Raw genomic sequence first — 144,179 nt, 5'->3', positions numbered from 1 at the left:
TATACACTGCATGTCATGTAGAGCTGTTGAAGGGACTTCATCCCCCTCTTCTTCACCAGCCACAGGTCGTCATGGCGATTATCTGATTGGCCTGGAAGCTTAAGGTATTTATGACTTTGGGTGATGGTAGAAGAAAAGCCAAAAGCTGCAGAGAAAGACAATTCTTTGTAATATTGGCGGGAAAACTCCCAAAGCAGGTTTTGAAGTGCGACTTTAATGCTAGAAAGATGAAAAACACATTGCCAGAATCCCTGCGTCATGCGGAACCCAGCGCACCGTCTCACCTGACGAGGAGATCGACGGAATCACGACAAATTAGTATTGGCCAGTAAAATTGTGCTAGAGGCGTTGTGTTTGGTATCAATGTAACTGTAAAATCGAGATATTAAATATGACGCTAATATCTTTCACCTGTGTGACCCAGGGGCAAAGATATGGAAAACCCTAGAATTATGGAACTTTGTGACCATCTCAAGCCCAGCCCACAAGTGACTGTAAAATGATGTCACAGGCAAGGGGGGCTAGCAAGAGCATAAGAGACAGTTCCTGTCTTGGGGGGTCAGTCAGCACGAGGAGGGCATCATGAAGGGTGATGCTGGCCGATTCTAACATCTCTTGGAGCTCCCTCCCTCCATAAGCAGACGTCACTTCTATGGCAGAAGCTTAGTAAGTTTCACGTTTATACCTTTTATTTTAATGTAACTGTCTATGCCGTAATGTGTATTGTTCCCTTTTGTAAATTCCTGTATATTCTTTAAACACTGCCTATTTTCGGATTAAATATATAAAAATTTAAGAGTTTCTTTCCTTATGCTTTATATACGAATCCAAAACCCCGAAGGGCCTTATGCTATCTGAAACGGGTTCCCAGCTACCTGTAGAAAGTCTGGGTGGTGGCAGCGTAATTGTTATTGCATAGAATTATTGGAGTGCTATCATTAAGGGTACCGAGGTATATAAATATTCCATTAGCAGGAATCAGAGATATACATTTACCCTTGCTGTGAGACCTCCAATATTTGGCATTATCAGCTCAGCAGCCTCATCTTATGCATTGTCCTGCAGTACCAAAAGTGGCCTGCAGACAAGGGGGGCGCTAGAGAGTAGTCGTGTGTAACAAATCAGTGAACAGCTGCGGATTTCTGAGGGACTTCCCCGGCTGTTCGTGACAAATTGGTGGCAAGCGGTGGGATATATAAAGCTGAGTGACTCCCCCGCCTGTTCGTGACACTGCACAGTACCACTTCTCCTGTCCTGTATACTGGGTGTAATCCTCAGTATCTGTATTATTCTGTATATACACTGCACAGTACCACTTCTCCTGTCCTGTATACTGGCTGTAATCCTCAGTATCTGTATTATTCTGTATATACACTGCACAGTACCACTTCTCCTGTCCTGTATACTGGGTGTAATCCTCAGTACCTGTATTATTCTGTATATACACTGCACAGTACCACTTCTCCTGTCCTGTATACTGGGTGTAATCCTCAGTATCTGTATTATTCTGTATATATACACTGCACAGTACCACTTCTCCTGTCCTGTATACTGGGTGTAATCCTCAGTATCTGTATTATTCTGTATATATACACTGCACAGTACCACTTCTCCTGTCCTGTATACTGGCTGTAATCCTCAGTATCTGTATTATTCTGTATATATACACTGCACAGTACCACTTCTCCTGTCCTGTATACTGGGTGTAATCCTCAGTATCTGTATTATTCTGTATATATACACCGCACAGTACCACTTCTCCTGTCCTGTATACTGGGTGTAATCCTCAGTATCTGTATTATTCTGTATATATACACCGCACAGTACCACTTCTCCTGTCCTGTATACTGGCTGTAATCCTCAGTATCTGTATTATTCTGTATATATACACTGCACAGTGCCACTTCTCCTGTCCTGTATACTGGGTGTAATCCTTAGTATCTGTATTATTCTGTATATACACACTGCACAGTACCACTCCTCCTGTCCTGTATACTGGGTGTAATCCTCAGTATCTGTATTATTCTGTATATATACACTGCACAGTACCACTTCTCCTGTCCTGTATACTGGGTGTAATCCTCAGTATCTGTATTATTCTGTATATATACACTGCACAGTACCACTTCTCCTGTCCTGTATACTGGGTGTAATCCTCAGTATATGTATTATTCTGTATATATACACTGCACAGTACCACTCCTCCTGTCCTGTATACTGGGTGTAATCCTCAGTACCTGTATTATTCTGTATATATACACTGCACAGTACCACTTCTCCTGTCCTGTATACTGGGTGTGATCCTCAGTATTTGTATTATTCTGTATATATACACTGCACAGTACCACTTCTCCTGTCCTGTATACTGGCTGTAATCCTCAGTATCTGTATTATTCTGTATATATACACTGCGCAGTACCACTTCTCCTGTCCTGTATACTGGGTGTAATCCTCAGTATCTGTATTATTCTGTATATACACTGCACAGTACCACTTCTCCTGTCCTGTATACTGGGTGTAATCCTCAGTACCTGTATTATTCTGTATATACACTGCACAGTACCACTTCTCCTGTCCTGCATACTGGCTGTAATCCTCAGTGTCTGTATTATTCTGTATATATACACTGCACAGTACCACTTCTCCTGTCCTGTATACTGGGTGTAATCCTCAGTATCTGTATTATTCTATATATATACACTGCACAGTACCACTTCTCCTGTCCTGTATACTGGGTGTAATCCTCAGTATCTGTATTATTCTGTATATATACACTGCACAGTACCACTCCTCCTGTCCTGTATACTGGGTGTAATCCTCAGTACCTGTATTATTCTGTATATAAACACTGCACAGTACCACTCCTCCTGTCCTGTATACTGGGTGTAATCCTCAGTACCTGTATTATTCTGTATATATACACTGCACAGTACCACTTCTCCTGTCCTGTATACTGGGTGTAATCCTCAGTATCTGTATTATTCTGTATATATACACTGCACAGTACCACTCCTCCTGTCCTGTATACTGGGTGTAATCCTCAGTATGTGTATTATTCTGTATGTATACACTGCGCAGTACCACTCCTCCTGTCCTGTATGCTGGGTGTAATCCTCAGTATCTGTATTATTCTGTATATATACACTGCACAGTACCACTCCTCCTGTGCTGTATACTGGGTGTAATCCTCAGTATCTGTATTATTCTGTATATATACACTGCACAGTACCACTCCTCCTGTCCTGTATACTGGGTGTAATCCTCAGTATCTGTATTATTCTGTATATATACACTGCACAGTACCACTCCTCCTGTCCTGTATACTGGGTGTAATCCTCAGTATCTGTATTATTCTGTATATATATATATATACACTGCACAGTACCACTTCTCTTGTCCTGTATACTGGGTGTAATCCTCAGTATGTGTATTATTCTGTATATATACACTGCACAGTACCACTTCTCCTGTCCTGTATACTGGGTATAATCCTCAGTGTCTGTATTATTCTGTATATATACACTGCACAGTACCACTTCTCCTGTCCTGTATACTAGGTGTAATCCTCAGTGTCTGTATTATTCTGTATATATACACTGCACAGTACCACTTCTCCTGTCCTGTATACTGGGTGTAATCCTCACTAGCTGTATTATTCTGTATATATACACTGCACAGTACCACTTCTCCTGTCCTGTATACTGGGTATAATCCTCAGTGTCTGTATTATTCTGTATATATACACTGCACAGTACCACTTCTCCTGTCCTGTATACTGGGTGTAATCCTCACTATCTGTATTATTCTGTATATATACACTGCACAGTACCACTTCTCCTGTCCTGTATACTGGGTGTAATCCTCAGTATGTGTATTATTCTGTATATATGCACTGCACAGTACCACTTCTCCTGTCCTGTATACTGGGTGTAATCCTCAGTATCTGTATTATTCTGTATATATACACTGCACAGTACCACTTCTCCTGTCTTGTATACTGGGTGTAATCCTCACTATCTGTATTATTCTGTATATATACACTGCACAGTACCACTTCTCCTGTCCTGTATACTGGGTGTAATCCTCAGTATCTGTAATATTCTGTATATATACACTGCACAGTACCACTTCTCCTGTCCTGTATACTGGGTGTAATCCTCAGTATCTGTATTATTCTGTATATATACACTGCACAGTACCACTTCTCCTGTCCTGTCTACTGGGTTTAATCCTCAGTATCTGTATTATTCTGTATATATACACTGCACAGTACCACTTCTCCTGTCCTGTATACTGGGTGTGATCCTCAGTACCTGTATTATTCTGTATATATACACTGCACAGTACCACGTCTCCTGTCCTGTATACTGGGAGTAATCCTCAGTACCTGTATTATTCTGTAAATATACACTGCACAGTATCACTTCTCCTGTCCTGTATACTGGGTGTAATCCTCAGTATCTGTATTATTCTGTATATATACACTGCGCAGTACCACTTCTCCTGTCCTGTATACTGGGTGTAATCCTCAGTGTCTGTATTATTCTGTATATATACACTGCACAGTACCACTTCTCCTGTCCTGTATACTGGGTGTAATCCTCAGTATCTGTATTATTCTGTATATATACACTGCACAGTACCACTCCTCCTGTCCTGTATACTGGGTGTAATCCTCAGTATCTGTATTATTCTGTATATATACACTGCACAGTACCACTTCTCCTGTCCTGTATACTGGGTGTAATCCTCAGTATCTGTATTATTCTGTATATATACACTGCACAGTACCACTTCTCCTGTCCTGTATACTGGGTGTAATCCTCAGTATGGGGGGGGGGGGGTGAGAACTTCTCCTGTCCTGTATACTGGGTGTAATCCTCAGTATGGGGGGGGGGGGGGGGTGAGAACTTCTCCTGTCCTGTATACTGGGTGTAATCCTCAGTGTCTGTATTATTCTGTATATATACACTGCACAGTACCACTTCTCCTGTCCTGTATACTGGGTGTAATCCTCAGTATCTGTATTATTCTGTATATATACACTGCACAGTACCACTTCTCTTGTCCTGTATACTGGGTGTAATCCTCAGTGTCTGTATTATTCTGTATATATACACTGCACAGTACCACTTCTCTTGTCCTGTATACTGGGTGTAATCCTCAGTGTCTGTATTATTCTGTATATATATACACTGCACAGTACCACTTCTCTTGTCCTGTATACTGGGTGTAATCCTCAGTGTCTGTATTATTCTGTATATATACACTGCACAGTACCACTTCTCCTATCCTGTATACTGGGTGTAATCCTCAGTATCTGTATTATTCTGTATATATATACTGCACAGTACCACTTCTCCTGTCCTGTATACTGGGTGTAATCCTCAGTGTCTGTATTATTCTGTATATATACACTGCACAGTACCACTTCTCCTGTCCTGTATACTGGGTGTAATCCTCAGTATCTGTATTATTCTGTATATATACACTGCACAGTACCACTTCTCCTGTCCTGTATACTCGGTGTAATCCTCAGTATCTGTATTATTCTGTATATATACACTGCACAGTACCACTTCTCTTGTCCAGCAGAGTGAAGGCAGATAGCCATAACGTACATGACTGAGGCAGTGATAGATCCAGGAAAGGGTTAAGGAGTAAGGGATGGGGGTTTTTACCTAAGGAATGTGGTGGTGGGCGAGCAGGAGGAGAGATGGGGGCAGGGGCCATATAAGAAATAGGTCCCATGTTAAGGTGTCATTCCTTTGTCCTGGACTCAAAGACTGAACAAGCAGTTGTGAATGCCTTGCTGAAGAGCGTTCAGGCCGCGGCTTTGACATGTAGGCCCGAATGGATTCAGGCCCAGCTAGACGAATTGCTAAAGAGTGCCCGGGATACAGCATCTGTCCCTTCTGAACTTTCTGAACATCAAACTCTAAGAAGATCAAGACCTCCTGAGAGACTAACTTCTGAAATGGCCAATAGGACTCACAATAGGATCATAAGTCCTTCCGTTACTTCTAGGAAAAGAGCAAAGCGCAGCACGGCCTCTGATCCTGCTTACAAACCAGGAAGGAAACTACAGTACAAGAATAACAAAGGACAGAGAAAAGAGCCCGACCATCTAACCAGAGAGACACCAAGAAGTGCAAGGAGAAAGTCCAGCTCTACTGAGGTGCCAGCCAGAGAAGCAGCCACACAAGCTACAACTGACGTGACCACAGCCCACCATGAATCCTTAGAACTTCCTCAACAAACTTTGCATCATTCTAGAGGACATCATACGGCCTCACCCCAGGAAATAAACCAACACGGGGGGACGGGCTTAGGACACACAACATTTCCGGATCCGGGTTCTCATTACACGAGGAGTGGTAGGAATCCAAAAGACAACTGCGCAAAAGTACTTTAACCAGACAAAGACTTCTTCGGCCGGCTCAGGATATGAGTCCGGCAAGAAATCTACAGCTACAAGACTCAGAAGAGATTCCAGACAATGACTATGACACAGATAACGACTCCCCACTAGAGGGCAGCAGCACGCAGCACTTCAATAATGGAGGGGCTGTAGAGACTATAACTAATACGTCACGGACGGCTGGTCAACCTAGGACGCAGCCAGGTATTGGTGAGAACACTTTTTCTTGTCCTATATCTAGTGTAACAACACCTGTAATGAGTCCAGTGGGCTCAGTTGGGGGTACAGTTCCCGGCAATGTAGGATGGGATCTTAATTCAGTAGTACAGCAATTAGTGTCAGGGGTTAAGGAGGCTTTGAGTCAGTCTAGCTCACCCATAACTTCTTCTCCTATTGCTGCATGGTGTGGGAATGGTCCCCGGACATCGGAGGTGGTAAGTCAGTCGTGTGCTGATCCAGACACACAGGAGGACGCAGTAATTTCACAAGGGGTTACATTATCTGATGCAGCAAAAGGAGAATTATATGTATGTTTGGAGGGTCCTCTAGGAATTCATTTGAAACAGGAGGTTAGGGAGAAGATTTGGGCCGACGAATATGTGGAAATATTTTCATTATTGCCCCTTAGGGCTATGTCGGCAGATCATCAGCAAGCGGATTGTCGGCAGCAAACAGAAAAGGTTGCTGCTGGCAGTTCAATGATAGCCAGTGCAGATTCGGAAACACATGCAGGTACAGACATGAATGCAGCTTCTGTAGTGGAAACCATAGCCTATCAAAATGCTTTACACGAAATAAAACCCCAACAGCAGAGATTAACCAAAAAGGGGGAAACCCCAATTAGACTCGGGGAGATGGTGGGCTATCTAAGCAGGTACCCAGATAGAAAAGCAGCACAATTGCTGGGGGAGGGTTTCTCAGAAGGTTTTAAGATCCCATCTACTTCAGGCCCATTAACCTGTTCTCGTAACCTTGCTTCAGCTTATACATATTCTCACATTGTCTCCACAAAACTAAACAAAGAAATTGGCCTGGGCCGCATGGCAGGCCCATTCCCCAAAATGCCAATAGAAAACTTAAGGGTCTCTCCATTGGGGGTGGTCCCAAAGAAGGAACCCAATAAGTTTAGGCTGATCCATCATCTGTCCTTCCCTCATGGAAGCTCAGTTAATGATGGAATCGATCAGGAACTTTGCACAGTCTCGTATACTTCATTTGATACAGCGATTGCATGGGTTCAGAAGTACGGCAGAGGAGCTTTAATGGCAAAAACAGACATTGAAGCTGCCTTTAGACTCTACCAGTCCATCCAGAAAGCTTCCATCTCTTGGGTTGTCAGTGGCAGGGAATGTTTTATGTAGACTTGTGTTTACCGATGGGCTGCTCCATCTCATGCTCCTTGTTTGAATCATTTAGCACATTTTTGCAGTGGGTAGTAAAGAAGGAAGCCGGCGTGCGTTCTGTCCTGCATTATCTAGATGATTTCCTATGTATTGGTCCACCAAAGTCATTTGTTTGTGCTTCATTATTGGCAGCGATTCAGTCGGTTTTTAAGCGTTTCGGAGTACCGTTAGCATCAGATAAAACAGAAGGCCCGTCTACACTTATCAAGTTTTTAGGAATTTTGATTGACAGTGAAGCAATGGAGTGCAGATTACCGGATGACAAGGTCAGTGATCTGCTGGAGGCAGTCAGAGAAGCTAGTTCTCACCGTAAGATCAGATTAAAGGATCTACAATCACTGTTAAGAAAAATGAACTTTGCGTGTCGCATTATTCCAATGGGTAGAGTTTTTTGTAGGCGCCTAGCTGCAGCTACCTCAGGCATAACCTTTCCACATCACTTTGTGCGGCTGGCTAGAACATTAAAGGACGATCTGGCGGTATGGGAACAGTTCTTAATGGAGTTTAATGGGAGGTCATTGTGGATCAGACCACCGGTTTCAAATTTTGATCTAGACATCCACACTGATGCAGCGGGGTCAACTGGTTTTGGTGCATATTGTTCTGGACAGTGGTGTGCAGATAGGTGGCCAGAGAGTTGGAGAAACAATGGGTTAACACGAAACTTAGTACTCCTTGAATTGTTCCCCATAGTGGTTGCTTGTGAAATTTGGTGCAATATTTTCCAAAACCGAAAAGTGAGATTTCATTGTGATAACTTGGGAGTTGTAGAAGTCATCAACAAACAATCAGCGTCTTCCCTGCCTGTTGTTACGTTGCTGCGTCATCTAGTGCTGCGCTGTTTAAAGTCACATTGTCAGATTACAGCTGTGCATGTCCCCGGTGTTTGCAATTCTGTGGCTGATGCTCTGTCTCGTTTTCAGTGGGACAGATTCCGTTCGTTAGCCCCGATGGCAGAGGTACAAGGCAAGAAGTGTCCGGATTTTCTATGGTCACTGCCAGTGACACCGCATACGCTCTGATAGAACGGTCTGTGGCTGTAAGCACATGGCAGAGGTACCAGTCAGCATGGAGGGAATGGGAAGACTTGTGTGCTCTAGTGGCACATGATGCCAGGTTACATGACAATGTTTCCTTGTTGTTATTTTACATTAGCAGGGCCTTTGTGGATGGTACTTCATTGTCCACTATCGATAGTAAAATGTCTGGATTAGCTTTTTGGTTTAAGTTGCACGACTTCACTGATTACACAAAGCAATTTTTAGTTAAGCAGGCCCTAAAGGGTTACAGAAAAAGTTGTAAGAAGACCAGAGATAAACGGCGTCCGATTTCTTTCCAGTTATTGCAGCAGATACTGAGTGTACTAGGCCGAGTCTGGAGCAGTCCGTTTGAAGTGTTACTCTTTAGTTGTGCATTCACACTGGCCTTTTTTTGGCGCTTTTGAGAATCAGCGAGTTGGTGTCGAGTAGCTCCACCAGAAGTGGGGGTCTACAAGCCGAGGACGTGCATCAGTACACAGACAGAGGGGGTCTACAAGCCGAGGACGTGCATCAGTACACAGACAGATTGGAATGTTTTCTGGCAAAGTCAAAAACTGATCAACAGGGTAGAGGAAAATGGATCACATTGTTTCCTTTAAGCAATTCATGAGGATTGTAAGTCATTGTCACAATTTCAATTCACAGCAGTTCTTAAAAAATGCCTGACAATATTGGGAGAGTCTCCAAATGCATTCACTTCACACTCATTTAGGATAGGAGCAGCCACAGAAGCTGTAGATGGGGCTTAGAGCCTGACATAGTTAAAAAAATCGGGAGATGGGAATCGAGCAGATTTAAGAGTTACATTCGATTACATTTATTATAAATGGCGTACATGTATATATATGTGTACATTGTGGTAACCTTATAGTAGTTGTGTCTTCATTTAGACAATTGTGCGATAATTGTGTTTTTGTCTTTTGTTTTAGCTGAACAGCAATGCCTGGTTTGGATCATGGGACATTCAATTGTTTTTTGGGGGGCCTTACGTGCAGCAGTCAGGCCTAATGGCAAACAGTTGGGGTTGCCCAGTTCCTTGGCACGGGTGACATGGATAGGAAAGAGGGGAATGCAGTGGCATCAGCTGTTGAAAGAAATCCAGTATCATGTGGAGTTCTACCGCCCCCCGGACGTCTTACTTATCCATTTAGGTGGTAATGATTTAGCAATAAGAACATCAAGACATTTAGTTAGGAACATAAAGCTTGATATGTTGAATTTATGGAGGTCTTACCCAGAAACAGTGGTGGTCTGGTCGGATATAGTAGCTAGACAAATGTGGAGAACAGCGCGATCAGTGGCTCGCATCAATAATACAAGGATAAAAGTTAAAAAAAAAAAAAAAAAAAAAAAAATAACAAAATTTGTGTTGGAAAACGGAGGGGTGGCCATACGTCACCAGATGCTGGAAAATACAAAGGAACATTTTTGGAGAGATGATAAGGTACATCTTAATGACATTGGCATTGATATATGGATGTTGGGAATACAAGAAGGAGTAGAACGAGCCATTAAGTTGTGGAGGAACTCACTCTTGTAAGGTGTCACAAGAGCGAGTCTTGGCGGGATGTGGTTGTTTAAACCCCCTCTTTGTTGGTTGGAGAATTATGTTTTTAATGGGGTCCCTGGGCCAGAGCTCAGCGGACAGTGGAATATGGGTCCCTGGGGAGGAGCTCAGCGGACACAAGGAAAATGATCAAGGGGTATACCCAGAATCCCCCTTGAGCTAGGTGTACACGGCGGAGGGGGATATGGGGCTGGGATTTATAACAACCACATCTCTGGGCCGATAATCTTGTTTTTTCTTGTTGATGTTTTTTCTTATTAAAAATAAAGGGCTGCTGTGGCCAAAATTTTAATCCATGTCACGCAGTGTGTGGTGTCTTATTTATTAGGTTTCCAGGAGCGCAATTCACTAGTCCATCAGTCATGTATACTGGGTGTAATCCTCAGTGTCTGTATTATTCTGTATATATACACTGCACAGTACCACTTCTCTTGTCCTGTATACTGGGTGTAATCCTCAGTGTCTGTATTATTCTGTATATATACACTGCACAGTACCACTTCTCTTGTCCTGTATACTGGGTGTAATCCTCAGTGTCTGTATTATTCTGTATATATACACTGCACAGTACCACTTCTCCTGTCCTGTATACTGGGTGTAATCCTCAGTATCTGTATTATTCTGTATATATATACACTGCACAGTGCCATTTCTCCTGTCCTGTATACTGGGTGTAATCCTCAGTATCTGTATTATTCTGTATATATACACTGCACAGTACCACTTCTCCTGTCCTGTATACTGGGTGTAATCCTCAGTGTCTGTATTATTCTGTATATATACACTGCACAGTACCACTTCTCCTGTCCTGTATACTGGGTGTAATCCTCAGTACCTGTATTATTCTGTGTATATACACTGCACAGTACCACTTCTCTTGTCCTGTATACTGGGTGTAATCCTCAGTGTCTGTATTATTCTGTATATATACACTGCACAGTACCACTTCTCCTGTCCTGTATACTGGCTGTAATCCTCAGTATCTGTATTATTCTGTATATATACACTGCACAGTACCACTTCTCCTGTCCTGTATACTGGGTGTAATCCTCAGTATCTGTATTATTCTGTATATACACACTGCACAGTACCACTTCTCCTGTCCTGTATACTGGGAGTAATCCTCAGTGTCTGTATTATTCTGTATATATACACTGCACAGTACCACGTCTCCTGTCCTGTATACTGGGTGTAATCCTCAGTATCTGTATTATTCTGTATATATACACTGCACAGTACCACTTCTCCAGTCCTGTATACTAGGTGTAATCCTCAGTATCTGTATTATTCTGTATATATACACTGCACAGTACCACTTCTCCTGTCCTGTATACTGGGTATAATCCTCAGTATCTGTATTATTCTGTATATATACACTGCACTGTACCACTTCTCCTGTATACTGGGTGTAATCCTCAGTATCTGTATTATTCTGTATATATACTGGCACAGTACCACTTCTCCTGTCCTGTATACTGGGTGTAATCCTCAGTATCTGTATTATTCTGTATATATACACTGCACAGTACCACTTCTCCTGTCCTGTATACTGGGTGTGATCCTCAGTATCTGTATTGATCTGTATATATACACTGCACAGTACCACTTCTCCTGTCCTGTATACTGGGTGTGATCCTCAGTATCTGTATTATTCTGTATATATACACTGCACAGTACCACTTCTCCTGTCCTGTACACTGGGTGTAATCCTCAGTATCTGTATTATTCTGTATATATACACTGCACAGTACCACTTCTCCTGTCCTGTATACTGGGTATAATCCTCAGTATCTGTATTATTCTGTATATATACACTGCACAGTACCACTTCTCCTGTCCTGTATACTGGGTGCAATCCTCAGTATCTGTATTATTCTGTATATATACACTGCACAGTACCACTTCTCCTGTCCTGTATACTGGGTGTAATCCTCAGTATCTGTATTATTCTGTATATATACACTGCACAGTACCACTTCTCCTGTCCTGTATACTGGGTGTAATCCTCAGTATCTGTATTATTCTGTATATATACACTGCACAGTACCACTTCTCCTGTCCTGTATACTGGGTGTAATCCTCAGTACCTGTATTATTCTGTATATATACACTGCACAGTACCACTTCTCCTGTCCTGTATACTGGGTGTAATCCTCAGTATCTGTATTATTCTGTATATATACACTGCACAGTACCACTTCTCCTGTCCTGTATACTGGGTGTAATCCTCAGTATCTGTATTATTCTGTATATACACTGCACAGTACCACTTCTCCTGTCCAGCAGAGTGAAGGCAGATAGACGTAACGTACATGACTGAGGCAGTGATAGATCCAGGAAAGGGTTAAGGAGTAAGGGATGGGGGTTTTTACCTAAGGAATGTGGTGGTGGGCGAGCAGGAGGAGAGATGGGGGCAGGGGCCATATAAGAAATAGGTCCCATGTTAAGGTGTCATTCCTTTGTCCTGGACTTAAAGACTGAACAAGCAGTATGGATGCCTTGCTGAAGAGCGTTCAGGCCGCGGCTTTGACATGTAGGCCCGAATGGATTCAGGCCCAGCTAGACGAATTGCTGAAGAATGCCCGGGATACAGCATCTGTCCCTTCTGAACATCAAACTCTAAGAAGATCAAGACCTCCTGAGAGACTAACTTCTGAAATGGCCAATAGGACTCACAATAGGATCATAAGTCCTTCCGTTACCTCTAGGAAAAGAGCAAAGCGCAGCACGGCCTCTGATCCTGCTTACAAACCAGGAAGGAAATTACAGTACAAGAATAACAAAGGACAGAGAAAAGAGCCCGACCATCTAACCAGAGAGACACCAAGAAGTGCAAGGAGAAAGTCCAGCTCTACTGAGGTGCCAGCCAGAGAAGCAGCCACACAAGCTACAACTGACGTGACCACAGCCCACGATGGATCCTTAGAACTTCCTCAACAAACTTTGTATCATTCTAGAGGACATCATACGGCCTTACCCCAGGAAATAAACCAACACGGGGGGATGGGCTTAGGACACACAACATTTCCGGATCCGGGTTCTCATTACACGAGGAGTGGCAGGAATCCAAAAAGACAACTGCGCAAAAGTACTTTAACCAGACAAAGACTTCTTCGGCCGGCTCAGGATGTGAGTCCGGCAAGAAATCTACAGCTACAAGACTCAGCAGAGATTCCAGACAATGACTATGACACAGATAACGACTCCCCACTAGAGGGCAGCAGCACGCAGCACTTCAATAATGGAGGGGCTGTAGAGACTATAACTAATACGTCACGGACGGCTGGTCAACCTAGGACGCAGCCAGGTATTGGTGAGAACACTTTTTCTTGTCCTATATCTAGTGTAACAACACCTGTAATGAGTCCAGTGGGCGCAGTTGGGGGTACAGTTCCCGGCAATGTAGGATGGGATCTTAATTCAGTAGTACAGCAATTAGTGTCCGGGGTTAAGGAGGCTTTGAGTCAGTCTAGCTTACCCATAACCTCTTCTCCTATTGCTGCATGGTGCGGGAATGGTCGCCGGACATCGAAGGTGGTAAGTCAGTCGTGTGCTGATCCAGACACACAGGAGGACGCAGTAATTTCACAAGGGGTTCCATTATCTGATGCAGCAAAAGGAGAATTATATGTATGTTTTGAGGGTCCTCTAGGAATTCATTTGAAACAGGAGGTTAGGGAGAAGATTTGGGCCGACGAATATGTGGAAATATTTTCATTATTGCCCTTAGAAAAATATAACTTGGATAGAGTAAGGTTTGATGAGAGGAAAAGAGAGGAACAAGAAAGACGGTATTGTCTCATCCCCCAAACATTTAGCAATTGGTTCCATGCCTTTGCCATATTAGCAAGTGTAATAGGCCAAAAAACTCCTGAACATTGCTCTGCCTTATTTTGTTACATGAATTCTATCGGGGAGGCGCACCGTGTGTATGGAGGTTTAGCATGGCTGCGCTATGATGAGCAGTTTCGCCAACGAAAGGCTGGTCGCCAAGGGATTCGTTGGGATCACAAAGATATTAGTTTATGGATGCGTCTCATGACAGCGCCACGTGGGGTTAATCAGCCCTTTCAGGGCTATGTCGGCAGATCACCAGCAATCGGATTGTCAGCAGCAAACAGAAAAGGTTGCTGCTGGCAGTTCAATGATAGCCAGTGCAGATTCGGAAACACATGCAGGTACAGACATGAATGCAGCTTCTGTAGTGGAAACCATAGCCTATCAAAATGCTTTAAACGAAATAAAACCCCAACAGCAGAGATTAACCAAAAAGGGGGAAACCCCAATTAGACTCGGGGAGATGGTGGGCTATCTAAGCAGGTACCCAGATAGAAAAGCAGCACAATTGCTGGGGGAGGGTTTCTCAGAAGGTTTTAAGATCCCATCTACTTCAGGCCCATTAACCTGTTCTCGTAACCTTGCTTCAGCTTATACATATTCTCACATTGTCTCCACAAAACTAAACAAAGAAATTGACCTGGGCCGCATGGCAGGTCCATTCCCCAAAATGCCAATAGAAAACTTAAGGGTCTCTCCATTGGGGGTGGTCCCAAAGAAGGAACCCAATAAGTTTAGGCTGATCCATCATCTGTCCTTCCCTCATGGAAGCTCAGTTAATGATGGAATCGATCAGGAACTTTGCACAGTCTCGTATACTTCATTTGATACAGCGATTGCATGGGTACAGAAGTACGGCAGAGGAGCTTTAATGGCAAAAACAGACATTGAAGCTGCCTTTAGACTCTTACCAGTCCATCCACAAAGCTTCCATCTCTTGGGTTGTCAGTGGCAGGTTTTATGTAGACTTGTGTTTACCGATGGGCTGCTCCATCTCATGCTCCTTGTTTGAATCATTTAGCACATTTTTGGAGTGGGTAGTAAAGAAGGAAGCCGGCGTGCGTTCTGTCCTGCATTATCTAGATGATTTCCTATGTATTGGTCCACCAAAGTCATTTGTTTGTGCTTCATTATTGGCAGCGATTCAGTCGGTTTTTAAGTGTTTTGGAGTACCGTTAGCATCAGATAAAACAGAAGGCCCGTCTACACTTATCAAGTTTTTAGGAATTTTGATTGACAGGGAAGCAATGGAGTGCAGATTACCGGATGACAAGGTCAGTGATCTGCTGGAGGCAGTCAGAGAAGCTAGATCTCACCGTAAGATCAGATTAAAGGATCTACAATCGCTGTTAGGGAAAATGAACTTTGCGTGTCGCATTATTCCAATGGGTAGAGTTTTTTGTAGGCGCCTAGCTGCAGCTACCTCAGGCATAACCTTTCCACATCACTTTGTGCGGCTGGCTAGAACATTAAAGGACGATCTGGCGGTATGGGAACAGTTCTTAATAGAGTTTAATGGGAGGTCATTGTGGATCAGACCACCGGTTTCAAATTTTGATCTAGACATCCACACTGATGCAGCGGGGTCAACTGGTTTTGGTGCATATTGTTCGGGACAGTGGTGTGCAGATAGGTGGCCAGAGAGTTGGAGAAACAATGGGTTAACACGAAACTTAGTACTCCTTGAATTGTTCCCCATAGTGGTTGCTTGTGAAATTTGGTACAATATTTTCCAAAACCGAAAAGTGAGATTTCATTGTGATAACTTGGGAGTTGTAGAAGTCATCAACAAACAATCAGCTTCTTCCCTGCCTGTTGTTACGTTGCTGCGTCATCTAGTGCTGCGCTGTTTAAAGTCAAATTGTCAGATTACAGCTGTGCATGTCCCCGGTGTTTGCAATTCTGTGGCTGATGCTCTGTCTTGTTTTCAGTGGGACAGATTCCGTTCGTTAGCCCCGATGGCAGAGGTACAAGGCAAGAAGTGTCCGGATTTTCTGTGGTCACTGCCAGTGACACCGCATACGCTCTGATAGAACGGTCTGTGGGTGTAAGCACATGGCAGAGGTACCAGTCAGCATGGAGGGAATGGGAAAACTTGTGTGCTCTAGTGGGACATGATGCCAGGTTACATGACAATGTTTCCTTGTTGTTATTTTACATTAGCAGGGCCTTTGTGGATGGTACTTCATTGTCCAGTATTGATAGTAAAATGTCTGGATTAGCTTTTTGGTTTAAGTTGCACGACTTCACTGATTACACAAAGCAATTTTTAGTTAAGCAGGCCCTAAAGGGTTACAGGAAAAGTTGTAAGAAGACCAGAGATAAACGGCGTCCGATTTCTTTCCAGTTATTGCAGCAGATACTGAGTGTACTAGGCCGAGTCTGTAGCAGTCCGTTTGAAGTGTTTCTCTTTAGTTGTGCATTCACACTGGCCTTTTTTGGCGCTTTTAGAATCAGCGAGTTGGTGGCGAGTAGCTCCACCAGAAGTGGGGGTCTACAAGCCGAGGACGTGCATCAGTACACAGACAGAGGGGGTCTACAAGCCGAGGACGTGCATCAGTACACAGACAGATTGGAATGTTTTCTGGCAAAGTCAAAAACTGATCAACAGGGTAGAGGAAAATGGATCACATTGTTTCCTTTAAGCGGGTCCAGGGCCGGCCCGGTCATCTGTTTTAGAAACTATGTCTCAAGAAGGCCAAATATCCAAGGTTCATTACTAATTCATGAGGATTGTAAGTCATTGTCACAATTTCAATTCACAGCAGTTCTTAAAAAATGCCTGACAATATTGGGAGAGTCTCCAAATGCATTCACTTCACACTCATTTAGGATAGGAGCAGCCACAGAAGCTGCTAGATGGGGCTTAGGGCCTGACATAGTTAAAAAAATCGGGAGATGGGAATCGAGCAGATTTAAGAGTTACATTCGATTACATTTATTATAAATGGCGTACATGTATATATATGTGTACATTGTGGTAATCTTATAGTAGTTGTGTCTTCATTTAGACAATTGTGTGATAATTGTGTTTTTGTTTTTTGTTTTAGCTGAACAGCAATGCCTGGTTTGGATCATGGGACATTCATTTGTTTTTTGGGGGGCCTTACGTGCAGCAGTCAGGCCTAATGGCAAACAGTTGGGGTTGCCCAGTTCCTTGGCACGGGTGACATGGATAGGAAAGAGGGGAATGCAGTGGCATCAGCTGTTAAAAGAAATCCAGTATCATGTGGAGTTCTACCGCCCCCCGGACGTCTTACTTATCCATTTAGGTGGTAATGATTTAGCAATAAGAACATCAAGACATTTAGTTAGGAACATAAAGCTTGATATGTTGAATTTATGGAGGTCTTACCCAGAAACAGTGGTGGTCTGGTCGGATATAGTAGCTAGACAAATGTGGAGAACAGCGCGATCAGTGGCTCGCATCAATAATACAAGGATAAAGGTTAATAAAAAAATAACAAAATTTGTGTTGGAAAACGGAGGGGTGGCCATACGTCACCAGATGCTGGAAAATACAAAGGAACATTTTTGGAGAGATGATAAGGTACATCTTAATGACATTGGCATTGATATATGGATGTTGGGAATACAAGAAGGAGTAGAACGAGCCATTAAGTTGTGGAGGAACTCACTCTTGTAAGGTGTCACAAGAGCGAGTCTTGGCGGGATGTGGTTGTTTAAACCCCCTCTTTGTTGGTTGGAGAATTATGTTTTTAATGGGGTCCCTGGGCCAGAGCTCAGCGGACAGTGGAATATGGGTCCCTGGGGAGGAGCTCAGTGGACAGTGGAATAGATGGGTCCCTGGGGAGGAGCTCAGCGGACACAAGGAAAATGATCAAGGGGTATACCCAGATTCCCCCTTGAGCTAGGTGTACACGGCGGAGGGGGATATGGGGCTGGGATTTATAACAACCACATCTCTGGGCCGATAATCTTGTTTTTTCTTATTGATGTTTTTTCTTATTAAAATAAAGGGCTGCTGTGGCCAAAATTTTAATCCATGTCACGCAGTGTGTGGTGTCTTATTTATTAGATTACCAGGAGCGCAATTCACTAGTCCATCAGTCAAGCAGAGTGAAGGCAGATAGACGTAACGTACATGACTGAGGCAGTGATAGATCCAGGAAAGGGTTAAGGAGTAAGGGATGGGGGTTTTTACCTAAGGAATGTGGTGGTGGGCGAGCAGGAGGAGAGATGGGGGCAGGGGCCATATAAGAAATAGGTCCCATGTTAAGGTGTCATTCCTTTGTCCTGGACTTAAAGACTGAACAAGCAGTTGTCCCACCCACCCTCCCTATAAAAAAGGGAAATGTATCAATATCAGGACTTTGCAACACTGTCAATATTCTAACAATGTTATTGGTATTCAACATCATCGGTATTTTATCAACATTATTAGTATTGTATCGTATTGTATCAATTGTTATCAGTAATGTATCCAAATTGACAATGTCATATCAACATATTAATATTGTATTAACATTTTAATATTGTATGTTACAGCAGCATTTGGCGGCGGCGGGATGTGGTTGTTTAAACCCCCTCTTTGTTGGTTGGAGAATTATGTTTTTAATGGGGTCCCTGGGCCAGAGCTCAGCGGACAGTGGAATATGGGTCCCTGGGGAGGAGCTCAGTGGACAGTGGAATAGATGGGTCCCTGGGGAGGAGCTCAGCGGACACAAGGAAAATGATCAAGGGGTATACCCAGATTCCCCCTTGAGCTAGGTGTACACGGCGGAGGGGGATATGGGGCTGGGATTTATAACAACCACATCTCTGGGCCGATAATCTTGTTTTTTCTTATTGATGTTTTTTCTTATTAAAATAAAGGGCTGCTGTGGCCAAAATTTTAATCCATGTCACGCAGTGTGTGGTGTCTTATTTATTAGATTACCAGGAGCGCAATTCACTAGTCCATCAGTCATGTATACTGGGTGTAATCCTCAGTGTCTGTATTATTCTGTATATATACACTGCACAGTACCACTTCTCCTGTCCTGTATACTGGGTGTAATCCTCAGTATCTGTATTGTTCTGTATATATACACTGCACAGTACCACTTCTCCTGTCCTGTATACTGGGTGTAATCCTCAGTATCTGTATTATTCTGTGTATATACACTGCACAGTACCACTTCTCCTGTCCTGTATACTGGGTGTAATCCTCAGTACCTGTATTATTCTGTATATATACACTGCACAGTACCACTCCTCCTGTCCTGTATACTGGGTATAATCCTCAGTATCTGTATTATTCTGTATACATACACTGCACAGTACCACTTATCCTGTCCTGTATACTGGGTGTAATCCTCAGTATCTGTATTATTCTGTATATATACACTGCACAGTACCACTTCTCCTGTCCTGTATACTGGGTGTAATCCTCAGTACCTGTATTATTCTGTATACATACACTGCACAGTACCACTTCTCCTGTCCTGTATACTGGGTGTAATCCTCAGTATCTGTATTATTCTGTATATATACACTGCACAGTACCACTTCTCCTGTCCTGTATACTGGGTGTAATCCTCAGTATCTGTATTGTTCTGTATATATACACTGCACAGTACCACTTCTCCTGTCCTGTATACTGGGTGTAATCCTCAGTATCTGTATTATTCTGTATATATACACTGCACAGTACCACTTCTCCTGTCCTGTATACTGGGTGTGATCCTCAGTATCTGTATTATTCTGTATATATACACTGCACAGTACCACTCCTCCTGTCCTGTATACTGGGTGTAATCCTCAGTATCTGTATTATTCTGTATATATACACTGCACAGTACCACTTCTCCTGTCCTGTATACTGGGTGTAATCCTCAGTATCTGTATTATTCTGTATATATACACTGCACAGTACCACTCCTCCTGTCCTGTATACTGGGTGTAATCCTCAGTACCTGTATTATTCTGTGTGTATATATACACTGCACAGTACCACTCCTCCTGTCCTGTATACTGGGTGTGATCCTCAGTATCTGTATTATTCTGTATATATACACTGCACAGTACCACTCCTCCTGTCCTGTATACTGGGTGTAATCCTCAGTATCTGTATTATTCTGTATATATACACTGCACAGTACCACTTCTCCTGTCCTGTATACTGGGTGTAATCCTCAGTACCTGTATTATTCTGTATACATACACTGCACAGTACCACTTCTCCTGTCCTGTATACTGGGTGTAATCCTCAGTATCTGTATTATTCTGTATATATACACTGCACAGTACCACTTCTCCTGTCCTGTATACTGGGTGTAATCCTCAGTATCTGTATTGTTCTGTATATATACACTGCACAGTACCACTTCTCCTGTCCTGTATACTGGGTGTAATCCTCAGTATCTGTATTATTCTGTATATATACACTGCACAGTACCACTTCTCCTGTCCTGTATACTGGGTGTGATCCTCAGTATCTGTATTATTCTGTATATATACACTGCACAGTACCACTCCTCCTGTCCTGTATACTGGGTGTAATCCTCAGTATCTGTATTATTCTGTATATATACACTGCACAGTACCACTTCTCCTGTCCTGTATACTGGGTGTAATCCTCAGTATCTGTATTATTCTGTATATATACACTGCACAGTACCACTTCTCCTGTCCTGTATACTGGGTGTGATCCTCAGTATCTGTATTATTCTGTATATATACACTGCACAGTACCACTCCTCCTGTCCAGCAGAGTGAAGGCAGATAGCCGTAACGTACATGACTGAGGCAGTGATAGATCCAGGAAAGGGTTAAGGAGTAAGGGATGGGGGGTTTTACCTAAGGAATGTGGTGGTGGGCGAGCGAGCAGGAGGAGAGACGGGGGGGGGGGCAGGGGCCATATAAGAAATAGGTCCCATGTTAAGGTGTCATTCCTTTGTCCTGGACTCAAAGACTGAACCAGCAGTTGTACGGCCTCTGATCCTTCTTACAAACCAGGAAGGAAACTACAGTACAAGAATAACAAGGGACAGAGAAAAGAGCCCGACCATCTAACCAGAGAGACACCAAGAAGTGCAAGGAGAAAGTCCAGCTCTACTGATGTGCCAGCCAGAGAAGCAGCCACACAAGCTACAACTTACGTGACAACAGTCCACCATGAATCCTTAGAACTTCCTCAACAAACTTTGTATCATTCTAGAGGACATCATACGGCCTCACCCCACGGGGGGACGGGCTTAGGACACACAACATTTCCGGATCCGGGTTCTCATTACACGAGGAGTGGTAGGAATCCAAAAAGACAACTGCGCAAAAGTACTTTAACCAGACAAGGACTTCATCGGCCGGCTCAGGATTGGAGTCAGGCAATAAATCTACAGCTACAAGACTCAGAAGAGATTCCAGACAATGACTATGACACAGATAACGACTCCCCACTAGAGGGCAGCAGCACGCAGCACTTCAATAATGGAGGGGCTGTAGAGACTATAACTAATACGTCACGGACGGCTGGTCAGCCTAGGACGCAGCCAGGTATTGGTGAGAACACTTTTTCTTGTCCTATATCTAGTGTAACAACACCCGTAATGAATCCAGTGGGCGCAGTTGGGGGTACAGTTCCCGGCAATGTAGGATGGGATCTTAATTCAGTAGTACAGCAATTAGTGTCAGGGGTTAAGGAGGCTTTGAGTCAGTCTAGCTTACCCATAACCTCTTCTCCTATTGCTGCATGGTGCGGGAATGGTCGCCGGACATCAGAGGTGGTAAGTCAGTCGTGTGCTGATCCAGAGACACAGGAGGACGCAGTAATTTCACAAGGGGTTCCATTATCTGATGCAGCAAAAGGAGAATTATATGTATGTTTTGAGGGTCCTCTAGGAATTCATTTGAAACAGGAGGTTAGGGAGAAGATTTGGGCCGACGAATATGTGGAAATATTTTCATTATTGCCCTTAGAAAAATATAACTTGGATAGAGTAAGGTTTGATGAGAGAAAAAGAGAGGAACAAGAAAGACGGTATTGTCTCATCCCCCAAACATTTAGCAATTGGTTCCAGGCCTTTGCCATATTAGCAAGTGTAATAGGCCAAAAAACTCCTGAACATTGCTCTGCTTTATTTTGTTACATGAATTCTATCGGGGAGGCGCACCGTGTGTATGGAGGTTTAGCATGGCTGCGCTATGATGAGCAGTTTCGCCAACGAAAGGCTGGTCGCCAAGGGATTCGTTGGGATCACAAAGATATTAGTTTATGGATGCGTCTCATGACAGCGCCACGTGGGGTTAATCAGCCCTTTCAGGGCTATGTCGACAGATCATCAGCAATCGGATTGTCGGCAGCAAATAGAAAAGGTTGCTGCTGGCAGTTCAATGATAGCCAGTGCAGATTCGGAAACACATGCAGGTACAAACATGAATGCACCTTCTGTAGTGGAAACCATAGCCTATCAAAATGCTTTACACGAAATAAAACCCCAACAGCAGAGATTAACCAAAAAGGGGGAAACCCCAATTAGACTCGGGGAGATGGTGGGCTATCTAAGCAGGTACCCAGATAGAAAAGCAGCACAATTGCTGGGGGAGGGTTTCTCAGAAGGTTTTAAGATCCCATCTACTTCAGGCCCATTAACCTGTTCTCGTAACCTTGCTTCAGCTTATACATATTCTCACATTGTCTCCACAAAACTAAACAAAGAAATTGACCTGGGCCGCATGGCAGGCCCATTCCCCAAAATGCCAATAGAAAACTTAAGGGTCTCTCCATTGGGGGTGGTCCCAAAGAAGGAACCCAATAAGTTTAGGCTGATCCATCATCTGTCCTTCCCTCATGGAAGCTCAGTTAATGATGGAATCGATCAGGAACTTTGCACAGTCTCGTATACTTCATTTGATACAGCGATTGCATGGGTACAGAAGTACGGCAGAGGAGCTTTAATGGCAAAAACAGACATTGAAGCTGCCTTTAGACTCCTACCAGTCCATCCAGAAAGCTTCCATCTCTTGGGTTGTCAGTGGCAGGGAAGGTTTTATGTAGACTTGTGTTTACCGATGGGCTGCTCCATCTCATGCTCCTTGTTTGAATCATTTAGCACATTTTTGGAGTGGGTAGTAAAGAAGGAAGCCGGCGTGCGTTCTGTCCTGCATTATCTAGATGATTTCCTATGTATTGGTCCACCAAAGCCATTTGTTTGTGCTTCATTATTGGCAGCGATTCAGTCGGTTTTTAAGTGTTTTGGAGTACCGTTAGCATCAGATAAAACAGAAGGCCCGTCTACACTTATCAAGTTTTTAGGAATTTTGATTGACAGTGAAGCCATGGAGTGCAGATTACCGGATGACAAGGTCAGTGATCTGCTGGAGGCAGTCAGAGAAGCTAGATCTCACCGTAAGATCAGATTAAAGGATCTACAATCGCTGTTAGGAAAAATGAACTTTGCGTGTCGCATTATTCCAATGGGTAGAGTTTTTTGTAGGCGCCTAGCTGCAGCTACCTCAGGCATAACCTTTCCACATCACTTTGTGCGGCTGGCTAGAACATTAAAGGACGATCTGGCGGTATGGGAACAGTTCTTAATGGAGTTTAATGGGAGGTCATTGTGGATCAGACCACCGGTTTCAAATTTTGATCTAGACATCCACACTGATGCAGCGGGGTCAACTGGTTTTGGTGCATATTGTTCTGGACAGTGGTGTGCAGATAGGTGGCCAGAGAGTTGGAGAAACAATGGGTTAACACGAAACTTAGTACTCCTTGAATTGTTCCCCATAGTGGTTGCTTGTGAAATTTGGTACAATATTTTCCAAAACCGAAAAGTGAGATTTCATTGTGATAACTTGGGAGTTGTAGAAGTCATCAACAAACAATCAGCGTCTTCCCTGCCTGTTGTTACGTTGCTGCGTCATCTAGTGCTGCGCTGTTTAAAGTCAAATTGTCAGATTACAGCTGTGCATGTCCCCGGTGTTTGCAATTCTGTGGCTGATGCTCTGTCTCGTTTTCAGTGGGACAGATTCCGTTCGTTAGCCCCGATGGCAGAGGTACAAGGCAAGAAGTGTCCGGATTTTCTGTGGTCACTGCCAGTGACACCGCATACGCTCTGATAGAACGGTCTGTGGGTGTAAGCACATGGCAGAGGTACCAGTCAGCATGGAGGGAATGGGAAGACTTGTGTGCTCTAGTGGCACATGATGCCAGGTTACATGACAATGTTTCCTTGTTGTTATTTTACATTAGCAGGGCCTTTGTGGATGGTACTTCATTGTCCAGTATTGATAGTAAAATGTCTGGATTAGCTTTTTGGTTTAAGTTGCTCGACTTCACTGATTACACAAAGCATTTTTTAGTTAAGCAGGCCCTAAAGGATTACAGGAAAAGTTGTAAGAAGACCAGAGATAAACGGCGTCCGATTTCTTTCCAGTTATTGCAGCAGATGCTGAGTGTACTAGGCCGAGTCTGGAGCAGTCCGTTTGAAGTGTTTCTCTTTAGTTGTGCATTCACACTGGCCTTTTTTGGCGCTTTTAGAATCAGCGAGTTGGTGGCGAGTAGCTCCACCAGAAGTGGGGGTCTACAAGCCGAGGACGTGCATCAGTACACAGACAGAGGGGGTCTACAAGCCGAGGACGTGCATCAGTACACAGACAGAGGGGGTCTACAAGCCGAGGACGTGCATCAGTACACAGACAGAGGGGGTCTACAAGACGAGGACGTGCATCAGTACACAGACAGATTGGAATGTTTTCTGGGAAAGTCAAAAACTGATCAACAGGGTAGAGGAAAATGGATCACATTGTTTCCTTTAAGCGGTTCCAGGGCCTGCCCGGTCATCTGTTTTAGAAACTATGTCTCAAGAAGGCCAAATATCCAAGGTTCATTACTAATTCATGAGGATTGTAAGTCATTGTCACAATTTCAATTCACAGCAATTCTTAAAAAATGCCTGACAATATTGGGAGAGTCTCCAAATGCATTCACTTCACACTCATTTAGGATAGGAGCAGCCACAGAAGCTGCTAGATGGGGCTTAGGGCCTGACATAGTTAAAAAAATCGGGAGATGGGAATCGAGCAGATTTAAGAGTTACATTAGATTGCATTTATTATAAATGGCGTACATGTATATATATGTGTACATTGTGGTAATCTTATAGTAGTTGTGTCTTCATTTAGATAATTGTGTGATAATTGTGTTTTTGTTTTTTGTTTTAGCTGAACAGCAATGCCTGGTTTGGATCATGGGACATTCATTTGTTTTTTGGGGGGCCTTACGTGCAGCAGTCAGGCCTAATGGTAAACAGTTGGGGTTGCCCAGTTCCTTGGCACGGGTGACATGGATAGGAAAGAGGGGAATGCAGTGGCATCAGCTGTTAAAAGAAATCCAGTATCATGTGGAGTTCTACCGCCCCCCGGACGTCTTACTTATCCATTTAGGTGGTAATGATTTAGCAATAAGAACATCAAGACATTTAGTTAGGAACATAAAGCTTGATATGTTGAATGGAGGTCTTACCCAGAAACAGTGGTGGTCTGGTCGGATATAGTAGCTAGACAAATGTGGAGAACAGCGCGATCAGTGGCTCGCATCAATAATACAAGGATAAAGGTTAATAAAAAAATAACAAAATTTGTGTTGGAAAATGGAGGGGTGGCCATACGTCACCAGATGCTGGAAAATACAAAGGAACATTTTTGGAGAGATGATAAGGTACATCTTAATGACATTGGCATTGATATATGGATGTTGGGAATACAAGAAGGAGTAGAACGAGCCATTAAGTTGTGGAGGAACTCACTCTTGTAAGGTGTCACAAGAGCGAGTCTTGGCGGGATGTGGTTGTTTAAACCCCCTCTTTGTTGGTTGGAGAATTATGTTTTTAATGGGGTCCCTGGGCCAGAGCTCAGCGGACAGTGGAATATGGGTCCCTGGGGAGGAGCTCAGTGGACAGTGGAATAGATGGGTCCCTGGGGAGGAGCTCAGCGGACACAAGGAAAATGATCAAGGGGTATACCCAGATTCCCCCTTGAGCTAGGTGTACACGGCGGAGGGGGATATGGGGCTGGGATTTATAACAACCACATCTCTGGGCCGATAATCTTGTTTTTTCTTGTTGATGTTTTTTCTTATTAAAAATAAAGGGCTGCTGTGGCCAAAATTTTAATCCATGTCACGCAGTGTGTGGTGTCTTATTTATTAGGTTACCAGGAGCGCAATTCACTAGTCCATCAGTCAAGCAGAGTGAAGGCAGATAGCCGTAACGTACATGACTGAGGCAGTGATAGATCCAGGAAAGGGTTAAGGAGTAAGGGATGGGGGGTTTTACCTAAGGAATGTGGTGGTGGGCGAGCGAGCAGGAGGAGAGACGGGGGGCAGGGGCCATATAAGAAATAGGTCTCATGTTAAGGTGTCATTCCTTTGTCCTGGACTCAAAGACTGAACCAGCAGTTGTCCCACCCACCCTCCCTATAATGAAGGGAAATGTATCAATATCAGGACTTTGCAACACTGTCAATATTCTAACAATGTTATTGGTATTCAACATCATCGGTATTTTATCAACATTATTAGTATTGTATCGTATTGTATCAATTGTTATCAGTAATGTATCCAAATTGACAATGTCATATCAACATATTAATATTGTATTAACATTTTAATATTGTATGTTACAGCAGCATTTGGCGGCGGCGGGATGTGGTTGTTTAAACCCCCTCTTTGTTGGTTGGAGAATTATGTTTTTAATGGGGTCCCTGGGCCAGAGCTCAGCGGACAGTGGAATATGGGTCCCTGGGGAGGAGCTCAGTGGACAGTGGAATAGATGGGTCCCTGGGGAGGAGCTCAGCGGACACAAGGAAAATGATCAAGGGGTATACCCAGATTCCCCCTTGAGCTAGGTGTACACGGCGGAGGGGGATATGGGGCTGGGATTTATAACAACCACATCTCTGGGCCGATAATCTTGTTTTTTCTTGTTGATGTTTTTTCTTATTAAAAATAAAGGGCTGCTGTGGCCAAAATTTTAATCCATGTCACGCAGTGTGTGGTGTCTTATTTATTAGGTTACCAGGAGCGCAATTCACTAGTCCATCAGTCATGTATACTGGGTGTAATCCTCAGTATCTGTATTATTCTGTATATATACACTGCACAGTACCACTTCTCCTGTCCTGTATACTGGGTGTAATCCTCAGTATCTGTATTATTCTGTATATATACACTGCACAGTACCACTCCTCCTGTCCTGTATACTGGGTGTAATCCTCAGTACCTGTATTATTCTGTGTGTATATATACACTGCACAGTACCACTCCTCCTGTCCTGTATACTGGGTGTGATCCTCAATATCGGGGGTGAGATCTTCTGCAGGAATCTGCGTTGTTACTTTTGTTTCTGTTTCATTTTGTTGTAAGTTGTGAAGAATCCGCCTCACTCTATACAAGTTGTCACCATCAGAGTGCAGCCTCTCCAGTGAGTCACCGCTGTACACAGACGTCCGTGGCACTATGTCGGACCCCACGGCCACTGCCTTTCTGACCAAGCTGCTCTGCTCACACGGGGGTCGGCTGCACAAGGATCAGTTGTCTGGATATTTGAAGCTTCCTAATGAGCAGATTGAGCAAATTCTGAAGGATAAAGCCCAGACGTTCCCTGTGGTCGGGGATCTGGTCCTGGCCCAGAGTCCGGTGAGGATCTGCCCAAAATATCAGAAGAAAGAACAGGAGAGGAACTGCAACAAGCTCCATCTCTGCAAAGAGTTTCTACAAGGAAAGTGTAAAAGGTGGGTGACCGTTGAGTAATGTACAGGAGGGGAGGTGGGTAACCGGGGAGTAATGTACAGGAGGGGAGGTGGGTAACCGGGGAGTAATGTACAGGGGGGGAGGTGGGTGACCGGGGAGTAATGTACAGGGGGGAGGTGGGTAACCGGGGAGTAATGTACAGGAGGGGAGGTGGGTAACCGGGGAGTAATGTACAGGAGGGGAGGTGGGTGACCGGGGAGTAATGTACAGGAGGGGAGGTGGGTAACCGGGGAGTAATGTACAGGGGGGGAGGTGGGTGACCGGGGAGTAATGTACAGGGGGGAGGTGGGTAACCGGGGAGTAATGTACAGGGGGGGAGGTGGGTGACCGGGGAGTAATGTACAGGAGGGGAGGTGGGTGACCGGGGAGTAATGTACAGGAGGGGAGGTGGGTGACCGTTGAGTAATGTACAGGGGGGGAGGTGGGTGACCGGGGAGTAATGTACAGGAGGGGAGGTGGGTGACCGGGGAGTAATGTACAGGACGGAGGTGGGTGACCGGGGAGTAATGTACAGGAGGGGAGGTGGGTGACCGGGGAGTAATGTACAGGGCAGGAGGTGGGTGACCAGGGAGTAATGTACAGGGCAGGAGGTGGGTGACCGGGGAGTAATGTACAGGGCAGGAGGTGGGTGACCAGGGAGTAATGTACAGGGCAGGAGGTGGGTGACCGGGGAGTAATGTACAGGGGGGGAGGTGGGTGACCGGGGAGTAATGTACAGGAGGGAGGTGGGTGACCGGGGAGTAATGTACGGGGGGGGGGAGGTGGGTGACCGGGGAGTAATGTACAGGAGAGTAGGTGGGTGACCGGGGAGTAATGTACAGGGGGGAGGTGGGTGACCGGGGAGTAATGTACAGGAGGGGAGGTGGGTGACCGGGGATTAATGTACAGGAGGGGAGATGGGTAACCGGGGAGTAATGTACAGGGGGGAGGTGGGTGACCGGGGAGTAATGTACAGGAGAGTAGGTGGGTGACCGGGGAGTAATGTACAGGGGGGAGGTGGGTGACCGGGGAGTAATGTACAGGAGAGTAGGTGGGTGACCGGGGAGTAATGTACAGGGGGGGAGGTGGGTGACTGGGGTGTAATGTACAGGAGGGGAGGTGGGTGACCGGGGAGTAATGTACAGGTGGGGAGGTGGGTGACCGGGGAGTAATGTACAGGAGTGGAGGTGGGTGACCGGGGAGTAATGTACAGGAGGGGAGGTGGGTGACCGGGGAGTAATGTACAGGGGGGGAGGTGGGTGACCGGGGAGTAATGTACAGGTGGGTGACCGGGGAGTAATGTACAGGAGGGGAGGTGGGTGACCGGGGAGTAATGTACAGGGGGGGAGGTGGGTGACCGGGGAGTAATGTACAGGTGGGTGACCGGGGAGTAATGTACTGGAGGAGGGTGACCGGGGAGTAATGTACGGGGCGGGAGGTGGGTGACCGGGGAGTAATGTACGGGGGGGGAGGTGGGTGATCGGGGAGTAATGTACAGGAGGAGGAGGACCAGGGAGTAATGTACAGGTCTGGAGGCACGCAATGAACATTCCTGGATGTACTTTGGCAGAACAGTATGGGTTAAAGTAATTTCCCTAGTATAATAGAAGCCAATTAATTAAGAATCATTATTTTATTAGCAGCAATAATAATTTATAATACCATGTGACTAAATGAGGCTCCTAGTTTTCATTTTTATTATAACTAAAACCTGTTACAGGGAAAATGTATTTAATAATCAGTACAAAATCCTTTGTTGGTGATGAAGCTCCAGACGCCTCCTGTATAGAGACACTGGTCACCTGCATTGCTCAGGTGTGATTTTGTCCATTCTTCCGCACACACTCCTCACATCCTGTATGGAGACACTAGTCGCCTGCATTGCTCAGGTGTGATTTTGTCCATTCTTCCGCACACACTCCTCACATCCTGTATGGAGACACTAGTCGCCTGCATTGCTCAGGTGGATTTTGGCCCATTCTTCCGCACACACTCCTCACATCCTGTATGGAGACACTAGTCGCCTGCATTGCTCAGGTGGATTTTGGCCCATTCTTCCGCACACCCTCCTCACATCCTGTATGGAAACACTAGTCGCCTGCATTGCTCAGGTGTGATTTTGTCCATTCTTCCTCACACACTCCTCACATCCTGTATGGAGACACTAGTCGCCTGCATTGCTCAGGTGGATTTTGGCCCATTCTTCCGCACACACTCCTCACATCCTGTATGGAGACATTAGTCGCCTGCATTGCTCAGGTGGATTTTGGCCCATTCTTCTGCACACACTCCTCACATCCTGTATGGAGACACTGGTCGCCTGCATTGCTCAGGTGGATTATGGCCCATTCTTCTGCACACGCTCCTCACATCCTGTATAGAGACACTGGTCGCCTGCATTGCTCAGGTGGATTTTGGACCATTCTTCTGCACACACTCCTCACATCCTGTATGGAGACACTAGTCGCCTGCATTGCTCAGGTGGATTTTGTCCCATTCTTCTGCACACACTCCTCACATCCTGTATGGAGACACTAGTCACCTGCATTGCTCAGGTGGATTTTGGCCCATTCTTCTGCACACACTCCTCACATCCTGTATGGAGACACTAGTCACCTGCATTGCTCAGGTGGATTTTGGCCCATTCTTCCGCACACACTCCTCACATCCTGTATGGAGACACTAGTCGCCTGCATTGCTCAGGTGGATTTTGGCCCATTCTTCTGCACACACTCCTCACATCCTGTATGGAGACACTAGTCGCCTGCATTTCTCAGGTGGATTTGGGCCCATTCTTCCGCACACACTCCTCACATCCTGTATGGAGACACTAGTCGCCTGCATTGCTCAGGTGGATTTGGCCCATTCTTCCGCACACACTCCTCACATCCTGTATGGAGACACTAGTCGCCTGCATTGCTCAGGTGGATTTGGCCCATTCTTCCGCACACACTCCTCACATCCTGTATGGAGACACTAGTCGCCTGCATTGCTCAGGTGGATTTTGGCCCATTCTTCCGCACACACTCCTCACATCCTGTATGGAGACACTAGTCCCTGCATTGCTCAGGTGGATTTTGGCCCATTCTTCCGCACACACTCCTCACATCCTGTATGGAGACACTAGTCACCTGCATTGCTCAGGTGGATTTTGGCCCATTCTTCCGCACACACTCCTCACATCCTGTATGGAGACACTAGTCCCTGCATTGCTCAGGTGGATTTTGGCCCATTCTTCTGCACACACTCCTCACATCCTGTATGGAGACACTAGTCATCTGCATTACTCAGGTGGATTTTGGCCCATTCTTCCGCACACACTCCTCACATCCTGTATGGAGACACTAGTCACCTGCATTGCTCAGGTGGATTTTGGCCCATTCTTCCGCACACACTCCTCACATCCTGTATGGAGACACTAGTCGCCTGCATTGCTCAGGTGGATTTTGGCCCATTCTTCTGCACACACTCCTCACATCCTGTATGGAGACACTAGTCCCTGCATTGCTCAGGTGGATTTGGCCCATTCTTCTGCACACACTCCTCACATCCTGTATGGAGACACTAGTCACCTGCATTGCTCAGGTGGATTTTGGCCCATTCTTCCGCACACACGCCTCACATCCTGTATGGAGACACTAGTCACCTGCATTGCTCAGGTGGATTTTGGCCCATTCTTCCGCACACACTCCTCACATCCTGTATGGAGACACTAGTCGCCTGCATTGCTCAGGTGGATTTGGCCCATTCTTCTGCACACACTCCTCACATCCTGTATGGAGACACTAGTCGCCTGCATTGCTCAGGTGGATTTGGCCCATTCTTCCGCACACACGCCTCACATCCTGTATGGAGACACTAGTCGCCTGCATTGCTCAGGTGGATTTGGCCCATTCCTCCGCACACACTCCTCACATCCTGTATGGAGACACTAGTCGCCTGCATTGCTCAGGTGGATTTGGCCCATTCCTCCGCACACACTCCTCACATCCTGTATGGAGACACTAGTCGCCTGCATTGCTCAGGTGGATTTGGCCCATTCCTCCGCACACACTCCTCACATCCTGTATGGAGACACTAGTCGCCTGCATTGCTCAGGTGGATTTTGGCCCATTCTTCAACACACACTCCTCACTTCCTGCAGGTCTCGGTTCCTTCTATGACTCTGAGCTTTAGTTCCTTCCAGACATTTTCAATTGAATTCAGCTCTGGTGATCCCTCAACCAATCTAGCAGATTTATTTTCCTTCTCTGAGAGTTTCCTTGGCTGTGTGCTTTGGATCACTGTCTTGTTGAAATGTTCACACTTGTTTCATCTTCATCATCCTAGTAGATTTCAGCAGATTTTTATCATGAATGTCTCTGTGCATTCATCCTTCCTTAACTTATTTGAAGTTTTCTAGTGTTGTATACTGAAAAACACCCGCACACCATGATGTTCCCACCTCCATTTTCACAGTTGGTGCTTTTGGCGTGATTTGCCTTTTGGCCAACAAACGTGGTGTTAGTGTGTTTGGCCACATCTGACCAGAATATATTCTCCCAGTATTTCACAGACTTGTCTAAATGTTGCTGAGTAAACTTTAAACACTCTTAAACCTCCTTTTTGTTCAGCAGTGGAGTCTTGCATGGTGAGCGTGCGTATAGGGGCGTGCGTATAGGGGCGTGCGTACAGGGGCGTGCGTACAGGGGCGTGCGTACAGGGGCGTGCATACAGGGACGTGCGTACAGGCCATGGAGGAAGAGTCAATTACTTATTGGTTTCTGTTAAACAATTTTACCTGCTGATTCCAGGTCTTTCTATAGCTCTCCGCCTGTGTCCTTGACTCTTAAACAACTCCTATCAAATCTTTTCACTCCTCTGTCATAAATCTTGCAGGGAGCATCTGGTCGGGGCCGATTTATGATGAGTCTGTTTTTATGTTTTTTTCCACTTCCGAATTATGGCCACAACAGTCACTGGAATCTTCAGTAGTTTAGAAATTTTTCTGGAACCAATGACATCAGTATGTTTTTGCAACACTAAGGTTGCAAAGGTCTTGAGACAGCTCACTGGTTTTACCCATTATGAGATGTTTCTTGGTAATGAGACACCTTTTTGTAGGCCACCAGTTGAATCACTAAGTGGCAGGATTGCTTTCTAATTACTGATATCTTTGAGCTGATGTCATGACTTTCCATGACTTTTACACCTTTCTTCATGTGTTCAAAACTTTTTTCCTTTGCCATTTCTCATTATTACACAACACTAAATTTATGGACACCTATGGTTTGATTTCTTTGCCTGTGTGGATTGGATGGGTTGTTACCGACATCTGGTGAGAAATTCATGTCTATAGCAGCTTTAGAAGTATATTTATATAGAAAATTGATGACATGTTTGGGCCAGTATATAGATGTATGTTCACTCATGCTATAATATACATGTGTAGCTTCCTAGCAGTCTTTGGGAAGGAGCCCTGAGATATTACTCTGCTCCAAGTTTGGTGTTTTATACAGTCATATGAAAAGGTTTGTGCACCCCTATTAATGTTACCCTTTTTTCTTTATAACAATTTGGGTTTTTGCTATTTCAGCTTCATATATCTAATAACTGATGGACTGAGTAATATTTCTGGATTGAAATGAGGTACATTTTACTAACAGAAAATGTGCAATCTGCATTTAAACAAAATTTGACCGGTGCAAAAGTATGGGCACCTCAACATAAAAGTGACATTAGTATTTTGTAGATCCTCCTTTTGCAGAAATCCCAGCCTCTAGTGGCTTCCTGTAGCTGTTAATGAGTTCCTGGATCCTGGATGAAGGTAGATTTGACCATTCCTGGTTACAAAACAATTCCAGTTCAGTTATTAATGATGGTCGCTGAGCATGGACCGCCGCTTCACATCATCCCACAGATTTTCAATGATATTCAGGTCTGGGGACTGGGATGGCCATTCCAGAACATTGTGATTGTTCCTCTGCATGAATGCCTGAGTAGATTTGGAGCGGTGTTTTGGATCATTGTCTTGCTGAAATATCCATCCCCTGCGTAACTTCAACTTCGTCACTGATTCTTGCACATTATTGTCAAGAATCTGCTGATACTGAGCTGAATCCATGCGACCCTCAACTTTAACAAGATTCCCGGTGCCGGCATTGGCCACACAGCCCCAAAGCATGATGGAACCTCCACCAAATGTTACTGTGGGTAGCAAGTGCTTTTCTTGGAATGCCGTGTTTTATTACCTCCATGCATAACACCTTTTTGTATGACCAAACAACTCAATCTTTGTTTCATCAGTCCACAGGACCTTCTTCCAAAATGTAACTGGCTTGTCTAAATGTGCTTCTGCATAGCTCAGGCGACTCTGTTTGTGGCGTGCTTGCAGAAACGGCTTCTTTCGCATCACTCTCCCATACAGCTTCTCCTTCTGCAACGTGCGCTGTATTGTTGACCGATGCACATTGACACCATCTGCAGCAAGATGATGCTGCAGGTCTTTGGAGGTGGTCTGTGGATTGTCCTTGACTGTTCTCACCATTCTTCTTCTCTGCCTTTCTGATATTTTTCTTGGCCTGCCACTTCTGGGCTTAACAAGAACTGTACCTGTGTTCTTCCATTTCCTTACTATGTTCCTCACAGTGGAAACTGACAGTGTAAATCTCTGAGACAACTTTTTGTACCTTCCCCTGAACAACTATGCTGAATAATCTTTGTTTTCAGATCATTTGAGAGTTGTTTGAGGAGCCCATGATGCCACTCTTCATAGGAGATTCAAATAGGAGAACAACTTGCAAGTGGCCACCTTAAATACCTTTTCTCATGATTGGATACACCGGCCTATGAAGTTCAAAGCTCAATGAGGTTACAAAACCAATTTAGTGCTTTAGTAAGTCAGTAAAAAGTAGTTAGGAGGGTTCAAATCAAGAAATTGATAAGGGTGCGCATACTTTTGCACCGGTCAAATTTTGTTTAAATGCAGATTGCACATTTTCTGTTAGTACAATAAACCTCATTTCAATCCAGAAATATTCCTCAGTCCATCAGTTATTAGATATATGACACCGAAATAGCAAAAACCCAAATTGTTATAAAGAGAAAAGGTTAACATTAATAGGGGTGCCCAAACTTTTTCATATGACTGTATATGACACAACTTGGAATTTCATTCTTTTCAAGTGTTTGTCTTCTCCTATTCCTGCTAAGAAGAAAAGAAAGCCTTGATCTTGTGTCTTGCCAAAAACCACTCCCTGATGGTGCACAGAAGAGTTCTGCCCGAATTCTGTTTCTCCAATAAGGAAGGACGAGTTTCATTCTGAAGTCAAGATGTTTTTTCCTGGTTTCATTCCAAATGCTCCGATATGTTTCATGATGACAAAGCTGGAAAGGACAAATATATAAATATTGAAGAAATACTCTGTTGTGGCCTTTTCCTCGGTCAAAGATCTGCCCAAAGTTTGGATCCATGCTCTGCCGAACAGCTTGATTTAGCAGTAGCCAAACCGGCTAAGACGTCCATCTTCCCTTCTGATGACTCTTCCTCGTGAAGACCCTACAGACAGGAAAGGACTGATTACTTATGCAATCATATTACGTCTCCTCATCCATTTCTGAGGCTGCTAAAACTACAATCGATGTAGCAAGATCGCTCCGCATCTGGTTGAGCCAACTGACTAGCGAGATCATTAGACGGTATCATAGCGATTGACGAGCCAATACTTGTGGCGTCGCTATCGCGCGTACAACCTCATTATTAAAGCAAATGTTCTTACGAGCGGTGAATGGAAAGTTGCTAGTCATTCATAAAAGTATGTGTTAAGGCTTCAGATCAGACCAAGATTTTAGCACTTGGGGTAAAAATAAATAAAAATCTTTTATTTTTATATAGCGCTAACATATTCCGCAGCGCTTCACATACATCAGGAACACTGTCCCCATTGGGGCTCACAATCTAAGGTCCCGATCTGTATGTCTTTGGAGTGTGGGAGGAAACCCACGCAAACATGGGGAGAACATACAAACTCCTTGCAGATGGTGTCCTTGGTGGGATTCGAACTCAGGACCCCAGCGCTGCAAGGCTGCAATGCTAACCACTGAGCCACCATGCTGCCCATTGGGGTAGTGGTTATGTGTATTGTAATGATTATTATGTGTAGCAGTATATAATGAACTACCATTGGTAAAGTAGTCACACCATGTCCAGACACGGACTGGGGGAAGGTCCGACCTAAGGCCAAACGCACAACAAAACAAGGGTAACACCACGATAAACAAGGGTTACACCAGGGACACTTTAACAATGGTAAACCCCATTGCTAGTGAGAGGAAAGATGGACATCACTTACCTACCACTGTACTCTGAACTCCTATACAGGTGAGGACCTGTTGCCGAGCAGGAACCTGAGGCCCTGAGTGACCCTACAATAGTTCTGGCTAGTGAGTGGGTAGGTAGGGATCACTAGTCCCATTACTGCACTGGAACAGCACACCAGGAAGAGAAGACAGCCATCAGGAACACAACAGACAGAACCAATAACTTCAGGAGAGGGCTCAACCAGCTCCTTTCACTTTTAGGCCAAGCATCCAAATGAATGAGAATAACCGGCACCCTCTGCTGGTAGCAGAGGGTATATAAAGGGACTGGGAGTGGTCCAAACTGGAAACACCTGATCGTAATGAGTCTGCTTGCTGGCAGAGAATACTGACTTTAACCCTCATTTCCCAAAAGGAAAGGGAATACATTTACCGTAAATAGCAGAGTCTTACAAAGAAAAGTGAGACTCCACAACCTGTCACTACTTATAGCAGATAGACGACCGTGCCACACCACTACCACCATCTCCAGGTGTGAGCGATATCTACTGGCCTTATGAGTGTTGCATTACGTTATTGAGGTAAAAGGATTTGATCGTCCACCAAAGAAGTGCAGAAAAACAATGTGGGCAAAAAGGTGGCTGCCACGAGAGCGTGGATGAAATCAGAAGCCGTAATCCAGAAGAATTTATAAACTATCTGCGAATGTCGGAGTCTTCATTTGTGAAGTATCTGGAGATGGTCACACCATTAATGAGAAGAGATACTGAACGCATGCAGCAATTTCACCGGAACAACGTTGGATGGCAGCGCCACGTTTTCTGGCCACGGGTAGTCACCTGACTCTATCACTGTTGTACTGTATTTTAGTTTCCTTTAGGTTTGGAAGCGTGGCGACAAGTGGCAGAAGATGGAGAAAATGTGGCGTTTTCCGAATTGTGGTGGAGCAATTGACGGAAAACACCTTCACGTTTTCCAGCCGCCTGACTCTGGATCCTTTTGTTATAACGCTAAGGGCGACATTAGTGTAATTCTGTTGGACCTTGTGAATTCTTGATGGCAGATGTGGGTCGAAATGGCCGGGTTTCGGATGTCGGTGCACGGGAACATAGTCGATTTCGTCGACTCTTAAAAAACAACTATAACATGAAAGTTGAGAATGTTGACAGTTATTTTAGCGTGCTGCATTTTGCACAATTATCTGCACATAAATGATTGTAAGGCCTATACTCTGGTTAATGAGATTCTGAAAGAAATGCAGAAGATCAGGGCAGTTTCATGGAGAACTTACCAATGTTGGCTTTGGAACCCTCAAGTATTCGTTGTGTGACAAGGCAGTTCTCACCCATGAAATGTACGAAAAGTATGTTAAATATGATGCTCTATCACTAGGTGTCACTAGATGCACTAGCAGAGTAATCAAACATGCCGGAGGTCAGGAGCCAGAAAGTCATGTATTGAACACAGGGAGAAAGCGCAGCCGAGGTCAGGATACTAGCCGGAGGTCAGGAGCCAGAAAGTCATGTATTGAACACAGGGAGAAAGCGCAGCCGAGGTCAGGATACCAGCCAGAGGTCAGGAGCCAGAAAGTCATGTATTGAACACAGGGACAAAGCGCAGCCGAGGTCAGGATACCAGCCGGAGGTCAGGAGCCAGGAAGTCATGTATTGAACACAGGGACAAAGCGCAGCCGAGGTCAGGATACCAGCCGGAGGTCAGGAGCCAGGAAGTCATGTATTGAACACAAGGAGGAAGCGCAGCCGAGGTCAGGATACCAGCCGGAGGTCAGGGGCCAGGAAGTAATGTATTGAACACAAGGAGGAAGCGCAGCCGAGGTCAGGATACCAGCCAGAGGTCAGGAGCCAGAAAGTCATGTATTGAACACAGGGAGAAAGCGCAGCCGAGGTCAGGATACCAGCCGGAGGTCAGGAGCCAGGAAGTCATGTATTGAACACAGGGAGAAAGCGCAGCTGAGGTCAGGATACCAGCCGGAGGTCAGGAGCCAGGAAGTCATGTATAAAGTGCTGGAGGGGACAAAAGGGTCTTACCAAAAACAGAGTGGAAAAAAATAAAGGAATATGCTCATTATATGAGCCCTACCCTCACCTACTGTATTCTCACCCATCCCTTGTAGATTGTGAGCCCTCGCGGGCAGGGACCTCTATCCTCCTGTACCTGTCTGTGTTTTCTATTGTTTGATTATTGTACTTGTCCCTATTATGTATACCCCTTTCTTTTACATGTAAAGTGCCATGAAATAAATGGTGCTATAATAATAAATAAAAAAATAAAAACCTTATGAAGTTGTGTATCACACAACTAGATAAAAGCCTGTAACCAGCTGCTGGAGAGCCACTTGCTAGGAAAGCCCAAAAGCCACTCAGGAACACTGTAAAATGTGGATCTACCACTGCGCTGCTGGAAATATGACACATGCCTAGGAGAAGTATAATGCAAGGGGGTATAATCAATGCGTTTCGAAGTGTACCCCAGTTCATAAGGAAATCCCTGACCGGGATAACTAACCCCCAGGACACGTGACGGACTCGGGTATAGACTGGTACAGGCATGGTGACTGATGCAGGCTGGACAGGTGGGTATGGACAGGAATGGTGGGCATGGCAGGGATAGAAAGATATGGGAAGGCAGGTACAGGAGACAGACACAAGGATAACAGGGCAGGAGCACAGGACCTGACAATTAAGCTGGTGTCACACATAACGACAACGACGTCGCTGCTACGTCACCATATTCTGTGACGTTGCAGCGACCTCAACAGCGACGTTGCTGTGTGTGACACATAACAACGATCAGACCCCTGCTGCAAAATCGTTGCTCGCTCCTGAATGTTCCAGGTCATTTTTTGATCGCTGCTATCCCGCTGCGCCATGCTGATAAGCTGATAATCCTTGTGTTTGACACCGCAGCAGCGACGATCACTACGCTACGCTACGTCTGAAACCACACAACAAATTTAAGTAGCAGACTCTAGACTGACTAACTAGAGGCGTTTTGCATACACCTCCCTCAATGGGAGGGTGCCTTAAATACATAGTCTCTCTTTCAGCCATAGGCTGAGAGGCATTTTCTGGAAATAGTGCGCCGGCCCTTTAACAAGAAGGCCAGTGTGCGCACACGCATCTTAGGTGCACTCCTGAGAAACCTGTGTGGTATGTACCGGGCCCAGGAGGGGAAGGAGGCAGCAAAGCACGAGACTGAAATATTAGTCCACATTCTTGATGACAATGACTGACCGCTGCAGGCGACCATATGACAGACCGAAGCTGGGAAGGAGAGGATAATAAAGCCATTACATCTTTAGAATGCAAATGTGGGATCCGAAGGAGCAATTGCAAAAGAAATGGAAGGATTTGAGGCTTAAAGAGAGTAAACGTTTGCAGAAAATTAGAGAGAAATTAAAGAAAAAGAAATGACACGTTCTCCACGTAGCGTCATCAGAATCCATGTGAACGGAACCACCAAACTGTTTGTATTTTCTTTTACATTTCTACAATAAATGTTTTCCAGAAATGTGAACTGGTTGACGCGTCCTTTCACATGTCCATAATCCCGAATCCACTCCTCCAAGGCAATGAATGTGTTAACGAGGTAATAGCGACTTATTACTCAAAGATTTCGGCCATCAAAGAGCTCTCCTACATACTGCAGAAACTTCACACCGTACAACGGGCTTAGAACCTCAGAACCCAACGGGAGCCTCCATCTACCAACCTCTCTTGAAAGATGTTTGACCCTGAGAAGAGAGAAGATTTGATGCCCGTCTCCAGGACCTTTCAGATGGGGCAAGTCTATCCGCCTTTCATCAGCCTTGCTAGAGACTCCTGTGTGCAAATCCGCTCTATTTCTATGCGTTAAAAACTCCAAATTAAAGAGATTTCTTTTACGAGCGCTGGGGAAATCAATCCAGCACAGCCCTGTATGGTGCACTGAAGACTTCTCCTTTATTAGTACTTGTACACTCTAGAGAAGAGAAGACACTACAAAAGAAATCAGTGTTCACATTTGGTGTTCGGGTCCCTTACGTACGTTGACCACTCACTCGCACATCGCTGTGCTCGGGTACGCTCGGTGATCGGGATCTTTGCGTATACTAACTGCTCCCTTCAGCATCTCTGTGCTCGGGTACACTCAGTGATTGGGTCCTTTACGTATGCTAACTGCTCCCTTCAGCATCTCTGTGCTCGGGTACACTCAGTGATCGGGTCCTTTACGTATGCTAACTGCTCACTCGAGCATCTCTGTGCTCGGGTACACTCAGTGATCGGGTCCTTTACGTATGCTAACTGCTCACTCGAGTATCTCTGTGCTCGGGTACACTCAGTGATCGGGTCCTTTACGTATGCTAACTGCTCACTCGAGCATCTCTGTGCTCGGGTACACTCAGTGATCGACTCCTTTACGTATGCTAACTGCTCACTCGAGCATCGCTGTGATCGGGTACACTCAGTGATCGGGTCCTTTACGTATGCTAACTGCTCACTCGAGCATCGCTGTGATCGGATACGCTCCGTGCTCTGGCACGATTGGTGCTTGTGTGGCACCCTTGAGTGTCAGGTGCCCCTTGGTACTACATCTAACCCCAGATTCCTGAAAGACCAGTGCCGGTAAATAACATTCAAACACACACATCCACGCCCTTTTCCCCAGACTGGGTAACAGGCTAGAGACGGAACTGATGAATGGCCACCTATTGGTCGGGACCCATCCAATCCACTAGTCAGAACCCTGGGACGAGGGGCTAGTCAGTGGAGTGGACGGAAGACAGACCTCTTGTCAGATAGTAAACAGTCAAACAGACAGTCAGTCAGAAGTTGATGTGCCGACAAAGTGTAAAGTGGCTTATTGGGCTAAAGGAGTACGGTTGCCAGGTAGAGTACGGTGTGAGTACTCACTGGACCAAGCACCGGCGGGGTGCAGAGCCCTAGTTCAGGAAGACGCTTCAAGCTCACCTGATAAATCTTCCCGGTGAGGGAATCCTCACGGTTCCTCACCGACGTTAGTGTCTGGGGCACAGCAGCAGAGAGGGAACCTGGAAATGGGGACAGAGGTCCGACACAAGAGAGGTTCAAACTGCCTGCAAATAGGGCTAAGACTCTGACAACAGGAAGGGACCCCAAAACGCTTGAGGCCACGGGGACCCACCAACTACAGACGGGTGCATGGAAGTAAAGCTTACCAGGTCACTACATCGGCACTGGAATCAAGGGAATACCGAAACACCTGAGGCCCAGATTGATAAAGACCAGCACCAGCCGGGTTGCAGCTACTCCAAACCAGTGAGTCAAGACCAAGCTAAACCGCAGCCCCTGTGTTGTCTGAATTCTTCCTACACGTCTGCATCACCATACTACAACCACCATCATCCTCCCCAGGGGCCTAGCTCTACTTGCGGAGAGCCATAACTTCGAAGCTGCCCAATACCACCAGCCCCAGCACTGAGAGACTTTGCAGCGGCGGCTTTCCCCACATGGCTGCATACCGCAAGTGGCGTCACGAAAAACATTTTATTTTTTACAAATTACCCTTTTTATCTATTCACCCTTTTTAAGCGACCCCCAGGGTCATGGAATCGGGCAATGGCCGCCTGTGATACGTCCCAGTGAAACAAAGCCCGGGACCGAGTACCCCAAAGCCCTGGGGTGCGTCACTTGCAGTGTTCAAACTGCTCTCACTGGGTAACAACAGCGTGATCAGATGTAGTGCGCACAAAAGAAAATTCCCTGCCTCCCATGGACACATTCAGTGTACGGTTGGCGGCATGTGGGCGGAGAGATGAACTGCCCAATCAGTGTCTTCCAATGAATTTCGAGTCAAGTCCGGTCCAGAATAGAATTTTATCTAAAGTCCAGCTGAAGCCAAAGAACCCGAACTTCCACGGATCCGCTCATCCCTACTAGGCACTGTACTAAGGAAAAGTTCCATCTGAATTATAAGCCAATAGGAACTTTAGGGGCCATGAATCAAAATGTGAAACTTCCCCATCCCTCAATGTTATGTGATCACCATGACGCCAGCAGATATAGGACAATATGGATACCACAGTCACAAGATAGATGATCTCTCACATTCCCTTTTCTGACCAATTCTGGGTATATCAGGAGGTATATAGGAGCGCGCTACCGACGTCCTCCGGATATTCCTACCTCCGTTCCCTACCTGACTATGCATAACTATATCACAACACTGGGTCTCTTCTTCTGTGGGGTCTGTAGTATACTACCAGGGGTCTTTCACCAGGTTTCCCTTACACACAGACCTGAAAACCTTGGGAATAACCTAGAATAGCGCTTTTATGGCTACATATACCGACAAAGAAAACATTGCTAGTTCCATACAGGTTTGGGTGATAACTGAGAGCTACCCACCATGGCCCTTGTAGTAACTGACGTTTCCAAGAAAGAGAATGTTTCTCCTACCATGAGACTTTATTGCGTTGTGTTCTCCTTTATTCCTATTATTTTCTGTATATCGGCCCTCACCTAGAGATTACCCCTATGGTCAATATAGTGATCACATGAGACTGAAAGGAAAATGATTGGTAGTCAGTGAAGAGGTGAGAATGTGATGTATAAGACTAAAAGGAAGCAACACGAGGGAGCATAGCGGGAAGAGTACTGATTGGTGAAGAGGTGAGAATGTGGTGTATAGGACTAAAAGGAAGCAACATGAGGGAGCATAGCGGGAAGAGTACTGATCAGTGAAGAGGTGAGAATGTGGTGTATAAGAGTAAAAGGAAGCAACACGAGGGAGCATAGCGGGAAGAGTACCGATCAGTGAAGAGGTGAGAATGTGGTGTATAAGAGTAAAAGGAAGCAACACGAGGGAGCATAGCGGGAAGAGTACCGATCAGTGAAGAGGTGAGAATGTGGTGTATAAGAGTAAAAGGAAGCAACACGAGGGAGCATAGCGGGAAGAGTACTGATCAGTGAAGAGGTGAGAATGTGGTGTATAAGAGTAAAAGGAAGCAACACGAGGGAGCATAGCGGGAAGAGTACTGATCAGTGAAGAGGTGAGAATGTGGTGTATAAGAGTAAAAGGAAGCAACATCAGTGTGTATAGTGGGAAGAGTACTGATCAGTGAAGAGGTGAGAATGTGGTGTATAAGAGTAAAAGGAAGCAACATCAGTGTGTATAGTGGGAAGAGTACTGATCAGTGAAGAGGTGAGAATGTGGTGTATAAGAGTAAAATGAAGCAACATCAGTGTGTATAGTGGGAAGAGTACTGATCAGTGAAGAGGTGAGAATGTGGTGTATAAGAGTAAAAGGAAGCAACATCAGTGTGTATAGTGGGAAGAGTACTGATCAGTGAAGAGGTGAGAATGTGGTGTATAAGACTAAACGGAAGCAACATCAGTGTGTATAGTGGGAAGTTTACTAATCAGTGAAGAGGTGAGAATGTGGTGTATAAGAGTAAAAGGAAGCAACATCAGTGTGTATAGTGGGAAGAGTACTGATCAGTGAAGAGGTGAGAATGTGGTGTATAAGAGTAAAAGGCAGCAACATCAGTGTGTATAGTGGGAAGAGTACTGATCAGTGAAGAGGTGAGAATGTGGTGTATAAGACTAAACGGAAGCAACATCAGTGTGTATAGTGGGAAGTTTACTAATCAGTGAAGAGGTGAGAATGTGGTGTATAAGAGTAAAAGGAAGCAACATCAGTGTGTATAGTGGGAAGAGTACTGATCAGTGAAGAGGTGAGAATGTGGTGTATAAGACTAAACGGAAGCAACATCAGTGTGTATAGTGGGAAGTTTACTAATCAGTGAAGAGGTGAGAATGTGGTGTATAAGACTAAACGGAAGCAACATCAGTGTGTATAGTGGGAAGTTTACTAATCAGTGAAGAGGTGAGAATGTGGTGTATAAGAGTAAAAGGAAGCAACATCAGTGTGTATAGTGGGAAGAGTACTGATCAGTGAAGAGGTGAGAATGTGGTGTATAAGACTAAAAGGAAGCAACATCAGTGTGTATAGTGGGAAGAGTACTAATCAGTGAAGAGGTGAGAATGTGGTGTATAAGACTAAACGGAAGCAACATCAGTGTGTATAGTGGGAAGTTTACTAATCAGTGAAGAGGTGAGAATGTGGTGTATAAGAGTAAAAGGAAGCAACATCAGTGTGTATAGTGGGAAGAGTACTGATCAGTGAAGAGGTGAGAATGTGGTGTATAAGACTAAAAGGAAGCAACATCAGTGTGTATAGTGGGAAGAGTACTAATCAGTGAAGAGGTGAGAATGTGGTGTATAAGAGTAAAAGGAAGCAACATCAGTGTGTATAGTGGGAAGAGTACTAATCAGTGAAGAGGTGAGAATGTGGTGTATAAGAGTAAAAGGAAGCAACATCAGTGTGTATAGTGGGAAGAGTACTGATCAGTGAAGAGGTGAGAATGTGGTGCATAAGAGTAAAAGGAAGCAACATCAGTGTGTATAGTGGGAAGAGTACTGATCGGTGAAGAGGTGAGAATGTGGTGTATAAGAGTAAAAGGAAGCAACATCAGTGTGTATAGTGGGAAGAGTACTGATCGGTGAAGAGGTGAGAATGTGGTGTATAAGAGTAAAAGGAAGCAACACGAGGGAGCATAGCGGGAAGAGTACTAATCAGTGAAGAGGTGAGAATGTGGTGTATAAGAGTAAAAGGAAGCAACACGAGGGAGCATAGCGGGAAGAGTACTGATCAGTGAAGAGGTGAGAATGTGGTGTATAAGAGTAAAAGGAAGCAACACGAGGGAGCATAGTGGGAAAAGTACTGATCAGTGAAGAGGTGAGAATGTGGTGTATAAGAGTAAAAGGAAGCAACATCAGTGTGTATAGTGGGAAGAGTACTGATCAGTGAAGAGGTGAGAATGTGGTGTATAAGAGTAAAAGGAAGCAACATCAGTGTGTATAGTGGGAAGAGTACTGATCAGTGAAGAGGTGAGAATGTGGTGTATAAGACTAAAAGGAAGCAACATCAGTGTGTATAGTGGGAAGAGTACTAATCAGTGAAGAGGTGAGAATGTGGTGTATAAGAGTAAAAGGAAGCAACATCAGTGTGTATAGTGGGAAGAGTACTAATCAGTGAAGAGGTGAGAATGTGGTGTATAAGAGTAAAAGGAAGCAACATCAGTGTGTATAGTGGGAAGAGTACTGATCAGTGAAGAGGTGAGAATGTGGTGTATAAGAGTAAAAGGAAGCAACATCAGTGTGTATAGTGGGAAGAGTACTGATCGGTGAAGAGGTGAGAATGTGGTGTATAAGAGTAAAAGGAAGCAACATCAGTGTGTATAGTGGGAAGAGTACTAATCAGTGAAGAGGTGAGAATGTGGTGTATAAGAGTAAAAGGCAGCAACATCAGTGTGTATAGTGGGAAGAGTACTGATCGGTGAAGAGGTGAGAATGTGGTGTATAAGAGTAAAAGGAAGCAACATCAGTGTGTATAGTGGGAAGAGTACTGATCAGTGAAGAGGTGAGAATGTGGTGTATAAGAGTAAAAGGAAGCAACATCAGTGTGTATAGTGGGAAGAGTACTGATCGGTGAAGAGGTGAGAATGTGGTGTATAAGAGTAAAAGGAAGCAACATCAGTGTGTATAGTGGGAAGAGTACTAATCAGTGAAGAGGTGAGAATGTGGTGTATAAGAGTAAAAGGCAGCAACATCAGTGTGTATAGTGGGAAGAGTACTGATCGGTGAAGAGGTGAGAATGTGGTGTATAAGAGTAAAAGGAAGCAACATCAGTGTGTATAGTGGGAAGAGTACTGATCAGTGAAGAGGTGAGAATGTGGTGTATAAGAGTAAAAGGAAGCAACACGAGGGAGCATAGCGGGAAGAGTACTAATCAGTGAAGAGGTGAGAATGTGGTGTATAAGAGTAAAAGGAAGCAACACGAGGGAGCATAGCGGGAAGAGTACTGATCAGTGAAGAGGTGAGAATGTGGTGTATAAGAGTAAAAGGAAGCAACACGAGGGAGCATAGTGGGAAGAGTACTGATCAGTGAAGAGGTGAGAATGTGGTGTATAAGAGTAAAAGGAAGCAACATCAGTGTGTATAGTGGGAAGAGTACTGATCAGTGAAGAGGTGAGAATGTGGTGTATAAGAGTAAAAGGAAGCAACATCAGTGTGTATAGTGGGAAGAGTACTAATCAGTGAAGAGGTGAGAATGTGGTGTATAAGAGTAAAAGGAAGCAACACGAGGGAGCATAGCGGGAAGAGTACTGATCAGTGAAGAGGTGAGAATGTGGTGTATAAGAGTAAAAGGAAGCAACACGAGGGAGCATAGTGGGAAGAGTACTGATCAGTGAAGAGGTGAGAATGTGGTGTATAAGAGTAAAAGGAAGCAACATCAGTGTGTATAGTGGGAAGAGTACTGATCAGTGAAGAGGTGAGAATGTGGTGTATAAGAGTAAAAGGAAGCAACATCAGTGTGTATAGTGGGAAGAGTACTGATCGGTGAAGAGGTGAGAATGTGGTGTATAAGAGTAAAAGGAAGCAACACGAGGGAGCATAGCGGGAAGAGTACTGATCAGTGAAGAGGTGAGAATGTGGTGTATAAGAGTAAAAGGAAGCAACATCAGTGTGTATAGTGGGAAGAGTACTGATCGGTGAAGAGGTGAGAATGTGGTGTATAAGAGTAAAAGGAAGCAACATCAGTGTGTATAGTGGGAAGAGTACTGATCAGTGAAGAGGTGAGAATGTGGTGTATAAGAGTAAAAGGAAGCAACATCAGTGTGTATAGTGGGAAGAGTACTGATCAGTGAAGAGGTGAGAATGTGGTGTATAAGAGTAAAAGGAAGCAACACGAGGGAGCATAGCGGGAAGAGTACCGATCAGTGAAGAGGTGAGAATGTGGTGTATAAGAGTAAAAGGAAGCAACATCAGTGTGTATAGCGGGAAGAGTACTGATCGGTGAAGAGGTGAGAATGTGGTGTATAAGAGTAAAAGGAAGCAACATCAGTGTGTATAGTGGGAAGAGTACTGATCGGTGAAGAGGTGAGAATGTGGTGTATAAGAGTAAAAGGAAGCAACACGAGGGAGCATAGCGGGAAGAGTACTGATCAGTGAAGAGGTGAGAATGTGGTGTATAAGACTAAAATGAAGCAACATCAGTGTGTATAGTGGGAAGAGTACTGATCAGTGAAGAGGTGAGAATGTGGTGTATAAGAGTAAAAGGAAGCAACACGAGGGAGCATAGCGGGAAGAGTACTGATCAGTGAAGAGGTGAGAATGTGGTGTATAAGAGTAAAAGGAAGCAACATCAGTGTGTATAGTGGGAAGAGTACTGATCGGTGAAGAGGTGAGAATGTGGTGTATAAGAGTAAAAGGAAGCAACACGAGGGAGCATAGCGGGAAGAGTACTGATCAGTGAAGAGGTGAGAATGTGGTGTATAAGACTAAAATGAAGCAACATCAGTGTGTATAGTGGGAAGAGTACTGATCAGTGAAGAGGTGAGAATGTGGTGTATAAGAGTAAAATGAAGCAACATCAGTGTGTATAGTGGGAAGAGTACTGATCAGTGAAGAGGTGAGAATGTGGTGTATAAGAGTAAAAGGAAGCAACACGAGGGAGCATAGCGGGAAGAGTACCGATCAGTGAAGAGGTGAGAATGTGGTGTATAAGAGTAAAAGGAAGCAACATCAGTGTGTATAGCGGGAAGAGTACTGATCAGTGAAGAGGTGAGAATGTGGTGTATAAAAGTAAAAGGCAGCAACATCAGTGTGTATAGTGGGAAGAGTACTGATCAGTGAAGAGGTGAGAATGTGGTGTATAAGAGTAAAAGGAAGCAACATCAGTGTGTATAGTGGGAAGAGTACTGATCGGTGAAGAGGTGAGAATGTGGTGTATAAAAGTAAAAGGCAGCAACATCAGTGTGTATAGTGGGAAGAGTACTGATCAGTGAAGAGGTGAGAATGTGGTGTATAAAAGTAAAAGGCAGCAACATCAGTGTGTATAGTGGGAAGAGTACTGATCAGTGAAGAGGTGAGAATGTGGTGTATAAGAGTAAAAGGAAGCAACATCAGTGTGTATAGTGGGAAGAGTACTGATCAGTGAAGAGGTGAGAATGTGGTGTATAAGAGTAAAAGGAAGCAACATCAGTGTGTATAGCGGGAAGAGTACTGATCAGTGAAGAGGTGAGAATGTGGTGTATAAAAGTAAAAGGCAGCAACATCAGTGTGTATAGTGGGAAGAGTACTGATCAGTGAAGAGGTGAGAATGTGGTGTATAAGAGTAAAAGGAAGCAACATCAGTGTGTATAGCGGGAAGAGTACTGATCAGTGAAGAGGTGAGAATGTGGTGTATAAAAGTAAAAGGCAGCAACATCAGTGTGTATAGTGGGAAGAGTACTGATCAGTGAAGAGGTGAGAATGTGGTGTATAAGAGTAAAAGGAAGCAACATCAGTGTGTATAGTGGGAAGAGTACTGATCAGTGAAGAGGTGACAATGTGGTGTATAAGAGTAAAAGGAAGCAACATCAGTGTGTATAGTGGGAAGAGTACTGATCAGTGAAGAGGTGAGAATGTGGTGTATAAGAGTAAAAGGAAGCAACATCAGTGTGTATAGTGGGAAGAGTACTGATCAGTGAAGAGGTGAGAATGTGGTGTATAAGAGTAAAAGGAAGCAACACGAGGGAGCATAGCGGGAAGAGTACCGATCAGTGAAGAGGTGAGAATGTGGTGTATAAGAGTAAAAGGAAGCAACATCAGTGTGTATAGTGGGAAGAGTACTGATCGGTGAAGAGGTGAGAATGTGGTGTATAAGAGTAAAAGGAAGTAACATCAGTGTGTATAGTGGGAAGAGTACTGATCAGTGAAGAGGTGAGAATGTGGTGTATAAGAGTAAAAGGAAGCAACACCAGGGAGCATAGCGGGAAGAGTACTAATCAGTGAAGAGGTGAGAATGTGGTGTATAAGAGTAAAAGGAAGCAACACGAGGGAGCATAGCGGGAAGAGTACTGATCAGTGAAGAGGTGAGAATGTGGTGTATAAGAGTAAAAGGAAGCAACACGAGGGAGCATAGCGGGAAGAGTACTGATCAGTGAAGAGGTGAGAATGTGGTGTATAAGAGTAAAAGGAAGTAACATCAGTGTGTATAGTGGGAAGAGTACTGATCAGTGAAGAGGTGAGAATGTGGTGTATAAGAGTAAAAGGAAGCAACACCAGGGAGCATAGCGGGAAGAGTACTGATCAGTGAAGAGGTGAGAATGTGGTGTATAAGAGTAAAAGGAAGCAACACGAGGGAGCATAGCGGGAAGAGTACTGATCAGTGAAGAGGTGAGAATGTGGTGTATAAGAGTAAAAGGAAGCAACACGAGGGAGCATAGCGGGAAGAGTACTGATCAGTGAAGAGGTGAGAATGTGGTGTATAAGAGTAAAATGAAGCAACATCAGTGTGTATAGTGGGAAGAGTACTGATCAGTGAAGAGGTGAGAATGTGGTGTATAAGAGTAAAAGGAAGCAACACGAGGGAGCATAGCGGAAAGAGTACTGATCGGTAAAGAGGTGAGAATGTGGTGTATAAGAGTAAAATGAAGCAACATCAGTGTGTATAGTGGGAAGAGTACTGATCAGTGAAGAGGTGAGAATGTGGTGTATAAGAGTAAAATGAAGCAACATCAGTGTGTATAGTGGGAAGAGTACTGATCAGTGAAGAGGTGACAATGTGGTGTATAAAAGTAAAAGGAAGCAACATCAGTGTGTATAGTGGGAAGAGTACTGATCAGTGAAGAGGTGAGAATGTGGTGTATAAGAGTAAAATGAAGCAACATCAGTGTGTATAGCGGGAAAAGTACTGATCGGTGAAGAGGTGAGAATGTGGTGTATAAGAGTAAAAGGCAGCAACATCAGTGTGTATAGTGGGAAGAGTACTGATCAGTGAAGAGGTGAGAATGTGGTGTATAAGAGTAAAAGGAAGCAACACGAGGGAGCATAGCAGGAAGAGTACTGATCAGTGAAGAGGTGAGAATGTGGTGTATAAGAGTAAAATGAAGCAACATCAGTGTGTATAGCGGGAAAAGTACTGATCAGTGAAGAGGTGAGAATGTGGTGTATAAGAGTAAAAGGCAGCAACATCAGTGTGTATAGTGGGAAGAGTACTAATCAGTGAAGAGGTGAGAATGTGGTGTATAAGAGTAAAAGGAAGCAACACGAGGGAGCATAGCGGGAAGAGTACTGATCAGTGAAGAGGTGAGAATGTGGTGTATAAGAGTAAAAGGAAGCAACACGAGGGAGCATAGCGGAAAGAGTACTGATCGGTAAAGAGGTGAGAATGTGGTGTATAAGAGTAAAATGAAGCAACATCAGTGTGTATAGCGGGAAGAGTACTAATCAGTGAAGAGGTGAGAATGTGGTGTATAAGAGTAAAAGGAAGCAACATCAGTGTGTATAGTGGGAAGAGTACTAATCAGTGAAGAGGTGAGAATGTGGTGTATAAGAGTAAAAGGAAGCAACATCAGTGTGTATAGCGGGAAGAGTACTGATCAGTGAAGAGGTGAGAATGTGGTGTATAAAAGTAAAAGGCAGCAACATCAGTGTGTATAGTGGGAAGAGTACTGATCAGTGAAGAGGTGAGAATGTGGTGTATAAGAGTAAAAGGAAGCAACACGAGGGAGCATAGCGGGAAGAGTACTGATCAGTGAAGAGGTGAGAATGTGGTGTATAAGAGTAAAAGGAAGCAACACGAGGGAGCATAGCGGAAAGAGTACTGATCGGTAAAGAGGTGAGAATGTGGTGTATAAGAGTAAAATGAAGCAACATCAGTGTGTATAGCGGGAAGAGTACTAATCAGTGAAGAGGTGAGAATGTGGTGTATAAGAGTAAAAGGAAGCAACATCAGTGTGTATAGTGGGAAGAGTACTAATCAGTGAAGAGGTGAGAATGTGGTGTATAAGAGTAAAAGGAAGCAACATCAGTGTGTATAGCGGGAAGAGTACTGATCAGTGAAGAGGTGAGAATGTGGTGTATAAAAGTAAAAGGCAGCAACATCAGTGTGTATAGTGGGAAGAGTACTGATCAGTGAAGAGGTGAGAATGTGGTGTATAAGAGTAAAAGGAAGCAACATCAGTGTGTATAGTGGGAAGAGTACTGATCGGTGAAGAGGTGAGAATGTGGTGTATAAAAGTAAAAGGCAGCAACATCAGTGTGTATAGTGGGAAGAGTACTGATCAGTGAAGAGGTGAGAATGTGGTGTATAAAAGTAAAAGGCAGCAACATCAGTGTGTATAGTGGGAAGAGTACTGATCAGTGAAGAGGTGAGAATGTGGTGTATAAGAGTAAAAGGAAGCAACATCAGTGTGTATAGTGGGAAGAGTACTGATCAGTGAAGAGGTGAGAATGTGGTGTATAAGAGTAAAAGGAAGCAACATCAGTGTGTATAGCGGGAAGAGTACTGATCAGTGAAGAGGTGAGAATGTGGTGTATAAGAGTAAAAGGAAGTAACATCAGTGTGTATAGTGGGAAGAGTACTGATCAGTGAAGAGGTGAGAATGTGGTGTATAAGAGTAAAAGGAAGCAACATCAGTGTGTATAGCGGGAAGAGTACTGATCGGTGAAGAGGTGAGAATGTGGTGTATAAGAGTAAAAGGCAGCAACATCAGTGTGTATAGTGGGAAGAGTACTGATCAGTGAAGAGGTGAGAATGTGGTGTATAAGAGTAAAAGGAAGCAACATCAGTGTGTATAGTGGGAAGAGTACCGATCAGTGAAGAGGTGAGAATGTGGTGTATAAGAGTAAAAGGAAGCAACATCAGTGTGTATAGTGGGAAGAGTACTGATCGGTGAAGAGGTGAGAATGTGGTGTATAAGAGTAAAAGGAAGTAACATCAGTGTGTATAGTGGGAAGAGTACTGATCAGTGAAGAGGTGAGAATGTGGTGTATAAGAGTAAAAGGAAGCAACACCAGGGAGCATAGCGGGAAGAGTACTAATCAGTGAAGAGGTGAGAATGTGGTGTATAAGAGTAAAAGGAAGCAACACGAGGGAGCATAGCGGGAAGAGTACTGATCAGTGAAGAGGTGAGAATGTGGTGTATAAGAGTAAAAGGAAGCAACACGAGGGAGCATAGCGGGAAGAGTACTGATCAGTGAAGAGGTGAGAATGTGGTGTATAAGAGTAAAAGGAAGTAACATCAGTGTGTATAGTGGGAAGAGTACTGATCAGTGAAGAGGTGAGAATGTGGTGTATAAGAGTAAAAGGAAGCAACACCAGGGAGCATAGCGGGAAGAGTACTAATCAGTGAAGAGGTGAGAATGTGGTGTATAAGAGTAAAAGGAAGCAACACGAGGGAGCATAGCGGGAAGAGTACTGATCAGTGAAGAGGTGAGAATGTGGTGTATAAGAGTAAAAGGAAGCAACACGAGGGAGCATAGCGGGAAGAGTACTGATCAGTGAAGAGGTGAGAATGTGGTGTATAAGAGTAAAATGAAGCAACATCAGTGTGTATAGTGGGAAGAGTACTGATCAGTGAAGAGGTGAGAATGTGGTGTATAAGAGTAAAAGGAAGCAACACGAGGGAGCATAGCGGAAAGAGTACTGATCGGTAAAGAGGTGAGAATGTGGTGTATAAGAGTAAAATGAAGCAACATCAGTGTGTATAGTGGGAAGAGTACTGATCAGTGAAGAGGTGAGAATGTGGTGTATAAGAGTAAAATGAAGCAACATCAGTGTGTATAGTGGGAAGAGTACTGATCAGTGAAGAGGTGACAATGTGGTGTATAAAAGTAAAAGGAAGCAACATCAGTGTGTATAGTGGGAAGAGTACTGATCAGTGAAGAGGTGAGAATGTGGTGTATAAGAGTAAAATGAAGCAACATCAGTGTGTATAGCGGGAAAAGTACTGATCGGTGAAGAGGTGACAATGTGGTGTATAAGAGTAAAAGGCAGCAACATCAGTGTGTATAGCGGGAAAAGTACTGATCAGTGAAGAGGTGAGAATGTGGTGTATAAGAGTAAAAGGCAGCAACATCAGTGTGTATAGTGGGAAGAGTACTAATCAGTGAAGAGGTGAGAATGTGGTGTATAAGAGTAAAAGGAAGCAACACGAGGGAGCATAGCGGGAAGAGTACTGATCAGTGAAGAGGTGAGAATGTGGTGTATAAGAGTAAAAGGAAGCAACACGAGGGAGCATAGCGGAAAGAGTACTGATCGGTAAAGAGGTGAGAATGTGGTGTATAAGAGTAAAATGAAGCAACATCAGTGTGTATAGCGGGAAGAGTACTAATCAGTGAAGAGGTGAGAATGTGGTGTATAAGAGTAAAAGGAAGCAACATCAGTGTGTATAGTGGGAAGAGTACTAATCAGTGAAGAGGTGAGAATGTGGTGTATAAGAGTAAAAGGAAGCAACATCAGTGTGTATAGTGGGAAGAGTACTGATCAGTGAAGAGGTGAGAATGTGGTGTATAAGAGTAAAAGGAAGCAACACGAGGGAGCATAGCGGGAAGAGTACTGATCAGTGAAGAGGTGAGAATGTGGTGTATAAGAGTAAAATGAAGCAACATCAGTGTGTATAGCGGGAAGAGTACTAATCAGTGAAGAGGTGAGAATGTGGTGTATAAGAGTAAAAGGAAGCAACATCAGTGTGTATAGCGGAAAGAGTACTAATCAGTGAAGAGGTGAGAATGTGGTGTATAAGAGTAAAAGGAAGCAACATCAGTGTGTATAGTGGGAAGAGTACTGATCAGTGAAGAGGTGAGAATGTGGTGTATAAGAGTAAAAGGAAGCAACACGAGGGAGCATAGCGGGAAGAGTACTGATCAGTGAAGAGGTGAGAATGTGGTGTATAAGAGTAAAAGGAAGCAACACGAGGGAGCATAGCGGGAAGAGTACTGATCAGTGAAGAGGTGAGAATGTGGTGTATAAGAGTAAAATGAAGCAACATCAGTGTGTATAGTGGGAAGAGTACTGATCAGTGAAGAGGTGAGAATGTGGTGTATAAGAGTAAAAGGAAGCAACACGAGGGAGCATAGCGGGAAGAGTACTGATCAGTGAAGAGGTGAGAATGTGGTGTATAAGAGTAAAAGGCAGCAACATCAGTGTGTATAGTGGGAAGAGTACTGATCGGTGAAGAGGTGAGAATGTGGTGTATAAGAGTAAAAGGCAGCAACATCAGTGTGTATAGCGGGAAGAGTACTGATCGGTGAAGAGGTGAGAATGTGGTGTATAAGAGTAAAAGGCAGCAACATCAGTGTGTATAGTGGGAAGAGTACTGATCGGTGAAGAGGTGAGAATGTGGTGTATAAGAGTAAAAGGAAGCAACATCAGTGTGTATAGTGGGAAGAGTACTGATCAGTGAAGAGGTGAGAATGTGGTGTATAAGAGTAAAAGGAAGCAACATCAGTGTGTATAGCGGGAAGAGTACTGATCAGTGAAGAGGTGAGAATGTGGTGTATAAGAGTAAAAGGAAGCAACATCAGTGTGTATAGTGGGAAGAGTACTGATCAGTGAAGAGGTGAGAATGTGGTGTATAAGAGTAAAAGGAAGCAACATCAGTGTGTATAGCGGGAAGAGTACTGATCAGTGAAGAGGTGAGAATGTGGTGTATAAGAGTAAAAGGCAGCAACATCAGTGTGTATAGTGGGAAGAGTACTGATCGGTGAAGAGGTGAGAATGTGGTGTATAAGAGTAAAAGGAAGCAACATCAGTGTGTATAGTGGGAAGAGTACTGATCAGTGAAGAGGTGAGAATGTGGTGTATAAGAGTAAAAGGAAGCAACATCAGTGTGTATAGCGGGAAGAGTACTGATCAGTGAAGAGGTGAGAATGTGGTGTATAAGAGTAAAAGGAAGCAACATCAGTGTGTATAGTGGGAAGAGTACTGATCAGTGAAGAGGTGAGAATGTGGTGTATAAGAGTAAAAGGAAGCAACATCAGTGTGTATAGCGGGAAGAGTACTGATCAGTGAAGAGGTGAGAATGTGGTGTATAAGAGTAAAAGGCAGCAACATCAGTGTGTATAGCGGGAAGAGTACTGATCAGTGAAGAGGTGAGAATGTGGTGTATAAGAGTAAAAGGAAGCAACATCAGTGTGTATAGTGGGAAGAGTACTGATCAGTGAAGAGGTGAGAATGTGGTGTATAAGAGTAAAAGGCAGCAACATCAGTGTGTATAGTGGGAAGAGTACTGATCGGTGAAGAGGTGAGAATGTGGTGTATAAGAGTAAAAGGAAGCAACATCAGTGTGTATAGTGGGAAGAGTACTGATCAGTGAAGAGGTGAGAATGTGGTGTATAAGAGTAAAAGGAAGCAACATCAGTGTGTATAGTGGGAAGAGTACTGATCAGTGAAGAGGTGAGAATGTGGTGTATAAGAGTAAAAGGAAGCAACATCAGTGTGTATAGTGGGAAGAGTACTGATCAGTGAAGAGGTGAGAATGTGGTGTATAAGAGTAAAAGGCAGCAACATCAGTGTGTATAGCGGGAAGAGTACTAATCAGTGAAGAGGTGAGAATGTGGTGTATAAGAGTAAAAGGAAGCAACATCAGTGTGTATAGCGGGAAGAGTACTAATCAGTGAAGAGGTGAGAATGTGGTGTATAAGAGTAAAAGGCAGCAACATCAGTGTGTATAGTGGGAAGAGTACTGATCGGTGAAGAGGTGAGAATGTGGTGTATAAGAGTAAAAGGAAGCAACACGAGGGAGCATAGCGGGAAGAGTACTAATCAGTGAAGAGGTGAGAATGTGGTGTATAAGAGTAAAAGGCAGCAACATCAGTGTGTATAGTGGGAAGAGTACTGATCGGTGAAGAGGTGAGAATGTGGTGTATAAGAGTAAAAGGAAGCAACATCAGTGTGTATAGCGGGAAGAGTACTGATCAGTGAAGAGGTGAGAATGTGGTGTATAAGAGTAAAAGGCAGCAACATCAGTGTGTATAGTGGGAAGAGTACTGATCGGTGAAGAGGTGAGAATGTGGTGTATAAGAGTAAAAGGAAGCAACACGAGGGAGCATAGCGGGAAGAGTACTAATCAGTGAAGAGGTGAGAATGTGGTGTATAAGAGTAAAAGGCAGCAACATCAGTGTGTATAGTGGGAAGAGTACTGATCGGTGAAGAGGTGAGAATGTGGTGTATAAGAGTAAAAGGAAGCAACATCAGTGTGTATAGCGGGAAGAGTACTGATCAGTGAAGAGGTGAGAATGTGGTGTATAAGAGTAAAAGGCAGCAACATCAGTGTGTATAGTGGGAAGAGTACTGATCGGTGAAGAGGTGAGAATGTGGTGTATAAGAGTAAAAGGAAGCAACATCAGTGTGTATAGTGGGAAGAGTACTGATCAGTGAAGAGGTGAGAATGTGGTGTATAAGAGTAAAAGGAAGCAACATCAGTGTGTATAGCGGGAAGAGTACTGATCAGTGAAGAGGTGAGAATGTGGTGTATAAGAGTAAAAGGCAGCAACATCAGTGTGTATAGCGGGAAGAGTACTGATCAGTGAAGAGGTGAGAATGTGGTGTATAAGAGTAAAAGGAAGCAACATCAGTGTGTATAGCGGGAAGAGTACTGATCAGTGAAGAGGTGAGAATGTGGTGTATAAGAGTAAAAGGAAGCAACATCAGTGTGTATAGTGGGAAGAGTACTGATCAGTGAAGAGGTGAGAATGTGGTGTATAAGAGTAAAAGGCAGCAACATCAGTGTGTATAGTGGGAAGAGTACTGATCGGTGAAGAGGTGAGAATGTGGTGTATAAGAGTAAAAGGAAGCAACATCAGTGTGTATAGTGGGAAGAGTACCGATCAGTGAAGAGGTGAGAATGTGGTGTATAAGAGTAAAAGGAAGCAACATCAGTGTGTATAGTGGGAAGAGTACTGATCAGTGAAGAGGTGAGAATGTGGTGTATAAGAGTAAAAGGCAGCAACATCAGTGTGTATAGCGGGAAGAGTACTAATCAGTGAAGAGGTGAGAATGTGGTGTATAAGAGTAAAAGGAAGCAACATCAGTGTGTATAGCGGGAAGAGTACTAATCAGTGAAGAGGTGAGAATGTGGTGTATAAGAGTAAAAGGCAGCAACATCAGTGTGTATAGTGGGAAGAGTACTGATCGGTGAAGAGGTGAGAATGTGGTGTATAAGAGTAAAAGGAAGCAACACGAGGGAGCATAGCGGGAAGAGTACTAATCAGTGAAGAGGTGAGAATGTGGTGTATAAGAGTAAAAGGCAGCAACATCAGTGTGTATAGTGGGAAGAGTACTGATCGGTGAAGAGGTGAGAATGTGGTGTATAAGAGTAAAAGGAAGCAACATCAGTGTGTATAGCGGGAAGAGTACTGATCAGTGAAGAGGTGAGAATGTGGTGTATAAGAGTAAAAGGCAGCAACATCAGTGTGTATAGTGGGAAGAGTACTGATCGGTGAAGAGGTGAGAATGTGGTGTATAAGAGTAAAAGGAAGCAACATCAGTGTGTATAGCGGGAAGAGTACTGATCAGTGAAGAGGTGAGAATGTGGTGTATAAGAGTAAAAGGAAGCAACATCAGTGTGTATAGTGGGAAGAGTACTGATCAGTGAAGAGGTGAGAATGTGGTGTATAAGAGTAAAAGGAAGCAACATCAGTGTGTATAGCGGGAAGAGTACTGATCAGTGAAGAGGTGAGAATGTGGTGTATAAGAGTAAAAGGAAGCAACACGAGGGAGCATGGCGGGAAGAGTACTGATCGGTGAAGAGGTGAGAATGTGGTGTATAAGAGTAAAAGGAAGCAACATCAGTGTGTATAGCGGGAAGAGTACTGATCAGTGAAGAGGTGAGAATGTGGTGTATAAGAGTAAAAGGAAGCAACACGAGGGAGCATGGCGGGAAGAGTACTGATCGGTGAAGAGGTGAGAATGTGGTGTATAAGAGTAAAAGGAAGCAACATCAGTGTGTATAGCGGGAAGAGTACTGATCAGTGAAGAGGTGAGAATGTGGTGTATAAGAGTAAAAGGAAGCAACACGAGGGAGCATGGCGGGAAGAGTACTGATCGGTGAAGAGGTGAGAATGTGGTGTATAAGAGTAAAAGGAAGCAACATCAGTGTGTATAGCGGGAAGAGTACTGATCAGTGAAGAGGTGAGAATGTGGTGTATAAGAGTAAAAGGCAGCAACATCAGTGTGTATAGCGGGAAGAGTACTGATCAGTGAAGAGGTGAGAATGTGGTGTATAAGAGTAAAAGGCAGCAACATCAGTGTGTATAGCGGGAAGAGTACTGATCAGTGAAGAGGTGAGAATGTGGTGTATAAGAGTAAAAGGAAGCAACATCAGTGTGTATAGCGGGAAGAGTACTGATCGGTGAAGAGGTGAGAATGTGGTGTATAAGAGTAAAAGGAAGCAACATCAGTGTGTATAGCGGGAAGAGTACTGATCAGTGAAGAGGTGAGAATGTGGTGTATAAGAGTAAAAGGAAGCAACACGAGGGAGCATAGCGGGAAGAGTACTGATCAGTGAAGAGGTGAGAATGTGGTGTATAAGAGTAAAAGGAAGCTTCTAGCAGCTTCTAGTAGTCCTTGTAGAACTATATAAACCAGCCAGAGCTAGCGAGGTGCTGAGAGTGCGAGGTACTGAAGTAAAGGGAGGCGACTGAAGATAAGTGTGGTATAGTTTTAACACAATCTCATAGTGGTGATAACTGTAGCTGTTTAAGAAGAGAAGAGTCGCCGTAAGCTGATCGATTGCTGGGACTTGCCGGGTCTCGCTGTTTGAGGACATCGCCTGTCATACGCTACATCAGCATTATGGAAGAGAAGAAAATCCACATGGTCACCTGCAACACATGCTACATGTTTACGGATCTGCCGCACAAAAAATCCAACTTCACCTGTCAAAAGTGCAAACTTGTTGCCCTCTTAGAGGAAAAGGTGCAGGGACTGGAAGAAAGAATAGCAACTTTGAAGCTAATTAAAGAACATGAGGACTTCTTGGACGAGGCAGAAGCAACAATTCAGGATATGGAAAGTGAGAAAAGCTTCAGAACACATACAGAGGCTGAAAAGTGGACACATGTGACCAAAAGAAGCCAGCGGATCAAGTGGTCGGCACCACCCACACAGCTTAGCAACCAATATGAAGCCCTCATGCTGGAGAAGGAAAATGGCACAGCTCAGGATGATACCGTCTCTACAGGAGAAGACACACGATCATCAAAAGAAGTTACTTTGTCAACAAAAGCAGAAACAAAAGACACTCAAAAACACTCAGGAGCAAAATGCAGTGCATCCAGAAAGAAAAGAAGAGTGGTAGTTATGGGCGACTCACTACTAAGAGGCACGGAGGCAACTATCTGCAGGCCGGACATAACCGCACGAGAAGTATGCTGCCTCCCGGGAGCAAAAGTCAAGGATGTGGCCAACAGGATACCAACTATCCTCGGATCCAAGGACGAATACCCGTTCCTATTGATACATGTAGGAACAAACGACACGGCAAGAAATGATCTACCAACTATTTGTGAAGACTTTGAAATTCTGGGGAAGAAAATTAAGGAACGGAACGTACAGGTTGTTTTCTCATCAATCCTCCCAGTCGATGGCCATGGTGTCAGAAGATGGAATAGGATACTAGATTTGAACAACTGGCTACGACGGTGGTGCAGGCAGCAAGGATTTGGATTCTTGGACCATGGAGTGAATTACCTCTACGATGGACTTCTCGCAAGAGACGGGATACACCTCACAAAACCTGGGAAACACACGTTCGCCAGAAGGCTTGCCACACTCATCAGGAGGGCTTTACACCAGAAGAAGAGGGGATGGGAGAAAAGACAGCAGACAAGAACATGCAACAGAAGGACAAACTAATCAAGGATACTAGATGCCGTAAAGAGGACCCAAGACAGGGTAATCAGAAGGAAGCTAAGAAAAGGGGAGCAAAACTTCGTTCCTGCATGCTGACCAATGCAAGAAGCCTGACCAATAAGATGGAGGAACTGGAGCTGGTAATGTATAAGGAGAAATACGACATAGTAGCTATAACTGAGACATGGTTAGATGATAGTTATGACTGGGCGGCTAACCTGCAAGGATATGAATTGTTTAGGAGGGATCGTAAAAAAAGGAAAGGGGGTGGAGTCTGTCTATATATAAAGTCCAGGGGGTGGAGTCTGTCTATATATAAAGTCCAGGAGGTGGAGCCTGTCTATATATAAAGTCCAGTTTAAAGCCCAGACTAAGAGAAGATATTCAAGAGGGAAATGAAGAGGTGGAGTCTCTATGGGTGGAGATACAAGGAGGGAAAACTAATAAAATCCTCATAGGGGTTTGTTATAAGCCACCAAATATAACAGAAACTACTGAAAATATATTATTGAAACAAATAGACAAAGCAGCAAATCACAATGAGGTGATTATTATGGGGGACTTCAATTACCCCGATATAGACTGGGAAACTGAAACCTGCGTATCTCAGAAAAGAAACCGGTTTCTGTCAGTAACTAAGGATAATTATCTGTCCCAACTTGTGCCGGGCCCAACTAGAGGGGCAGCCCTTCTGGAGGCCAGATAGAGGGGCAGCCCTTCTGGAGGCCGGATAGAGGGGCAGCCCTTCTGGAGGCCGGATAGAGGGGCAGCCCTTCTGGAGGCCGGATAGAGGGACAGCCCTTCTGGAGGCCGGATAGAGGGACAGCCCTTCTGGAGGCCGGATAGAGGGGCAGCCCTTCTGGAGGCCGGATAGAGGGACAGCCCTTCTGGAGGCCGGATAGAGGGACAGCCCTTCTGGAGGCCGGATAGAGGGACAGCCCTTCTGGAGGCCGGATAGAGGGGCAGCCCTTCTGGAGTCCGGATAGAGGGACAGCCCTTCTGGAGGCCGGATAGAGGGGCAGCCCTTCTGGAGGCCGGATAGAGGGACAGCCCTTCTGGAGGCCGGATAGAGGGACAGCCCTTCTGGAGGCCGGATAGAGGGGCAGCCCTTCTGGAGGCCGGATAGAGGGGCAGCCCTTCTGGACTTAATTTTAAGCAACAGGCCAGATAGAATAACAGACGTACGAGTGGACGGGCACCTCGGGAATAGTGACCACAATATAATACAATTCCACTTGTCCTTTAGTAAGGTGCCTTGGAGGGGGGTTACAAAAACGCTGAATTTCAGCAAAGCAAAGTTTGATCAGCTTAGAGAAGACCTTCGCCAAATTGATTGGGACAATGTCCTCAAAAATGGGAGCACAGAAAATAAGTGGGAAATTTTTAAATCGGTATTAAACACCCACTGCGAGCGAGCCATACCATACAGAAATAAAAGGGCGAGGAACAGGAGAAAACCAATGTGGCTAAATAAGGATGTAAAAGGTGCAATGAATAATAAGAAAAAGGCATTTAAAAAGCTAAAACAAGAAGGCAGCGAGGAAGCATTAAAAATATATAGAGAAAAAAATAAAATGTGTAAAAAACAAATATATTTAGCAAAAGTAGAAACTGAGAGACTCATTGCTAAGGAAGAAAACAAATCCCAAACTATTCTTTAATTATATAAACAGAAAAAAGATTAAAATTGATGGTGTTGGCCCTTTAAAGAATAATGAGGGTAAAATCATAGAAAGCGATGTGGGAAAAGCAAATGTTTTAAATACTTTTTTCTCAACTGTGTTCACACAGGAAAAGCATATGCCACGGGAAATGCAGAGTGATCATGTAAATGCCCCATTAAGTATGACCTGCCTAACCCAGGAAGAAGTGCAGAACCGACTTAGTAACATTAAAATTGACAAATCACCAGGCCCTGATGGCATTCACCCTCGGGTATTAAGGGAGTTAAGTAATGTGATAGACAGGCCTCTATTCCTTTTATTTAAAGACTCTATAGAAACTGGGTCTGTTCCACTGGATTGGCGGCTAGCAAATGTGGTACCAATATTCAAAAAAGGGTGCAAAAGGGAACCTGGAAACTATAGGCCGGTAAGCTTAACATCAGTTGTGGGTAAAATGTTTGAAGGGTTTTTAAGGGATACTATTATGGAATGTCTCAATGTTAATAACTGTTTAACTCCATATCAGCATGGATTTATGAAGGATCGCTCCTGTCACACTAACCTGATCAGCTTCTATGAGGATGTAAGCTCTCACATGGACGGAGGAGAAGCATTGGATGTCATTTATCTCCACTTCGGTAAAGCATTTGACACTGTCCCACATAAAAGACTGCTAAGTAAAATGAGAAAGCTTGGGCTCAGGGAAAATGTGTGTAGATGGGTAGGTAGCTGGCTTAGTGGTAGAAAACAAAGAGTGGTTATTAATGGCGCATACTCAGATTGGGCCAGGGGTCTGTACTGGGACCTCTACTTTTTAATATATTTATTAATGATCTGGTGGATGGTTTACAGAGTAAAATATCAGTATTTGCAGAGGATACAAAACTATGTAAGGTAGTTAACACAAAGGAGGACAGTTTGCAACTACAGATGGATTTGAGTAAATTGGAGAATTGGGCTGAAAAATGGCAAATGAGGTTTAACACAGATAAGTGTAAGGTTATGCACATGGGAAGGAGAAACAGATGCTACGATTACTTACTAAATGGGAAACTGCTGGGGAAATCAGACATGGAAAAAGACTTAGGCATTTTAGTCAATAAGAAGCTAAATTGGAGTGCCCAGTGTCAGGCAGCAGCCACCAAAGCAAATAGGGTGATGGGATGCATTAGAAGAGGTCTGGGGGCACGAGATGAAAACATCATTCTCCCTCTGTACAAATCACTCGTCAGACCACACTTGGAGTATTGTGTGCAATTTTGGGCGCCGGTGCTGAAGAAAGACATTACTGAACTTGAAAGGGTTCAGAGGCGGGCTACTAAAATAATAAATGGAGTGGGTGCATTACAATACACGGAAAGGTTATCAAAACTAGGTCTATTTACTCTAGAAAAGAGAAGACTTAGGGGAGACCTAATAAATATGTACAAATATATCAGAGGGCCATATAGAGATCTCTCCCATGATCTGTTTGTACCAAGGACTATGACAAGAACAAGGGGGCATTCTTTTCGATTGGAGGAAAGAAAATTCCTACATCAGCATAGAAGAGGGTTCTTCACGGTAAGAGCAGTGAGGCTCTGGAACTCTCTTCCTGAGGAAGTGGTGATGGCCAACTCACTGAATGAATTTAAGAGAGGAATGGAGGCTTTTCTTGTTAGCAAAAGTATAGAAGGTTATAAATAGCATAATCTTACAGGTAGATAGAAGAGCGACCAAGATTATTAGAGGAATGGGTGGGCTGCAATACCAAGACAGGTTATTAATAGTGATGAGCGAGTACTAAAAAGCTCGGGTGCTCGAAGCTCGGGCCGAGCCTCCCAAGATACTCGTGTACTCGGGCCGAGCACCGAGCCCAATGTTATCCTATGGGAGACCCGAGTATTTTTGTGAAATGACCCCCCGGCAGCATGTAGAAACCCTAAAAATGTCACAAAAGTCTCAGAAGAGTGCTCAAATGACATGGCAACAGCATGGGGAAGACCCCTTGAAGCATTTATCACTCAAAAGTCACAGCTGTGAACAATTTTGTCCGCGTTTTACGCCATTTTTACGGACTCACCAGAAAACCTTGCAAAATGACCCCAAAATGAATTTTGATGGCGGAAATGTTAAGGGCACATACACAATAGTGAGATAGAGCTGGTGTATGTTACTTTTTGAGATTAATACATGAAAGATTTTACATAAACATTGTGTGGCACTCCGATGTCCAAAACGCACGTTTTGTGCTTTTTACTAGCGATGTCGGTCATTTTTTTTTTCATTCTATCTCCCGTCGGTCGGTCTCGCTCTGTCGGTCTCTCTCTGTCTTGTCTGTCCCCCTCTCACAGTCTGTCGGTCATTCTCCCCCCTCTCTCTTACTCACCGTTCCCCGATCACTGCTGCGGCGCTGCACGGCATTCACACTGCTCCTGCGGCTTTTCCTCTTTTGAAAAAGCCGGCCGCTCATTAATCAATCTCGTATTCTCTGCTTTCCTGCTTTTCGGCGCCTATGATTGGTTGCAGTGAGACACGCCCCCACTCTGAGTGACAGGTGTCACACTGCACCCAATCACCCGATTTGCCAACGCACCAGGGTAAATCGGGAAGAGCCGGGTACAGCCCCAGAACCGTCGCATATAATGTATGCGGCAATTCTGGGCGGCTGCTGACTGATATTGTTAGGGTGGGGGGCTCCCCATAACGTGGAGCTCCCCATCCTGACAATACCAGCCTTCAGCCGTATGGCTTTATCTGGCTGGTATTAAAATTGGGGGGACCGCACGCCGGTTTTTTTAATTATTTATTTATTTATTTTACTGCACAGTATAGACACGCCCACCGGCTGCTGTGATTGGGTGCAGTGAGACACCTGTCACTCAGCGTGGGGGCGTGTCTCACTGCAACCAATCATAGGCGCCTGTGGGCGTGGAAAGCAGGGAATATGAGATGGCTGTGTACAGAGCACAGCGCGCCGGCCGGTATAAAGGCTCGGTCACGCTGTGCAGGCCGGCCAATCACTGCAATTCCACAACTAACAGGGCTGTGGCATTGCAGTGGTCTGCCAGCCAATCCCTGCATGAGGGCTGGCTCTCAAAAGAGCGCCAACATGCAGAAATGAAGACCACGAGTAAAGCACGAGTATTGCAAAATTACTCGGTACCCGCCGAGTAGCCCGAGTACAGTGATACTCGTGCGAGTACCGAGTAGTAACAAGCATGCTCGCTCATCACTAGTTATTAAACTTGGGGTTAGTTAGTTAGGAAAAACAAAGGCTTAGGGGGATCTAATCACAATGTATAAATATATGAGGGGACAGTACAGAGACCTTTCCAAAGATCTCTTTACACCTAGGCCTGCGACTGGAACACGGGGGCATCCGCTACGTCTTGAGGAAAGAAGGTTTAATCATAATCACAGATGAGGATTCATTACTGTACGAGCAGTGAGACTATGGAACTCTCTGCCGCATGATGTTGTATTGAGGGATTCACAAGTAAAATTTAAGCAGAGCCTGATCACATTAATTGAAAAATATAATGTTACCAGTTATGTATATTAGATTTTATGACAGGGTGTTGATCCAGGGAACTAGTCTGATTGCCGTATGTGGAGTCAGGAAGGAATTTTTTTCCCCATTGGAGCTTATTTGACACATTGGGGTTTTTTTGCCTTCCTCTGGATCAACATGTTAGGCTACGGGTTGAACTAGATAGACTTAGAGTCTCCCTTCAACCTTAAAAACTATGAAACTATGAAACACGAGGGAGCATAGAAGGAAGAGTACTTATCGGTGAAGAGGTGAGAATGTGGTGTATAAGACTAAAAGGAAGCAACATGACGGAGTATAGCGGAAAGAGTACTGATCAGTGAAGAGGTGAGAATGTGGTGTATAAGACTAAAAGGAGCAACATCTGAGTATAGAGTGAAGAGTACCGATCGGTGAAACCCCCGGGGATACGGGATATAGAATGGTAGGACACAAGGATGTCTAGAAAACTGGGATGAAATTGTCAGAAGGGATTGAAAAAAAGAGGATTATCTAAATATTTTAGTTTCTATAGTATGAAAGGAATGTATAAAATTTGGATGACAAGGGTCAATGACCAATACTAGGTAAAAAAAAAATTGGAATTTACAAACATGTATTAATAATATACAGGTTTAGCGAAGAAAAGACTGTACATTGATCGGAAGACAGAGATAACCTATTTAACTCCTTAACAACCAATGACTGGTACGTCCTTGGTTACTGCGGGCTACGGTGGCAAAACAACGACCTTTGTGGCCAGAACAACCAGATCAAATAACCCAAAATAATTAAAAAGTGTATTTCATTGGGACATATTTAAAATTGCATGTAACAAACAAATAGAGGTCACAAAGAATTGATACATAGAAATACCCCAGATGGGGGAACAACCAACGGGATGGGTTAAAAAAATAAATACAGTGCAGGTCAGGAGAGTTTACAAGTGACTAGACATATTTCAATGATAATGATCAACTAGTCTTTATTTTAGGCACAAAAAAATGTAGATACATTGCCTACTACGACCATGTAGTGCACAACTCACCCATAAGTCCCCTACACATAAAGCATTTAGCGAAACGCGCGTTGGGTTATCAAGGGAGGAGTGGAGAGCCAGTGGTAATCCCCACAGATTTCTGCTGATCTGATCAGCTGACGTGTGGGGGCTAACAGGCTCAGGTGGATTGGAGATCAGAGATCTGCCCAATTCTGTTAACGCTTTAGATCGCGCTGTAAAAGTCTGACAGTGCAATTTAATAGGCTGCGACAGGAGATTGCCCTATTCCCCAAGGACATCGGCAGCCTCATGATGCGATTACGGAGTGCCATGCTGTTACCATGACCATGCGGCGTCAGATGATGACCTTGATGCTGTAATGACTCACTTCTTGTAAGAGGTGGCAGAGCACAGCACTCACAGGAGATGAGCATTTCTCCTGATCAGAGAGATGATGTTGGTGGTGATCAGATGGTGATGAAGGTGAAGCATCGGTCTTATCAGGAGAAGCGATTGGACTGTGGATTCATAAAATCCCCCCAGGAAACTAGTAAAATTAATTTAAAAAAATAATAAATAAATATGGAACATGTCCAAATTGTAGTAATTTAATTCTTCTATATGTTACTGCATGTATTCACTAATCTAGTAACAATGGTAATGATATAATAATGCTATGTCTGCATATATCCACTTAATATAACATTGCACAGCGGGTGAACTTATGACCTTATACTGTTCGTAAAATATGTATTCCTCTTGTTTTTAGCTGATATTGTAGACGTATTTTGTGGTTAGTAACAATGACTAATTTGTAGATAACAGGAAAAAGGTGTTTAAACTGTGATTGAGGTAAAGGTTACATTTTGGCTGAGTATAAACAGTTATTGTATGACGTATTTTGGAAAGTCCCGCTCTGGACTTTCCCTTTAAGTATTTAAGATACGCTTTTATGATCTCTATATAAACCTGATCAAAAATCATATTAACGCAGACATTTTGCTGGCGTTCTGGCAAGCTTGTCTCCTTGTTATAGCAGGAAATAAATATAGGTATATATGGAATTCGGACGTCCTCTGTTTTTAATTGGGAAGAGACTTATAGAATTCAGGATTTTTTAAGGATGATTTTCTGTCGTTTTGAAGAATACACCAATTTTTTGCTCTGTTCCTAGATTCTGATACATATATTATTATTATATTATATATATATATATTATAATAAATATATATATATATATATATATATATATATATATATATTTTCGGAGATATATATATAAATAATATATATATATATAAAAAATATATAATGATCACTGTTGAAATGAAGATTTCCATTTGAGTCTAATTTTTTTTAAAAAGTTTTAGTCGGTATGTTTTCTCCTTGTTGAAATATAGTGAGATTCAGGAAATCTATTGCAGCATCATTTATAATTTGGGAGAACACCAAGCCCCAATTGTTAGAAGCAATATGTGATAATAATTATTGTACATTATTTTTTTTAATTATCCCAGATAAAGAATAAATCATCAATATACCTTTTATAAATGACCATGTCTTCACTATATATGGAATCATAGACCTATAGGGCCTCAAAAACTGCCATGACTAAATTGGCATTTTTTTGGTGCGATTTTGGAGCCCAACGCAGTCCCCTATTTTTGATATGCAGTGTTCATATAAGTGAAAAAATTATTGTGCAGTATGAAATGTAAACCTGATAAGATGATTTTTTTTCTGAGGGGCGCTTCCGGGTTAGGACACGCTGACCTTTTAAGAGCAGAGAGCCCTAATCACGCTCCCGGGAGACCTGTGCGGCATGTTCAGGCCTTGGGAGTCAGCAGCAGGGACTAGAGCAGACTCCACAGCTGAGTGGCTGAGAGGGTGAGTGCGCCAACATCCCTGCCAGGAAAAGGAAGCAGAACAGTGTGGGGACGTCGGTGCATGCATTAGTCTAGAAGACCAAGCAAAATTTCTATGAAAGCTGCTTGTAGGATTGCTAGAGAGGCAAATTGGATCCCCCGGTTGACTGCAAAAGACCTTCAGGAAGATTCAGCAGACTCTGGAGTTGTGGTACATTGTTCTACTGTTCAGAGACACCTGCACAAATATGGCCTTCATGGAAGAGTCATCAGAAAAAAACTGCATCCTCATGACAAAATTCAGCATCGTGAAAGAACATCTAAACAAGCCTGATGCATTTTGGAAACAAGTCCTGTGGACCGATGAGATTAAAATAGAACTCCTGAACCACAATGATCAACGGTATGTGTGGCAAAAACAGGCCACAGAATTTCAGGATAAGAACATCCGCCAACCATTAAGCATGGGGTTGGCTCAATCCTGCTTTGGAGTTGTGTTACAGCCAATGGCATGGGAAGCATTTCACAGGTTGAGGGAAAAATGGATTAAATGAAGTGTCAACAAATTCTTGATGCAAACATAACACATCTGTAAAAACCCTGAAGTTGAAAAGAGAAGAAAAAAGGATGAGAAGAAAAAAGGATAAAAAGAGAAGAGAGTAAGGCTTCTACAAATGCATCATAATTTTCAACACACTTTAAATGCCACTATAGAGGACCTCAAAAGGTGAAAACTGAAGATTTTACAATGACACACAGTCCCTGATCTGAACATCATTGAAAATCTGTGGTGAGACATCAAACGAGCAGTGCATGCAAAATAAGCCAGGAATCTTACCGAACTGGAAGACATCTCCAAGAATAGATGAAAATTCATCAAACAAGAATTGTAAGACTTTTTGCTGCTACGAAAAGCGTTTACAAGCTGTGATACTTGCCAAAGGGAGGTTATGCTATGTAGTAAACATGTAAGGTTCACAAACCTTTGCATCAGTCCATTTTCCTTTTTTGTTAAATTTAAAATGTAAAACATGAAAATATTTTTTTTTTGGCTAAAATACAAATGAAATGTCATCTTTAACTTTATGCCTTTTGGAAATAAATCCATCTTCAACTTGCTTAACTGTACTCAATAAGAGTAATTTTGCCCTGGGGGGACAAAAATGTTGCGTGCCACTGTATGCTCTCTGCGGTTTTGTATGCGTTAAGAAAAATTTACTGCCTACAAACACACTGGTTATCTTACCCTTTGCCACTCTACACGCCTCTGTGAGTGCCTTCATCTCTACCTCCTGTGTAGAGATGCAACAATCAAAAAATTCACCGCACTCTCAATTTGTTGGATGCAAAAGAAAAACATTTCTTTTCCTTACAAGTGATATAGAAGAACACTGTGAGCGACATGTCTGCACTGGCGTTTCAACCCTCCTTTATCAAACGGTCCCTGAACAAAATAAAATATGTGTCAGGATCAATAAAATAAAACAAAAAGCAAAAAATGAAAACATAGACAGAATGCTATGTACAAAGGTCAGCAATACACACAATATATACATAATAATAGTCAACAAAATGACAGTCAAAATGTTAAACGACATTTAACATATCTTTAAATGACATATCTAGAGGAATTGGAATAAGGTAAAGCAAAGGTTACACCCTTGTGTGAGGTAGAGTAGAGACAGGGGGTCAAGCTCCAGGAGCAGCAATTATTCTAGAGAGGAAGTACAGCAAGAGTTAAGTCTTTTTGTAGGAATAAGGTAGGATTGAGGGTTAAGCCCCAGAGTATAATTCGCAAGAAGCTAAGGGGGGCTTTGCACGTTGCGACATCACTACTGCGATCTCGTCGGGGTCAAATCGAAAGTCGCAACGTGTAAAGCCTAGAAGCACCGGAAAACGATCACAAAAGCGTCAAATCGGTGATCTGTGCAGTGCCGGTCATTTCCATAATTTCGCTGCAGTGACGGGTACGATGTTGTTCCTCGTTCCTGCGGCAGCGCACATCGCTGTGTATGAAGCCGCAGGAGCGAGGAACATCTCCTTACCTGCGTCCCGCCTGCAATGAGGAAGGAAGGATGTGGGCAGGATGTTTACGTCCCACTCATCTCTACCCCTCCGCTTCTATTGGCCGCCTGCCGTGTGACGCCGCACGACCCGCCCCCTTAGGAAGGAGGCGGATCGCCGGCCAGAGCGACGTCGCAGGACAGGTGAGTGCATGTGAAGCTGCCGTAGCAATAATGTTCACTACGACAGCTATCACAAGATATCGCATCTGCGACGAGGGCGGGTGCTATTGCACTCGGCATCGCTACAATCGACTAGCGATGTCGCAACGTGCAAAGCCACCCTAAGATGGAGACAACATAGGAACAGCAGTAACAAGGTGGTATATAAGAGTAGTCCCATGAGAAGGTAAGAGGAACACAGAGAGGGACATGAGGCATGGCATAGAATGGGGGGGAACAGGTATATAAGTGAAGAAGAGGCGGAGTAGGTACACAAACAGGATTACCTTAAGGTTCAGGATGTAGGCATGAGGATAAGTGTGCATGTCTGCGCAATGGGAGCATGTGTATCATAACCAGCATTCTGGGTGCTTAAATAGCCGGGATGGAGGTGTGTGTGCACTACGGCCAGCTGTGCATGCTCAGTGTGTCTGTCGGGTAAAGCGCTGATGCGGGAAGCACAGGCGCGTCATGTACGTCATGAAATTGGTGCGCAGGTGCGGCTGGTGATAGCCAGGGAAGTTGTATGCAGCGGTGTTCACATGAGTGAGGCCACGTCATAGTGAACCAATGCACATGCGCGGCTGGCAGAAGCGGGGAAAGCCTGTGAGGGGTAGTGCCTATGTGTGGGCCTGGTCTGGAGTGATGTAAGAGGCACAGAGCGGTGCTAATGTTTTGAATGTAGGATGACGTTAAATGTCAACAATGGGATGAGTCCTACGGTGAATGTATAATTAAACGGAAGATGGCAAATGGATAACCTGTATAAGAGGGAAAATATATGGAAGCAATGGTGCGCTATATGAAGGGTAATGTGGAATAGTGTCAGCGTATAAGAATGTATGTAAGGAGATGGATGGGTATATGGATGTCAGTGTCACCCCCTCCCATCCCTACCATCCTTATCCTAGCCCCCCTTGTTATCCACCATCCCTATCCTTATCCTCACTCATAGGGCTCCAGGGAATGGAAATTACAAGTATCAAATTTTACTATATATTCTCAACACAGTGTTATGTGCATTTTATTTCCTTTCATTCAGGCCACATTGCAGTTTACATCATGACCTGTTATCACAATATAATCAGAAAGTTTTAGAAGTGAATGAAATCAATGGACTGAACATAGAGGAATTAAAGGTTCTGCTGCTCCAGAATGACAGACAGCTGCAGCCCGAGGTCAGCAACAAAACCTCTATTATATACCCATCATAATATTGTCATAAAGGTCAAAGACTATAACTACTATAATACTGCCCCTATGTACAAGAATATACGGTAACTACTATAATACTGCCCCCTATGTACAAGAATATAACTACTATAATACTGCCCCCTATGTACAAGAATATAACTACTATAATACTGCCCCCTATGTACAAGAATATAACTACTATAATACTGCCCCTATGTACAAGAATATAACTACTATAATACTGCCCCCTATGTACAAGAATATAACTACTATAATACTGCCCCCTATGTACAAGAATATAACTACTATAATACTGCCCCCTATGTACAAGAATATAACTGCTATAATACTGCCCCTATGTACAAGAATATAACTACTATAATACTGCCCCTATGTACAAGAATATAACTACTATAATACTGCTCCTATGTACAAGAATATAACTGCTATAATACTGCCCCTATGTACAAGAATATAACTACTATAATACTGCCCCTATGTACAAGAATATAACTACTATAATACTGCCCCTATGTACAAGAATATAACTACTATAATACTGCCCCTATGTACAGGAATATAACTACTATAATACTGTCCCTATGTACAAGACTATAACTAATATAATACTGCCCCGATATACAGGAATATAACTACTATAATACTGTCCCCTATATACAAGAATATAACTAATATAATACTGCCCCTATATACAAGAATATAACTACTATAATACTGCCCCTATGTACAAGAATATAACTACCATAATACTGCACCTACCATTGTTTCTTTACCTTTTTTTATTGTATTACATACGTAGTCACAAACTTGAAGATTTTTATTTCTTCACATTTGTGATTTCTTTACACAAGGAGAATGTAATTATCTCTTCTATCCGCTCTCATAATCTAGATGTCTGAGGTTTCTATTGGGAATTTTCGGATGCTTTGTGAGGTGAAGCACAGTCAGAGCCTCAAGTTGTTTCATGAAGCAGGAACGATGGAGAATCCTGCAGCAATAAGTGATAGAAGAGAAAATACAAAGAGAGAGGATTCAGAGGACGCTCCGCAGAGCAAGATACCGAGAATACAGGAAGGATCAGCAGGTGCGGTTACAATATATATAATGGGATCGGCATATATATAATGGGTGCGGGGCCCCAGGGTCAGCCGCTGCGGGGCCCCAGTGTTCATCGGTATGGGGTCCCAGCAGTTAGACCCCCGCTAATCACTAACTTATATCACTTATTCTGGACAATATTGAGATTTGTGTTATGTGATTCCTATCACATTGTGCTGGAGATAAATTAGAGAAAGCAAAAAGCTGTTTACAAAAAGGTCCGTCTAACAGAAAAGCCTATTTCATTTTCAGACTTGGCGAAGGGCAGGAATCAGAAAAGTCAACTTATACCTTAAATATACACTATGGAGAAAAGCACTGGGACGCATATCTTAATATTCAGCTCCAGTTCCCCTTAAGTTCCATTGCCCCGGTGTTCAACATCTGAAAGAAAGAATATAAAGCAGGATATAGTTACCGAGTCTCCTAGTGGTTGTAATTGCTCCTGCAGCTCTACTTCCGGGCCCGCTGATTATCCTCATCCATATTCTCTACTTCCGGGCCCGCTGATTATCCTCATCCATATTCATAGCTTTCTCTGGCCACCGGCATCTCTGCTTGGCTGCTGTCAGACCCCGCCCCCAGACAGTGTCTGTGATTGGTTGGAATTACAGACCCTGTCTGGGGGGTGTATCGTGGTATAAAATAAATAAAACAATTGGCATCGGGTCCCCTCATCTATTGATGCCAGCACACAAATCTCATGGCTATAGCCCCCAGCCGTGCACTTATCTTGGCTGTGTATCAAAATAAAAGAAATCGCATGCGGTACTTTTTTAAATTATTTAAATAAATAATTTTAAAAATCGGCATTCGGTCCCCCCCAATTTTGATACTCTGCGAAGATAAACCTGACAGCTGGGTGTTGAAATTCTCAGACTGGGGAGACTCATGGTTCTTGGGCACCCCAGCCTAACAATAGCAGATGCAGCCATCCAAGATTGTTGCATCCAAGAGATGTGACAAGCTGCACTTTACCCAGCTCTTTCTGATTGCCCCGGTACAGTGGCAGTCGGGGTAACAAGGGGTTAATCGCAACTCACAGCAACTCTAAGCCCTAGCTTAGTAGTGGGAGGCGTCTGAGACCCCCTCATTACTAATCTGTAAGTGAAAGTAAATAAACACAAACACCGAAAAATTCTTTATTTGAAATAATATACAAAGAAATCCATTCCCCACTTTATTAACCCCCAAACACCCAGTTCCGACGTAATTCACACGAGGTCCTACGATGATCCCGGCTCTGCTACATCTGAAATAACTGTGAGAGGCCATAAAACATGGCCACCCGCTGTGGATTTCAACGAGCGACTGAGCAACAGCTGTGAACGGTGACATCACTCAGGTTAGCTGACAACAGCTATAGGTTTCCACGGTACCCCACCTGTGTCAGAAGGTATCCTGACCTCAGGGGACCTCAATGAACTCAGTTATCTCACCTCAGGTGAGGTCATTGAGTTCACAGAGCTGCATTTCCTGGCAGAAAACTGTGGGGGAGTTTTGCAACACATGCAGATTTGGTACTGAAATTTTCACACCATATTTCTCCACCCAATCTACATCTCCTGGCAATAAATCACACCTGAGGTGAGGTTAGGGAGAGCCGTGGGAACCTCCAGCTGTGGTTGCAACTTACCTGAGTGATGTCACCGCTGATCACTGAGGCTCAGTCTCAGTCTGCAGCCTACAACAGGTGGTCATGTTCTACGGCGCACACTGTCACGTCAGATGTAGCAGAGCTGGTAACTTCATGGGAGATTATGTGTATTAGGTCAGAACTGGGTGTTTTGGGGTTAATAAGGTGGTGAAAGAGGGTGTCCTGTTTTTTTTTATTTATTTCAAATACAGGATTTTTTCAGTGTTTGTGTGCTTTTCACTTAAAGATTAGTAATGTGGGGGTCTCAGACACCTCCCATTACAAATCTAGGGCTTAGTGGCAGCTGTGAGCTGACATTAACCCCTTATTACCCTGATAGCCACCGCACCAGTGCAATCGGGAAGAGCTGGGTAAAGTGCCGGGACTGTCGCATCAAAAGGATGCAACAATCTTTGGCAGCTGCAGGCTACTATATTAGGCTGGAGGCCAAATAAGTATGGGTTTCCCCAGCCTGAGAATACCAGCCACCAACAGTCGGGCTTTATCATGGCAGGGTATTAAAATTGGGGGGACTGTACAATTTTTTTAATTATTTAATCAGAAACGCCGGTGGCTGGAGAAAGTGGTGAATATGAGTGATAATGAGTGGCCATTGAAGTAGTTACAGCTGTGGGAGGAGTTACAGCCATGGGAGGAGTTACAGGCATGGGAGGAGTAACAGCCACAGAGAAACTTGGTATGTATGTCGTTCTTTAACCCTTTTGCTTCCTTTTTTTTTTACAGTGATTTCTCTGGCCGATCACAGCTATGCCAATACTTGACATGGTTGTGATGGGGCCGGGAGTGGGTTTTCTGCAAAAGAACAGTTACCGAACATTGCCAATTTTTGAGCAAAGTCTTAGCATAGCCAAGCCCGAACGAACCGGCCAAGGCTCGTACCGAATCTGAAATTGCGAACGCAAACTCAACATGTTCCCTCATCTCTAGTGCAGACCTCACTGATACCAGTGCGTCCTGTAATAGGAGCAACAGGGATAACAAGTCATGACATTTCTTCCCGCATCGCCTGTGAGAGACATTATTGAGAAGGGTAAGGAACCACTGCAACTCAGACTCCATAACATTGCAGAGGGGTCCGAGTGCTGAACACTGTCCTTCTTTACAGTAATGTGGGTAAATCACTGGTTCTTACTAAAGAGAACAGCTGAGTATGGGGTTTTCAGGCAATGCTCCACAGAAGAAGAGGTTTGAAAAGTAATAAAAGCATATCCTCTCGTCCTGCTGCTGCTCCTGGATGGTTCTTCTGCTTGTTCCCCTCGGTTATCCCCTTAAGATCTTCCAGTAGGAGGCCTATGTGGTTAGGTGGGACCTGTAGAGATGTGTGTGGTACCACACTTGATCGAAGGAGTAAGCAGGGAGTTGTGTGAGCAGGACATGGTGAGTGGTGGACTTAGCACAGGTGGGTAATAGCTGTTATTATTTTTTTAAGCCATTCTTGTGCCTACATTTATAACACTACAGCATTTGCTTTATATATGAATTTCGGCTAACCTATGCAATGTTTGTTTATGATTAATAATACCTCCATAATTTCACCAACAGGAATGCCAGCCGGACTTGCGCCTTCTATCACATCTACTTTCCAGCAAACGCCAATTACTACACCAGTGACCACTGCAGGACCAGTAAATGCTTCAACAGTTAATGTTCCTATGATTGATCCATTGGTTTCCCACGCAAAGCCAGTGCTCTTCCCATTTCAGTTGGTGGACTTACCCAATATTCAACCAATGGCACCTAGCACCACAGGCTGTTTGGTTGATCTGCTTGTTTCTTCACCTGTTCCTTCAAATAAACCAGTGACCAGCTGGATTGGAAACCCATTGATACTACAACCATTTCCTACCATCATAGAACCAAATACTCCACCAGCAACTGGTCCTCTCATTGCCCAATCATCTTATACCACATTGTCTAATTTTCCAGATGTTCCTCTAAAGACACCAGTGACCATAACAAGCCCATCCAGCCCTCAACCATCTGGCCATTCATTTTCTTTCCCACAATTATGTGTTTCCCAGCCAAAGCCAACTACTGTACCAATGGGCATCACAAGACCAGCTATTACTCAGCCAGTTAATGCTCTAATGAATGGTCCATCCATTTCCCAAGCAAACCCAGTATCCATCCCCGTGGTGAAGGTTTCAGAAATGGCATCTCCAACACCATGCGGATTGGTTGATTGTCTTTCTAAAGGTCCATCTGTTCAAATTGCAAGTCCATCCAAATCTCAATTAATTGATACCTTTATGAAACTATGTACCTGGCCTAAAGCAAGGACTTTCAAGGTTCCATCATCACCCGTTTCCCAAGCAAACCCAGTGCTCTTCCCAGTCCCTGTGGTAGATGTATCCAGTGTTCCACCACCAATGGTATACACCAAACGAAGAAGATTGGTTGATTCTCTTTATGAACTTCCACCTGTTCCTCTGAAGAAACAAGTGACCACCTTTATTAAAAGCGCCCCCATCCATCAATCACTGGTTAGATCCACGCAACGCAGTACCCCTCCTGCAGCTGTTCCTTCCAGTGCTCCATCATCCTGTACCAGATTCAAGAATTCTCCTACAAAAGCTCCATCTGTTCCTTTGAAGAAGGTAGTCAAGTCCAATGCTCGGTCACAGATACCTATTCCAGGTATGGCTAGTTGTGTCGATGGCTCTGCCTTTAATTATGATTTCAAATGTTAAATCTGAAGGAAAATGAGATTTGTGTTGCTACTTTTCTTTTTGTGTAGTTTTTTCTCCAGCTAAGCCTTACAGAATCTTGGACATCTGTCTTTCCAATCTTTGGAAATATTGCAATCTAGGAAGTAAGTGATCCCCGGGGAGGGAATAATGGATTAAGGTTTGGATAGCTACGATGACCCGTGGCTCTCCTTTACTCCAGATTGTTGCCCGGATATGCATTACTACCTGCCGTACCGGTGGCAGGTTTTCAGGAAAGTCAAATGGGAAGATGTTACTGATATGGAGGAGACTGAGAAATCTTACTGCGACCCAAAGGTTGACAGGTACAGGCCACCCAGAACCTGCATCAGATAATGTGTGTCCAAACAGAAAAAGAAAACTATTGGTATTTTACTCTGGCTCCGACCTTCTTTGCAGGATCAATCAATTGTGGAGGCAACTCACCAGGTAACTGTTCCCACTTGTCGTCCTCAGGCTTCCGCTTATTGACTTTCTGACCATGAGATCTGAGGGGCGCCGCGTTCGTCGTCTCTCCACCGTATCATCGGTCGTGAAGCCGTCTGAATATGTTCTGACCACTGAGTGGCTGTGGTACTGGAGGGATGAATATGGCACCTGGACAGAATATGGACAGTCTGTAAGTGGTCACACAATAATGGGTGATCCTCAGAGGTGGAGCTGAGTTTATGGTTACATGAGGTCTCTTTGCTCCGTATGAGGAGACCAATCCTACAAATAACGTGACAATTGGGGTAACTTTTATAGACTTTGGGGTGGGCTCTGGGGAAAATAAGAAGCACCCTGAGAATGATATATATTTTTTTATGTTCTGTTTATTTAGAATTTGAATCATGTGATCGTCAACGTATCGTCCTCAGATCTGGAGAATCTGTATCTTGCCAATGCCAGTGCTATTATTCCTTTTTCTACTGGTGAAAACAACTATGAGATCAACTTCCAAGGTACAGACATGGATAATGTTGTGATAATTGTCATTTTTACCAATGTCTTCTCCAGAAGGGCCACAGCACTCAGTGAAAGGCCCAAATAACTGGTTTCAGCTCCCATGATGTAATGTTAAGGTTGAATATCCTTTGGGGTATGAGGTTCCCCTTTTAACTTTTGTCTAGTTTTATAGATATGAAGCAGAAGAACGTTGCGTACAAGACGGAGAGAGACGTGCGCAGGAGACCGAGATATCTGAGCTTTGATGATGTGAAATTATTGAAAGGAAGGTAAAGTCATCCCATAATATCACAGATGGAAAGATAGTAGAGACAAGTGAATTTTATGAAGTTTTATTTCACCTGTAATGCCAAATTTTTCTGGGAAATGTATTTTCCTCTGAATCGATTAGATGCAAATCAAAAGTAGACTTAAGCAACCAACTGCCATGAAAAGATGTGTGTAACAATCTGGGGTCTCCTAGAACAGCACCAAGCCCCTATCAAGCTCTCTAGGGGAAACACAGGATTAGTAAAGATAAAGAGACCTCAACATAGATGCCTATGATCCAAAAATAAGGTATAATGCTATACTGCAGGATGGGGCAGGATGAACTGCAGGGTGGGTCTGTATATACAGGTACTGAGAGGAGTGATGAACTGCCGGATGGGGCTCTACATGCAGGTACTAAGAGGAGTGATGAACTGCAGGATGGGTCTGTATATACAGGTACTGAGAGGAGTGATGAACTGCACGATGGGGCTCTATATACCGGTACTGAGAGGAGTGATGAACTGCAGGGTGGGTCTGTATATACAGGTACTAAGAGGAGTGATGAACTGCAGGATGGGTCTGTATATACAGGTACTGAGAGGAGTGATGAACTACAGGATGGGGTCTATATACAGGTACTAACAGGAGTGATCAACTGCCGGATGGGGCTGTGTGAACAGGTACTGAGAGGAGTGATCAACTGCCGGATCGGGCTCTACATACAGGTACTGAGAGACGTGATGAACTACAGGATGGGGCTCTATATACAGGTACTGAGAGGAGTGATGAACTGCACGATGGGGCTCTATATACCGGTACTGAGAGGAGTGATGAACTGCAGGGTGGGTCTGTATATACAGGTACTGAGAGGAGTGATGAACTGCTGGATGGGGCTCTACATACAGGTACTAAGAGGAGTGATGAACTGCAGGATGGGTCTGTATATACAGGTACTGAGAAGAGTGATGAACTACAGGATGGGGTCTATATACAGGTACTAACAGGAGTGATCAACTGCCGGATGGGGCTGTGTGAACAGGTACTGAGAGGAGTGATCAACTGCCGGATCGGGCTCTACATACAGGTAATAAGAGGAGTGATGAACTGCAGGATGGGTCTGTATATACAGTGTTGTGAATGTTAGTTATGTCTTGGCTGCTGGGAGGCTCCCTCTGGTGGCCAGGAAGGGTTTGGATAGAGACCAGGTGTGTTGTGCAGTGGGTGTTTCCTTTCCTAACTCTCTGCCTATTTAAGTCCTGGTCTGATTGCAGGCTGTTGCCGGATGTCAGTTGTTCTTTGTATCTCCAGCCTGCTTAATCCTGCTCTACACCACATCTTCCCCAGATAAGTGCTTGCTCTTTATTGCCTGGTTCTTTTGCTTATCTGGGTTTGTCATTTGTTGTGGTTGGTTTCAGTTTATTTCCTTCCAGGAATTTTCCCCCTCAGTGGATTGTTGGGGAACTCCCTGCAGTTCGGTGTGGAGTATAGCTCCTTTGGGTCCATGTGTTTGTGGCTTGTTGAATTTGTTATGATTCTTGTTTTCTGTTCATTGGTATGACAAGGGCACCTGGTATAGGACGGAGTTCGGATCGAGCGATCTGAGGGCCTTTTTGTACTATCAGGAAGTTGGTATTTTGCAGGGTTTTTCTCTGGCCACCATCAGTCCCTTTCCTGTCCTTTCCTATTTTAGTCAGCGGGGGCCTCACCTTTTGCTAATCCTGTCATCTACCTGTGTATTGTGTTTTTCCTATATCACCGCAGTCTTTGAATGTGGGGGGCTTGCTATTCTTGTCTATTTTCTGAGGCAGAGAGTTATTCATCTTTCCTACCTTTAGGATAGTTAGTTCTCCGGCTGGGTTCGCGGTGCACAGGATGTTAGTTCACCCCTCGGCTACTTCTAGTTGTGTTGGTTAGTAAGGGGATGGCGGCCAGATTAGTTGCCAATGCTCTTGTCACCTTTTTGCCAATGATTTGTGATGGTCTTCCATGGTTCCGGATCATAACAATACAGGTACTGAGAGGAGTGATGAACTGCCGGATGGGGCTCTACATGCAGGTACTGATAGGAGTGATGAACTGCAGGATGGGTCTGTATATACAGGTACTGAGAGGAGTGATGAACTGCCGGATGGGGCTCTATATACAGGTACTGATAGGAGTGATGAACTGCAGGATGGGTCTGTATATACAGGTACTGAGAGCAGTGATGAACTACAGGATGGGGTCTATATACAGGTATTGAGAAGAGTATTGAACTGCCTGATGGGGCTGTATATACAGGTACTGAGAGGAGTGATGAACTGCAGAATGGGTCTGTATATACAGGTACTGATAGGAGTGATGAACTGCAGGGTGGGTCTGTATATACAGGTACTGAGAGGAGTGATGAACTGCCGGATGGGGCTCTATATACAGGTACTGATAGGAGTGATGAACTGCAGGATGGGGCTCTATATACAGGTACTGATAGGAGTGATGAACTGCAGGATGGGTCTGTATATACAGGTACTGAGAGGAGTGATGAACTACAGGATGGGGTCTATATACAGGTATTGAGAAGAGTATTGAACTGCCTGATGGGGCTGTATATACAGGGGCTGTGAGAAATTCACTCTAGAATGTTATTACAAAATTGTTGTATTTGATTAACTATTATAGTACATGGAGTGTGTGCTTCTAATTTGGGCAAAGGGGTGGTTGATTACCACAAGTGTATATCTTACAACCTGAGGGGGGTTATTAATTATACTACACGTGAAAACTGCAATGGATTATATTATATTCAAGGGAAATGATTTATTACTATACTATGGTAAATTTGTAATCTGAGTTGATTGTAGTTAGGCCGGGATCAAATTGCACTCTCTTTCCACTTAAAAAAAAAAATAGATATTATATGCAATGAGTGCTACATGAGACCCAAGCAGAAGGATGGCCACTCCTGGGCCGGTGCGTTATACTTGACCCTTGACATTTAATTGTCAGAGGGTAGAAGTACAATATCTATAAACTTGCCCCATTTATGTTTGGTCCACAGTTACCAGGACATAATCCCAGTCTACAAAACTAAGCTCTTCAGTGAATTGAGTGAATTTCGCTTTCCTATACTTCCAGGATGTGTGACCACAGCTCCATTCATCCTCTGTGGGGTGGGATGTGTGACCACAGCTCCATTCATCCTCTGTGGGGTGGGCTGTGTGACCGCAGCTCCATTCATCCTCTGTGGGGTGGGATGTGTGACCACAGCTCCATTCATCCTCTGTGTGGTGGGCTGTGTGACCGCAGCTCCATTCATCCTCTGTGGGGTGGGCTGTGTGACCGCAGCTCCATTCATCCTCTGTGGGGTGGGGTGTGTGACCACAGCTCCATTCATCCTCTGTGGGGTGGGATGTGTGACCGCAGCTCCATTCATCCTCTGTGGGGTGGGATGTGTGACCGCAGCTCCATTCATCCTCTGTGGGGTGGGCTGTGTGACCACAGCTCCATTCATCCTCTGTGGGGTGGGGTGTGTGACCGCAGCTCCATTCATCCTCTGTGGGGTGGGGTGTGTGACCACAGCTCCATTCATCCTCTGTGGGGTGGGCTGCGTGACCACAGCTCCATTCATCCTCTGTGGGGTGGGCTGTGTGACCGCAGCTCCATTCATCCTCTGTGGGGTGGGCTGTGTGACCGCAGCTCCATTCATCCTCTGTGGGGTGGGCTGTGTGACCACAGCTCCATTCATCCTCTGTGTGGTGGGGTGTGTGACCGCAGCTCCATTCATCCTCTGTGGGGTGGGATGTGTGACCGCAGCTCCATTCATCCTCTGTGGGGTGGGATGTGTGACCGCAGCTCCATTCATCCTCTGTGGGGTGGGATGTGTGACCGCAGCTCCATTCACCTCTATGGAGTGGGATGTGTGACCGCAGCTCCATTCATCCTCTGTGGGGTGGGATGTGTGATTGCAGCTCCATTCATCCTCTGTGGGGTGGGCTGTGTGACCGCAGCTCCATTCATCCTCTGTGGGGTGGGCTGTGTGACCGCAGCTCCATTCATCCTCTGTGGGGTGGGATGTGTGACCGCAGCTCCATTCATCCTCTGTGCGGTGGGCTGTGTGACCGCAGCTCCATTCATCCTCTGTGGGGTGGGCTGTGTGACCGCAGCTCCATTCATCCTCTGTGGGGTGGGATGTGTGACCGCAGCTCCATTCATCCTCTGTGGGGTGGGATGTGTGATTGCAGCTCCATTCATCCTCTGTGGGGTGGGCTGTGTGACCGCAGCTCCATTCATCCTCTGTGGGGTGGGCTGTGTGACCGCAGCTCCATTCATCCTCTGTGGGGTGGGATGTGTGACCGCAGCTCCATTCATCCTCTTTAGGGCGGTCAGATAAAAACAAGCGCAGCGCTCGCAGCCACTGAGAGAATAAATGAATCAGGGGTCAAGTCGGACATAAGCTCCATTGTAACGGGGATAAAAGCTGCACATTTTGCCAATCAGTTCGGGTCCCAGCAATCTCACCCCACTGATGAATAAGATATCACTTATGCTTAGGCCATGTTCACACTGTCAGTATTTGGTCAGTATCTTCCATCAGTATTTGTAGCCAAAATCAGTAGTGGGTGAAAAATATAGAAGCGGTGCCCGTCTTTCTATTATACTTTTCCTCTCATTTTACAATTCCTGGTTTTGGCTTCAAATACTCAGGTAAAGAACTCACCAAATACTGTGTGCACATGGCCTTAGTAAAGGAAATTACTTGTTTTCACTGGAGAACCTCTGTAAGAGCAGATTTGCTGCAGTGCAATAGTCACAGGACAGCGAGGGGTTAAACGTTCAAATATTTAAACTATTAGAAATAAAGAATTTTCCCCATATTGATAGAGAAAAAGTGACTTCCATACACAACACAATCCACTATACCAAGACCAAGAATATCACATACAAGGGGGAAATACCGCCACACCGTGACCAGACAACATATTACCACCACATAGTGACCAAATACAACCACATACAAGGGATAAATACCGTCACACCATGACCAGACCACATTTTACCACCACATACTGTAGTGACCGAATACAATCACATACAAGAGAGAAATACTGCAACACCATGACCAGATAACATATTACCAATACATAGTGATCAAACACAACCACATACAAGAGAGTAATACCGCCACACCATAATTAGATCACATAATAAACAAATATTACCACATACAAGGGAGAAATAGCACGACACTATGACCAGACTACCAAATAATACTACATACAAGAGACAAATACCACCAAATCGTGACAAGACCACATATTACTACTACACAGTGACGAATACTACAATAAATGGTCATGAATAAAAACCACAATACTAATAACACTAATATTACCATCAGTGCCATTATACACAGGAGCTCTGTATATAGTGTCAGTGTGCAGGTAATACAGTGATCACCGATGACATTTTACACAGGAGCTCTGTATATAGTGTCAGTGTACAGATTATACAGTGATCACCGATGACTTTATAGACAGGAGATCTGTATATAGGTAATACAGTGATCACCAGTGACATTATACACAGGAGCTCTGTATATAGTGTACAGGTAATACAGTGATCAGCAGTGACATTATACACAGGAGCTCTGTATTTAGTGTATAGGTAATACAGTGATCACCAGTGACATAATACACAGGAGCTCTGTATTTAGTGTATAGTTAATAGTGATCACCAGTGACATTATACACAGGAGCTCTGTATTTAGTGTATAGGTAATACAGTGATCACCAGTGACATTATTCACAGGAGCTCTGTATATAGTGTACAGTGTGTGTGTACATGTAATACACTGACTTACAAGTGACGTCTCTAGCTGACGTTATTCATCTTCGCTTTTCCTCTTCATCCGGTGCTGACCGCGATCACTTCTTCCGGCCTTACACAACTCTGCAGAAAATAACAGTCACCTATAGCCGATCACTCCCAGAGAACATTCCACACTTTTTCCCCAATTTCTACACTATGTCAGACTCTTGTTCCCCCACGGAAGACAGTATCCTCAAAATTAACCTATATTTCATCAGCAGTAATCTCCCCTAATTTGCCCCTACAGTAATTATTTCCACTTGCCACCATAAACCAATAATGTAGGCCTCGTCCTGGCCCCTTTTATTTAATATCTGGGGGAACAAGTAGAATAAGAAGGGGCTGTTAATTGCTTCCTGCACAAAATATCCCCCACACACTGCTCCTCTCCAAAATAGGGCCACAAAGTGCCCCTTTCCATAATGAACCCCCAAAACTTGCCCTTTCTATAATATCTCTTAGCATAAATTCCCCCTGCTCCTCATTATACTATGCTGCCTGTCACACTCACCTTCATAATTGCCTCATAATGACCCCCATTTCCCCATAAAGTCCCCACTGCCCCATAATATCACTTGTAAAGTAATACCGCTCCTCCCCCACCAAGGTCCCCTCATCTCAAATTACCGTATACACTCGAGTATAAGCCGACCCCAGTATAAACCGAGGCCCCTAATACAACCACAAAAAACTGAAAACTTATTGGCTCAAGTATAAGCCGAGGGTGGGAAATGCAGCAGCTACTGGTAAATTTCAGAAATAAAAATAGACCCAAATAAAATGTAATGTGCCCCCTTGTAGTAAAGTGCCCATCCTTGTAGTAATGTGCCCATCCTTGTAGTAATGTGCCCATCCTTGTGCCGTGTAGCAACGGCCCCCCCATCCTTGTGCCATGTATGAATGGGCCCCCCATCCTTGTGCAGTGTATGAATGGGCCCCCCATCATTGTGCAATGTATGAATGGGCCCCCCTATCCTTGTGCCGTGTATGAATGGGCCCCCCCTCCTTGTGCAGTGTATGAATGGGGCCCCCTATCCTTATGCAGTGTATGAATGGGCCCCCCATCCTTGTGCCGTGTATGAATGGGCCCCCCATCATTGTGCAGTGTATGAATGGGCCCCCTTATCCTTGTGCCATGTATGAATGGGCCCCCCTATCCTTGTGCCATGTATGAATGGGCCCCCCTATCCTTGTGCCGTGTATGAATGGGCCCCCCTCCTTGTGCAGTGTATGAATGGGGCCCCCCATCCTTGTGCCGTGTATGAATGGGCCCCCCCATCCTTGTGCAGTGTATAAATGGGCCCCCCATCCTTGTGCAGTGTATGAATGGGGCCCCCCATCCTTGTGCCGTGTATGAATGGGCCCCCCCATCCTTGTGCAGTGTATAAATGGGCCCCCCATCCTTGTGCAGTGTATGAATGGAGCCCCCCCATCCTTGTGCCATGTATGAATGGGCCCCCCATCATTGTGCAGTGTATGAATGGGCCCCCTTATCCTTGTGCCGTGTATGAATGGGCCCCCCTATCCTTGTGCCGTGTATGAATGGGCCCCCCATCCTTGTGCAGTGTATGAATGGGCCCCCCATCATTTTGCAGTGTATGAATGGGCCCCCTATCCTTGTGCCATGTATGAATGGGCCCCCCTATCCTTGTGCCGTGTATGAATGGGCCAACCCTCCTTGTGTAGTGTATGAATGGGGCCCCCCATCCTTGTGCAGTGTATGAATGGGCCCTCCATCCTTGTGCAGTGTATGAATGGGGCCCCCCATCCTTGTACAGTGTATGAATGGGGCCCCCCCATCCTTGTGCCGTGTATGAATGGGCCCCCCATCATTGTGCAGTGTATGAATGGGCCCCCTTATCCTTGTGCCGTGTATGAATGGGCCCCCCTATCCTTGTGCAGTGTATAAATGGTCCCCCCATCCTTGTGCAGTGTATGAATGGGCCCCCCTATCCTTGTGCTGTGTATGAATGGTCCCCCCATCCTTGTGCAGTGTATAAATGGTCCCCCCCATCCTTGTGCAGTGTATGAATGGTCCCCCCATCATTGTGCAGTGTATGAATGGGCCCCCCTATCCTTGTGCAGTGTATGAATGGGGCCCCCCATCCATGTGCAGTGTATGAATGGGGCCCCCCATCCATGTGCAGTGTATGAATGGTCCCCCCCATCCTTGTGCAGTGTATGAATGCCCCCCCCCATCCTTGTGCAGTGTATGAATGGTCCCCCCATCCTTGTGCAGTGTATGAATGGGCCCCCTATCCTTGTGCTGTGTATGAATGGGCCCCCCATCCTTGTGCAGTGTATAAATGGGCCCCCCATCCTTGTGCAGTGTATGAATGGTCCCCCCATCATTGTGCAGTGTATGAATGGGCCCCCCATCCTTGTGCAGTGAATTAATGGGGCCCCCCTATACTTGTGCAGTGTATGAATGGTCCCCCCCATCATTGTGCAGTGTATGAATGGGCCCCCCATCCTTGTGCAGTGTATGAATGGTCCCCCCCATCCTTGTGCAGTGTATGAATGGTCCCCCCATCCTTGTGCAGTGTATGAATGGGCCCCCTCCTTGTGCAGTGTATGAATGGTCCCCCCCATACTTGTGCAGTGTATGAATGGGCCCCCCTATCCTTGTGCCGTGTATGAATGGGACCCCCTATCCTTGTGCAATGTATGAATGGTCCACCCATCATTGTGCAGTGTATGAATGGGCCCCCCCATCCTTGTGCAATGTATGAATGGGGCCCCCCATCCATGTGCAGTGTATGAATGGTCCCCCCCCCCCCCATCCATGTGCAGTGTATGAATGCCCCCCCCCCATCCTTGTGCAGTGTACGAATGGGGCCCCCCATCCATGTGCAGTGTATGAATGATCCCACCCCCCATCCTTGTGCAGTGTATGAATGGGCCCCCCATCCTTTAGAAATGTATGAATGGTCCACCCATCATTGTGCAGTGTATGAATGGGCCCCCCCATCCTTGTGCAATGTATGAATGGGGCCCCCCATCCATGTGCAGTGTATGAATGGTCCCCCCCCCCATCCATGTGCAGTGTATGAATGCCCCCCCCCATCCTTGTGCAGTGTACGAATGGGGCCCCCCATCCATGTGCAGTGTATGAATGATCCCACCCCCCATCCTTGTGCAGTGTATGAATGGGCCCCCCATCCTTTAGAAATGTATGAATGGTCCACCCATCATTGTGCAGTGTATGAATGGGCCCCCCCATCCTTGTGCAGTGTATGAATGGTCCCTCCCCCCATCCATGTGCAGTGTATGAATGGTCCCCCCCCATCCATGTGCAGTGTATGAATAGTGCCACCCCCCATCCTTGTGCAGTGTATGAATGGGCCCCCCATCCTTTAGGAATGTCCTCATTCCAGTCCCCTTACTGTCCCCTATTATGCCATTATTTACACACACACAAGTTATTCTCACCTGTCCTCCATTCTTGCGGTGTCCTTAGCTTACCAGTCCGCAGGCTCATATAGACCCCTCCATGATCTCGTCCGATGCATGGAACCACCGCCGCAGGATGCCATGATGGCTTTACTGCAGTTATTTAACTGCTTTTCGGCACCGTAAAGCATTTAACTGCAGTAAAGCCATGAAGTCAGCCTGCAGCGGTGGCTCCGTGCAGAGGACGGGATCACCGAGGGGTCGGTGTCCTGCGGTCTGCAAGAAGCAGCTGGAGGCACCACGGGAACAGAGGATAAGAGGTGAGAATATATATATTTTTCTTCTTCGGCTCCTCCTGAGCGCTTACCTGCAGCCCTGCGCGTCCTCTTCTCTGCTGCTCCGGCGGCAGTGTGATGCTCGTCCGCCTCAGTCCTGACACCGGCTGCACTGTTCACATGTACGTGCGTCTGAAAGATACGCGTACATTTGAATAGCGGCGCGGTCTCCAGGACAGGTCTGGGACTTCTGCAGTGCAGGACCTGTGGTGACATCACATGACTGTGATGTCACCACAGGTCCTTCTGCAGCCGTGGAAACTGCAGCGATAGTACGAAACTTGTGCTATCGCTGCAATTTGTGATTGAAAGGCTGGGGGCCCTCAGAGCATGGGGGTCCTGCCCAGTCTGCCTGAACATAACGCCGGCCCTGAGAAACCGGCAACCCCATGGCGCTATACACTGCCCCACACTATATAAGGCACAGGGGCCCCCTGAGGGCCCGGGGCCTACTGGGGGATTCCCCACTACCCCGGCGGGCCAGACCGACCCTATCTGTCTGTCCCTACCCTCTGTCTGTCCCCGACCACCACCCTCTGCTCCCCATATCTCCTTCCTTCCTACAGCAGCCATTTTTCCGGTTGCTAGGAGCGACGTCCTGCTGTACTAATCCTATGCCTGGGCCTGCACCCCTCATATCAGCCACTGGTTGTGGCAGATAACTCAAATGTTGAGATATTTCGCAAAACAAAAAAGAAAAGAGCAAATATTAATTTACAACCAAATGACTGGACCAATTTGCACCACATTTGGTACAAAGATAAATCGGCGATTCCAGAGCTTTTCCCTCAGATTTCATCCCTCATGTCCTATTGTTCCATGATAAATTGGGCGCTTCCGGAGGTTTTCTCTCAGATTTCATCCCTCACGTCCTATTGTTCCATGATAAATCGGGGGCTTCCGGAGGTTTTCCCTCAGATTTCATCCCTCATGTCCTATTGTTCTATGATAAATCGGGCGCTTCCGGAGGTTTTCCCTCAGATTTCATCCCTCATGTCCTATTGTTCTATGATAAATCGGGCGCTTCCGGAGGTTTTCCCTCAGATTTCATCCCTCATGTCCTATTGTTCTATGATAAATCGGGCGCTTCCGGAGGTTTTACCTCAGATTTCATCCCTCATGTCCTATTGTTCCATGATAAATCGGGCACTTCCGGAGGTTTTTCCTCAGATTTCATCCCTCATGTCCTATTGCTCCATGATAAATCGGGTGCTTCCGGAGGTTTTTCCTCAGATTTCATCCCTCATGTCCTATTGCTCCATGATAAATCGGGCGCTTCCGGAGGTTTTCCCTCAGATTTCATCCCTCATGTCCTATTGTTCCATGACTCACAAATTATAAAGTGCTCCCTCCATATACAGTAGTGTAGACGTCAAACAAAGCCAGATCAGCTAGTGCAAGACGTGATATATGAAGGACAGATATTAGTTTGGATTTGGTCCTTACTGGGAGGTGTTCTCTAGCCATATTATCAATAACCTTATGTTTAATACTTTCAGCACAAGATCGGCAGCAGCTAAATCCCACCTGAAAATAAAGTCCCGCCGAAATGTAAGAAAGACCGGCCTGAAATTAGAAGCTTCCCCTCTGAACACTGATATGTACCCCAGGACCTGGGACCCCGCTTCCATGCCGGATATCGGCTGTATGGTAATGTGCGGAGCCCCTGTTATGTGTGACTGGAGGACGGGGGACAGGAGGTATCACTTCTCTCCTTCTACCCTCTGTAGAAAGTTCAAGTCTCCAAAAAATCCAACAGGTTCTCAGAAATTGTCAGCTACTTCTCCAAGACGGTCAGTGGGTACAAGGTGAAGAGGATATGGCGTCTCCAGAACCCATCTCTGTGGCAGGTGTTCCAGTGGTAGGTCCGCTCTCCACCCTCACATCTGGAGGGGGTTATATGTGACCCATATACGGAGGTGTACATCATAAGAGGTAGTGCTGTACCAGGATGCCCCAGCTCACGGTATTCCCATCCCTTCACTATGGGTGACAAGACCTTACAAATAGAGGCTATCCCTGCTCCCGGTGGTCCTTTTATTTCATTTTTGTGCCATTTTTGTGACTTTCTTGTTTTTAAGGCAAAAGGAACAGATGAAAAAAGGCAATCAAGGACAAGACGTCAAGGAAATGCGGTTGTTCCATGGCACGGACAGTAGGCACATTGATGCCATCTGTAATCAAAATTTTGATTGGCGAATCTGTGGCACCCATGGCACCGTGTATGGACAAGGTATAAAGAAGCATCCAACAATAAATGCTCTGATTGTTGGACTTTTACTTTTCCATTGAAAACTGGAGATGACCCTGAGCGACGTTCAAGGGCTATTTCCTAGATAACCATTGAATAATGGTCCCACTGCTGGCAACCCGAGAAATCCCAGGAACAGAGCTCTGTAGACTGTAAGCCGGGCTCTGCAGTATCATCCTGATAGAACTTTGACTAGTTAATGAGGTGTTAGTTTCCTAAGGGTACCTTCACACTTTAGCGATGCAGCAGCGATCCCACCAGCGATCTGACCTGGTCAGGATCGCTGCTGCATCACTACATGATCGCTGGTGAGCTGTCAAACAAGCAGATCTCACCAGCGACCAGTGACCAGCCCCCAGCCAGCAGCGACGTGCAAGCGACGCTGCGCTTGCACGGAGCCGGCGTCTGGAAGCTGCGAACACTGGTAACTAAGGTAAACATCGGGTATGGTTACCCAATGTTTACCTTAGTTACCAGCGCACACCGCTTAACTTAGCGTGTGCAGGGAGCAGGAGCCGGCACTGACAGCGTGAGAGCTGCGGAGGCTGGTAACGAAGGTAAATATCGGGTAACCACCTTGGTTACCCGATGTTTACCTTGGTTACAGCTTACCGCAGGCTGTCAGACGCCGGCTCCTGCTCCCTGCACATTCAGGATTGTTGCTCTCTCGCTGTCACACACAGCGATGTGCGCTTATCAGCGGGAGAGCAACAATAAAAAAACGAACCAGGGCTGTGTGTAACGAGCAGCGATCTCACAGCAGGGGCCAGATCGCTGCTCAGTGTCACACACAGCGAGATCGCTAATGAGGTCACAAAAAACGTGACTCGGCAGCGATCTCAGTAGCGATCTCGCTGTGTGTGAAGCACCCCTAAGACTAGTTGACCTTCTCATCAACTTATGCCCCTCTGGGTATGATAACATGATCTGCAGGAGTGGGCATCAGCCAGCTCTCTGCAAATCCTGCACATGTGCGCGGCTCTATTTGGCAGTGTCATTGCTCCTCTGAAGCCGGATTTATGCATCTTGGCTTCAGAATGACGCTCTGAGCATGTCCAGAAGTGAAGACGATGGCGTTTTCACTTCCGGACATGCGCAATCCGCCTCTCTGAAACTGAGATGCATAAACCCAGCTTCAGCGGAGCAATGACACTGCCAAATAGAGCTGCACGCATGCGCAGGATTTTCATCATAATTTGACTAGTCAAAGACCTAATTAGCATTTTCAAAACAGAGTTTATAAAGACTGTTTTTAATTATACAATTAGGATTAAAAACACCATAAAGGGCTGGTTAGGCAGGGTATATAGTAATATATAAATGTTGGAGGGCATGGGGAAAATGACAGGCTACCTTTAAATATATCCTCTATAATTCCAAAGCTAGAGGACACCATGACATCCACTATACAGTGGCACAGTGGCATGAAAACGTTCGGGCACCCCTTGTCAAAATTACTGTTATTGTGAACTGTTAAGCAAGTTGAAGATGAAATGATCTCTATAAAGGCATAAAGTTAAAGATGATGCATTTGCTGTGTAAGCCTACAATCCCTGCCTATCCCTACTCCAGAAGCTCACCCTACACTAAATGCAGCTAAGAGCAGTATTATTAGAGAATAGATGATATTTTTTAGGTAGCAGCACAATGTGTAAAGATAGAATCACTGCCTACAGACCTCTAATACACTGTCCCTATTCCGGAAGCTCACCCTACACCAACTGCAGACTAAAGCCTGCTTTACACGAGACGATAGATTGTGCGATAGCACAATCGATCGTACCCGCCCCCGTCGTTTTTGCGTCACGGGCAATTAGTTGCCCATGGCGCACAAACTCGTTTACCCCCTGTCACACATACTTACCTTCCGGACGACCTCGCTGTGGGCGACGAACGTCCACTTCCTGGAGTGGGCGGGACGTTCAGCGTCACAGCGACGTCACACGGCAGGCCGCCAATAGAAGCGGAGGGGCGGAGATGAGCGGGATGTAAACATCCCGCCCACCTCCTTCCTTCCATTAAGCCGTCGGGTGCCGCGGGAGGCAGGTAAAGCTGCTGTTCATCGTTCCCGTGGCGTCACACGGAGCAACCTGTGATGCCACGTCAATGATGAACAACCTCCGCCATTTTAATTAAACAATTTTATGAAACCTAGCGACGAGTACACGACTCATGATTTGTGAGCGATACTGCATCGCTAGGAGGTGTCACACGAAACGACGTCGTGCGGTATGCCGGATGTGCGTCACGAAAACCGTGACCCCAACGACATATCGCACAATCTATCGCCTCGTGTAAAGCCCGCATTAGAGTGGCATTAGAGAACAGATTACATATTTTAGGTATCAGCAGCACGGTGTGTAAGGATAGAATCCCTGCCTACAGGTTTCAAATACACTATTCCTACTCCAGAAGCTCACCGTACACTAAATGCAGACTAAGAGTGGTATTATTAGAGAATAGATGACATTTTTTAGATATCAGCAGCACAGTCTTTAAGGCTACAATCACTGCTTAGATTCCTCTAATTCACTATTCCTTCTCCAGAAGCTCACCCTACACTAAGTGCAGACTAAGGCGGGCTTTGCACACTACGACATCGCAAGCCGATGCTGCGATGCCGAGCGCGATAGTCCCCGCCCCCGTCGCAGCTGCGATATCTTTGTGATAGCTGCCATAGCGAATATTATCGCTACGGCAGCTTCACATGCACTCACCTGCCGCGCGACGTCGCTCTGGCTGGCGAACCACCTCCTTATTAAGGGGGCAGGTTGTGCGGCGTCATAGCGACGTCACACGGCAGACGGCCAATAGAAGCGGAGGGGCGGAGAATAGCTGGACGTAAACATCCCGCCCACCTCCGTCCTTCCGCATAGCCGGCGTGAGACGCAGGATGCAGGTAAGGAGATGTTCCTCGCTCCTGCGGCTTTACACACAGCGATGTGTGCTGCCGCAGGAACGAGGAACAACATCGTAACATCGGTCCTTCCAAAATTATGGAAATGACCGACGCTGCACTGATGATACGATTTGGACGTTTTTGCGCTCGTTAATCGTATCAAAAAGGATGTACTACGATATTGACTGCGACGACGGATGTGCGTCACTTTCGATTTGACCCCACCGACATCGCAGCTGCGATCTCGTAGTGTGCAAAGCCCGCCTAAGAGCGGTATTATTAGAGAATAGAATAGATTTCAAGTAGCCCTGAAAATGACTGGTTACTGTTGTAGGAGCAGGTACTGTCATGTTCCATGTACAGTGCGGCAAACATGGTGTTTCTAGGTCTTATATAGACCTGATGACGCTATGCAGTAGCCAAAATGGCTACGGCATTAGCAAGATTGGCAGGCAATCTCTGCATGTTTACTGGCTGAAAGTTGGGAGGAGACTCAAGCATGGCGCCCAAGCACCAAAATGCTCAATTGAGTATTGAGCATCTTGAGTACCGTAATGCTCAATTGTGTACCGAGTAGTGCCAAGCACGCTTGCTAATCACTAATAATGATCCTAAACACACGTCACAATCCACAATAGATGACATGAAAAGATGGAAGCTGAAGGTTTTACAATGGCCTCACAGTCCCCTGATCTGAACATCATTGAAAATCTGTGGCTAGACCTCAAAAGAGCAGAGTATGCAAGACGAGCCAGGAATCTCACATAACTGGAAGACTTCTCCAAGGATGAACAGTGTATGCAAGACGAGCCAGGAATCTCACAAAACTGGAAGACGAGCCAGGAATCTCACAGTCAAGGCACTCGCAAGGCTGGAGGTCGAGGCAGGACTCTCGCAAGGCTAGAGGTCGAGGCAGGACTCTCGCAGGGCTGGAGGTCGAGGCAGGACTCTCGCAGGGCTAGAGGTCGAGCCAGGACTCTCGCAGGGCTAGAGGTCGAGCCAGGACTCTCGCAGGGCTAGAGGTCAAGCCAGGACTCTCGCAGGGCTGGAGGTCGAGCCAGGACTCTCGCAGGGCTGGAGGTCGAGCCAGGACTCTCGCAGGGCTGGAGGTCGAGCCAGGACTCTCGCAGGGCTGGAGGTCGAGCCAGGACAACTCGCAGGGCTGGAGGTCGAGCCAGGACTCTCGCAGGGCTGGAGGTCGAGCCAGGACTCTCGCAGGGCTGGAGGTCGAGCCAGGACTCTCGCAGGGCTGGAGGTCGAGCCAGGACAACTCGCAGGGCTGGAGGTCGAGCCAGGACAACTCGCAGGACTAGAGGTCGAGCCAGGACAACTCGCAGGACTAGAGGTCGAGCCAGGACAACTCGCAGGACTAGAGGTCGAGCCAGGACAACTCGCAGGATTAGAGGTCGAGCCAGGACAACTCGCAGGACTAGAGGTCTAGCCAGGACAACTCGCAGGACTAGAGGTCTAGCCAGGACAACTCGCAGGACTAGAGGTCGAGCCAGGACAACTCGCAGGACTAGAGGTCGAGCCAGGACAACTCGCAGGACTAGAGGTCGAGCCAGGACAACTCGCAGGACTAGAGGTCGAGCCAGGACAACTCGCAGGATTAGAGGTCGAGCCAGGACAACTCGCAGGATTAGAGGTCGAGCCAGGACAACTCGCAGGACTAGAGGTCGAGCCAGGACAACTCGCAGGACTAGAGGTCGAGCCAGGACAACTCGCAGGACTAGAGGTCGAGCCAGGACAACTCGCAGGATTAGAGGTCGAGCCAGGACAACTCGCAGGATTAGAGGTCGAGCCAGGACAACTCGCAGGATTAGAGGTCGAGCCAGGACAACTCGCAGGACTAGAGGTCGAGCCAGGACAACTCGCAGGACTGGAAGAATTTTCCAAGGAAGAATTGAAAGACTTTTGGTTGGTACAAAGTGTTTACAAGCTGTGATACTGCCAAAGAAGGGGACACTAGGTGCTAACCTTGCAGGGTGCCCAAACATTTGCATCGGCCCATTGTCCTCTTTTATTAACAGTAATTTTCACCAGGGGTGCCCAAACGTTTCCATGCCACTGTATGCACATGAATCCCCCCATTCTTTGAGCCCTTCCGCATTTCTCTGTAGTGGTAACTCCATAGAAATCCTCAGACCCCTGGGATGGAGTTCGGGGGTGCTTAAGTTCACTGCTTTTTTTAAAGCAAACATCAAATAGGTATTCTCAGCTAAATGGAGGCAGATCCCTTTAGGAAAGGGAATAGCAGCATGATAATGTATTAACACTGTACAGAGGGCACTTTCCATGTTACTTTGTTTGCGGCTATACCCATAATCTAACGTTTTTGCTATCGAGCCTCATATAACTGTCTTGCCCCATGACCAGCCAGCGCAGGTGTCTATCATGTGTGATATTTTACGGTCGTCATCTCTCAGGAGTTTCTTGTAACCGGTCGTCGTTCTCCCCATAGGAAGCTACTTTGCCCGAGACGCCTCGTACTCCCATGACTACTCCCCACCGACGTCTGGTGGGACACGGGCCATGTTCATAGCTCGCGTGCTGGTGGGAGACTACGAAACTGGAGACCCCCAGATGAAGCGCCCGCCGCTGAGACCCGGCAGCAGCACGCGGTACTATGACTCCTGTGTGGACAACATCACCGATCCCTCCATCTTTGTGGTGTTTGAGAAGCATCAGCTCTACCCGGAATATCTCCTGGAGTACGAAGAGCAGAAACAAAAGTTCCAATTGCAGAATTGGCCATATTAGGCTGTGTGCACATGCTGCAGTTTTGTGCCTTCACCAAACAAATGCTCCCTCTGGCAGAAAAACGCACATTGCCAGGAAATGCATCCAAAAAACACATGCACTTTTTGCAAGTTTTCGTGCATATTCCGCACATGGTTTTTTGGCATGTTTTTGTCTCATTCAGATACCCGGGGTCAGTGGGTTTAACCGGGTTTAAAGAAGAAAAAAACGGTTCTGGCCCGGAGTTGATCCTGGGTACTGGCTGGACGCTGGTCCCCACATAAGTCTATAGGGACCAGAATCTGATGCATAAAAATAGTGGTAGAAGGAATAGAGCTTCATACTTACCGAGGCTCCGGCGTGGCTGTAACTGCTCCCGCGACCGCTCTTTAGTCTCATGCATATTCACTGCTTTCCCCACCCACCAGCGTCTGTGATTGGTTGCAGTCAGACAGCGCCCCCACCCTGTCAGCTGACGTCTAACAATCACAGGCGCTATGTGCATCTATAGCGTACTGTAAAAAAAAATAAAACAATTGGTGTAGGGTCCCCCCATATTATGATACCCAGAACAGATAAAGCATACTGCTACAGGCTGCAGCCACCAGCCATGCACATATCTTGGCTGTGTATCAAAATCGGAGGAACTGCATGCGGATTCTTTTTTAAATTTAAATAAATTTAAAAAACGGTGTGCGGTCCCCCATCGATTTTACACCCATCCAAGGGCTGATATTCTCAGGCTGAGGAGACCCATGCTTATTGGTCTCCCCCAGCCTAAAATTAGCAGCCTGCAGCTCCCGGAATTGTCATAGTATCAACATTGAGGGGCAGACCGCACGTCGTTTTTAAAAATTATTTATTTAAATAATTTAAAAAAAACTGCATGTGGTTCCTCTTATTTTGCTACACAACCAAGATAAGGGCACGGATGGGGATGGCAGCCTGGAGATGTAGGCTTTATCTGTGTTGGGTGTCATAATATGGAGGGGACTCTACACCAATTATTTTTATTTATTTTTAGACCATGATAGACCCGCAGACAGCGTCTGTGATTGGAAGCAGTGAGACATGCCGTCACTCAGAATGGCGGGGGGAAACAGTGAATATGCATGAGGCTAATGAGCGGCCCCGGAAGTAGAATGAGAGGCTGTGGGAGCAGTTACAGCCGCGCCTGAGACTCTATGATATAGCACACTTGCTCCTCTCCCCCTATACCTTTTACCCCCATTTTTAAGTGCTGGATTCTGGTCCCCATGGACTTATATGGGGACCAGAATCTGGAAAGATACCTGGGTTGAATTCCGGGGCGGATCCAGTTTTTTTTTTAAACCTGGTTAGACCTGCTGATCCCGGGTATCTGCGAGTCCACACATCACTAAAACGCTGGTCAAACACACACAAAAGTGACATGCTGCTTCTATGTTCAGTACACAAAACTGCAAGGAAAAAGGAAGCAACGTGCGCACAGCAAGCCAGGTGTCTCATAGACTTTGTTGGGGAAGGAAAGACATGCAGTTTTGGACAACAAACTGCACCAAAAATGTGGCAAAAACGCAGTGTGTGCACAAAGCCTTACATCTATTACAGTGCCCATCAGAATAGGAGGAGGGGTGGTAGATGCTGATGGGTCCCACTGGCTCCATCAGCTTCAGGCCAGTGGGTGCCAGGGGGCCCCTCATTACCCTTGTCCTTCTACTAGATGAAACGTTTTCTGGACTATAGTGTTATTGTGCCAGGTCTGCTCAAACAAGACGACCTATCAACCCTCATAAAATATCCCCTTCACCACCGGCCCCTCAATATTGTGTAAAAATGTCAGACATTTTCTTAAGATTTTTTTCAAATAAAAGAACAACCCAAAATTATTCACTGATTTCCTGTCTTTACACACTGCTCTCACAAATACATTGTTTCCTTTTCCTGATATTAATAAAGAACAGACTGTATGTATTGCTAAAACTAGGTCTTATCTTTTAAAGTCCACCAAAAAAAAAAAAAATAACCAACATGCATTTTTTTTTTTTTTTTTTAGTGGATAGTTGTGGACTTCAAAAAGATAAAACCTGGTTTCAGCAATATATATATATACAGTTAGGTCCAGAAATATTTGGCCAGTGACACAATTTTGGCGAGTTGGGCTCTGCATGCCACCACATTGGATTTGAAATGAAACCTCTACAACAGAATTCAAGTGCAGATTGTAACGTTTAATTTGAAGGTTTGAACAAAAATATCTGATAGAAATTGTAGGAATTGTCACATTTCTTTACAAACACTCCACATTTTAGGAGGTCAAAAGTAATTGGACAAATAAACCAAACCCAAACAAAATATTTTTATTTTCAATATTTTGTTGCGAATCCTTTGGAGGCAATCACTGCCTTAAGTCTGGAACCCATGGACATCACCAAACGCTGGGTTTCCTCCTTCTTAATGCTTTGCCAGGCCTTTACAGCCGCAGCCTTCAGGTCTTGCTTGTTTGTGGGTCTTTCCGTCTTAAGTCTGGATTTGAGCAAGTGAAATGCATGCTCAATTGGGTTAAGATCTGGTGATTGTCTTGGCCATTGCAGAATGTTCCACTTTTTTGCACTCATGAACTCCTGGGTAGCTTTGGCTGTATGCTTGGGGTCATTGTCCATCTGTACTATGAAGCGCCGTCCGATCAACTTTGCGGCATTTGGCTGAATCTGGGCTGAAAGTATATCCCGGTACACTTCAGAATTCATCCGGCTACTCTTGTCTGCTGTTATGTCATCAATAAACACAAGTGACCCAGTGCCATTGAAAGCCATGCATGCCCATGCCATCACGTTGCCTCCACCATGTTTTACAGAGGATGTGGTGTGCCTTGGATCATGTGCCGTTCCCTTTCTTCTCCAAACTTTTTTCTTCCCATCATTCTGGTACAGGTTGATCTTGGTCTCATCTGTCCATAGAATACTTTTCCAGAACTGAGCTGGCTTCATGAGGGGTTTTTCAGCAAATGTAACTCTGGCCTGTCTATTTTTGGAATTGATGAATGGTTTGCATCTAGATGTGAACCCTTTGTATTTACTTTCATGGAGTCTTCTCTTTACTGGTGACTTAGAGACAGATACACCTACTTCACTGAGAGTGTTCTGGACTTCAGTTGATGTTGTGAACGGGTTCTTCTTCACCAAAGAAAGTATGCGGCGATCATCCACCACTGTTGTCATCCGTGGACGCCCAGGCCTTTTTGAGTTCCCAAGCTCACCAGTCAATTCCTTTTTTCTCAGAATGTACCCGACTGTTGATTTTGTTACTCCAAGCATGTCTGCTATCTCTCTGATGGATTTTTTCTTTTTTTTCAGCCTCAGGATGTTCTGCTTCACCTCAATTGAGAGTTCCTTAGACCGCATGTTGTCTGGTCACAGCAACAGCTTCCAAATGCAAAACCACACACCTGTAATCAACCCCAGACCTTTTAACTACTTCATTTATTACAGGTTAACGAGGGAGACGCCTTCAGAGTTAATTGCAGCCCTTAGAGTCCCTTGTCCAATTACTTTTGGTCCCTTGAAAAAGAGGAGGCTATGCATTACAGAGCTATGATTCCTAAACCCTTTCTCCGATTTGTATGTGAAAACTCTCATATTGCAGCTGGGAGTGTGCACTTTCAGCCCATATTATATATATAGAATTGTATTTCTGAACATGTTTTTGTAAACAGCTAAAATAACAAAACTTGTGTCACTGTCCAAATATTTCTGGACCTAACTGTATATATATATATATATATATATATATATATATATGTATATATAGATATATACACACACACTAAAATACAAAATCCTTGTTTAAGTGTTCCCTTTATTTTTTTGAGCAGTACATATATACAGTATATATATAATTATATATATGGTACGGAAAGTATTCACACCCCTTTACATTTTTCCCTCTTTGTTTCATTGCAGCCATTTGGTATTTTTTTCTCATTATTGTGCACTCTGCCCCCATCCCCCATCTTGACAGAAAAAAAACAGAAATGCATAAATTTTGCCAATTTTTTTAAACAAGAAAACCTGAAATATCACATGATCATAAGTATTCAGCTCCTTTGCTCAGTATATCACATGGTGATAAATATTCAGCCCCTTTGCTCAGTATATCACATGGTCATAAGTATTCAGCCCCTTTGCTCAGTATATCCCATGGTGATAAGTATTCAGCCCCTTTGCTCAGTATATCACATGGTCATAAGTATTCAGCCCCTTTGCTCAGTATAACACATGGTGATAAGTATTCAGCCCCTTTGCTCAGTTTATCACATGCTCATAAGTATTCATCCCCTTTGCTCAGTATATCACATGGTCATAAGTATTCAGCCCCTTTGCTCAGTATAACACATGGTGATAAGTATTCAGCCCCTTTGCTCAGTATATCACATGGTCATAAGTATTCAGCCCTTTTGCTCAGTATAACACATGGTGATAAATATTCAGCCCCTTTGCTCAGTATATCACATGCTCATAAGTATTCAGCCCCTTTGCTCAGTATATCCCATGGTGATAAGTATTCAGCCCCTTTGCTCAGTATATCACATGGTCATAAGTATTCAGCCCCTTTGCGCAGTATAACACATGGTGATAAGTATTCAGCCCCTTTGCTCAGTTTATCACATGCTCATAAGTATTCAGCCCCTTTGCTCAGTATAACACATGGTGATAAGTATTCAGCCCCTTTTCTCAGTATATCACATGCTCATAAGTATTCAGCCCCTTTGCTCAGTATATCACATGGTCATAAGTATTCAGCCCCTTTGCTCAGTATATCCCATGGTGATAAGTATTCAGCCGCTTTGCTCAGTATATCCCATGGTGATAAGTATTCAGCCCCTTTGCTCACTATTGAGTAGAGGCACCCTCCCTTTTGAGCTCGTGCAGCCATGAGTCTTCTTGGGATCCTAGATTTGGGGATCCTCGGTCATATTTCCTTGCAGATCCTCTCCAGTTCCGTCAGGCAGGAAGGTGAATGTTAACAACAAAAACAAAGGAAAGTTGGGATTTCATTATTGAGTCATGGGGTCACTCCCTATATATACACTGAACTCCATACACTCAAACACCTGGGAGTTGTATGGCCCAGATAATATATACCACCATATTCTAAATAAACTCCAAAACTGTTTATAATTAATTTATTTTTATTGAAAACTACAAAAAAACAGTTTATTACATTACGATTTTTAAACACTATGGGGTTAAATTTAATAACATATTGATCATATAAAGTCCAAAAGGACCAGAACAGAAAGTGAGGACACCAGTAAAAAGCCCTATAGGACGGAGCTGGACATCAGAGCCTTCACATACCAAATATATAAGTGGGTAATAGTGAACAATCAATATTGCAGCTGGAGCACGGGTAGATAAATATAGATTAAGTCAGTATAGAAAAATGTAAGCTATTATACAAACAGACACTAGGTGGCGCTCAAATAGCAGTTTACAACCTTAAATGTGCCTATTTGTTCTAGAGATGTGATAAAATCACCATCCTCCAGACTTACCCATATTAATTAAGTGTGGGGCTCAGACACCGAGGCCCGACGCACGTTTCGATGTAATCTTCGGGGGCATCCACAGAAAAAGGGGAAGGAATGAATGTGGATCCAGATCCAAAAGTACTGTAGAGAGAAAATGGGTCATGCTAGACCCCTAGGAAGGTGGGTATACAAACTCCTCACTTGTGTACAATAATAGTATATTCATATAAGAAATCAGACATCCATCATACAGAACCTAGTATAAGATCTTTACACCACATATACAAAATATACACATCAGTAAGTATATCGTTCAATTACATAAATAATGATATTCAAACACAGATAATGTAGTCAACTTCCCGTTCTCTGTCCGTGTCTGGTTATTTGACAGACAATATGGCCGGCAGTCCATCTAAATAGCTTAAGAATTAGAAAAGCAGAAAAATAAAGAAAAAAACAAGAATATAAACCACACAAATATAAAATAAAAAAGGGGGAAACTGAGGATCACTCAATATTATAAGAATGGAGAAAAAGACAATTTTTCGTTCAAGCCATATGGGGACATTATCCCCAAACGTACGATCCAACGGCACTCCAACTGCGCCAAGATCCGTTTTTTATTTTCCCTCTCGTGCCGCAATTCTATTTGTGACAATGTGGGTGAGTGGTGCTGCGCTCTGATGGTGATACGTCTTTGCCGGCCACATGTTGCCGTTGGTTTCGGTGGGCCAAAACAAGATGATGCATGGGTTTCGCCTGGGGGGGGCTTCTTCATGAGGGCGAAACTCGTCAGGGTGATCGATTCTCCCCCTGCTCATCCTTGCCAGATATCTTATCCTTCTTCTTGGCTGCATGGCTTTTTCCTCATCCTGACCTTTCTCTTTGGCTGTTTGTTCTACCTCGGACGTCCTTATCTAGCATTTTTGCTGTTTTCTTTGTGCAGCTAATTCTGGGTTTGTGCAATATATTGGACTCCTTACAGATATATCTCTACCTACATTTGTTTTATGTTGTTGGTGTTTTTCTTGCATGCACCTTTTAACCCTGAAAATTCTTTGTATTTTTTTGCACATTAAAACTTTATTTAATGTAAATGTTACTTATATGGATGATGCAACGAGGAGGACTGTTCAGTGCATGCCCCCGCTATTGTTTATCATATTTAATTTACTTTTAACCTTCAATAAAGAATTTATTTAAAAAAAAGAATTTTTATTTGGCTTTAAACCCATTTTTTCTATCGGGTGTTTTTCACTTGGGATTTTAGTGGGCCGCGTTACTGGAAAGCCCTGTCCCCCGCAGTGCGCTGACGCCTTCAATCTCTGAGCTCTTAGGGAAGTTCATAAAGAGACTCTCGCTCCCAGGTTAATTATCAGGACAATGAACTGGCTCCTGATCTAGGGTCCTGTACCCCGTCGTGCTCGGTACCAGTCAGTTCTTTTGGATGTCTAAGACTGTCCGTCACACCCTTCCAATGTCGCTGCCACCGGTCCCCGACTCCTCTGGTCCCGGACTACCATCAGCGACCCAACCTCAGTCTAGCTCCCCGGGAGCTACTACTCCAGCTCCTCACTCCTTGAGGGCTCTACTCAACTCCACTCCTCAACACTAACTGAAACTAACTTCCCTCCCACCAGTCTGCCTGACCCCTAGATGGGTGGCCTTATTCCGCTTATCCAACCCACTGGTGTGTCTGACAGGACAGGATCTGAGGTGTGATTGGAATTTGTGCTGATGTCAGTGACACCGGTCTCTTAAGAACCTGGAACCATGGGGGGGTAGGCCCTGTACCCTGGGCATGCAGTACCCTGTGGCACCCTGATATACTCAGGGGCGCCACACTGTCACAGGCCGGGCCCTAACTGACGTTACCACAGAAACCATCTCTCTCCCTCAGCACTGGCTCCTCCCCTATAGGCTGAGCCCAACTGTCTATTGCCGGGCAGATTTCACCTGTACACATATATCTTATGAAGCCTCCTACATTATATACTACATAATATTACACCTTATCCCAATACACATATATTACATCAACACTGCTACACCGACACACAGGAGCAGTCTCACCTCTGCTACATCTTATATATTACATATATTACAATACCTTACACTATACATTTCTACATAACATTACTTTATATCTTAATTTATATACAGTACTAGCTGTACTACCCACCTTCGCCCGGGTTAATAACTGTTGTTAACAAAATAGAATGCATTAACATTCCCGGGATAGAATGTATAAATAGAATGTATTAACACTCCCGGGATAGAATGTATAAATAGAATGCATTAACATTCCCGGGATAGAATGTATAAATAGAATGCATTAACATTCCCGGGATAGAATGTATAAATAGAATGCATTAACATTCCCGGGATAGAATGTATAAATAGAATGCATTAACATTCCCGGGATAGAATGTATAAATAGAATGCATTAACATTCCCGGGATAGAATGTATAAATAGAATGCATTAACATTCCCGGGATAGAAAGTATAAATAGAATGCATTAACACTCCCGGGATAGAATGTATAAATAGAATGCATTAACATTCCCGGGATAGAATGTATAAATAGAATGTATTAACACTCCCGGGATAGAATGTATAAATAGAATGCATTAACACTCCCGGGATAGAATGTATAAATAGAATGCATTAACACTCCCGGGATAGAATGTATAAATAGAATGCATTAACATTCCCGGGATAGAATGTAGAAATAGAATGCATTAACATTCCCGGGATAGAATGTATAAATAGAATGCATTAACACTCCCGGGATAGAATGTATAAATAGAATGCATTAACACTCCCGGGATAGAATGTATAAATAGAATGCATTAACACTCCCGGGATAGAATGTAGAAATAGAATGCATTAACATTCCCGGGATAGAATGTATAAATAGAATGCATTAACATTCCCGGGATAGAATGTATAAATAGAATGCATTAACACTCCCGGGATAGAATGTATAAATAGAATGCATTAACACTCCCGGGATAGAATGTATAAATAGAATGTATTAACACTCCCGGGATAGAATGTATAAATAGAATGTATTAACATTCCCGGGATAGAATGTATAAATAGAATGCATTAACACTCCCGGGATAGAATGTATAAATAGAATGTATTAACATTCCCGGGATAGAATGTATAAATAGAATGCATTAACACTCCCGGGATAGAATGTATAAATAGAATGCATTAACACTCCCGGGATAGAATGTATAAATAGAATGCATTAACATTCCCGGGATAGAATGTAGAAATAGAATGCATTAACATTCCCGGGATAGAATGTATAAATAGAATGCATTAACACTCCCGGGATAGAATGTATAAATAGAATGCATTAACACTCCCGGGATAGAATGTATAAATAGAATGCATTAACACTCCCGGGATAGAATGTAGAAATAGAATGCATTAACACTCCCGGGATAGAATGTAGAAATAGAATGCATTAACACTCCCGGGATAGAATGTATAAATAGAATGCATTAACATTCCCGGGATAGAATGTAGAAATAGAATGCATTAACATTCCCGGGATAGAATGTATAAATAGAATGCATTAACACTCCCGGGATAGAATGTATAAATAGAATGCATTAACATTCCCGGGATAGAATGTATAAATAGAATGCATTAACATTCCCGGGATAGAATGTAGAAATAGAATGCATTAACATTCCCGGGATAGAATGTAGAAATAGAATGCATTAACATTCCCGGGATAGAATGTATAAATAGAATGCATTAACACTCCCGGGATAGAATGTATAAATAGAATGCATTAACATTCCCGGGATAGAATGTATAAATAGAATGCATTAACATTCCCGGGATAGAATGTATAAATAGAATGCATTAACACTCCCGGGATAGAATGTATAAATAGAATGCATTAACACTCCCGGGATAGAATGTATAAATAGAATGCATTAACACTCCCGGGATAGAATGTATAAATAGAATGTAACGCCCGGGATAGTGACTGTCTCTCTGTTTCTCTCCCATTCTCTGTCTGTCTCCCCCTCTGTATATATCTCTCTGTCTCTCTCTCTTTGTCTGTCTCTTTCCCTGTCTGTCTCTGACTGTCTCGGTCTCTTTCTTCGTCTGTCTCAATCTCTTTCCTTGTCTGTCTATCTATATCTGTCACTTTCCCTGTCTGTCTCTTTCCCTCTCTTTTCCTGTCTGTCTCTTTCCCTGTGTCTGTCTCTTTACCGGTCTCTTACCCTGTCTGTCTCTTTCCCTTTCTTTCCTTGTCTGTCTGTTTCCCTGTGTCTGTCTCTGTCTCTTTGTCTGTGTCTGTCTCTTTCCCTGTCAGTCTGTCTCTTTGTGTCTCTCTCTTACCCTGTCTATGTCTGTTTCTTACCCTGTCTGTGTCTGTCTCTTTCCCTGGCTGCATTGTGACACGCCAACATTCCATATAAGGGCGTGGCTGCACATTCTTCTGAAGTTCTGGCTGCACTGTGGCTCCCAGCTCCATTCGCTTTAATGGAGGCAGGTTTTTTGGCGAATAACTGTAAAGCGCAGGGTTAAAATTTCCCCTCAAAACATAGCCTATGACGCTCTCGGGGTCCAGACGTGTGAGTGTGCAAAATTTTGTGGCTGTAGCTGCGACGGTGCAGATGCCAATCCCGGACACACACACACACACACACACACACACACACACACACACACACACACACACATTCAGCTTGATATATTAGATTATTTTTTTTATTTTTTTCAGTGTAGGAAAAAAGTATTTGATCCCTTGTTGATTTTGTGTGTTTGCCCACTGACAAAGACATGACCTGTCTATAATTTTAAGGGTTGTTTAATTTTAACAGTGAGAGGATAGCCAAAATAATCCAGAAAATCACATTGTATAAATTCCATAAGGTTATTTGCAATTTATAGAGAGAAATAAGTATTGGATCCCTCTGACAAACAAGGCTTAATACTCGGTGGCCGTCCCCGTGGTGGCCGCACGGCAGTCAGACGTTGATGATGAGGTTTGATGTCAGGAGGATTTTGCTCCCCTCCTTTTTGGAGATCACCTCTGTCACTTGGCAGCTCAGAGCTTCAGCTCCTCCGTACGTTTTCTATAGGATTAAGGTCTGGAGACTGGCTAAGCCACACCATGACCTTAATGTGCTTCTTTTTGAGCAATTCCTTTGTTGCCTTGGCTGTATGTTTTGGGTCATTGTTGTACTGGAAGACCCAGCCATGACCCATTTTTAATGTCCTGGTGGAGGGAAAGAGGTTGTGACTCAGGATTTTACAGTACATGTCTCCATCCATTGTCCCATTGATGCGGTGAAGTAGTCCTGCGCTCTTAGAGAAACACCCACAAAACATAATGTTTCCCCCTGCATGCTTGACAGTGGGGATGGTGATCTTTGGGTCATAGGCAGCATTTCTCTTCCGCCAAACAATGCGAGTTGAGTTAAGGCCAAAGAGCTGAATTTTTGTTTCCTCTGATCCCAGCCTCTTCTCCCAATCAATCTCAGAATCATCCAGGTGTTCATTGGCAAACTTCACACGGGCCGGCTGCACATGGGCCTTCTTCAGACGGGCCGGCTGCACATGGGCCTTCTTCAGACGGGTTGGCTGCACATGGGCCTTCTTCAGACGGGCCGGCTGCACATGGGCCTTCTTCAGACGGGCCGGCTGCACATGGGCCTTCTTCAGACGGGCCGGCTGCACATGGGCCTTCTTCAGACGGGTTGGCTGCACATGGGCCTTCTTCAGACGGGTTGGCTGCACATGGGCCTTCTTCAGACGGGCCGGCTGCACATGGGCCTTCTTCAGACGGGCCGGCTGCACATGGGCCGCCTTCAGACGGGCCGGCTGCTCATGGGCCGCCTTCAGACGGGCCGGCTGCACATGGGCCGCCTTCAGAAGGGCCGGCTGCACATGGGCCGCCTTCAGACGGGCCGGCTGCACATGGGCCGCCTTCAGACGGGCCGGCTGCACATGGGCCGCCTTCAGACGGGCCGGCTGCACATGGGCCGCCTTCAGACGGGCCGGCTGCACATGGGCCGCCTTCAGACGGGCCGGCTGCACATGGGCCGCCTTCAGACGGGCCGACTGCACATGGGCCGCCTTCAGACGGGCCGGCTGCACATGGGCCGCCTTCAGACGGGCCGGCTGCACATGGGCCGCCTTCAGACGGGCCGGCTGCACATGGGCCGCCTTCAGACGGGCCGGCTGCACATGGGCCGCCTTCAGACGGGCCGGCTGCACATGGGCCGCCTTCAGACGGGCCGGCTGCACATGGGCCGCCTTCAGACGGGCCGGCTGCACATGGGCCGCCTTCAGACGGGCCGGCTGCACATGGGCCGCCTTCAGACCGGCCGGCTCCACATGGGCCTTCTAAATCCCTCGCACAGGCCCAAATTTCGAAAAATGAGAACATTGCGAGTCTCATAAAATGGTGACATAAGCACTTTGTATATGTATATATATATATATATATATATATATATATATATATATATATATACAGTCATATGAAAAAGTTTGTGCACCCTTATTAATGTTAACCTTTTTTCTTTATAACAATTTGGGTTTTTGCTATTTCTGTTTCATATATCTAATAACTGATGGACTGAGTAATATTTCTGGATTGAAATGAGGTTTATTGCACTAACAGAAGATGTGCAATCCGCATTAAACAAAATTATACCAGTGCAAAAGTATGGGCACCTCAACATAAAAGTGACAATAATATTTTGTAGATCCTCCTTTTGCAGAAATCACAGCCTCTAGTGGCTTCCTGTAGCTGTTAATGAGTTCCTGGATCCTGGATGAAGGTAGATTTGACCATTCCTGGTTACAAAACAATTCCAGTGCAGTTCAGTTTGATGGTCGCCGAGCATGGACAGCCGCTTCACATCATCCCACAGATGTTCAATGATATTCAGGTCTGGGGACTGGGATGGCCATTCCAGAACATTGTAATTGTTCCTCTGCATGAATGCCTGAGTAGATTTGGAGCGGTGTTTTGGATCATTGTCTTGCTGAAATATCCATCCCCTGCGTAACTTCAACTTCGTCACTGATTCTTGCACATTATTGTCAAGAATCTGCGGATACTGAGTTGAATCCATGCGACCCTCAACTTTAACAAGATTCCCGGTGCCGGCATTGGCCACACAGCCCCAAAGCATGATGGAACCTCCACCAAATGTTACTGTGGGTAGCAAGTGCTATTCTTGGAATGCCGTGTTTTTTGCCTCCATGCATAACGCCTTTTTGAATGACCAAACAACTCAATCTTTGTTTCATCAGTCCACAGGACCTTCTTCCAAAATGTAACTGGCTTGTCCAAATGTGCTTTGCATACCTCAGGCGACTGTTTGTGGCGTGCTTGCAGAAACGGCTTCTTTCGCATCACTCTCCCATACAGCTTCTCCTTGTGCAACGTGCGCTGTATTGTTGACCGATGCACATTGACACCATCTGCAGCAAGATGATGCTGCAGGTCTTTGGAGGTGGTCTGTGGATTGTCCTTGACTGTTCTCACCATTCCTCTTCTCTGCCTTTCTGATATTTTTCTTGGCCTGCCACTTCTGGGCTTAACAAGAACTGTACCTGTGTTCTTCCATTTCCTTACTATGTTCCTCACAGTGAAACTGACAGTTTAAATCTCTGAGACAACTTTTTGTACCTTCCCCTGAACAACTATGCTGAATAATCTTTGTTCTCAGATCATTTGAGAGTTGTTTTGAGGAGCCCATGATGCCACTCTTCATAGGAGATTCAAATAGGAGAACAACTTGCAAGTGGCCATCTTAAATACCTTTTCTCATGATTGGATACACCTGCCTATGAAGTGCAAAGCTCAATGAGGTTACAAAACCAATTTAGTGCTTTAGTAAGTCAGTAAAAAGTAGTTAGGAGTGTTCAAATCAAGAAATTGATAAGGGTGCCCATACTTTTGCACCGGTCAAATTTTGTTTAAATGCGGATTGCACATTTTCTGTTAGTACAATAAACCTCATTTCAATCCAGAAATATTCCTCAGTCCATCAGTTATTAGATATATGAAACCGAAATAGCAAAAACCCAAATTGTTATAAAGAATAAAGGTTAACATTGATAGGGGTGCACAAACTTTTTCATATGACTGTATATGTATGTATGTATGTATGTATGTTTGTATGTATGTATATGTGTGTGTATAATATTAATTTTTTTGTTTTTGTTTTACAAATTTGATTTCCCCAATTTAATTATTTTTTTAAAAAAAGTGAAGACAAAACTTTTTGATATCCATGAACTTGTACTGCCCTGAAAAGATAATAATGCCAGGTCAGTTTTGCTATATAATGAACATGGTAAATAAAAAAAAACAATTGTGGAATTGCATTTTTATTTATTTTTTTGTAATTTCATTGCTTTTCTATGCCAATATTTGTATATTTTTTTTTTCCGTTAATCTACACTGCAGATTATTCATCGTATTCTCTTGTGTTGTCCAACGCTCTTCCATGTAATTCCCACAAATAATACGTTGATACACGGGCTCCACTTATTTTATTTATATATATATAAAATATTTTTTTTTCTTCATTTTAAATGTATTTATATAAAAAGTCTTTAAAGTCGTTTTTTGTGAGATGTATACATCAATAGTTTTTCTTTTTCAATCACTTCTGTATTCCCTTTTTCTTGGCATGACTCCTGTTATATCTTTATTGATAATTGTGTACCATTCCCAACTCATCCCTTCTTACTCTTTTTCCCTCCCGTTGATCTTAACATGTCAGTCACTTCACTTCTATCCCCCCCTTTCTATCCAGTATCCGAATACTGTAACTCGTTTTTAGCTCTTTATTTTCCCGCTGTATGCAGTCATCACTTTTTTGGGCATGTGCTCTTTATTTTCCCACGGTTTGCACTTTTGTCACCTTTTTGGGCATGCACTCTTTATTTTCCCATGGTTTGCACTTTTGTCACCTTTTTGGGCATGCGCTCTTTATTTTCCCATGGTTTGCACTTTTGTCACCTTTTTGGCATGCGCTCTTTATTTTCCCATGGTTTGTACTTTTGTCACCTTTTTGGACATGCGCTCTTTATTTTCCCACGGTTTGCATTTTTGTCACCTTTTTGGGCATGCGCTCTTTATTTTCCCATGGTTTGTACTTTTGTCACCTTTTTGGGCATGCGCTCTTTATTTTCCCATGGTTTGTACTTTTGTCACCTTTTTGGACATGCGCTCTTTATTTTCCCACGGTTTGCACTTTTGTCACCTTTTTGGGCATGCGCTCTTTATTTTCCCATGGTTTGTACTTTTGTCACCTTTTTGGGCATGCGCTCTTTATTTTCCCATGGTTTGTACTTTTGTCACCTTTTTGGACATGCGCTCTTTATTTTCCCACGGTTTGCACTTTTGTCACCTTTTTGGGCATGCGCTCTTTATTTTCCCATGGTTTGCACTTTTGTCACCTTTTTGGACATGCGCTCTTTATTTTCCCACGGTTTGCACTTTTGTCACCTTTTTGGGCATGCGCTCTTTATTTTCCCATGGTTTGCACTTTTGTCACCTTTTTGGGCATGCGCTCTTTATTTTCCCACGGTTTGCACTTTTGTCACCTTTTTGGGCATGCGCTCTTTATTTTCCCATGGTTTGTACTTTTGTCACCTTTTTGGGCATGCGCTCTTTATTTTTCCATGGTTTGCACTTTTGTCACCTTTTTGGGCATGCGCTCTTTATTTTCCCACGGTTTGCACTTTTGTCACCTTTTTGGGCATGCGCTCTTTATTTTCCCATGGTTTGTACTTTTGTCACCTTTTTGGGCATGCGCTCTTTATTTTCCCATGGTTTGTACTTTTGTCACCTTTTTGGACATGCGCTCTTTATTTTCCCACGGTTTGCACTTTTGTCACCTTTTTGGGCATGCGCTCTTTATTTTTCCATGGTTTGCACTTTTGTCACCTTTTTGGGCAGGCGCTCTTTATTTTCCCATGGTTTGCACTTTTGTCACCTTTTTGGGCATGCGCTCTTTATTTTTCCCATGGATTGCCCTCTGGTCACCTTTATGGGTGTGTGCTCTTTGATTTTTTTTTCCCACGCTCTCACTACGGTGACCTGTTGGCACAAGCGCTCTGATGTTTTCTGGGTGTTGTATCCTACCGCACAGCCATGATAATTAATTTTCTCAAATAAATTAATTTTCTTAATCATTAATTTTTCACCCGACCTTTAGACTTTTAATAAACTATAGTTCAATATATTTTTATGACATAATTCTTTTTCATGGCTATGCTGTGAATATAACTATGGGGGGAGGTATGTCCATCACTTTAGTCCCCCGTGGTGCTCATCCCTCGTGCACACAACTTTCACAATAAGCGACCTCCTTGGTCACACGTTCACATCATGTATATCACAGATTTTATTTTTATTTATATCCTTCTCATTATAGTTCATACTACAGATTATAGGTCCTGTGTTTTCCCAAAAATAAGACACGGTCTTATATTACTTGTTTGCCCCCAAAATACACCAGGGCTAACTTTCGAGGTAGGCCTTATTCCTGGGGAAAACACGTGTTGGGGAAGGGGGGTGTTCATCCCCACGAAAAAGGCAGAAACCCCCTGTGAGCGAAATACTCCTTCTTTGCTTCTAGAACTCCAAATTAATAGTTTGTTTTACAACCGCTGAGGAAATCAATACAGCACACACAGGCTTAGGATGGTGTACGCAAAGAATTCTCCTTTATTAGCATGTAACCAATATATATATATATATATATATATTACATTATACAGCACAGACCAAAAGTTTGGACACACCTTCTCAAAGAGTTTTCTTTATTTTCATGACTCTGAAAATTGTAGATTCACATTGAAGGCATCAAAACTATGAATTACCACATGTGGAATGAAATACTTAACAAAAAAGTGTGAAACAACTGAAAATATTTCTTATATTCTAGATTCTTCAGTAGCCTCCTTTTGCTTTGATTACTGCTTTGCACACTCTTGGCATTCTCTTGATGAGCTTCAAGAGGCAGTCACCGGAAATGGTCTTCCAACAGTCTTGAAGGAGTTCCCAGAGATGCTCCGCACTTGTTGGCCCTTTTGCCTTCACTCTGCGGTCCAGCTCACCCCAAACCATCTTGATTGGGTTCAGGTCTGGGGACTGTGGAGGCCAGGTCATCTGGCGTAGCACCCATCACTCTCCTTCTTAGTCAGATAGCCCTGACACAGCCTGGAGGTGTGTTTGGGGTCATTGTCCTGTTGAAAAATAAATGATGGTCCAACTAAACGCAAACCGGATGGAATAGCACACCGCTGCAAGATGCTGTGGTAGCCATGCTGGTTCAGTATGCATTCAATTGTGAATAAATCCCCAACATTGTCACCAGAAAAGCCCCCCCCCCACACCATCACACCTCCTCCTCCATGTGTCACAGTGGGAACCAGGCACGTAGAGTTCATCCGTTCACCTTATCTGCTTCGCACAAAGACACAGGGCCGTAACTACAACCTGGGCAGCCGGGGCACTGCCCTGGGGCCCCAACCACCCAAGGAGCCCCAAACTGATGGTGAAAAATTGTATTTAATTCTTTAATTTTTCCTTAAAATACCCAGCTCCTATATTATTCAAGTTTAAAGTTAATAAAAATAACGAAAAGATCCATGAAAGTGCAAGCGTAAATGTTTTTTGTTCATTTACTTTAAACGGGGAAATGCTATTTGGCTTAGTAACAGGAGCTCTATGGCAGACAGTAGACTGTTAGCTGATCGTGTGGTGTTGCGCCAGGCGGTGACTCCGCCAATAGTTCAGGCAGCGGCTGCGACATGCACTGACGTCTTGTTTTGAGAGGAGACAGACAGTCTTAGCAGACACAGATATCTCTGTGACAAACTGTGAGAAGCCCGGCCCCTCTCCAGTCTGCAGGTCTATACTGCTGCGAGGGTGCAGGTCTATACTGCTGCGAGGGTGCAGGTCTATACTGCTGCGAGGGTGCAGGTCTATACTGCTGCGAGGGTGCAGGTCTATACTGCTGCGAGGGTGCAGGTCTATACTGCTGCGAGGGTGCAGGTCTATACTGCAGCGAGGGTGCAGGTCTATACTGCTGCGAGGGTGCAGGTCTATACTGCAGCGAGGGTGCAGGTCTATACTGCTGCGAGGGTGCAGGTCTATACTGCTGCGAGGGTGCAGGTCTATACTGCTGCGAGGGTGCAGGTCTATACTGCTGCGAGGGTGCAGGTCTATACTGCTGCGAGGGTGCAGGTCTATACTGCGGCAAGGGTGCAGGTCTATACTGCGGCGAGGGTGCAGGTCTATACTGCTGCGAAGGGTGCAGGTCTATACTGCTGCGAGGGTGCAGGTCTATACTGCTGCGAGGGTGCAGGTCTATACTGCTGCGAGGGTGCAGGTCTATACTGCGGCAAGGGTGCAGGTCTATACTGCGGCGAGGGTGCAGGTCTATACTGCTGCGAGGGTGCAGGTCTATACTGCTGCGAGGGTGCAGGTCTATACTGCAGCGAGGGTGCAGGTCTATACTGGTGCGAGGGGGAGGAGGGGAGGAGGGGAGGAGGGGGAAGTCTCCATAATCACACATTCCTATCGGCTCCGGGTCATGCAGTATCTATCCTTCTCAGTCTTCTGCCTCTTGTTTTCAATATTCAGAGCTGTGTACAACCCCCACTCTCCTCACAACCGGGAGGGAGCAATAGTGACTGCTGCTGTACCTGTGGCACCTGCTGGGGGAGGCAGAAATGTCCGCTCCAGTCTCTCTCCTCCTGGAGAGAGCGGCTGGACACAGTGCACATATCCTGGGCAGCCGCACTGTCTCTTTGCCAGTAGGTGGCCGTGGCGCCCCGCACCTGGCGTATAAGACGACCCCTGACTTCTGAGATTTTCAGGGGTTAAAAATTAGTCTTATTTATACACCGTCGCCGGAAAATACGGTGCTGTGATTGTGTGCGTTAATAAAACGGTTTATTATGAAACGAATCCGGCACCAGCCAAAAGGAAATAAAAAAAGACAGAAGAAAAGAAGAAACTTGGAGGCTGAAAAAAGCTCGAAGAACTGAGCAGCATGGCGGGGTGCGGAGACCACTCGACAGGGAATGATGATAGGAAAGGGATGTAGGATTGGATTGTTACATTTTAATGAGGTTTGTTTTTTTCTCTGAAAGTTAGGACACAAATGGTTAAGCAGCTGTTCAATACTGAACAAATTGGTAATGTTTAAGTCATGTTATGTTTAAGTGAACAAAGTTTAAATATATACTGTTTAAAAATACTTAATATTTAATAAACATATACAGTTATTTGAAAATTGTGCAATATTTGGAATTATTCACCTTATTAATTTTCCAAACATATTCACTGAATATTTAACTTCTAAAACTTGCATCATAAACAAAATCTGTTAAAGGTCTTGCAGAGCGTGGTGGAGCCTGTGTGTTGTATACAACAATGCGCAGCAGCTTCACCACGCTGCGCACAACCTCTACTCATTGAAATGTTGAGGGGCCCCACTATGAAGTTTTGCCCCGGGGCCCTGAGGTTTTTAGTTACGGCACTGTTGTGAGCACTGGTTGGGGTGGCCGATAGGTTTATGCACCACAGCAAGCCTCTGAAGGATCCTACCTGAGGTAATCTGCCGTGGTGTTGAGAAGACCCTTTATGTGCAGAGGGAGAAGAGATTCTGCTCCGCCCAGTGAAAAAGACTGTAAGATGCCTGCATGAGGGATGGGGACCTTGTGCCCCCTTGGTGGCTTATGTATGAGACTGTGGACTGATTGTCCGACATTACGCGAACGTGTTGCCTTCGGAGGAGGGGGAGGGGAAGGATTTCAGCGCTCGTTCCACTGCCCTAAGCTGCCAGAGGTTTGAGGGCTGTGCTGCTTCTTGTGCCGACCACCAGCCCTGGGATATCTGCTCGCGGAGGTGAGCTCCCCAGCCGGACTGGCTGGCATTGGTAGTGACCACTTTCTGATCCTGTGGTAACCAGGGAACACCCACAGACAAGTTGTCTATGGACGTCCACAAAAGCAGGGAATTCTTGACTGCCAAGGATAGAGTGACGTCCCCTTCCAAATGTTCTCCTAATGCTCTTTGGGCAGACAGCATTTGCCATTGGAGATTCCTCGAGTGGATCTGGTCCCGTGGAACCACCGGGAAGCAGGATGTCATAGTGCCTAGCAGAGACATAGCTTTTCTCAGAGACGTTTTGGGAAGGCGAATTGCCCTCAGGGCCAACTCCAACATCTTGAGTATTTTTTCCACTGGAAAAAGGCATAACTGATGCTCTCAGTCTAGTTTGAGACCGAGAAACATTTGAGTCGTAACTGGTTCTAATTTCGATTTTTCGTGATTCACAATCCATCCTAGGTCTCGCAGGATCATCTGGAGGTACTGCAGGTGTTCTGCACATTGTTTGGAGTTGCCAATCACCAGGAAGTCGTCTAGATAAGGAACGAGCAGTACATTCTAGATTCGCAAGTCAGCCGTCATCTCTGCTACAATTACAGCCCGAAATGAAGTGCTCTGAACTGAAAATGACGAAGTCTGTTTAGGATTGGAAGTGCCACTCGGAGAAACCGTTGATATTTTTGATGGATGGGGACATGGTAATAGGCGTCCTTTAGGTCTATCACCGCCATATCACAGTCGCGGAACAACAGCTTTATGGCTGACTGAACGGATTGCATCTTGAATGGATAATTCTGAAGAAACTGGTTGAGACGTTTGAGGTTGATTATGGTTCGGAAGGAACCATCTTTTTTTTTTTATAAGAAAAATAGGGGAATAAAATTGTTCCTCTTTCTGAAAGAGGAACCTCGCAAAGGACTTATTTGTCCAGAAATTCCATAATTTCTGATTCCAGAACCTGTTGTTCTTCCAATGACCTCGGAAGAGGCGTGACGATGAAATACTGCGGGGTTGAAGGAGAAATTGCAACTTGAGACCCTCCTGCCATCTTCTCATCATCAAAGGGATACTTCCTTTTTGAGGAGGAACGGAGAGCGCCTGCTTTGTCGGGACGCTTCCACTCTTACTGGATAAGAGCTTCTATTTTAGCGTTTACCGGGAAGGTACGCTACTTTTTTTCATCTAATCCTCCAAACATAACATCCTCAAGGGATCTGGGGCATTTCTCATCCGTTAGGCCCATAGTCGCCCAGACTGCCTTAACCAGATTCCCGACATCATCAATTGAGAAACACGGCCTACCTCCCATATCACTATCTGAGGATGAAGAGTCCGGGTGTGAAATGGCACTGGACGAGGCAGAAGAAACTGAGTCAGTGTCTACCGCCTTTGACCTCTTCTTCTTCAACAAAGCCTTCTTGGAATCTTGTACCTCAGATCTTATGACTGACCTAAGGTCCGCTGAGAACCCTGGAAACTCCTCTGGAATTGTGCTACGGATGCATGCCGCAAAGTTTTTCAGCTACTGAGCCGAGAGCGGCTCTCTGCACAGGGGACACTCCTAAGGTTTTTTTTTTTTTTTGGACGTGGAGTTTTTAGGAGCCACCTAGTGATACAGAAAAAAAAAAAAAAGGGAAAATCACAATGGACCTATGAGTAAGGTGACATTCACGAAGATCACTCACGCAACATAGTAGATCAAGGGTACCGGTTCTGGAGGCTGCGTCGGAACATCCACAGGTCTCACAGAAGCTGCAGAGCCGTGGTAGGATCTGCTCTTCTGGCTGCCATTGCTGGGCCGGCTTGAGTCACTAGAATGACTACCATCCTTACGTGCATGCTGCCAACGCGCCGGAGTGCTGCTTCCCATCTGTATCCATCATTGAATGTAGGTACAAGTACCTGTCCGTGCCAGTAAGTGCTTCTTTAATAGTGATTCTCTGCCTTCTGTTCCCATATGCCCCCTCCCCCTTTGTCTACGCTCCTAGCGGTGTCCAAAAAAAAGAGAATTTTGTTACTTACCGTAAATTCTTTTTTTTATAGTTCCGACATGGGAGACCCAGACCATGGGTGTATAGCTTCTGCCTCCGGAGGACACACAAAGTACTACACTAAAAGTGTAGCTCCTCCCTCCGAGCATATACACCCCCTGGATGACACATCTAACCAGTTTAGTGCAAAAGCTGAAGGAGGACATCCACCCATAAGTAGAGACAGAGTAAAACCCGGAATAACCGGAACCTCTGTCTACAACAACAGCCGGTGAAAACACACGGAACAAGAACTGCCAACAGGCAACAGGGAGGGTGCTGGGTCTCCCATGTCGGAACTATAAGAAAAAGAATTTACGGTAAGTAACAAAATTCTCTTTTTCTTCATTGTTCCTTTGGGAGACCCAGACCATGGGACGTCTCAAAGCAGTCCATGGGTGGGAAATAAACAGAACTGAGAAGTAGGCAAAACCTAACTTCACAAATGGGCGACAGCCGCCTGAAGGACGCGTCTGCCCAAGCTCGCATCTGCCGAAGCATGAGCATGCACTTGGTAGTGCTTCGAAAAGGTGTGCAGACTAGACCAAGTGGCAGCCTGACAGACCTGCTGAGCCGTAGCCTGGTGCCTGAAAGCCCAGGAGGCACCGACAGCTCTGGTCGAGTGCGCCTTAATCCCTGGCGGTGGGGGGCACCTGAGAACATTGGTAGGCATCGGATATGGCCGACCTAATCCAACGAGCTAGGGTCGGTTTAGAAGCCGAGAGACCCTTGCGCTGACCCGTGGTTAGTACAAAAAGAGAGGTGCACCACTTAAGAGCGGCGGTGCGTGACACATAGATCCGGAGTGCCCGCACCAAATCCAAAGTATGCAACGCTTTCTCAAAGTGATGCACAGGGGCCGGACAAAGGGAAGACAATGAAATGTCCTGGTTAAGGTGGAAAGGAGACACCACCTTAGGGAGAAAGTCCGGAGTCGGACGGAGAACCACCTTGTCTTGGTGAAAAACCAAAAAGGGTGACTCCGAAGAGAGCGCAGCCAAATGAGAGACTCTCCTGAGAGAAGTTATGGCCACCAGAAAGACCACTTTCTGTGAAAGTCGGAACAAAGGAACCTCCCTAAGAGGCTCAAAGGGGGGTTTCTGTAAGGCCGTGAGGACCAGATGAAGGTCCCAGGGATCCAAAGGCCGCCGATAAGGAGGAATGATGTGAGATGCGCCCTGTATGAAGGTGCGCACCTGGGCCAGTCGGGCGATACGCCGCTGGAACAACACTGACAGAGCCGAGACCTGTCCCTTGAGGGAATTGAGGGATAGTCCTAGCTGCAGGCCGGACTGTAGAAAGGACAGGATGGTCGGCAAAGAAAACGGCCAAGGAGCATGGCCGGAAGAGCGACACCAGGACAGGAAAATCCTCCAAGTCCTGTGGTAAATCCTGGCCGAGGAAGACTTCCGAGCCTGAGTCATAGTGGAGATGACCTCGGAAGGAATGCCTGAAGCCGTCAGGATCCAGGACTCAAGAGCCACGCCGTCAATCTGAGGGCCGCAGAATTCTGGCAGAAAAACGGACCTTGAGAGAGAAGGTCTGGGCGGTCCGAGAGATACCACGGCATTTCTACGGACAGACGGAGCAGGTCTGGGTACCAAGCTCGCCTGGGCCAGTCTGGAGCAATGATTATAACCCGACGGCCCTCCATTCTGATCTTGCGCAGGACTCTGGGCAAGAGAGCTAGAGGGGGAAACACGTAGGCCAGACGGAACTGGGACCAATCTTGAACCAGAGCGTCCGCTGCCAAGGCCTGAGGATCGTCGGAGCGAGCCACGTAAACCGGGACCTTGTTGTTGTGCCAGGATGCCATTAGATCCACTTCCGGAGTGCCCCACTTGCGGCAGATTGACCGGAACACTGCCGGATGCAGGGCCCACTCGCCGCTGTCCACGGTTTGACGGCTGAGATAATCTGCCTCCCAGTTTTCTACGCCTGGGATGTGGACTGCGGATATGGTGGACTTGGAGTCCTCCGTCCACTGAAGGATGCGTTGAACCTCCAACATCGCCAGGCGGCTGCGAGTCCCGCCCTGGTGATTGATGTAGGCAACTGCTGTCGCGTTGTCAGACTGGACTCGAATGTGCTTGCCTGCCAACAGATGGTGAAAGGCTACGAGAGCTAGAAGTACAGCCCTGATTTCCAGCACATTGATCGAGAGGGCTGATTCGGACGGAGTCCAAGTGCCCTGTGCTCGGTGGTGGAGAAATTCTGCTCCCCAGCCGGAGAGACTGGCGTCCGTGGTGAGGATCACCCAGGACGGAGTCAGGAAGGAGCGTCCCTGAGACAGAGAGAGGGGCCGAAGCCACCACTGGAGAGAGCTCCTGGCCTGTGGCGACAGAGCCACTAGCCTGTGCAAGGAAGAGGTCCGCTTGTCCCAAAAGCGGAGAATGTCCAGCTGCAGAGGACGCAGATGGAACTGGGCAAAGGGAACCGCTTCCATTGACGCCACCATCTGACCCAGCACCTGCATGAGGTGCCTGATGGAATGACGGCGGGGCTTCAACAGAGAACGCACCTCCAGATGAAGGGACTGCTGTTTGACTAAGGGCAGCTTCACAAGTGCCGGCAGAGTCTCGAATTGCATCCTTAGGTACGTAAGTTTCTGGGTCGGGGTCAGAGTGGACTTGGGCAGATTGACAAGCCACCCGAAATGAACAAGCGTGGCGAGAGTGAGCGAGACACTCCGCTGACAGTCTGCACTGGATGAGGCCTTGACTAGAAGGTCGTCCAGGTAAGGGATTACTGCCAACCCCTGGAGATGCAGAACCGCAACCACTGCTGCCATGACCTTGGTGAAAACACGAGGAGCCGTGGCTAACCCGAAGGGGAGAGCCACGAATTGGAAATGTTCCTCTCCGATTGCAAAACGTAGCCAACGCTGGTGTGAAACTGCAATTGGCACATGCAGATAGGCATCTCTGATGTCGATGGATGCTAGAAAATCTCCTTGGGTCATTGAGGCAATGACTGATCGCAGAGATTCCATGCGAAAGTGCCGCACCTGAACATGCTTGTTGAGAAGCTTGAGATCCAGGATGGGCCGGAAGGAACCGTCCTTCTTGGGGACTAGGAAGAGGTTTGAGTAGAAACCTCTGAACCGTTCCCGGGCGGGAACCGGAACAATTACTCCGTTGGCCTGCAAGGATGCCACGGCCTGTGAGAAGGCGGCGGCCTTGGAGCAGGGGGGAGTGGACATAAAAAATCTGTTTGGCGGGCTGGAAGAAAATTCTATCCTGTAGCCGTGGGAGATGATATCCCGCACCCACTGGTCGGAGATGTGTTGAAACCACACGTCGCCAAAGTGGGAGAGCCTGCCACCGACCAAGGACGTTGCTGGCGCAGCCAGATAGTCAAGAGGAGGCTGCGTTAGTGGCAGCGGCTCCTCCGTTCTTCTGAGGACGCGGCTTCGCGCGCCAGGTAGGTTTTCTATCCTTGGCTGAGTTGGTGGACGAAGCTGAGGGCTTAGAGGATGACCAGTTAGAGGAACGAAAGGAACGAAACCTCGACTGGTTCCTGCCCTGGACAGGTTTCCTGGTTTTAGTTTGTGGCAAGGAAGTACTCTTCCCGCCAGTAGCCTCCTTAATTATTTCATCCAATTGTTCACCGAACAGCCGGGACCCAGCAAAGGGGAGCCCAGCAAGATACTTCTTGGAAGTAGCGTCTGCTTTCCACTCTCGAAGCCACAAGATCCTGCGGATAGCGAGGGAATTAGCGGAAGCCACCGCAGTGCGGTGAGAAGCCTCCAGAATGGCAGACATGGCATAGGATGAAAAAGCCGAAGCCTGGGAAGTTAGGGCAACCATCTCGGGTATAGAGTCCCTGGCGAGGGAATGTATCTCCGCCAGAGAAGCAGAGACTGCTTTAAGAGCCCACACTGCTGCAAAGGACGGGGAGAACGAGGCTCCTGCCGCCTCATATACAGATTTGGCCAGAAGGTCAACCTGGCGGTCAGTGGGATCCTTAAGAGAGGTGCCATCGGCCACAGATACGACTGTCCGGGCTGAGATTCTAGACACCGGAGGATCTACCTTTGGTGACTGAGCCCACTCCTTGACCACTTCTGGTGGAAAAGGAAAACGGTCATCAGAACTACGCTTTGGAAAGCGTTTGTCAGGACAGGCCCTGGGATTGGTCACAGTGGCCTGAAAACTGGAGTGGTTAAAAAACATACTCCTTGCTCTCTTAGGTGAGGTAAACTGGTGTTTTTCTACCAGAGAGGCTTGTTCCTCTGATACTGGCGGATTGAGGTTCAGTACGGAGTTAATGGACGCAATCAAGTCTCTAACATCCGCATCACCCTCAGATAAATCAATGGGGTACATAGAGGTAGCGTCTGAGCCCACAGTAAAAGTATCCTCCTCGCCCTGCAATTCAGCTTGTGAATCAGAGCCGTGGGACGAGGCAGGACAAGAGTCCCTGCGTCTCCGTTTAGGAGGACGGGGTCCTAAAACATGCTCTGTTAGCTCTGCAGAGCGAGTCGGAGCAGCAGAGACGCCCTGAGAAGGGGGCTGATGCATGGTCAGCAGAGTCCGGGACAGCTGTCCCATGGAGTCGGCAAAGGACTGTGAGATAGCTTTAGAAAACGATGCTACCCAAGCCGGGGGTTCAGCCACCGGGACCGGAGCAGCCGGAGGGACCCCTGAGGAGGCTCCAGGCTGAGGCACCACCATGTTAGAGCAGGCATCACAATGTGGATATGTGCTCGGTTCAGGCAGAATGAGCTGAAATGCAGTGCATATAGAGTACAGCTTTGCAGCCTTGCTCCTAGTGAGAGACATGCTGCTGAGGTGGAGGCTCTGCAGTAAAGAATACACTCCTTCAGAATGACCCCCAGAGAGTGTATAATAAAGCCCACAACCAGAGGTTGTGGCTTACCAGACCGATTCTTGTGTGCCCTCCGGATTCCCAGCTCGGACCCCCAGTGGATGCAGAAGTTGCAGCAGCCAGCGCCGATCAGTGAGTGAACGCTGATAAAATGGCGCTGGAGTGAGGAGGGGGGGGCGGGGATTAGCCCAAGAGCGGGAACCGGAGGGCCAAGTAGAGATACAGGGGAGGGAAACATCTCCTCAGAGAGGAGTGTCCTCCCCTCTGCTGAACGGCCAGTGGGCGGCGCCGCACTGTTCCCCTGCATGACTGACATGCAGGGGAACTGAAAACGAAACTAGGCCGCAACTGAAGCCGGGGCCTAGATTTTTCCATGCGGCCGACGAGCAGGCACCCTCGGCGCGGTTCTCAGGAAAAAAACAGAGAACCGGTCGGAAATTACAGCAAAGTGTCAAAACACACTCTCCCCACAATAAAAGTACCCGGGACCCCTGAATAACGTCTCAATACTTAGCTTTTGAGACGCAGGGCCAGGTCCCTGGGGGGGGGTAAACGCTCCGTCCGGCAGGATCCTGACAGGGCTGCGGATGGAGGCCGGTCTCCTGCAAAGCAGTGAGAACCGTGATGGCTCCCACGTCAAGCCAGAGCCTCAGGGGATGGTGAAGGAGCGCGGCATGTGAAGGCTCCAGCCTTGTAAAGTCAACCTTAACAGCACCGCCGACACAGTGGGGTGAGAAGGGACATGCCGGGAGTCCAGACTGGACCCGCTTTTCTTCCAAATCTTTGAAATCAAAAATCTTAAAAATCAAAAATCAGAGAATGCATGTGTTTGTGACCTCCTGAACACAAAGCATTGAACTGGTTAGATGTGTCATCCAGGGGGTGTATATGCTCGGAGGGAGGAGCTACACTTTTAGTGTAGTACTTTGTGTGTCCTCCGGAGGCAGAAGCTATACACCCCATGGTCTGGGTCTCCCATAAGGAACGATGAAGAAAGTGGGCGCCATTGGCTTTTTTTCCTGTCCTCTTACGCCGACGCCGCATTGGCGCTGCCATCTTCTTCCAGTGACCTCACGCAAGCACGCCTCCCTTTCCCTGCATTCGTTTTGGGCGTCCCAGAGCGCGCCCAGCACCCGTAAGTCCTACAGGCTGCAGGGAAGCGCAAGGGGGAGGATGGAGCAAAGGTCCGGGACCCATGGGATGGTCCTTGTCGCACCCCCCCGCACGGACACCAGGTCCTCTAAGGGTTGGTGAACGGTGCTTCCAGCCCTGAAGAACGGCGCCACAGGACTCACCCTGCTTTTCCGGACACCGGACGGGGCTGGGTAAATATATGCTTCCAGTGACAAAACTTCTTTCTTCAAACCGCTGTATTTTCAGAAACAAGGTCTCCCATCAAGGACAGGAAACCAACTGATGAAGGGCAGCGGTTCCGCCCTATCATTTCAGAATGGTTTCCTGTCCTCGCTGGGATGATCCCTCTCTCACGAGGTGCTGTCATGGGTAAAGGGAAAAGGGAAAATAGAATTATTCTTACCGTTAATTCGGTTTCTAAGAACCCTCCACGACAGCACAACAGGAGGATGACTCCCCGCCCTAATAAAGACAGGAAACACAAAGAGGTTAAAAGGCCCTCCCCGCGCTCCTCTCCAGTGTTGTTTTCAAGTACCACACCGGTATGATTGCTCAAGTGTTGCTTATTTACATTTGTCCAACAACAAGCATAAGTACGTGAAGTAGGAAGGGAAATCCATGTGGTCGTGGAGGGTTCTTAGAAACCGAATTAACAGGAAGAATAATTCTATTTTCTCCAATCACCCTCCACGACAGCACAACAGGAGGAATACCAACGAAATCCTCAGGGGGGGACAATAGCTTGCAATACTTTCCGGCCGAAAGCTAAGTCTTGTTAGCGGTCAGATCAAGTCTATAATGTTTAAGGAACGTATGAACAGATGACCAGGTGGCAGCCCTGCAGATCTGCTTGACAGATGTGTCTTTCCTTTCAGCCCAGGAGACCGAGATGGATCGGGTGGAGTGGGCCTTCAGATTCTCAGGTGGTAACCTGCCTTGGTTGTCATAAGTCGCGCAGATAGCCTTCTTGATCCAAGTGGCGACGGTATTTTTTGAAGTTTTCTTCCCCTTATTTCTTCCGGATATTTGTACGAAAAGATTATGATGTTTCCGAAAGGACTCGGTATGTTGGAAGTAATGTACAGTCCGGCAGACATCCAGGGAATGGAACTCTGCTTCCTTGGAATTAGATGGATACTGGCAGAAAGAAGGCAGAATGATGTCCTGAGAGACATGGAAGTCCAAAACTACCATAGGCAGAAAGGTAGGGTCAAGGCGAAGAACCATTCTGTCATCCAGGATCTTCATGTACGGTTCACTAATAGAGAGAGCCTGGATTTCCCCTACCCTCCTTGCAGTAGTAATGGCTACCAGGAAGGCAGTCTTCCATGCCAGGTGCTCTGGACTGGCAGAAGCGAGAGGTTCAAATGGAGGCAAGGTAAGACCTTTGAGGACGATATTCAAATCCCAGGTTGGAATCAGGATGGATCTCCGGGGCCCGTAGTCTGGTGGCTGCCGTCATGAAGCGTTTGACCCAGAGATGACCTGCGAGATCGAAGTCAAAGAATAATGCTATAGCAGAGATCTGAACCTTAAGGTTGTTAGGTTTCAGGCCCTTTTCTAGGCCACTCTGAAGGAAATCAAGAATCTGGGCCACATTGGGGTGGAAGGGATCCGGAGGTTGAGACCCACACCAAGCAGAGAAGACCCTCCAGATTTTGTGGTAGATGGCGTTGGTGACCGGCTTCCTGCTTTTCTGAAGTGTAGAATTTACAGCATCCGAGAGACCTTTTTTCTTCAGAACCATGGTTTCAGCAGCCAGGCAGCCAAACTCCGCTTCTGTAGGTTGGGATGAGGAAGGTCCGTGATGTAGAAGGTTGTGGATTTGAGGTAACAAGAGGGACCGTCGTGGAGTAGGCTCGTCAGAGCACCGTACCAGCTCCTTCTGGGCCATAGGGGAGCAACCAGAATGGCGGTGACTTGTTCTACTCTGATCTTCTGCAGAGTCCTGGCCAGTAGTGGAAGTGGCGGGAATGCGTAGACGAGGTTGAGGTCCCAAGGATGAGCAAGGGCGTCCACGGCCAGGCATTGGTCTGTGGGATTTAAAGAAAAATATAGAGGCACCTTCGCGTTGGCTCGACTTGCAAACAGATCTACATCTGGGAGACCCCATCAAGCGACTAAGCCCTGGAAGATTTCCTCGTTCAAGCTCCACTCACCTGGCCGTATGGTTATCCGACTCAGGAAGTCCGCATGGATATTATCGGACCCTTGCAAATGGAATGCCGAAAGGGAGAGAAGATGCTGTTCGGCCCAGGAGAATATTCTGGACGACACCATCTGCAGGGTTGCATAGCTCGTACCTCCTTGGTGGCGCAGGAAGGCCACGGTTGTCATATTGTCTGAGTAGACCCTGACATGTTTGTTGTGGATGAGAGACACAGCTGCTTTCAGAGCCTCCTCCACTGCACTTAGTTCTCTGTAATTGGAGGACCTGACGTTGAACTGCCGTGTCCAGGTGCCTTGGAAAGACTGCTCCCCAACCCTTCTTGCTGGCATCTGTGGTGACCACAACCAGGAGTATGGTTCCAGGGCACCCCCATGTCTTCAGGTGGTTCTGGATCAACCAACATGCAAGAGAAGCCTTCACATGGCTGGGTATCAAAATTCTTTTGTTTAACACACTTGGAGACACGTTCCAGGAAGAGAGGATGTGGGATTGCAACACCCTTGTGTGGGATTGTGCCCATGCTGACTGAATGCAGGACGTCATCAGGTCAAGTGCAGACATTGCGGACCTGAGGGAAGTTGTTCTCTGGTCCCGTAAGGCTTTGACCTTGGACTTTACTTCCAGCTGTCTGTCCTCTGGCAAGAAGGATGTTTGTCTCCCAGAGTCCAAGAGAACCCTTAAGAATTTTTTTGTCGTTGACGGCAGAAGGTTCGATTTCTGGAAGTTTATAATCCAGCCCAAGGAATCCAGGACTTGGAGGGTTGTACCGATATGACTCTCTAAGAGTGGCGTGGATGGTGCGATGATCAAGAGGTCGTCCAAATATTGGACAATGCTGATGTTCAAGTTCCGCAGGTGAGCAATCGGTTCTGCCATGATTTTAGTGAGATTCTCTGAGTGGAGGAGATGCCAAAGGGCAGGACATTGTACTGGTAGTGCAGGATCACGTTGTCGTGTCGGACTGCAAATCGTAGAAACAGACGGTGAGATGGATGAATGAGCACGTGATAGTATGCATCCTGAAGGTCCACTGTGGCCATAACGCAGTCTTGACCGATCAAGGGAATCGTGGACTTGATTGAGCTCATCTTGAACTGCCGGTACACCACATAGTTGTTCAGTGGTTTCAGATTTAGAATCATTCTGGACGAACCATTGGGCTTTTTTTTTACCATAAACAGGTAGGAGTAATGACCCCGGCCTGGTTCGTCTGTGGAGACAGGGGATATTACTCTTAATGTTTAAAAAGAGTCTGAAGATCTGACAGGAGTTGACCCCGTAGCTCTGGAGACTGGAGGGATGTGATTCTCAGCCGCCGAGGAGGGAAGGAGGAAAATTCTATTTTTAACCTTTCCTTGACGATGTTGAGAACCCAGGTGTTGGATGAGACTGTTAGCCATCGTGAGTGGAACCGAGAGATCCGTCCCCCAACAGGCATGGCGTCACTTTTTGTCGTGGGGTTGGTTACGGATGAAAAATAATATTCCTGCCACCCTTGGGGTAACTCCAACGTCCCGTTTTCGCTTTCCCCTTGTATTGGGGGGGTTGGGTTTTGAAAGGGACGAAAGGGCTTCTTCCTTTGGTCCTTTTGTTCAGGAAGGGACGTTTTTCTGTCTACTGCCTTCTCAACCAATTCGTCCAGCACAGGGCCGAACACATGTTCACCTTGGAAGGGGATGGAGCAGAGCTTGGTCTTTGAGGCGATATCTTCGCTCCAAATTTTGAGCCATAATGCACGCTTGGCTGATTTGGGCAAACGGAATTTTTATCCGCTACTCTCACAGATCCTGCTGAGGAGTCTGCCTGGAAACCAGTAGCTTTTTGGAGAAGAGGGATAGAAGCAAGTATATTCTCACTTGGAGTGCCCCCCTCCAGATGTTCCGTAAGTTTTTCCAACCAGAGAGCCATAGACCTGGTAATGCAGGTGGAGGCTATGTTAGCATTCGGGAGGAAGGAGGATGTCTCCCAGGATTTCTTGAGGAGGCTCTCCACTTTACGATCCATAGGATCTCTGAGCTGGGAGGAATTATCAAACGGCAGTGTGGTTTTCCTGGCTACCTTTGGGATTTGGACATCTCCTTTGGGAACGTCAGTCCATTGTTTGGAGATTTTTGTATCAAATGGGAAATGTCCCTTAAGCTCTAAAGGGACCAAAAGACGTTTGTCAGGCAATTCCCACTCCTGAAGGATCAGGTTCTGAATGGTCTCATGAATGGGAAAAACTTTTGACTTTTTTGCCCTGAGACCCCCAAACATTTCGTCCTATATAGATTGCACAGTCTCTTCCTCTTCTATCCCCATAGTGTGCCTCACTGCCCCCACAATTCATCCATATCCTCGAAGAGAAATAATATTTCTTCCCTGCAGAGTTGGGCCCTAGTGTGGAGACCGACTCCTCCTCGTCCAACTGTCCTGATAGAGAAGCTGGATGTTCTAAGGAATCAGAGTCTGAGTCCTCAGTGAGAGGCCTCTTACGTTTTGTCGGTGCCGAGTTGGGAATCAGGGTGGGAGCTGGTGTAGGAGCTGGTGTAGGAGCAGGGGCAGGAGCTGGGACGGGCACGGATTGAGAGAGGGAGGCAATGGAAGCCTGGACCTCCTCACGTACGAACCCTTTAATCTCCTCCAGGAATGATGGTCGTTCATCCTTGAGAACTTTATCTGTGCAATATTGGCAAAGTTTTTTTGTACGTGAAGGGGGAAGCTTTACTGCACATATAGGACAATTTCGGATCTTGGGGTTCTCCATCGATGCGGGCAATTTGTCCCCCTAAGGGGGAGAAAAAAAATAAAGTATTCAGATACCTGCCCCAATCGAGGAGAACCACATACTGCTCAGACATACTGGATAGGGAATGTGGAGCAGACACACCGACCCTCCCCCACCCGTTACAGGACTCACTGTGCTGGGAGTGATGCTGGGCTCTGTAGTTGCAGGTGGGGAAGACTGTTCACACTCCACAATCAGGGAAGGTTTGTTCCTACCTGTAGGAGTCTTCTGGCCGGGTACTCTTATAGTAGTTCCAGGCCCTAAGCATTGCATGACAGATGCAGGCTGCTCCTCCCCCAGGGGGGGTGTTTGTCATGAGTAGGCCCGAGGCGCACCCATAGTAGCCTCGTCCTCCGAGCGTGCGGTCCACGGTGGAACGCACATGGGATTCCAGTGTGTTCCAGCCTGAATGCGTCACCGCGCACAGGCACGAAACCGAAACCGGAAGTGACGAACGTGGTCACTTCCGGTAACAGCAACAGGTAACTCCGATCACCGGCCACGGAGCACCGCAGGATAACCTCTTCATGCCCTGATAACGACAGGAAAAACCACTGGAGAGGAGGGTGGGGAGGGGCCTTTTAACCTCTTTGTGTTTCCTGTCCCTGTTAGGGCGGGGAGTCATCCTCCTGTTGTGCTGTCGTGGAGGGTGATTGGAGAAATACACTGAACTAGAATGTCTACAATCTTAAATAAAATAAAAAAAAAAATTGGATGGTAAACCAAAAACAATTTATTTAAAGAATTTTTCACAAGCACGTGAAACGGTGCCGCTACTGGCACTGGCAGGCGAAGTAGTCGGACTCATCGGATCCACTGTTAAATTTGCCGGACTGACCTCTCTGGTTGTGGAGGTGTGTAGGGGCAGGTCAGGTGCAGATGAACTGGATGCCACCGGGGAAGGGGTAATAATGTCTTACGTCTGAAATAAAACTGTGGGAGTAATCGTGACGCTGGGTGGATGGTGGTTGTGGGTTAGTGGGGGGAGTGCAAGATGGCAGGAGAGGCAGAAGTAGGAGCAGAGGAAGGATCACATGGAGGATACTGGGTTTCAGTCTGTGATCGTTGTTGGGAAGGTTGAGTTTGTGCCTGAGATGGGGCAGAATGTTGTAGGGATGGGGCAGAGTATTGTTGAGATGGTGGATGGAATGGTTGGCTGGGAATTTGGTAAGGTTGGGCTGGGGCCTGTAAAGGTTGGGCGGGTGCCTGGTAAGGTTGGGCGGGTGCCTGGTAAGGTTGGGCGGGTGCCTGTAAAGGTTGAGCGGGTGCCTGTAAAGGTTGGGCTGGGGCCTGTAAAGGTTGGGCGGGTGCCTGGTACGGTTGGGCGGGTACCTGGTACGGTTGGGCGGGTACCTGGTACGGTTGGGCGGGTGCCTGGTAAGGTTGAGCGAGTGCCTGGTAAGGTTGGGCGGGTGCCTGGTAAGGTTGGGCGGGAGGTTGTTGCTTAATTTCATGTGATAGAGATTGCTGACAGGCATGCATGATATTCAGCTGGCTGTCACTAGGTAGGGTTTCCATTTGCCGGAGTACAGTCAAGAAGAACAAATTGTTGATCGATTTATTTGTATTCGCCTCAAGTTTGTCCAAGCGATCGTGGATCTCTCTGAAGCCTCTTTGTACCTCGCTGAAGCTTCTTTGAACTTCAGCGAACCCTGATGACACTTTTTCATTTAGGTTCTTCAGAGAATCGTGGAAAACTGAGCTCATGTGCACAAACTCCGGCAGAAGGCTCCTATCCGAAGGCCTCTGGTGCTGACAAACAGACAGGGAACCTGGTGTAGACGTTGGAGCAGCGTCAGAGGCCTGGGATAGGGGAAAGCCTACGCTAGGACCTTCCGGTTGAATATCAGCAGCCTGGGAGGAATCTCCAGCAGCGGCGTGTGGTTGGGAGGATTGGGAGGATGATGAATTACCAGAGAGGCCAGTGGTGGGCACAGCGATGGGCACGGCTTTAGGTGGGCGGATGGCGGTTGCTTTTGGGACCGCTACAGGAAGGACTTTGGCAGATGGCTGTGATATACTCCGAGTAGTGCTGTGGGGGTGTTAAAAAAAAAAATAATAAATAATTAGTACATGAATTTAAATGCATTGACCTGTTGGAGATAAAGCAATTACATAAGGCCACACTTTTTGTAATCAGACTTTTTCTGCTTACCTGCGGCTCGCTAGCGATGGTCTCAGGAAAGATAATGCGTTGTAGTATTTGTAGCGCTGGCGTCGACGTGCAGAGCCACTGGGAGCCATCATCTCATGATTATAGTCCTTCTTGTAGCGATCCCGAATAGACCGCCACCGTTTTATCACCCTTTCTCCTGTAAAATAAAAATTTAGAAAAGTTTTAAACTTACAATCCCTGGAAAAGAAATGCTGTTATTGAGAAAGTATTTACATTCATACATTTGAAAGCGGAATACTTACGGAGCAGACCCCGCGTGTGAGCGTCCAGGTCCACCCATCCAGCTACTTGAGCTCCGGCAACCTCATCCCACAATCGGCGCGTCACGACAGCATCCCAGTGCTGGCGGTGGGCGGTGTTCCACAAGGCGGTGCGTGCTTGAACATCGCAGATCAGCAGGTCCCCATCTATAAATGCCTCCAGCTCCTGTTCTTCTTCAACATGGGGCCTGCTGCTGCTGCTACTGGGTCCTGAAACCTGCAACCAGGCGAAAAGAAAGTATTTGTACAAACGTGCACAAGGACTCGGACAATTGAGATGTAATGCAAAGGGAGACTTTCGGGTTTTTTTACACCGCCACGGCACGTGCGCACATGACTCTGGGATGAGGTTCCAGGACCTGTATGGAGTGATGCAGCATCTGGTCCCTGAAAAAATAGTTATACAGTGGAACCTCGCTTGGGGTACTTTCACACTTGCGTTCAGCGCAGTCCGTCACTATGGCGAATAGCACAGTCCGTTAACGCACTGCGCTATTCTCCATAGACTTGTATGGACAACGCACTGTAATGCAAGTGTCAGCGTTGCATCAGCTGGACGACGCAACTTCGTTATTTTGAAGCTCCGGCGGACAGAAGAAACGCAGCATGTAACTTTTTTTGAGCAGCGCAATCCGTAGGATTTCACTGTGCATGCTCTTTTTTTTTTTTTTTTTTTAAATCACAAACTTTATTTTGTCTCTTGATGGCCAAACGTTCAGCTGAGAGCCCGCCCGCCGGCATGTGAGAGCTCTCAGCTGAGCGACCGGCCGCCGGCATGTGAGAGCGCTCAGCTGAGCGCCCGGCCGCTGGCTATTGAGAGCGATCAGCTGAGCGCCTGGCCGCCGGCATGTGAGAGCGATCAGCTGAGCGCCCGGCCGCCGGCATGTGAGAGCGATCAGCTGAGCGCCTGGCCGCCGGCATGTGAGAGCGATCAGCTGAGCGCCCGGCCGCCGGCATGTGAGAGCGATCAGCTGAGCGCCCGGCCGCCGGCATGTGAGAGCGCTCAGCTGAGCGCCCGCCGGCATGTGAGAGCGCTCAGCTGAGCGCCCGGCCGCCGGCATGTGAGAGCGCTCAGCTGAGCGACTGGCCGCCGGCATGTGAGAGCGATCAGCTGAGCGCCCGGCCGCCGGCATGTGAGAGCGATCAGCTGAGCGCCCGCCCGCCGGCATGTGAGAGCGATCAGCTAAGCGCCCGCCTGCCGGCATGTGAGAGCGATCAGCTGAGCGCCCGGCCGCCAGCACGTGAGAGCGATCAGCTGAGCGCCCGGCCGCCGGCACGTGAGAGCGATCAGCTGAGCGCCCGGCCGCCGGCACGTGAGAGCGATCAGCTGAGCGCCCGCCCGCCGGCACGTGAGAGCGATCAGCTGAGCGCCCGCCCGCCGGCATGTGAGAGCGATCAGCTGAGTGACTGGCCGCCGGCATGTGAGAGCGATCAGCTGAACGCCCGCCCGCCGGCATGTGAGAGCGATCAGCTGAGTGACTGGCCGCCGGCATGTGAGAGCGATCAGCTGAGCGCCCGCCCGCCGGCATGTGAGAGCGATCAGCTGAGTGACTGGCCGCCGGCATGTGAGAGCGATCAGCTGAGTGACTGGCCGCCGGCATGTGAGAGCGATCAGCTGAGTGACTGGCCGCCGGGTGATCAGCTGATCGTTCACAATAGTCTGCTGCCGGTACAACTGTAAAGAAGAAAAAAAAAATAAATTAAAAAAAAAAAGCTTTCCATTGTTTTGTACGATCCGTAGCATCTGTTGTGCCATTATATGCAACGCATCCGTTGCATCCGTCACACAATACAATGCTACGGAAGCCGTCCAATGCAATTGTGAAAGTAGCCTTAAAGAGTAATAACCCAGTTAGCGATTATTTCGCTATATGAGCAAGCTTTGCTGAATGAGCAAAATACTCACCGCACACACTTCCGGTTCCGTACATGCACCGTGCTCTGACCCGAACTTGCAGTCCACACAAACACACACAAGCACGCACGCACACACATATTATGCTCACCTTACCTTCCGTTCCATCGCCGGCCTCATGGTTCTTCTAGTTCGCCGCTACATGATGTGTATCGGCAACCATCACAACGAGGGAGGAACTTGCTCTGGCAGGGGAAGTTCCTCCCTCGTCGCGATGGTTACCTGATACACAGCCCGTACCGGAGAACAGCAAGTCCCAGGAGGCCAGCGATGGAACGGAAGGTAAGGTGAGCATAATATGTGGGTGTGCGTGCTTGTGCATGTGTGGAATGGCACAATAAGGGACCAGGATGGGACATTTAACACATTGTGGAACGAATCGTCTGCATTCCAATGATTTCCTATGGGAAATTTTGCTTTGCTGAACGAGTAACTTTCATTAACCAGTGCACTCCCAGAACGGATTGTTCTCGTTAACCAAGGGTCCACTGTGTTAGTATTGGGCTAATGAGGGCTGCGGGATACTGTTTGCTGATCAACTACTTACAGCGGAAGAGTCCTCGACCGGCTTCAGTCCACCCTCGTCATCCACAACCCACTCCGCTGCCAACAGACTAACCTAAAAAGAGAGGCCAGATCACAATTATTGATGCAGGAAAATATCAGTGTCAGATGCAGGACCAATTTGTCAGTTAAAATGTACTTACTTCCATTGGATGGGAAGAAGGCTCACTTGGTGGGGCGGGGGGGGTCTCCGGCACCACACTTCTGTGACATACTGCAGCTGTATATGTAAAAGCAGAGTACATTACAACTCCGGGGGGCTGTGAAAGCAGGGAGACAATGGGTAACAATGAATACACTCACATTTGAAGGGGTCACCAAAGGGCGGTCTCGGCGTCACCGTCTGGTGGCTTAATGTCCTGTTGGAGGCACGGGCTAGTATCTGGTGGAACCACGGGCCGGTATCTGGAGGAGCCTGGTGGCGTCACCGTCGGGTGGCTGAATGTCCTGGTGGAGGCACGGGCTGGTATCTGGAGGAGCCTGGTGGAGGCACGGGCTGGTATCTGGAGGAGCCTGGTGGAGGCACGGGCTGGTATCTGGAGGAGCCTGGTGGAGGCACGGGCTGGTATCTGGAGGAGCCTGGTGGAGGCACGGGCTGGTATCTGGAGGAGCCTGGTGGAGGCACGGGCTGGTATCTGGAGGAGCCTGGTGGAGGCACGGGCTGGTATCTGGAGGAGCCTGGTGGCGTCACCGTCTGGTGGCTTGAATGTTCTGGTGGAGGCACGGGCCGGTCTCTGGAGGAGCCTGGTGGAGGCACGGGCCGGTCTCTGGAGGGGCCTGGTGGAGGCACGGGCCGGTCTCTGGAGGGGCCTGGTAGATCACAGCAGCTGTGAAGGTAACAAGAAAGTACATTACAGCTCCAGGTTTCTAGCCAAGAAGTAGACATTTGGGCCACAATGAGAATACACTGCGCCGCAGCGGCTGGATGCGGCACGATGCGGTGTTTTTTGCCGGAGCAAAAAACATTGCAGGGAACGTTCGATCCGGCCGCAGCATCGGCTAAATCTGCCGCATGCTTCAAAAACCGGGCCGAACGCAAGCCCCTGCGGCACAATACGGCACTAATGTAAGTCTATGCAAAAAAAAACCGCAACCGGCGTTAGAAAAGCCGGTTGCGGTTTTTCTGCAGAACGCCGTATTGTGCCGCAGAGCAAAAATCCGGATGTGTGAAAGTAGCCTTAGTATTGCACAGGGGTTAGAATCATCACCAGTGCAGGTGATTAAATTACCACCTGTGCAAAACTAAGGAGATCCTGAAAACCTGCACTGTTGGTGTGCCTTGAGGACTGGAGTTGGGAACCTCTGGTCCAGGGTGTATGTACATGGAGATAAGGGTATTTGGCTACTTTCTGGGCATGCTCAGTACAGAAAACAGAATCCTGCCTATCAGAATGCAGGATCCGGCGCGCATTGAAATGCATTGTAGCTAGTGCCGCAATATGACGGATGCAGTGAGATGCGGTATTTTGACCGAGAAGTAGCGGTTTTGAAACAAGATAAAATACCACAAAACTATGGATCCAGTGTATGACGCACGCAACCGCATGTAACCGCGATTCCACTGGAAATTAATTGAACTGACGACGTATTTGTAAAGGATCCGGTTTTGAGGCAAAAATTCCATTCATGACGCAGTTAAAATACCGCTGATGTGAAAGATGCCTTATGGTGTATGACAACACTGAGAAAGTGAAAATCCTCCCTGCAGCACTCCCCCTCCAGCGCTCACCCCCCCCTCTCCAGAACTCCCCTCCCCCTCCCTCCCTCCAGAACTCCCTCCCCTCCCTCCAGCACTCTCCCCCTCCCTCCAGCACTCTCCCCCTCCCTCCAAAACTCTCCCCCACTACTCCAGCACTCTCCCCCTCCCTCCAGCACTCTCCCTGCCCCTCCAGCACTCCCCCACCCCTCCAAAACTCTCCCCCACCCCTCCAGCACTCACCCCCTCCCTCCACAGCACTCACCCCCTCCCTCCAGCACTCACCCCCCTCCCCTCCAGCACTCAACCCCCTCCCCTCCAGCACTCACCCCCTCCCTCCAGCACTCACCCCCTCCCTCCAGCACTCACCCCCTCCCTCCAGCACTCACCCCCTCCCTCCAGCACTCACCCCCTCCCTACAGCACTCTCCTGCCCCTCCAGCACTCCCCCACCTCTGCAGCACTCCCCCACCCCTCTAAAACTCTCCCCCACCCCTCCAGCACTCTCCCCCCCTCCAGCACTCCCCCACCCCTCAAAAACTCTCCCCCACCCCTCCAGCACTCCTCCCCCACCCCTCCAGCACTCTCCCCCACCCCTCCAGCACTCTCCCCCCACCCCTCCAGCACTCTCCCCCCACCCCTCCAGCACTCTCCCCCCACCCCTCCAGCACTCTCCCCCCACCCCTCCAGCACTCTCCCCCCACCCCTCCAGCACTCTCCCCCCACCCCTCCAGCACTCTCCCCCCACCCCTCCAGCACTCTCCCCCACCCCTCCAGCACTCTCCCCCACCCCTCCAGCACTCTCCCCCCCACCCCTCCAGCACTCTCCCCCATCCAGCACTCCCCCCCTCCAGCACTTCTCTCCCCCCCCCCTCCAGCACTCCCCCCCACCTCCAGCACTCCTCTTCCCCCCCCTCCAGCACTTCTCTTCCCCCCCTCCAGCACTCCTCCCCCCCCCCTCCAGCACTCTCCCCTCGTACACTCTCCCCCACCCCATCCAGCACTCCTCTCCCCCCCCCTCCAGCACTCCTCTCCCCCCCCCTCCAGCACTCCTCTTCCCCCCCCCTCCAGCACTCCTCTTCCCCCCCCTCCAGCACTCCTCCCCCCCCCCCTCCAGCACTCTCCCCTCGTACACTCTCCCCCACCCCATCCAGCACTCCTCTCCCCCCCCCCTCCAGCACTCCTCTCCCCCCCCTCCAGCACTCCTCTCTCTCCCCCCCTCCAGCACTTCTCTTCCCCCCCCCTCCAGCACTCCCCCCCCCCTCCAGCACTCCCCCCCCCACCTCCAGCACTCCTCTTCCCCCCCCCTCCAGCACTCCTCTCCCCCCCCCCCTCCAGCACTTCTTCCCCCCATCCAGCACTCCCCCCCCCACCTCCAGCACTCCTCTTCCCCCCCCCCTCCAGCACTCCTCTCCCCCCCCCCTCCAGCACTTCTTCCCCCCATCCAGCACTCCTCTTCCCCCCCTCCAGCACTCCTCTCCCCCCCCCTCCAGCACTCTCCCCTCGTACACTCTCCCCCACCCCTCCAGCACTCTCCCCTCGTACACTCTCCCCCACCCCTCCAGCACTCTCCCCCCACTCTCCTGCACTCCTCTCTCCCCCCTCCAGCACTCTCCCCTCGTACACTCGTCCCCCACCCCATCCAGCACTCCTCTCCCCCCCCTCCAGCACTCCTCTCTCCCCCCCCTCCAGCACTCCTCTCTCCCCCCCCCTCCAGCACTCCTCTCTCCCCCCCCCTCCAGCACTCCTCTCTCCCCCCCCTCCAGCACTCCTCTCTCTCCCCCCCCTCCAGCACTCCTCTCTCTCCCCCCCTCCAGCACTCCTCTCTCTCCCCCCCCTCCAGCACTCCTCTCTCCCCCCCTCCAGCACTCCTCTCTCCCCCCCCTCCAGCACTCCTCTCTCCCCCCCCTCCAGCACTCCTCTCTCCCCCCCTCCAGCACTCCCCTCCAGCACTTCTCTCCCCCCTCCAGCACTCTCCCCTCGTACACTCCCCCCCACCCTCCAGCACTCCTCTCCCCCCCATCCAGCACTCCTCTCTCCCCCCCTCCAGCACTCCTCTCTCCCCCCCCTCCAGCACTCCCCTCCAGCACTCCTCCCCCCTCCTCCAGCACTCTACCCTCGTACACTCTCCCCCCCACCCTCCAGCACTCCTCTCTCCCCCCCCTCCAGCACTCCTCTCTCTCCCCCCCCTTCAGCACTCCTCTCTCTCCCCCCCCTTCAGCACTCCTCTCTCTCCCCCCCTCCAGCACTCCTCTCTCTCCCCCCCTCCAGCACTCCTCTCCCCCCCCCTCCAGCACTCCTCTCCCCCCCCCCAGCACTCCTCTCTCTCCCCCCCCTCCAGCACTCCTCTCCCCCCCCCCCTCCAGCACTCTCCCCTCGTACACTCTCTCCCACCCCTCCAGCACTCCCCCCCCCCCCCCTCCAGCACTCCTCTCTCCCCCCCTCCAGCACTCCTCTCTTCCCTTCCCTCCAGTACTCCTCTCTTCCCCCCCCTCCAGTACTCCTCTCTTCCCCCCCCCTCCAGCACTCCTCTCTTCCCCCCCCCTCCAGCACTCCTCTCTTCCCCCCCCCTCCAGCACTCCTCTCTTCCCCCCCCTCCAGCACTCCTCTCTTCCCCCCCCTCCAGCACTCCTCTCTCTCCCCCCCCTCCAGCACTCTCCCCTCGTACACTCTCTCCCACCCCTCCAGCACTCCTCCCCCCCCCCTCCAGCACTCCTCTCTCCCCCCCTCCAGCACTCCTCTCTTCCCTTCCCTCCAGTACTCCTCTCTTCCCCCCCCCCTCCAGTACTCCTCTCTTCCCCCCCCCCCTCCAGCACTCCTCTCTTCCCCCCCCCCTCCAGCACTCCTCTCTTCCCCCCCCCTCCAGCACTCCTCTCTCTTCCCCCCCCTCCAGCACTCCTCTCTCTCCCCCCCCCCTCCAGCACTCCTCTCTCTCCCCCCCCCTCCAGCACTCCTCTCCCCCCCCCCTCCAGCACTCCTCTCTCCCACCCTCCTCCAGCACTCCTCTCTCCCCCCCCCCTCCAGCACTCCTCTCTCCCCCCCCCCCCCTCCAGCACTCCTCTCTCCCCCCCCCCCTCCAGCACTCCTCTCTCCCCCCCCTCCTCCAGCACTCCTCTCTCCCCCCCCCCCCTCCAGCACTCCTCTCTCCCCCCCCCCCTCCAGCACTCCTCTCTCCCCCCCCCCCCTCCAGCACTCCTCTCTCCCCCCCCCCCCTCCAGCACTCCTCTCTCCCCCCCCCCCTCCAGCACTCCTCTCTCCCCCCCCCCCAGCACTCCTCTCTCCCCCCCCCCAGCACTCCTCTCCCCCCCCCCCCCCTCCAGCACTCCTCTCCCCCCCCCCTCCAGCACTCCTCTCTCCCCCCCCCCCCCCAGCACTCCTCTCTCCCCCCCCCCTCCAGCACTCCTCTCTCCCCCCCCACCACTCCTCTCTCCCCCTCCAGCACTCCTCTCTCCCCCCCCCCCTCCAGCACTCCTCTCCCCCCCCCCCTCCAGCACTCCGCTCTCCCCCCCCCCCTCCAGCACTCCGCTCTCCCCCCCCCCCTCCAGCACTCCGCTCTCCCCCTCCCCTCCAGCACTCCGCTCTCCCCCCCTCCCCTCCAGCACTCCGCTCTCCCCCCTCCCCTCCAGCACTCCGCTCTCCCCCTCCCCTCCAGCACTCCGCTCTCCCCCTCCCCTCCAGCACTCCGCTCTCCCCCCTCCCCTCCAGCACTCCGCTCTCCCCCTCCCCTCCAGCACTCCGCTCTCCCCCTCCCCTCCAGCACTCCGCTCTCCCCCTCCCCTCCAGCACTCCGCTCTCCCCCCTCCCCTCCAGCACTCCGCTCTCCCCCTCCCCTCCAGCACTCCGCTCTCCCCCTCCCCTCCAGCACTCCGCTCTCCCCCTCCCCTCCAGCACTCCGCTCTCCCCCTCCCCTCCAGCACTCCGCTCTCCCCCTCCCCTCCAGCACTCCGCTCTCCCCCTCCCCTCCAGCACTCCGCTCTCCCCCTCCCCTCCAGCACTCCGCTCTCCCCCTCCCCTCCAGCACTCCGCTCTCCCCCTCCCCTCCAGCACTCTGCTCTCCCCCTCCCCTCCAGCACTCTGCTCTCCCCCTCCCCTCCAGCACTCTGCTCTCCCCCTCCCCTCCAGCACTCTGCTCTCCCCCCTCCCCTCCAGCACTCTGCTCTCCCCCTCCCCTCCAGCACTCTGCTCTCCCCCCTCCCCTCCAGCACTCTGCTTCTCCCCCTCCCCTCCAGCACTCTGCTCTCCCCCTCCCCTCCAGCACTCTGCTCTCCCCCTCCCCTCCAGCACTCTGCTCTCCCCCTCCCCTCCAGCACTCTGCTCTCCCCCTCCCCTCCAGCACTCTGCTCTCCCCCTCCCCTCCAGCACTCTGCTCTCCCCCCTCCCCTCCAGCACTCTGCTCTCCCCCCTCCCCTCCAGCACTCTGCTCTCCCCTCCCCTCCAGCACTCTGCTCTCCCCCCTCCCCTCCAGCACTCTGCTCTCCCCCTCCCCCTCCAGCACTCTGCTCTCCCCCTCCCCTCCAGCACTCTGCTCTCCCCCTCCCCTCCAGCACTCTGCTCTCCCCCTCCCCTCCAGCACTCCTGCTCTCCCCCCTCCCCTCCAGCACTCTGCTCTCCCCCTCCCCTCCAGCACTCTGCTCTCCCCCTCCCCTCCAGCACTCTGCTCTCCCCCTCCCCTCCAGCACTCTGCTCTCCCCCTCCCCTCCAGCACTCTGCTCTCCCCCTCCCCTCCAGCACTCTGCTCTCCCCCTCCCCTCCAGCACTCTGCTCTCCCCCTCCCCTCCAGCACTCTGCTCTCCCCCTCCCCTCCAGCACTCTGCTCTCCCCCTCCCCTCCAGCACTCTGCTCTCCCCCTCCCCTCCAGCACTCTGCTCTCCCCCTCCCCTCCAGCACTCTGCTCTCCCCCTCCCCTCCAGCACTCTGCTCTCCCCCTCCCCTCCAGCACTCTGCTCTCCCCCTCCCCTCCAGCACTCCGCTCTCCCCCCTCCCCTCCAGCACTCCGCTCTCCCCCTCCCCTCCAGCACTCCGCTCTCCCCCTCCCCTCCAGCACTCCGCTCTCCCCCTCCCCTCCAGCACTCCGCTCTCCCCCCTCCCCTCCAGCACTCCGCTCTCCCCCCTCCCCTCCAGCACTCCGCTCTCCCCCTCCCCTCCAGCACTCTGCTCTCCCCCTCCCCTCCAGCACTCTGCTCTCCCCCTCCCCTCCAGCACTCTGCTCTCCCCCCTCCCCTCCAGCACTCTGCTCTCCCCCTCCCCTCCAGCACTCTGCTCTCCCCCCTCCCCTCCAGCACTCTGCTCTCCCCCCCCCCAGCACTCCTTTCTCCCCTCCCCCTTCAGCGCTCTCCCTGTCCAGCTTCCAGAGCAAGTCTACAAGATCCAGAACCAGGCTCTCAGTTGTATAGAGTTGTGACTCTGGAGAATTCCATGAAACAGCCGGTAGGTCACAGATCATCGGAGATCGACCAGGTCGGCAGCGAAAGAAGACTCCTGAAGGTAAATATAACACAGGATGTCACGGGGTCCTTCTCCGATATCACACAATCAACATAGCGAGAGATGGTTGAACAATCCAAAGAGCATTTATTCCAAGCAAAACAGAAGGTCCCTAACATAATCCACCACACAGAGGGTAAAGTAGTCCAGTAATGGGATAAATGTCTCGGGGATCAGTCACAATCCTCCAGCAGTCCTTCTCCAGGGACATCAGGGTTTCTCACAGTCTCTCTGGGGTGTCAGCTTCTCCCTCTGAGGATCAATCTTACTTCTTCTCGTCTTTCTCACCCAGAATGACTAATCTCCCAGGTAAACAGAGTTTGGGTGGATTCCAGGCCCCCCTCCCCCAGACCTAGGGACAGAAGCACTGCAAGAGGATATAACCTGACTTAGGCTATGTGCCCACGTTGCGTTCTATTATGCAGCTTTTAGTCACTGCATGTCCGTCTCAGAATGCAGCCCAAAAGCTGCGTTCTGAAACGCATTGTTACTGCAGAATTCATGCGTTTTGGATGCTTCCAGAACGCACATTTTTGACATTGCGGTCCCTCTCAGTTCTCAAGCATTCCCATAGACTTGCAGCAGAGCAGAGTGGGACCGCACTGTCATAAAGAGCATGACTGGCTGCAAGACTGAGCCGCGCGATCAGAATGTACTCGGATGAACTTCACCCAACTTCATTGCGACCACGCGGCTCTGTCTGTGTGCTGTGGCTTGATTTGCAATCACAGGTGAAGGACTCACCGGAGACCGCAAATCTCCTGAGTGACTGAAGTGAGCCGTGCGATCAGCGGTGCCGTCACTCAGGTTACCCGCGGCCAGCTCGAGTCCTCCACCCGAGACCTTGTGGCCGCGAGTAACCTGAGTGATGTCTCCGCTGACAGTGCGACTCACTTCAGTTGCTACTTGGAGCTGACAGGAGCAGCGGTGTTCTACGGCCGCTCCCGTCAGCTTCATGTAGCAGAGCTGGATGCGTCGTGGGACCTCGTGTGGATTACGCCGGACCTGGAGGGGCGTTTGGGGATTTTAATAAAGTGGTGAAAGACGGTGTTTTTTTGTCTTTTATTTCAAATAAAGGATTTTTTGGGTGTGTTTATTTACTTTCACTTACAGGTTAATCACTGGGGGGGTCTCAGACGCCTGCAATGATCTAATGTAGGGACTTTGTGGCAGCTATGGGTTGCCATTAACTCCTTATTACCCAGATTGCCACCGAATCAGGGCAATTCTGGATGAGCCGGGTGGAGTCCCGGGACTGTCACATCTAGCCGATGCGGCATTTCTGGGCGGCTGCTGGCTGATATTTTTAGGCTGGGGGGCTCCCCATAACGTGGGGCTCCCCATCCTGAGAATACCAGCCTTCAGCCCTGTGGCTTTATCTTGGCTGGTATCAAATTGGGGGGGACCGCACGCCAGTTTTTTTTTTTAATTATTTATTTTACTGCACTACATAGACCCGCCCACAGGTGGCTGTGATTTGTTGCAGTGAGACTGCTGTCACTCAGCATAGGGGCACATCTGACTACAACCAATCATAGGCGCTGGTGGGCGGGGAAAGCAGGGAATACCAGATTGAATAATAAGCAGCCGGCATTTTCAAAAGCTGGAGAAGCCGCCGCAGTGTGATAGCTGTGCAGCGCCGCGCCGGTGAGTATGAGAGAGGGGGAGAGGGATAGACCGACAGAGAGAGACCGACCGACCGGGAGAGAGAGACCGACCGACCGACCGACCGGGAGATGAGGCCGACATTGCAACCAAAATGCACAAAAAAAGTCACATGTTGCTTTTTAGAACGCAGCGTTTTGGCAGCAGCTGAAACGCAACGTGCGCATGGATTACGCACAATCTTCATAGATTGTGCTGGGGACGCAGGACGCATGCAGCTAGGCTGCAGCGCAATACGCAATGTAACTGCATGCAAATCACGCAACGTGTGCACCTAGCCTTAGGCTGGTTTCACATCAGTGTTGTTTTTTTTACAGTCCAGTGCCGGCCGAATTGCGCTGACCTCACCGCCCGCACTCGCTGCGATGGATACAGGGGGACACAGAATAAGTAACGGCCGGCACTGGAGTCATCCGATTGCTTGTTCTGCTGGCGCTGTGGTCAGTAGGATGATGTGAGCAGTAAAATGCACGGTGCTCAATGGGCGAAGCCAATGTCGATTTTATTTTTTTTAAAAAATTCCTTAAATATCCCCCCCCACCAAAAAAATAAAATTACATGGGCTTTGCTTTGTCATTTTTGTATGCTAACCAGGTACAGGCTGCCCCCAACCCCCAGATGCCTATTTGTACCCGGCTGTGAACCAAAAATGTAGGGAAGCCTTTTTTTTTTTTAAATTATCTCATGAACCTTAATGAAATAATCTAATAAAAAACACATGGGCTTCGCCAAATTTGTGTGTCCAGCTGGGTCCAACTAGGCAGCTGGGGACTGGAATCCATAGCGCAGGGTGGCCCAGCCAGCAGGTAACCCCCCCCCCACCAGCCAGCGGTAACCCCCCCCCCACCAGCAGTAACCCCCCCCCAGCGGTAACCCCCCCCCCATCACAGGGACCCCCCCCACCAGCAGTAACCCCCCCCCCCCATCACAGGGACCCCCCAGCCAGCGGTAACCCCCCCCCATCACAGGGACCCCCCAACCCAGCAGTAACCCCCCCCCCATCACAGGGACCCCCCCCAGCCAGCGGTAACCCCCCCCCCCATCACAGGGACCCCCAACCAGCGGTAACCCCCCCCCCCATCACAGGGACCCCCCACCAGCAGTAACCCCCCCCCCCCATCACAGGGACCCCCCAACCAGCAGTAACACCCCCCCCAGCCAGCGGTAACCCCCCCCATCACAGGGACCACCCCCACCAGCAGTAACACCCCCCCAGCCAGCGGTAACCCCCCCCATCACAGGGACCCCCCCCACCAGCAGTAACACCCCCAGCCAGCGGTAATTCCTCCACCGCATTATTAACCCACCACTGGTATTAACCACTCACCTCCCACCAGAGCCCCTCCCCCAGCAGTATTAACCCCTCACCCCCCCACCATCCCCATATCCGCACACACAGCCGCCCAGCATGAAGCCTCTCACTGACCCCGCTCTGTGCAGGAGACAATGTCAGCCACGGGGAAACCGAAGAACCCGGCGCTGCTGAGGAACCGGCGTCCACAAATGGCGGGAAGCAGGAGGCTATGCGTCTCCTCGCGCATTCTGAAATCCGACCACGCCCCTAACACATGGCGGAAGTGACGTCATACCGGCAAGGAGCCCGCACAGTGTGATGGAGTCCGGCTGTGTTCGGTGATCCGGTTCCTTCTTTTCGCCGGTTTGGCGGATCCGCTGCACTCCAGTACAGTCTATACAGCACAATGGCAGCGCCGCAACTTCCGGGTCACATGCTCCGGTCACGTGACAGCACATGGCTGGAGCTTGTCGCGCTGCCATTGTGCTGTATACACTGCACTGGAGTGCGCCGGATCCGGAAAACCGGCGAAAACTGGATGGCGCTTACAAAACCCCGCCCACCCACTGCTAAATCCCGCCCACTTGCACGGGCCTATTACATTGTTGAGTGGGCGTGTATTTATCCAGGTGGGCGGGGTTTTGTCCACTGAGCACCGGTCTTCGCTCTCTCTGCGGTGCCGGCTCCGGTCAGTCACATCAGGAGCCGGATCGTGCGCGGCCGCCACATCCCAGGAGCGGGCACGTCCTCTCCCTGCAGCCCCTCTCTGCACGCCCCCCCCCCCCCCCCTGACCCGTGTACACCGGCACCGACAGTCCGGGCTCTGACCCGTGTACACCGGCACCGACAGTCCGGGCTCTGACCCGTGTACACCGGCACCGACAGTCCGGGGGCTCTGACCCGTGTACACCGGCACCGACAGTCCGGGCTCTGACCCGTGTACACCGGTACAGACAGTCCGGGCTCTGACCCCAGTACACGGCACCGGCACCGACAGTCCGGGCTCTGACCCCAGTACACCGGCACCGACAGTCCGGGCTCTGACCCCTGTACACCGGCACCGACAGTCCGGGCTCTGACCCGTGTACACCGGCACCGACAGTCCGGGCTCTGACCCCAGTACACAACACCGGCA

At 47.0% G+C, this 144,179-nt stretch overlaps 2 protein-coding genes across 3 annotated transcripts; one reads left to right on the top strand and one right to left on the bottom strand.

The window, feature by feature from the left end:
* The first annotated feature begins 27,727 nt into the window (after positions 1-27,727).
* On the top strand, positions 27,728-96,471 carry LOC142301802 (zinc finger CCCH-type antiviral protein 1-like). Its single transcript, XM_075342825.1, has 13 exons — positions 27,728-28,002; positions 71,330-71,465; positions 72,394-72,586; positions 75,800-76,894; positions 76,995-77,069; positions 77,147-77,270; positions 77,422-77,584; positions 77,789-77,909; positions 78,086-78,182; positions 89,240-89,390; positions 89,471-89,601; positions 89,822-89,973; positions 95,352-96,471. Exons 1-13 carry the CDS (start codon positions 27,728-27,730, stop codon positions 95,648-95,650), a joined length of 3,012 nt encoding a protein of 1,003 aa, XP_075198940.1. The 3' UTR covers positions 95,651-96,471.
* A 32,235-nt stretch (positions 96,472-128,706) lies between these two features.
* Positions 128,707-143,476, bottom strand: LOC142302478 (uncharacterized). Of its 2 annotated transcripts, none has more exons than XM_075343544.1 (7): positions 143,340-143,476; positions 133,210-133,733; positions 133,050-133,126; positions 132,890-132,961; positions 130,410-130,644; positions 130,147-130,303; positions 128,707-130,023 (listed from the first exon to the last, which is right to left on the bottom strand). In XM_075343544.1, exons 3-7 carry the CDS (start codon positions 133,053-133,055, stop codon positions 128,967-128,969), a joined length of 1,527 nt encoding a protein of 508 aa, XP_075199659.1. In that variant the 5' UTR covers positions 133,056-133,126; positions 133,210-133,733; positions 143,340-143,476; the 3' UTR covers positions 128,707-128,966. The 2 variants fall into 2 exon arrangements, with proteins under 2 accessions (XP_075199659.1, XP_075199660.1); XM_075343545.1 differs by lacking the exon at positions 143,340-143,476 and adding an exon at positions 143,177-143,314.
* Between the last annotated feature and the right edge of the window lie 703 nt (positions 143,477-144,179).

This window comes from Anomaloglossus baeobatrachus, chromosome 4, assembly GCF_048569485.1.
Source record: "Anomaloglossus baeobatrachus isolate aAnoBae1 chromosome 4, aAnoBae1.hap1, whole genome shotgun sequence".
Classification (NCBI taxonomy): domain Eukaryota; kingdom Metazoa; phylum Chordata; class Amphibia; order Anura; family Aromobatidae; genus Anomaloglossus; species Anomaloglossus baeobatrachus.
Note: the sequence above shows the minus strand (reverse complement) of the source record. Positions and strands in the feature narration are given on the sequence as shown.

What these genes read in the sequence shown, in the direction of transcription:
- LOC142301802 (XM_075342825.1), top strand. Translation starts at nt 27,728, where the DNA reads ATGTCGGACCCCACGGCCACTGCCTTTCTGACCAAGCTGCTCTGCTCA. An exon ending in ACAGACAGCTGCAGCCCGAG is followed by an intron (nt 71,466 to 72,393) that starts GTCAGCAACAAA and finishes CTCATAATCTAG; the next exon opens with ATGTCTGAGGTTTCTATTGG. An exon ending in TGCGACCCAAAGGTTGACAG is followed by an intron (nt 77,271 to 77,421) that starts GTACAGGCCACC and finishes TGTCGTCCTCAG; the next exon opens with GCTTCCGCTTATTGACTTTC.
- LOC142302478 (XM_075343544.1), bottom strand. An exon ending in TCACACGCGGGGTCTGCTCC is followed by an intron (nt 130,304 to 130,409) that starts GTAAGTATTCCG and finishes TTTATTTTACAG; the next exon opens with GAGAAAGGGTGATAAAACGG. An exon ending in CCATCGCTAGCGAGCCGCAG is followed by an intron (nt 130,024 to 130,146) that starts GTAAGCAGAAAA and finishes ACACCCCCACAG; the next exon opens with CACTACTCGGAGTATATCAC.